The sequence below is a fragment of the Perognathus longimembris genome, chromosome 25, assembly GCF_023159225.1.
Source record: "Perognathus longimembris pacificus isolate PPM17 chromosome 25, ASM2315922v1, whole genome shotgun sequence".
Classification (NCBI taxonomy): Eukaryota; Metazoa; Chordata; class Mammalia; order Rodentia; family Heteromyidae; genus Perognathus; species Perognathus longimembris.
Genome location: NC_063185.1, coordinates 9,827,647 through 9,958,283, shown reverse-complemented (window position 1 = coordinate 9,958,283; position 130,637 = coordinate 9,827,647). Strand labels below are relative to the sequence as shown.

Sequence of the window (130,637 nt, the reverse complement as noted above, 5' to 3'; positions counted from 1 at the left end):
ATTTCAATTCTTAGAGCGGATTAACAAAAAAAAAAAATCTTCCAAATGGAATAGCTCTTCTTTCTTTGTTTGCTTGTTCCCTTTCTCACTTGTTTCCTTCTTTCCTTCCTCTTCCTCTCTCCCTCCCTCCCTCCCTTCCTCCTTCCCTTCCTGCATTCTTTTTCTTTTGTGGTGGTAGGAATCGAATCTAGAGTTTCATGCATGCTTGGCAAGAACCCTACCACCTTGCTACAACACACTAGCCCTCTTTGTTTTTCGTGTGTGTGTGTGTGTGCGCGCGCGCGCGCCAATCCTGGGATTTGAACTCAGGTCTTGGGCACTGAGCTTTGTCATCAAGCTAACAGTTTACCACTTGAGATACAGCTCTACTTTAGGCTTTTTACTGATTAATTGGAGATAAAGAGTCTCACAAACTTTCCTGTTCAGCTGGCTTTGAACCATGATCCTCAGATCTCAGCCTCTTGAGTAGCTACAATCACAGATATGAGCCACCAATACCTGGCTTAATGTTAAATAGCATCCATATGCTCTGGTCATTCGACTAAATAAAATAAATTGAAAGAAACATTTAGTGTTTGATTTAAGTTAAAATTGTTTCCTAATTAAATAAAAAAAACGAATATCCAGGGCCAACCATAAATTAAATTAATTAAGTTGGTTGCTTATTTTACTTTGGCTAAGTGGAATTAAACTGATTTGCAGCATAAATTGTCTAGGATAATATCTATTAGTCTTCCAAACCTGTTTTGACTATATAGGAAGTATTATGTGATATGTGAATGGAAAGGTTCTTTACTAAGAGCTATAAAATCTCAACTCTGTCTTTCAGATTTAAGAGAAATTGTACTGGGCACTGGTGGTTCACGCTTGAAATCCTAGCTATGCAGGAGGCTGAGATCTGAGGATTGAGGTTCAAAGCCAGCATGGGCAGGAAAGTCTGTGAGAGTCTTATCTCCAATTAACCACCAGAAAACTGCAAGTGGCACTGTGTCTCAAGTGGTAGAGCACTAGCCTGGAGCTGAAGAGCTCAGGGGCAACACCCAGGACCAGAGTTTTAGCCCCACGACCAACCAAATAAAATTGATAATAGCTCCAAATAGATGCCATCTCTAGTTTCTCCTTTGATACATAGGTTAATATAGTTGAATCAATATTGATACATTATTAACTACATCTATGGTTTATTCAGGTATCTTAGTTTTACTTTATGCCCTTTATATCTGCCATAGGATTTCCTTAAACATCACATTTAGCTATTATTTGTGCTCCAATTCCCTTTGGGTAGATAATTTCTTGTTATTTTTTAGGAATACCCTCAGTTTGTAAAATGCAGCCCAATTCTGAGTTGTCTGAATCTGTTTTCAAGGTTAAGTGCCATTTTCATCAAATCATGTCATATCCATATTTATCACCTGGTTTATCATTGTTCATATTTGCCTTGATTTCTCTCACCTTCCTTCTTAGATGGGACTCTGAAGGATGATGTGTCCCACAAACCACAGTCATGGGCTTGGAAATAAATCACCCACCTTCAGGGTGGAGTGTCTACTGTTATTAGGAATCCTTCTATGTGAGAGATTCGGCTCTTCTTCCTGTTTATCCAATAATTGGTTTATGTCAGAACACACTTATTGGTTTTTACTTTACACATTGGTTTCTAGCCCAGTATTACCTCATTTTTTACTCAAATTGTTTAAGCTTTGGCCAATTGGTTCCAATGTTGCTTGAACATGCCTGCATTGTTTTTGTTTATTCATTGGTTGGTTTTCTAACAACTAAACATTTCCTTGCCCTTTTACACCAGGCTCAGCTAGAAATGGTTGACAACTTTAAGAACTATGTGTCCTACTTCTGGAAATGAAGAGAATTAATAATTATAGTGAACGCTTTTCTCCTGCCCAAACTATTGGATAATCTAAGTAACTATTTTTGTGTATCTACAATTACAAGGGATAATAGTGAAATTAATGAGTTTGATTAGGTTTTCTATCATTTTTAGCTTTAGTATATTATAATTATAATGGAATTTATATTAATGACAAGGTGAGGGCTAGAACTTCACAAACTTTCAGAATAAAATATCTAAATATATTATATATTAAGGTATGCACCACCAAACCCAGGCTTGTTAAAGTTTCTTTAAATGCCATAGATGCACCTCTTCAGTTTGTAACACAACCACCAAAAGAGCTAGAGCTACTTGTCAGACTGGGTCTCTGAAACTCCTAACTGGAGCTCCTAACTGGGCTAACAAGCTGTAACATTCCCGAAGATGAGGGCAGAATCAGATTTTGGGGACATTAAAAACACACAAAAGTTAGGGCAAACAGATAAGAAGTATTGAAGCTTAAGGTTTGATAGTTTCATGGCTAGCTCTATAATTTCTGAGGAAATTCATATGCCTACAATAATTTATATGTGTATGATACCAAAAATAGGTGTAAAACATGTGGGGGAGGGTGTTCAAACAAAACAAAAATGAGTCACAAAAATACCTTTTCACCTGGAAGTTTGTCTCTATTCTCCATCATCAAGTGTCATGGGTCAGACGGAACCATGCAAATGGTCACACATGAATCTTGATAGTAAAAAAGACCTCAACCTGAGCTGTCCTTCCTTGCTGATCTAGACTGCTTCCTTCCTGAGTGAGGACCAGAATGTTCAACCTGCCCTAGAGGAGAGGTTGCCCAGGACAGATCGTGCCTGTGAACTCTATTTGCCTAGAAAGCATCTTCACTGTACATTCTATGTCATTCTCTTCCCATTGGACAAAACTCAGGCAGGAGTTTCTCTGTGTGGCAGGGTTATGCCAAAGCTGAAGGAAGCCAGCTGGGTGGAGAAGGAACACAGAGACTGACAGAAGTGAATGTGGCACCTGCCTTCCACGTCCCTGTGCTATGGGACTTGGTTCCTCCATGTGCCCAATAACAATGCACCTCTGAAAATCTAAAAGCTTGCTACTTATTTACTGGAACTTTTGAATTGTTGGCTCTAACTGATCAAAATGTTCAATTCTCTGCAGTTTGTATGTCATTTGTTAAAAAGAGAACCTCGCCCTAATAGAAAGTGGGTTAAGAAGCATGGAAGTTAGAAGTGAATCCCTAGCTCTGCCTTTCTCAGGGGTCATGGTTTCAACTTCCCTTCTCTGTTTCCCTGTCTCTGACTTCTGTCTGCAGAAGCTTCTGTCCTTTTAACTTCCGCTCACACGTGACTTAGACTGACTGTGTGATTCCAGACACTGGAAACAGTAAGACAGATGGACAACTCAGTCTCTTGTGGCACTCCAACTATGCCTACATGCACACACACGCGCACACACACACACGCACACACAAAGTCTCAATGTGCTAGGAAACATGTGCAAGACACAACAAAAAACATTCATTTATTAAGTCAGTATAATTCAATCTATGGGTCTTGTTCTGTGAGTGAGTTATGAAACCAGTTTAGTAGAGCAGCACAACTTTAGTAAAAGAAATAACCAAAAATAAAGGGTAAATCACACACAGCAGATTGTCTTCTTTTCTGAGAACTTTATTTCAGTTTACTTTAGCAGTAGATAAATTGATGGAAATCTTGTCTCCTATGGAATATGCATTCCAGAGGAAATAAATGATACAAAAATTATAAATGATGCCAGGTGCTGGTGGCTCACACCTGTAATCCTAGCTCTACTCAGGAGGCTGAGATCTAAGGATTGTGGTTCAAAGCTAGCCCAGGCAGGAAAATCCCTGTGACTATTGTCCAATTGATCACCAGAAAACAAGAAGTAGAGATGTGGCTAAAAGTGGTAGAGCTCTAGCCTTGAGCAAATGAGCTCAGTGGCCAGGCCCTGAGTTCAAGTCCCATGATCGATAAATAAATTAAAAATAAATGATACAGGGGGGCTGGGGATATAGCCTAGTGGCAAGAGTGCCTGCCTCGGATACACGAGGCCCTAGGTTCGATTCCCCAGCACCACATATACAGAAAACGGCCAGAAGCGGCGCTGTGGCTCAAGTGGCAGAGTGCTAGCCTTGAGCGGGAAGAAGCCAGGGACCGTGCTCAGGCCCTGAGTCCAAGGCCCAGGACTGGCCAAAAAAATAAAAAATAAAAAAAATAAATGATACAGGGGCTGGGAATGTGACCTAGTGTTAGAGTGCTTGCCTAGCATGAATGAAGCCCTGGGTTTGATTCTGTAGTACCACATAAACAGAAAAATCCAGAAGTGGCACTGTGGCTCAAGTAGTAGAGTGCTAGCCTTGAGCAAAAAGAAACCAGGGACAGTGCTCAGGCCCTGAGTTCAAGCCCCAGGACTGGCCAAATAAGTAAGTAAAGAAAGAAAGAAAAGAAAAGGGAGAAAGAAAGAAAGAAAGAAAGAAAGAAAGAACAGAAATATAAATGACACACACATATAGTGTTAGAAAAGGAGTGGGGAAAAAGGTTATAAAACTGTGAAGGACAGATGTTGACATTTTATAAGAAGTAGGGAGATGAGAAAAGTTCTGTGGCAAGGTATTTTTGGGTTGGAGACCTCAAATAATTGACAGGGTAAGCTATGTGTCTCTTGGAGGATAATAGTCCAGAAAAAAAGGGAATAGTCTGGCTGTTAGAAACAAAACCAGGACAATATGACTGCAGGAGGGGAAAGGGGGCCGTACAGCAGATGAGGAGGGAGCCAGATTGGAGCCCAGTCGTGTAAAGTATCTAGTACAAAGAAGGCCCTGTGTTTCTAACCTGAGTGAACCACACAGGCATTTGATGGTGCTGAGTTTAAGAGTGATATGAGCTGGCTTGCTTCTTATTTGTTCGCAGATGAATATTTGCATGTGTGTAGACCTGGTCATGATATGTAATGTGTGCAGGCCACAGTGCTCTTCTCTGAATATTAGTAGTGTCTTAGCTCTTGGGAAGAGAGTTTTCTGGGAATAGACATTTAGGATGAGAGCTTTAGAAGTAGCTGACTTTTCAGTCGCTGTGAATTTGAGAAGTGTTGTTAGTACATGGTTATGCCTTGAGGCTCTCTGCAGATGTTTTTGTCCCTGTGGAAGAAACAAAACACAAATTTAGAGCCCTTACTAACCACCCCCACTTTCTCTTTCTTATTTTGTACACTCATTTCCTGTGACATTTGCCCTACTGAAAAATAGCACAAACTAATTTATTTTTCTTAAATCTACTTGAGTGCTTCCTGTGTTTTATCATAGTAGTAGGAAAAGTCAACAAACCTAAAATTCATATTTAGTTTTTTCTAATTTAAATGAGCAAGAAGGTTTGGGACTATCCAAGGTATTCTACATATTCTGAGGCTATATCTTTTAAAATGTCTGTGCTGGGCTGGGGATATGGCCTAGTGGCAAGAGTCCTTGCCTCCTATACATGAAGCCTTGGGTTCAATTCCCCAGCACCACATATACAGAAAATGGCCAGAAGTGGCGCTGTTGCTAAAGTGGCAGAGTGCTAGCCTTGAGCAAAAAGAAGCCAGGGACAGGCCCTGAGTTCAAGCCCCAGGCCTGGCAAAAAATAGAAAAAAAAAAAAAAAGTCTGTGCCTGTGATTCAATTCTGGACACACAACATATGATTTTTCTGCACCAATGTTGGTGTGAATTTTATCATCTGCCCAAGGGACTAGCAATGTTTTTTCTCCAACTCAGCAGAGCATTGCCAACACTGATTATTTCCTTTTATACTGAGTCAAATTCTGCTGCTATGGTAATAGAATTTCCTGCTGGGTATGTATACACCCTCACTCATGCTCTCTCTCACACATACACCTCATTCCCTCTCAATGAATGCTTGCTTTGTTATTGATGTCTCTTTTTGAGGAACAACACTTTAAAAACATTTTGACAGTAATGCTATAGCTAAGGCATTACGACTCCTGTTGTTAAATGAGAATCTTGACCTTCAGAGAGATTGAAAGCCTAAGATTAAATTGCTAGTAAGTAGAGTACCTAGGTTCATATGATTCTAAAAGTCATACTTAACTCATCTATAATGCATTGTCCGAATACGGAGAGAGAATGCCAGTAACAGTGTTATTAAAGATTTATAAAATCCATTCACAACATCAACAAAAGGTATAAAGTACTTGAGGATATGTTGTAAAGAAAGGATGTATAAGAAGGGTAAACTACATTCAAATAAGATAATTTTAGTAATGAAACCGACCATGTTTGTGTGCAGTGTGGTATGTGTTACTAAAGCAAAACAAAAATTTCTAAGTGAATGGTTCAGGCCTGTAATCCCAGCTACTGCTACTTGAAATCAGGGCTTTTTTGCTCCTAGATGGGGCTCTACCTCTTGAGCCATGCCCCTAGTTCTGGCATTTTTTTTGTTGCTTAATTGTATTTGTCTGCTCCAGCTGCCTTGGAACTGAAATCCTCAGATCTCAGGTTTATAAGATTATACAATTATAAACCTGAGCCACTAGTGTGCCTGGTTAATTTTTTTTATATCCTTCAATATTTATCTAAAAGAATTTAAATCTTTGTCTAAAGAAACCAAGTGTCCCTCCATTTCTCCATTCATCTGCCCCATTGATTCCCAACTGCTAAGAAATGGTCTTTTAAAAATTACCAACACACAGGTTCAAAGGGAAGGTTGCATTAGCAAAAGAGTAAGCTATCTGTAGACAAGGAAATACAGCTCATATTTATCAAGAAAAATTATACTTCCTCAGAGCTATATTTTGTCATTTTATTTTATCATAAAAGTAACTTCATTATTAAGTTTTTTATTAATAAGTTAAATTATAGGGTGGGTGCATATCTAAAGAAAGAAAACAAAAGGGGAAGTCTGTACCTCCATCTCCTACATGGGGAACAGGAAATGCATTTCTTAAGTCTGCACAGTCCTGACATGCTGCCAGAAGACAGGAATGAACTCTTAATGGATGTGAGCATGGGGCTTGGTGTACTTTCTGAAGGGGCACAGGGCCCACTATTCATGGATTCTACAGATTAACATCTGTCCTTGGTGGTATTATTTCAAATGCATCAAAATGTCTAGTTAATACTGGCATCGGTACATAGGCTTGGTGTATTGAGGGAAATTTGGGTACTTTGCTTCCCTCTTCTGGAGAATTTCTTCTGTAGATTTCTTCAGAGAGCTCCTGTGATTTGGAGAATGGCAGTGAAAGCCAGTAATTCTAGAGTAGTGTTTAGATGTGTGGCCACTCCACCTTTCTTCCTCAACATCTGAGATGATGTCACTTCATGCTATGAATTCACTAATGCCAAATGGGGTCAGAAAGTCAAGGAGAGATTTAGACTTAGAATTAGGAGTTCTGCTGAAATGACAGACTCTGCTCTAGGGTGGAGGGACTCTCTCCCTAAGAGTCTAACTCAAAGGACTTCAAGTTCAGGCAGATAAACAAATTAGTAAAAGGACAGATAGGATAGGAAAGGCTGGCCTAAGTATCTTTAAATTTGAACAATTTGAACAAATATGTGAGTGGTCTCAATTTGCACTCTAGGCTATCCATTCTTAATCTTCCTACCACTTGCAGAACTGAGTCTCTAGGGAATAAAGGCACAGGTAGCTGGGATGCACAAGCAAAGTGGTCACTGTAGGAAGGGTCAAGCCCGGCACAATGGGAAGACCTGGGAGAGGAAGAGTTGCTAATGCACAACGTATGAGGGAAATAGGCTGCAGTTCACAGGCTTCCAGGATAAGCATGGAGGAGGCAGGTCTCAATGCTCTCCAGTCCTCTGTGGTGGTTGCAGAGGGAACGAGACAGATAATTCCCTATGAGGCCTGAGTGGTTAAGACTAGTTGCCACTTACTGCAGAGTCATTGGTACATCCAACCTGTGAATCTTAAATTCCTCAAGGTCTTTTTTTAAAAATTGCTTCCTAGAAGCTGAGTTTAATTGTTTATTATAAAAAGGTTAAGAAAAACAGAAGAACGTTTGAACCATCCTAAAAGAACTCTGTTTCTGGAGTGGGGAAGTCAGGCAGAGGACACAGAGCCGGCCAGCTTTGGGAAGAGAATGGGTGGGAGGAGGCAGGAAGGTAGAGGAAGCAAATGCTGGGTCGGATGAGTCAGGACTTCAGAGCAGGCGTGATTTTAGGTGCTTGGTCATGGTTTTTGGCTGGAAAAATTGTAATTCTTGGGAAAACTTGAATTTTAGTTTAAAGTATTATAGTTGGGGACCAACACAGAAAACCTAATTCTTGTGTCAGATCTTCAGGATATATAATATAGCGCTGTTTTTTTTTAATGAGTTAGGAACTTTCAGATATACTAATTTTGAAATATTAATATCAAATACTACTATTGAAACTCATTTCTAATTCTTGGAGTGTTACAGACTATTTTGGATTGCATATACTTCTTCCATTCTTTGTAATGGATTATGTTGTCTTAGAATAATTCTAGTTTGAATATATGCATAGAGAAGGAATAAGTTTTTAGTCTTTAGCTATCAGCTTGTTCTACACAGTAGTTGTTAGCTACTGTATGGTATTTTTTTTTTGTAGGAATGACTTTCAACGGTCAAGTGAAAAATCAATTGAGACTATAACTGTATACATAAAGCCAAAATCGATTACTATCTGCTGATAGGTTACCGTATTTAATTGTAATTTGGTAACATATCCAAAAGCTATGATTTGAGTACAAAAATAGATGGTTTTGTTGTTGTTGTTGGTCGTGGGGCTTGAACTCAGGGCCTGGGAGCTGTCCCCAAGATGTGTTTTTGCTCTACCACTTTGAGCCACAGTTCCACTTCCAGTTTTTTGGTGGTTAACTGGAGAGAAGAGTCTCACAGACTTTGCTACCTAGGCTGGCTTTGAACTGTGATCCTCATACCTCAGCCTTTCTGAGTAGCTAGGATTACAGGTGTGAACCACCAATGTCTGGCGAATGATTTTTCTTTTTAACATAGAAATATATTTTAGGGCTGGGGTGTAGCTCAATGGCAAAGCACTTGCCTAGCAAGTGCAACTCCCTGGGTTTGATCCCCAGTACCAAAAAGATAAGAAAAATACAGTTACAAATATATTTTAGAAGAGAAACATGGTACTCAGAAGAAAAACATTTCAGCGTGTTATTCTCTGGGCTATTCTTAAACTCACCCACAGCTCTTCTAAAATAAATAAAATAAATCATCCACCATATGCCCACATAATGGCATTTCCAATGAATAGAGTCATTGTGTAGAAAATGTCTCTAGAATGTAAAATGTGAAATTTCCCACAAGCGACTACCACCCCAAGAGCACTCATGCATTCCAACATCTGATATTTTAACAGTACTTGAATACTTGGTTTGTTTTTGAACTTCCTCTTTTTCAGTAATAGCCACATCTGCATTTGCAGTTTTGTGATTTTTAAAACTTCCTTCTGCATGAAATTTAAAAATATTTCTGTTGCTTGTACAGTATAACCATTAGCTGTTTGGAAACTTGAAAACAGAGTAAAACTTGTGAGAAGCTGAAGTGTAAGCATTCTTAAGAGAATCTGTGCCGGGCATATTTGGTTTTTAGCTCTAGGCATATACAGTTTCTGCTAGAAGAAACTATGTTAAAGATATATCTGGATGAATCATCAGCCAATGTTTAATGGATTAGTTAAGAAATGGCAATTCAGGAAATAGAAATTCTAATCTTAGTTCTTTGTGATATAATTATATCATGAAATTGCAAGATATTAAACATGTAAGACATGATTAACCATGTTAAACCATCGTTTTGTACCTTATAAAATTGGGGAAACTTAATAAATGACCACTTAATAGTGTAAGACTGAGAGTTTTGGGGTAGACCGAGGCCCGGGTTACTTTTCAGGCATAGCCTTGCCACTTGAGTCACATTAATATGTACAAAGCCACCTTATTTTTCAGAGACTGTTATTTTTCCCCCCTCATCCATCAAATACAGATGGTGATATCTATTTTACTTACTGCAGAGCTGTAGGGAAGAACAAAAATGAAATAATATTGGTAGAGGGACTTTGTGTATTGCAATGTGTTATATAAACATGAGTTGTAGTTTCAGAAAGAACATCCAGGGCTTGATGTACTACCATCTGCTGCAGCCAGAAACTTGTTATAATGCTGCTCTAACTCAGACCTCTCCATGTTGAGGCACAGCTAACACCACATCCTGTTCAGTTTTGTAGCAGTCTCTAGGTTGGCATCATAATGAAATTCAAAGTATGTATTTCCAAGGTCTGATTTCCCTCACTTACTTGTTTCCCAATCCTTTCACCATGGACTCCCACTCTTATCCTGAACTAGTGGCCATTTTCAAACTTGGATTTCAAAATGATGCTCTTCTACCTACTATAAAATTGCTGCACTTATTAACATTAATCAGGCTGCTCCATTTGTGTAAATAAGAGTTATTTTACTTCTAACTTTCCTGAACCTACAGTTAAGTACTTACTGTGTTTTACTTGGCATGGGATGGTTATCAATAGCATATTATGACAGTCTTATTTCTTCTAATTATTAACACAGCACCTTCAAAGAGGAAAAGAAGTGAGGTCTTGGTTCTGTGTAGTACCACCTTTCTGTCATATTGTTTCATGTATAGCTTAAAATATCTAGACTTTGGTTTCCTTACCTGTAAGGTTATAGAAGATTATCTCTGAGGATGGTATTAAATTTTTTCTTTTTTCCTCTTGTGCTAGTGATCAAACTCAGGGATTTGCATATGCCAGGCAAGAAATACTGTATCACCTTAAAATGCAACTCTCCAACTTTCACCTTTAAATATTTTTAATGACAAGCAATTATATTTCTTTTTGCCAGTACTGGGGTTTGACTTCAGGGCCTTGTACTTGCTAGTAGGTAGGTGCACAGCTGTTGCATCACGCTTCCAGTCCTTTATTGTGCTGGTTATTTATATTTTTTTTCTCCTTTTGTCTTCCTTTTAATTTTTTTTTTTAAACTTTGGTGCTGGTTATTTTTTGAGATGAGGTCTCCCTTCCTGCCTGGACACTGCAGGTTAGGGTTAAGTCAGGGTGCAGAAGTGCTGAGCTGGATTACACTTTAGTCCCCATTCTACTTCAAAGTTGACTTCTTCCAGTAACAGTTAAATTACATTTTTGTTCATTCAAGTAGGTATGAAATTTGCCTGTCCTCTGAATTAACTTTTTAAATTTTAATTGTGAAACCCTCAGTAGGGATATTTAATTCAAAACAAAAATATGTCACTCTCTTGTTATAAAACTCATTGATGAAAAAAAAAACCAAAACAAGCAAAAGTGCTTTCAAAGTGAACCCTGGGGCTGGTGGCTCCTGCCTGTAATGACAGCGACTCAGGGGGAGGCCGCAACGCGAGGACCACGGGTCCAGGCCAGCCCGGCCTTCCGGCAGAGGCTCCGCCCACTGCCCTTCGCTGGTGAATTGGCGTCTCATGGACTTCCTGCCCAGGCGGGCCTCGACCGGTCCGCCCCACAGTGGGCGGGGCCCCCGCGGGACTACGGAGGCTCGCCACCGTGCGTGGCGTGCGTGCGTACGCACGCAGTGCGTGCGCGGCAGGTGTGTGGCGCGGGTGTCGTTTTCCTCAGCGCTGGGCGCCCCCAGGCGGCCGTGGAGCCTCCATGCCCCGCCATGGAACCGCAGAAGGAGCCGCGGGCGCTCCGGGACTCCAGCGCGCGGCCTCCCGGGGCCTCGAGGCTCCCGGCGTGGGACGGGGAGGAGCGGCCGGAGCCCGGCGTGCAGCCGGCGGCTCCTCAGGATGCTGAGGCGGCGGGCGCGAGCGCGGCCGGCCTGTGGGAGTTGCCGGCAGAGCCCGCGGAGCGGAGGCCGGAGTGTGGCGGCTGTGGGTGAGCTCGGGCGAATGGAGGGGAGCCGGATGGGTCGGGGTCCGAAGCTGGGCGGCTGCGGCGGACGCTGGCGGGGGTTGGGCTCGAAGGGGAGGTGGGGGAGAGCGGGAGGCCGCGGCGCCCCCTGCCGGGCAGCGGGCCGGGACCCTGGAAGGCGGGGCCCCTTACGGACGTCGCTGAACTTGCTCCCTGCGCCTTGGGGCGAACTGGTGTATGAAGAGACCCTCAATCCAAAAACCAAACCCAAAAAGAGGAAGGAAAAGAAAATACTCCGTGAGCCCCGTCGTGTGCAGCGTGGTTGTGGGTCAATCGATATTATGGCCACGCGCCAGGGCCCTGTGAGGGACAGAACGTTCACGGAGTGACAGGAGAACATCCAGAGAGTGACAGGAGAACACCCATGGAGTGACAGAGGGATCCTCACGGAGGGACGACAAGACTGTCCACTGAGTGACAGAACGTCCATGGAGTGACAAGCATGCCCACGGAGTGACAGGAGAACATCCACGGAGAGACAAGACTGTTCATGGAATGACAAGAACGTCCACGGAGGGACAGAACAGCCGTGGAGCGAGAGGAGAACTTCCACAGAGTGACAGAACATCTACAGAATGACAGGAGAATGTCCGTGGAGAGGCAGAATATCCACGGAGTGACATTAGGACATCCACGAAGTGACAGAAGGTCCACGAGCGCCCCCAACTTCACTAGGCTGGGATTCCTCTGGGCTGGTGTGCTTCAGCACTGAGATTCAATTCCCACATCCTGCCCTGCCCTGCCCCGCACCGCCCCGGCTATGTAGGATAAACACCATGTCCACCAAGGGGGCTTGGCGTACCCAGCTCTCCGTTGCCCTTTGCACTGGGTTAATAAGTGGAGTTCATGTCCAGCCTCCGTTCCTTACTTTGACAAGTTACCTAGATACTCAAGAGAAAAGGTCTATCTGCTGGCTCCTGGTTTTAAAGCATCCAGATCCTGGTTGGCTATGTTGCTTTGGCCCTGCAGCACTGCAAAGTACATCACAGATGTGAGGGGAATAGAAGGGGAGCTGTGAGATAGATAAAGATTGAAAACTGGTGGATAAGGCTCTGGTTCTTTTTTTTTTTTTTGCCAGTCCTGGGCCTTGGACTCAGGGCCTGAGCACTGTCCCTGGCTTCTTCCCGCTCAAGGCTAGCACTCTGCCGCTTGAGCCACAGCACCGCTTCTGGCCGTTTTCTGTATATGTGGTGCTGGGGAATCGAACCTAGGGCCTCGTGTATCCGAGGCAGGCACTCTTGCCACTAGGCCATATCCCCAGCCCAAGGCTCTGGTTCTTTCCATAATGCTCAACAGTGAAAAAAGTTGGGACTGGGCCTGTGCAGTTAAACAATCAGTCAGAGTGCTTTCTCTTGGACATCTTGATCATTTTCAGGGGAAGAGCTCAGACTAGTTGAGTGTAAGGATTTTTTTTTTTTTTTTTCTGGAGTCCTGGGGCTTGATCTCAGGGCCTGAGCAGTCCCTGGCTTCCTTTTGCTCAAGGCTAGCACTCTAACACTTGAGCCACAGTGCCACTTACGGCTTTTTCTGTTTTATATGGTGCTGAGGAATCAAACTCAGGGCTTCATGCATGCTAGGCAAGCACTCTACTGCCACATTCCCAGCTCCTTTCTAGACATTCTTTACAGATGATGTCCAACTTACCATGTTTTTGGCTTACTTTTCAAGTTGATAGTAGTGCAAAAATGATACCCATTTGGTAGAATCTGTCTTCTACATTTTGAATTTGGATCTTTTTTTTTTTTGGCGGGGGGGGGGGGGGGGCGGGGTGTCAGCAGCTTGTGGTATGCCTGACACTGTCTGGAGCTGCAGACTCAGTTACCTGTGGTCACCCCATGTGGTATGCTCTTGGTATGCCTGGTGCCCAGTTGTGATGCAGTGTTTATTGGATACATGTGACATAAATACTTTCAGTTTACCATAGGTTTATCAGACACTTTCTCACCATTAATGGAGGAACATCTGTGTAGATAACGTGTAATAATCATTTGAGAAACATGGGGAGTTAGTGGCTAGAAAGTATTTTTATTAGAATAAAAGGGTAAGTGAATGAAAACTGTAGTAACACATTGTCGGGGTTAGAGAATAGCATTTAAAATATTTAGGGAAGCCTCAATAAGATGCTGAAAGAAATGTGTTTTAAATATAAAGCCAGGACTGTAGCTTCTATTATTGATGATTTTCTTGTATCCCCTTCCTGTGGTTGTACCTACATTATCTCTGTATCTTATCTGAGTATATTGGAAACCATGTATACTGGTATTATAACTAGGATATTGAAAGGGAATACCAAAATCGAGAGACACAGGGTAAAAAAAGATAAACAACTACAAAAGCAATACTTGCAAAACTGTTTGGTGTAAATGAACTGAACAACTCATGGTGGGGGGGGAAAGGGGGAGGAGGGAGGGGGGAATGAGGGACGAGGTAACAAACAGTACAAGAAATGTATCCAATGCCTAATGTATGAAACTGTAACCTCTCTGTACATCAGTTGGATAATAAAAATTAAAAAAATATATAAAGCCAGGACAAAAGTATGCTTGAGCTTTATCATGTAAGTTTCTATCATATGACTATTAATTATAAATACTGTATATTGCCAAGAGCTGATGGTAGTTTCAGATACTCAGGAGGTTGAGATCTGAGGATAGTTGTTCAAAGGTAGCCAGAGCAGGAAAGTACTCTTATCTCCAGTTAACCACCAGAAAATTGGAAAGGGTGCTGTGGCTCAAAGTGGAAGAGTACCAGCCTTGAGCAGAAAAGCTCAGGGACAGCGCCAGGCCCTGGTTTCAAGTCCCATGACTAACAAAAATAAAATAAAATCAAAATACTGTACATTGTTTTAAAAAGCACAGTTACTTAAAATTTTTTAAAAGATAAAGGTAGCCTCCTCATCCTTGGTATGCTATGCATTTTGTTTTGTTTTAATTGGGTAGCATACAGTTCTAGAATTATGGGGGATATTTAGATTATCAATAATATATAGTACTTTGGCTTTTTATATTTTATTTCATTCAGCTGCTGAATTTTATATTTGCTGGTGAACTTCTTTACATTTGTACTTACAGTAGTTTTTAAAATGCATTCTTAAATTTGTGTTATCAGTAACTTACAACTATTTGGCCATTTACTTGAACATTATTCATTTCTTGAACACATTAGTATAGTTGCCACCGCGTACGGAATTCTAGAATTGGGTTTGTTCAGGAAATGCAAACTCAATTTAACTTCTCAAGTACAGGTCCAGGTCCTTTATATCCTGTAAGGTTTGCCAGAAAGGAAACCTGCTACATGGTTCAGGCAGAGAAGAATTAATTGGGGGGAGAGCAAACTGCCAGCCCATACAAGATGATGGCATGGGGAGACAGAGGGAAAGGAAAAAGAGAGAAAGAGCAAGAGAGAAAAGGAAAGAGAGCGGGGACTCGTGTTGAGCTGGATTATGTAGGGAAAGGTTGGAGGTATGGCCAGGTGGATTGGATGTGACCTCAGATAAGTGGGAGGTAACTGCCTCCAGGTGTGCCAGTTACCTAGGTAACGCAGGTATTGGTGCAGACTTAAACAGGTGGGGGGCATCTGCATGGAGCCCTGGGGGGGACTTTACATATACTATATTTTTATTGAAGTACCCTTTTAGAGTTGTTGATATTGTTTCATTTTTTAACTTCTATTATAGCCAAGAAATCAGCCAACCCCCCTTCCTCCCTCCCTCACTCCTTCCCTCTTGCCCTTCGTCCCCTCTCTCACTCCCCCCCTTCTTCCCTCCTCCCTTCCTTCCTTCTCCCTTTCCTTTATTTTTTAAGGTAGTTCTGAGGCTTGAACTTGGGGCCTGAGTATTGTCCTTGACCTTTTCTGCTCAAGTCTACTACTCTTATCACTTGAACCACAGCTCTGCTTCTGGCTTTTTTGCTAGTTAATTGGAGATGAGTCTTACAAACTTTTCTGCCTGGCCTGGGTTTGAACTGAGACCTTCAGATCTCAGCCTCCTGAGTAGTTCAGATTACAGGTGTGAGCCATAGTGCCCAATATGAATATTTCCTTTTAAGCTATATTTTCCTAGCTTTTAAATTAGTGGCTAAAAGCTAACAGTTGAAACTACTGTACAAAATTCAGGCTTCTGGCTGTGAGAGTGGGAGATGTTTGGGGGTCTAGTGCCTTACTGGGTAGGGATAGTCTGAGCTGAGTACTGGCTGTGGTTTTAGACCAGGCATGGTCTGTGCACTGCGCAGTTTGCAGTCATTCTGCTTAGTTCATTTGTGGTGCAGTACTAGCCTTTCACAGGCATCAGTGTTTCCATTCTGGGTCTCTTGAACATTATTGTGGCCAGTCTGACTGATACCCAGTGTAGATCATTGGTATGTGTGATAGGGAAATGTGAGAAATGGTAGTTCACAGAATCATTGTAACTGTTGAACTGGCAGCAACACTTAACACTATCACACAAACTTTCTGTAAACTTGAAATCAACTAGATTATTGGGTATTTTTAAAAGTGAAAATTAACTATTTGTACATGCCAAAAGTATATTCTTTTTTTTTTTTTTTTCCCAGTCCTGGGCCTTGGACTCAGGGCCTGAGCACTGTCCCTGGCTTCCTTTTTGCTCAAGGCTAGCACTCTGCCACTTGAGCCACAGCGCCACTTCTGACCGTTTTCTGTATATGTGGTGCTGGGGAATCGAACCCAGGGCCTCATGTATATGAGGCAAGCTCTCTTGCCACTAGGCCATATCCCCAGCCCCCAAAAGTATATTCTTAAAAGAAAAATTTTAAGTTGTTCTTTCCTATTTATAGAGAATGTTTATTCTTTGAAGTACTTCACTCCTACATTTGCAAAGCTTAAGTAATATAAATCACCATGCAGACTAATCATGTTTAAAGTTGAACACAGATGATACATGGCAAGAGGGAAGTTTTCCTTAATCTTAATTAAGTCTCCAAAGAGCAGTGACCAGTTTTAAAAGCCGCAGTAGAACTTTCTAAATGCTTGGTTTATTTTCCCCAAGAAAAATATGAAATTGTATTATTACCCTCTGATAGAAGTTTCTTCAAAGAACATCAAGGCACATTAATTTATTTGCCCTAAATTAATAATTCACAGTTGTAGTCCTTATGGGTTTAGATAATGTATTCGTCTAAAATTTGTTATCATCTAAAGAGAGTTCACAAGTCATGAAGTGCTTTTACTTGTACATTTTCATTTAATACATAAGACAGACTGTGATTTTAAGTAGTGTTTTTTTGCAGCATGTCAAGGTCAGGTACTTGTAAGAGAAAGAGCTACTCTTAGCTTTTCTGTTTTGCTACAACACATAATAATGAGCTATATAAATGAATAATATGACTGCTTTTATTTTTACTTGGCATATGGAAGTTCTTACAGTGAAGTACAGTATTTCTTTACTTTTTTTTTTTTTTTTTTTTTTGCCAGTCCTGGGGCTTGGACTCAGGGCCTGAGCACTGTCCCTGGCTTCTTTTTGCTCAAGGCTAGCACTCTGCCACTTGAGCCACAGCGCCACTTCTGGCCATTTTCTGTATATGTGGTGCTGAGGAATCGAACCCAGGGCCTCATGTATACGAGGCAAGCACTCTTGCCACTAGGCCATATCCCCAGCCCATTTCTTTACATTTTTAAATCCATAACTTGCTTTCCTTTTCCTTTTGCCAGACTGTCTCTGCTTGTCTTGAGATGAACAGTTTTAAAGGTTGTCCTGTCTGAGGTCCAGGCTGTGTCTTTAGAAACTTTCACCTGCTTGTGTTCAGATCCTCATTCTCTTGGTGGCTCCTTAACTTGGTAGTTAGAAAGGAAGATTTGAAGGCATACAGCTAGGAATTGATTTTTTTCTCTCTACTGTTTATTTTATTTTTTGAAAGCACAGTGAAAAGATTGTGGGAAAAGAGTGCAATGAAGTAAATGAAAGAAGTGCCTTGAGATTCTTCAAGGACAAGGAAATGAGGTGTATTTTTTCTTAATCCTATGCTGTATAACATAGTAAAGAAAGACAGGCATGGTGCTACATACCTTGGGAAGCAAGGCAGGCAGAGTTTAAAGCTAGTCTGAACTACATAGTGAGACTCTGTTTCAAATAAACAAACAAATAAATAATAAACTATAAAAAAGCGAGTAAAAGCCACAAAGTTGCTGGCTCCCAGTGGCTAACACCTGTCATCCAAGGTACTCAGGAGGCTGAGATCTGAGGATTATGGTTTGAAGCCAGCTGGGGCAGGAAAGTCTGTGAGATTATTATTACCTCCAGTAAACTATGCAAAAAAGCCGGAAGGTACTTAAATGGTTAGAGTGCTCACCTTGAGCAAAAGCATCTCAGGGACAGCACCCAGGTCCAGAGTTCAAGCCCTTGGACTGGCAAAAAAAAAAAAGGCCACAAAGTTAAAAAATACCAAATGTGTAGTACACATTGTATACATGGTTTTAGGCAAACATAATCTGGTGGCCACTATTTCAGTTTTTTACACAGATGATAAACTCTTTGTCTCAATGGATGGCTGAATTTTATTAGACTACTTCTTTAGGTGGCATATTTACATTCTAACGTCCCGTTGTTCCCTTCCAATGCTGTAAGGGAACTGCCAGATTCCTCTCCCTCTCTTTCTTCTCTCTTTTTCTCCTCCTCTCTTTTTTCCCCTCCCTCTCCCTTTCTTTCCTCCCCCTCTTCCTTCCCTATCTTTTTTCTCTCTTACACTCTTTCTTTCTGTATTGGGGATTGAACACAGGCCTTGAGCATACTAAACAAATGCTCTGCTAATGCTCTATACACTCAGCCCACCAAGCTTCTTTTTGATATGAGTTCTTCGTTTTGAGACAGGCTGGCCTGGAACCTCTATCTTCCTGCCTCTATCTCTCTATTTCTGTGATTAGAGTTCTGTGCATGGCCAGCTATGAGTTCTGTACTTTATTTTAAATTAAAGTTAGAGAAGTATTGCTTTCTGGAAGAAAGGGCTATGATGAAAGGGAAATTTTTCATTAAAGGTAACTCATTTTTTGAAGTACTTTCACTTTAGTATTTATTTTACTTAGTACTTTTTCTAGTGCTGGCAGTTGACCTAGAGCCCAAAAGTGTGTACTAGGCAAATGCTCTCCTGCTGAGTTATACCTCAAACCCTGTAATCTATATGACTGGTAAAGAACTTAAGTCTTTTTTAAAATAAACAATATAAAAATAAGCTCCCAGCATTTATTGTCACCTGACAATCACACAGAGGTTATCAGACAACATCCCAACAATGGAGCTCACCAAACATTACTAGTAGATGTGGTCTTAGATTCCCAGCAAGGAACACCACCCCCCAAAAAATTGTATAGGATTTTTAGTAACTTATCACTTCACTGATCATTTCTAGTTGGAGATACTTTGTAAAAGAGTAGTATTATCTCCTTTAGCATGATCCAACATTTTATTTTAGAATGAATTTCTTCTGCATCATCTAACACAGGTTTATGTATTCATCAAAACCAATGATACAGCCTTCAATATGCATATTCACTTGCTCATAGAGACCCACCCCCACCAAGATCTACTTTGTAAATATATGAAGATAAGATTGATGGGCTGTACCATCACCTGCACCTTTTGGCCCTGGCTACAGTACACCACAATGGAATCTTACAAAGGCCATACTAGGAGTCAACTTCCCAAATTTTTATATCTAAAGTGTGATTGATTAAATTTCTTCTTGGTGTTTCATTTGGAAAAGAATTCACTTTTGTCAAACTTAGTTAAAGAAGTTGAATTATGTATGTTTAAGTGTCGGGCTATTGTTTTAGGGATTGGAGGTGTGGCTCAGTTGGTAGAACACTAGCTAGTAGGTGAAAGTATCAGGTACCAAGTTTGAGTGTTGGTCTTGGACAAAAAAGGATATTGTTTTGCCATTGTATTTTACAATTTTCAGGTTGTCTTCTTTTTCTCTCTTTAGCCGGCCGCTTAAGGTGTGTTTATGTCCATTTCTCCCAGCACATCCTCTCAGCATCTCCACTCATCTGTACATAATTCAGCATCCAGCAGAGGTGAGTTAGATGTTACAAGTGATTTTATCCTCACATAGAGAGTAACTACACAGAAGGAAGCACACAGGTAAGCACGTTCACCCCCGCAGCTTGTTAGCATTTCTTACAAGCATAGAATAGTAAGTACTTATTCCCTGTGGAAAGATGTTTTATATATTAAATGATAGTCAGAGTCAGATGTTCTTAAAGATGTAAAGTTTCACAAGAATTGAGTTATGAGTAATGTAGAAGTTTAGAGCTCCAACAATTTTATATGACACAAAGATGCAGTTTTATGGATAAACACCTAAGAATATCATTACTTTGGAAATTTTGGTCATAGCCTATGTTGCTTGATGGATTTTCTTGCTGAAGAAGTAGTTATGTCTACATTTGATGTTTTAGTTTCAAAAAGTGAGAAAGTAAATTTCTGCTCTTTACATGAATAGAACAAATATGTATATTTTATTATATATGTAAAAATTTAAAGTAATTCTTTGCTATTCTAGTTGGAATTGTACATATCCCAATGTCTATGTGTTGTTTTTGTTTTCCAGTCCTGGGGCTTGAACTCAGGGCCTGAGCACTGTCCCTGGCTTCTTTTTGCTCAAGGCTGGCACCCTACCACTAAGCCACATTCCCAGCCCTGTCTATGTGTTTTTATAAGTTTTCATTAACTGTAGTAATGAGCAGAGGATGGAAGTCTTCAGAAATTATAAATTATAGTTAATACAAAGCTAAAATCAACATATAATATAAAATGGACTTAGTGGTTAAAACTCTTTTAGCATTTAGGAACTTAAGAAATCTTATACTTAAATTGTGTGTGTGTACACACACACACACACACACGATTTTAAAAATTCATTACATAGTATTTTGTTGGTCATGGAGCTTGAACTCAGGCCTGGGTGCTGTCCCTGAGCTTTTTTGCTCAAGACTAACACTATACTACTTTGAGCCACAGCTCTACTTCCAGTTTTCTGGTGGTTAATTGGAGTCTTATGGTCTTTCCTGACCGGGCTGGCTTTGAACTGTGATCCTCAGATCTCAAGCCTTGTGAGTAGCAATTATTGCAAGTGTGAGCCACCAGCATTGGATATATATGTATTTAAGTTCATAGCCTGAACTATTTGCAGATCTATGAGAAATTAACCTTTTTCTTTCTTCAGACCATGAAATATTCTTTGTTTTATTCCAGAATATTAAATATTCTATTTGTTGGAAACCTGTTTTCCAGACTTAACAACATGTTTTTGTCAGGAGTCTGGCAGTTTGGTTGCTAGAATTTTTTTACTCAGTTTAAACTTACAACATGGTATGTTCAATTTTTTGTAAGATGATAGCTTGCTGGCTACAGCAGGGCTTTTTTTTTTTTCTTTTTTTTCATGCTGGTCCTGGGGCTTGAACTCAGGACCTAGATATTATCCCTGAGCTTTTTTGCCCAAGGCTTGCACTCTACCACTTGAGCCTCAGCTCCACTTCCTGCTTTTCTGCCTGGGTTGGCTTTGAACCACAATCCTGAGGACTCAGCCTCCAGAGTAGGATTACACACATGCTGTGCTTTCTCCGCAGTTTTATTGGTGAATACTGTTTTTATTTTATGGTATACATTGTATTCTGCCTTCTTGTTGTGTGGTCCCAGACATAAGATGGCTGGCTAAAGTGGTATTTTCATTGATTTGTGGTTATTTTCAGGATGTGTTCTTCTTTTAAAAAAAAAATCCATGGTGAATCCAGTTTAATCATCCAAATAGTGTATGTTGCAGTGTTTTATATACACAAGTACATGCAATGTACAGTGTTCCTTGTGTATATGGAGTACATTTCTAACTTTCCCTTTATTATCAAAAGACTTTCTGGTTCACACTGGCTCAGTAATTCTAGTCTGCTTGGGCATAATCTGTGCACACTGTTCCACAGAGGATGTGGTGGTTTCATGACCTCCCATAAAGGGGGGGTGTGAGGTTATGTGCATAGGCTGTGAGAGGGAGCTTTGGGGGAAGAAGCTGTGGCAGGGAAGCTGATGTGGGGTCATTGGTAGAGTACTTCAAAGAGTAGGGTCAGAAATAATACATGAAAAGCTTTACATGTTGAAATGTTTGGTCTTTGTGAAAGTTCATATTTATTTGTAGTGATTTGAACAGTGTTCATTGCTTTAGTTGAAAAAGTATGAAACACGAGGAAAAGCAGTGGTATGAGAATGCCAGACCCTTACTTTTTCTGAGCTGCAGTAACTACAGCAAAATGTAGCAGTTAAGAGTGAGGATCCTCACTGCCTGGGTCTAAATCCTTAACAGCCCTTAACAGTAACCCTGGGAAAGTTAATGAACCCCTCTGGATTTCAGTCTTCTCAGTAAAATGAACACAGTAAGAGATCTATTTCTTTGCTGTCTAGTTGCAAAAACTGTAGGAACCTATTCATTAAGTCACACCTCACTTAGAATCATGTGCATAAATGTTAGGTATCATGATGATGGTAATTTATAGTTTGTAGGAAAGTCTACAATTGGTAAATCAAGAAATTGTAAGCTGGTTGCTGGTGGCTCACGCCTGTAAATACTAGCTACTCAGGAGTTTTAGATCTGAGGATGTGGTTCAAAGCCAGCCCCAGCAGGAACATCAGTGAGACTCTTATCTCCAAGTAACCATCAGAAAATCAGAGCTTAGGGACAGGATCCAGGCCCTGAGTTCAAGCCCCATGACAGATTGACAGACAGACAGACACAGGCAAAGTGTTGGAAAGTGAGCCTCTGTCTAAATCTCACAGTCATGGTAAGAAGTGTGAAAGTGGAAAGTGTTCTGAGCACACATGGGTATAATACCTGGCTCTGCGTACAAAACATGAACTTGTGGTAAAAGAAAAATAGTTCCCATTGTGAGAGCCAGGATGTTGAAAAACATTGCTTGTAATCAAGTTAATAGAATTTTCAGAAGTAGTCACTCTGCTCCAGAGTTATTTGTTTCTCCTTTTGTACTCTGTATTCTTTGGGGAGCCATAAGTCCAGCTGCACCCATTGAGAAGAGAGAGTAAGCCTTACTTCTGGAGTGAGGGTGCTTATGTTCATTGCTTAGAACTGTTCTGAATGGAAGATGCCCTCCTTCTCCCCTACTTATTTATGCTTTTTTTTTTTTTTTTTTGTCGGTCCTGGTGCTTGAACTCTGAGCCTCTCAGCTCAAAACTAGCACTCTATCACTTGAGCCACAGTGCCACTTACGTTTTCTGGTGGTTAATTGGAGGTAAGAGTCTCATGGACTTTCTTGCCCAGCCTGGCTTCGAACTGCAGTCCTCAGATCTCAACCTCCTAAGTAGCTAGGATTACAGGTGTGAGCTACTGTCGCCTGGCTATGTAATCATTTATATTACTTGGAATTCTTTTATATTTCAGGTTATAATCTGATACGGTGTTACTTATTTGCTACTCTAATTGTATCATTTGGTCATTGGGAACTCTTAAAATTGTTTCTCTCTTTGACATGCCCATTATTTTGCTTTTTTTTCCTTTTAAACAATTTCTTGCTTTTGGGGCATAAAGATCTAGGCAATTACCTTTAATCTGATGTAGTACAAAATGTAATTGCTTTTGAAATAAAAAGCTTGTCAGAATCTGATTCAGTGTAGTCAGACACAAATTTATGTTTTTATAATCCTAGCCAACTACTTTTATATATCAGTAAACTGTAAACATACAATAAAAAGTCTCTCTTGTGTTATGTTTAACATTAATAAATCAGAGAAGCCTTACCCATTATTTTACTGTGGTCTGTGTGAAACTTGTGAAAGGTGTACAGAAAGTTCTACATCAAATGCTCACCATAAAAGTCTTTTATTTTTCACTACTAAGATAGAGCTCAGGACCTTGTATTTGCCACACTAGCACTCTACACTACATGCCAAACCTTATCATAAAAGTTCACATCCTACTGAATTTTTCTTGAAAGGAAAGCAAAGTGCTGCGCACAGTCCCTCTGCTGGTGGCCTGTCTTCCCCAGGACAAGTGCACAGTGAAGGTTGGCCGTCGCTTCAGTGGAGAAAGGTAACTGAACACTAGGCAGCTTGGAGTGGCACTTGAAAATGTTCTCGGGTGGGTTAATCTTGTGTCAGTGGCAGCTAGACAGGAGGCCTTGGAGGAGAATAGTGATGAGGATGACAGGTGAGAGTGACAGAATCATGTTGGGTCAGCAGAGAGTGAGTGAAAGCTGAGACTTACTTGTTCATACAGGGGACTGGTTAGTATATCAGATTAGACAGCTGACTTAACAGAGGGGAAATTTTTTTTTGTGGGGGGGGAAAGGAGGGCAATCCTTGGGCTTGAACTCTGGGCCTGGCCACTGTCCCTGAGCTCCTTTTGCTCAAGGCTAGCACTGTACCACTTGAGCCATAATACCACTTCCAAGTTTTTCTGTGATTAATTAGAGGTAAGAGTCTCCTGGACTTTCCTGGCCTGGCTGGCTTAGGACCACAATCCTCATATCTTAGCCTCCTGAGCAGCTAGGATAACAGAAGTGAGCCACTGGTGCATAGCAAGGTTGGTGGAGGGGGACCTTTAGTAGGGATTTAGTAAGTATAATGAAACTTATTTTCTCTTCGACCTAATAAAGATGTATTTACAAAAAAATTTTTTAGAGATGTTGAGCTTTCAACTGTTTGCCGGAAGTCTGGCACATTAATATTATATCCAGGGGCTGAAGCTACAGATTTGGAAGAATTTCTGTTAAGTTCCCCTGTTTATCCTTCCACAATCATCATCATCGATGGTACGTGGAGCCAGGCCAAGGACATCTTCTATAAAAATTCCTTGTTCCGACTTCCCAAACAGGTAAACTTATATGTGTGCATAGATATGTTGTTGTGTGTACTTGAGTGAGGATGTATGTACATGTGTTTTCTATTTATAAATATTTACCTATCTATATATATGTATACTTACAGTCTCTCAGAGAAGTCTCAGGGCTATTTCTATGTGTACTAATGCTTTTTTTTTTTTCCCAGTCCTGGGCCTTGGACTCAGGGCCTGAGCACTGTCCCTGGCTTCCTTTTTGCTCAAGGCTAGCACTCTGCCACTTGAGCCACAGCGCCACTTCTGGCCGTTTTCTGTATATGTGGTGCTGGGGAATCGAACCCAGGGCCTCATGTATACGAGGCAAGCTCTCTTGCCACTAGGCCATATCCCCAGCCCTGTACTAATGCTTTTTATGAAGTTTTTTTTTTAAACAAGTTTTGGGCTTGAACTCAAGGCCTGAGCACTGTCCCTGGCTTCTTTATGCTCAAGGCTAGCACTCTACCACTTGAGCCACAGCGCCACTTCTGGCCTTTTCTATATATATGGTGCTGAGGAATTGAACCCAGGGCTTTATGTATACGAGGCAAGCACTCTACCACTAGGCCATATTCCCAGCCTGAAGTTGTTTTATATTTAGATACTTAGCTACTAAATTACCTAATTCTCAGTTAGAATGAGTAAACTTCCTGTAAGGTGTGTTTTTGGTATTAACTGTGGTTTATCCTCAAGTTTATTGATGTAATCAGTTATAGTCTATGTCCTAGTATCAAACCGTTCTTGTTTCTGGAAAATAGTCTCTTGACTACCAAAATGTTTTGATACATAGCTGAAGCTTATATATTATTTAATGTAACTGAATTATAATACATGTATTTTTTGTACTTTCATTATCAAGTTTAGATGCTAAGATAATCCTAAATTCACAAGCTAAATTAGAGACATTTAAATATTTTTCTGTGGCCTAGAATAATGTAAATAATTGCTCCTTAAAATTAGATGGAACTCATGGGTCAAACTGTCTGGTCCTGGTCACCTTAAAGATGGCATTTTAATCCTTCCAAACTTTTATATAGAACATATGCCTCAAGCTTTCTAATTGCATTTGGCCCATTTTTAATAGCTTTTATTTTTTTTTAAGAATTATCGTTTTTCCAAGTTAGCATGTTTTCTGGTATATACTAACATACATTCTAACATAATTATTTTATTTTTTTCTGCATGTTTTTTCTTATTTCTAAATCATGTACACACACACACATACACACACACACACACACACTTTTTCCGTGAAGATTCAAAAAATTTTTTGCTGGGATTACAGATATATGGCACAATGCCTGGTTGAATTTCTTTATTTCATGAACTCTGAAAAGTAAAATCTTATAGATTTTCTTCATCTTCATCCCTCCCTCTCTCTTTCCTCTCCCTCCTTCCCCTTCTTCCCTTGTACCAGTAGACCACAAGTGTTTGCCAGGGAAGCACCCTACCCCTTGAGCTGTGTCGGGTCGTTTTGCTATTTTACTTTATTTTTGACAAGATCTTGCCAACTCTGCCTAGACTGGTCTTGACTAGCATCCTCCTGTGTCTGCTTGCTAAGTATCTGGTATTATGCCATGCCTACTTGGTTAAGTCTTATTTCTGAATGTGGTTTGTTATGTGTTTCTTACCTTACCCTTAATACATACAAACACACCACTTTTTAAAAAAAATTGACTTGTCTTAGGTTTTACACTTAATTCAGTCTATAATAGTATAAATATCATGCTTTAAATTCATGACAGAAAGATGGCAGAAAAGATACAAAAACCAGAATTTAATCCAGAGCATTGCTTTCTTTATAGATTAAAAAAAAGAATTGTATTTTTTTTCCTAATAACAAGTAACCATATATAAACCTAATACTAAGCACAATTGAGGAATAAAAGTATAGTAATGCAAACCCACTAACTTGGCTCCCTTTTAGTCTGGAATTCTAATAACCCAGATCATTTGACAGTGAATCTTCCCTCAGAGGAGTCTTTCTTGTGAGACTCTGGACTTTTGCTAGGAATAAATCCAAGGTGGATATGGAAATGTTTGTAGACGCCCCTGGCTCTCTTCACAAATACATTTTCATGGAGTATTTGCATAGCTTTTCTGCTTTTAATAAATCCACTAGAGCTTAGTTTTTTCCTTGGTGAGCAGAGCACCGTAGAGAGCACTCATGGCCTAAGTTATTGTCATGTGTACACAGAGAGCTGTTAGAGTGGCTTGTTACATGTCTGATCTATTGCCAAACTCATCATTTGCTTTTTAAAAATTTTATCCAAAATTTAAAAAAAAATGTATCCTCAGCATTAGGGGTTGGTTTACTTTCATTTCAGAGGAAGCTTTTTTTTTTCCTCCCACGAGTTAATAGTGTAAAAGATTCTGGACTAGCATGCTCATTGAGCAGTGGGTTCTACTTAATGCTTATTAGTGACTTCTCTACTTCCCAATAAATGTGTTTTTTTTTTTTCCATCAGAGAGAGAACCATATTACATTACAGAACTTCAAGGGACCTTTGGGGCATAGTCAGAACAGCTTAATGTGAAACCAAGGTCAGAGTCCTTTGTATCAGTGATTTGATTTTTGACCTTGGCATATCAGTGGTGGTTTTGTTGACAAAATATGTTCATACCTCCTTTCTGGCCCTTGTGCCCCTGCCTCATACACCACAAAGCTGCTTTCTGAGCCTATAGATCCTGTTTACATAGACAAATTGATTTAATTTGAGTAAGTTGGCTTCTTTTTGGTGTGTGAGTCTAGGTGATAGAAGAGTGTGAGGTAGGGATTTTGATATAGCAAGAAGTCCACACTGATCTCCATGTGACGCCCTCCTGTGTGTAGAGGAGTATGGGGTAGGGACTGGGCTGGACAGTATGTGAGAGGTCCCATTTTTTAGTACTGTCACACTGGGGATTAAATTTCCAGCATATGAATTCTGTAAAACACATCAAACTAGATGAAACCATAAAGGATGCAGAACTGCCATAAAGAAGGGAAGGAAAAGGCAGGGGAAAATTCAGTTTTGTGGTGTATACAATGAATTCTTGACTGCATACTTCCCCTTTTCCCCTTTCATTGGTGTACCCCTGTACCCTTGGCCCAACCCCTTTCTGGCAAGTACCCATTTCTTGGTACTTACTTTTTGGGGCTTTAACTTAGGCTTTCTTAAGAATTATACTACTTGAACTCTTCATATTATGCTTCAGTTAATTCATTTGTAACCACTTGCATACCACCCAGTGTGGTTAGGTATAGCTTTAGGCACATTGGTGAAGAGGTAGGTCAGGAGGAGTATATGAGAATGGTGGAAAAAGTGACATTGATCAAGACACATTGTACTCATGAACTGCTTTGTTGCATGGCAACTCCTTTGTATACCTACTTAAAGATAATAAAAGTTAAAAAAAAAGTCGATATGTGTACTACATTAAGAAAGTAAGGGAAGGAGTAAACTAGAGAGAATGTTGAAAGGGATAACACTGATCAAGATGCATCATATTTATAAACTTACTTTGTTGAATGGTAATTCCTTTGTACAACTACTTAGTAATAATTTTTAAAAAATGATAGAGTTATACCACAAATGCTTAGTCAAATTTGCATTAAGGGTTTGTATTCCCAAACCAAATACATTCTTTAGTAATGCCAACTTAGTAACAGCCACAGCAGCCTCCCTTTCCTTTTCCTTTCACCAAGGGAGAAAAAGGATATGGTTGTAGAGAAGAACTCTTTAAACATAGAGCACAGAGCAGAACTGTATTTCTCATCAAGGTGAGGAACTGCATTGAGATACACGGGAGGGAGATAGAGGGGAAAGGTGCCACCACTGAGAGTTCTTGATTGGTAAAACAGAAAGACGCAACATTACTTTGGGGATATTAGAAAATAAGAAAGGGTATCATTTTAATAGCTTACTGCCAGGGTTGCTACTGCTTCCAGTACACATGCTGTCATATTTTATGAGTAAATATTGAAATTACTATTTGCTTACATATCTTTAAATGTGATTCTGATTAGTCTGTGGGATATGACTTGCTCAAAATAAGATTGCTTGGATTTTATTGAATTCAAACAGGACTCAGAAGGCTAAACTGTTGCAAATATGTTTAGTGTACTACTTTTTTCCATTTTGAGTCTGGTCCTGGAGCTTGAACTGAGGACCTGGTTACTGTCCCTGAACTCTTTTGCTCAAGGCTAGTAGTGCTCTACCACTTGAGCCATAGCTTCATTTCTGGTGATTCATTTTTTGTGATTAATTAGACATAAGAATTTGACAGGATTTCCTGCCTGAGTTGGCTTTGAACCATAACCCTCAGATCTCAGCCCCCTGAGTAGCTAGGATTAATTTAGGGTTAACTTGATACTTTTTATCTAAGATATATACTTTTATGTGTATTTATACCATTATCACACAGAAATATGCCTGTCAGTTAATATTAAGAACTTATGGAATGATTAATTATAAATATTTAAGATTGTAAAATTATTCTCTAAAATAATTATACCATTTTAATTTCTAGTGTGTTTTATTTCTTCTTTGTCCTCAAAGTGTCTGCTGTTAGCTACTCAAGTGGTGTGAAATGTTAGCCTGTTTGGTTTTAATGTTTTGGTTTTAATTTGCAGTAGATGATGTAAGCATCCCCTGCCTGCCCCCATAGTGTTGTGAGTGAGCCCAGGGCTTTGAGCATGCTAGAAAACACTGAGTACAACACTGTATTGATGAGGTACAGCCCATCTGAGCCTTTCTCCTGTACCTCATTGCCCTTCATGTGTCTTCATTCGTTAAGTATATATATTCATGCTTTCCTTCACTGGAAGGAAATTAGTTACCAGTCTTCTCATTTTGGAAATACAGGACTGAATATATTCTGGATGTATTTTCTTTCTTATATTTGTAACTATATTTGTAATTATATTTGTAACTAGTCATTCTAGTATTTAACAGTTATAACAACAGAAAGATAAAAGATGTTGGTACACTTAATATTTATAAGCTACTGGTAATTTTAGAAGGAACGTGATTTCTGTTTAAAACACAGTTTTAGTGGTGTATATCTTTAGCCCAGCACTCAAGAGAGAGGCAGGTAGGTCGCACTTTGAGGCATTCTTAGATACATAGCATAACTTTGTCTAAAAAAAACCCCTCAAGATAAACTAAGCCAAAACAAAAACAAGCCCCCAAAAGCTAAATAAAACACAGGCCTTAAAAATTATTTATTTATGATTGTTTGTTTGTTTCAGGTGCAGTTAAAAACTAACATTTCCAGTCAGTATGTAATTCGGATGCAACCCACTAATAGATGCCTTTCTACCCTGGAATGTGCTGCTGTTGCTCTTTCCATCTTAGAGAAAAACATTCACATACAGGAGGTATGTGATGCAAGGTAGTAGGGTTTTCTGTTTTTTGTTGTTGCTGTTTTGTTTTTAATACCAGTACTGGGCTTGAACTCAGGGCTAGGATGCTTTCTCTTTTTTCATTTAAGGATAGTGCTCTACCACTTGACATACCTTTAATTCCAGCTTTTTTTTTTTTTTGCTGTTTAATTGGAAGTAGGCGTCTTGCACATTGTTCTGTGTAGGCTAGCTTTGAACCCTGATCCCCATATCTTAGCCTCCTGAGTAACTAGGATTATAGGCGTGAGTCATCAGCACCTTACTGAAGTTGTAGTTTGGTTAAATTTTATTTAGAAAATTTATACTTGCTTAACTTGAAAAATTTGTTATCAAGTGGTAGACATTTATGGTTGTCTCATTTCCTCCTTAGTATTTTTCTGGTTTAGTTCCGAGTTGCAGGTGCATTATTTCAATATTCACATTGCTGAGCAAACATCATGTATAATATGTAATATGCTCCATTGCACAACATAACATGAAATTTTCTTCTTTGACTTTTTTTCTTGAAGTATGTATTCCCTTAAGTGAAACCTTTTATTTGCAATTAAAATGTTCCATGACAATATTAGTTTTTTCATTGGTGCCTTTATTTGAGGAGATAAGAGTAATATCCTATTTATCAAAATTAAACTTGCTTTGAGTCTAAAATAGATTCTTGTTTAATAGAAAAGCCTACAGAATATGAAAAGATTATGCACTTCAGTTACCACCCATTCTATTAGTTTCCATGAACATCTGATGATAGCATACATAATTAATATTCATTAGCAAAAACACTGCTTCAGTTACCTTACTAATAATCTCAGTCTTTTGGAATATGTAACAGGCATTTTTTTATAGCAATGGAAAAAACTAACCTTAAATTGTTAAGCTTTTTTAATAATTGGTAAAGTTTGGTAACTCTAATCTGAGAAGAAAGAGGAAAACAAGCATAACTAAATGGAGATATATGACTCCTCTCTCCCAGCAGCCTGCCTTCCCTATTATATACTGTTATTATGAAGACTGTGCCTTAACCCTGAAGGAAGTCTCAGCGGGTAAAAACACAGTTCTGAGTACTTGGATTAATTCCCAAGATGTTAATCCTAAAGAGAACTAAAAAGTTTTCAAAAACTAGGAGTGCAGAAGCCAGCATTTGAACTACTGTCTTTTCTTTCTGGCCCTAAGTGTGGAGAATGTCAGAGCTGGAGACCTTTCTTGATTTGAAACAGCTTGGCTTCTTTTGGGTGTGTAAATGTGTGAGTAGACTTTGTTTTGGGTTGAGATAATTTTGCCTCTTCCCTTCTCTCCTTTGAAAATTAAATAGTGATCTCAGATTCCTCTCTCCCTTACCCTTCCTACCCATTCCACACACAGGCTGTCATCAGAACAAGGAGCAATCTGAGACTCTTCTTTCCCTTACCCTTCCCATCTACTCCCATATGTAGGTTGTCAGTATAGTACTTTATATCTTCATCATCTTTTCCTTACATTTTTGGACACAAAACCAAATACATTCATGTATAGCTTAACAGATGAAGCTGGTGCTTTTGCCAAAGTTGCTTCCTGCACAGTCTATATTTTCCATTCTCTTGATATAATAAATTCTTGGATCACACAGAACCAGACCAGGGAATTATGAAAAATTAAAAATTCAGTCAATTTGAGGGCAAAATATACTCTTTATCTGTCTGTAGATTTAAAACTTGTTTTCTTTTGTCCCCAAAGATTTATGACTCCTGTTCCCACAATTGGGATTTGCTCTCTACTGCGATCCTATGTGTAAGCTTCAGTGTTGCTAGGGCTGGTGGTTATAGTGGTAGTTGGAGTGTAGTGGGATTAGGGTTAGGGAGGTAGGGCTGTTGGTTACAGTGGTAGTTGGTGGAGTGTAGTGGGATTAGGGCTAGGGAAGGTAGGGCTGGTGGTTATAGTGGTAGTTGGTCAGAGTGTAGTAGGCTGAGGACTAGGGATATTAGGGCTGGTGGTTATAGTGATAGTTGGTAGAGGGTTGTAGGGTGAAGGCTAGTGATGGTATGGCTGATGGTTATGGTGGCAATTGGAGTGTAGTAGGCTGAGTCCTGGATGAGGGCTTTGCTTTTAATGCTGCTCCCCCTTCTACTTTGATAGTCACAACATTATCTTATGTATTAATATGCTATCACAGCATAACATGTCTATTAATCAAGAGGGTATATGCCCTGTTATGCAAATATCTATGATGAATTGTTTTCAAAATTGAGAAGGAAATTCTCCAAAAACTGCTTTCACATTTTATGTTTAAGACAACTTTCTTAGTACTAGTTTAAGGACTTTCTATCAACATACTTGACTTTCATCAGTTCACAACTTTCATTACTTGATATAATGCAAAGCATCCCCTGATGATGTGACACTAAAAGCTGGCATTTATTCCTGCCAGATTTGTATGTTCTTTGTGGTAAGATATATTAAAAACAAAAAAAGGAATCCTTATCATGACAGTTTAGACTTAACAGAAAGTCTTATGTCCCAGTGTAATATCTAAGAGTTAGCAAAGAATGGTGATAGGACCTGATGTCACCTAATCATTTGTTGTTGCTAACTGTGGATCACTGGACATAAAATCCCCAAGTAACATTGAGGGCCTAGATCTGCCATTCTGCTGACTTTGGCCAGTAGGAATCACAGTGGATACATTTGGAAAAGCAATGTCTGACAGTTGTACCTGAGGTTGGGGAGGTGTGCTAGAAAGGTGGTTGGGGAAGTAAAAGTAGATATAAACAATGAAACATCTCAAGTTGTTTATTATTGAGGTGACAAAACTGGTTCCCCAGTTAATAGAAAAATCTGCTTTCTTAGTAGGTGAACCCTCAGTTCAACCTGTTAAAATCTAGTTATAATAAAAACTTGAGCATGTTTCTCTGGGTAATGCAATTGGTTTAACAATAGTTTTTTTTGCTTCCTTCCTAGAGAAGGAAGCTATGGTGTACATTCTAACTAGAAACCTTATATAAAACCTTAAAATGATGGAGAAGAGCAACAAATTTTTTATGGCTACAGTCCATAGATATAGTACTTCTCAAAACACAGAACTTAGCACATTGTAGTCTTGAGTCTTTTGATTCATCTTCCTCATTTGCTCTAGAGCAGATTTTCAGCATCTGTATGTAGCAAAGTACAGAAGTTTAGTTCCATGGAAGGAGGAGCATGATAGGAGTTGTGAAGTAGTTTTGAATTGTGCCTTGATCACTTCCAGTCAGCTCTGTGGCCACTGTTCATAGAACCTCTCTGTACCTTTTCTTTTCTTTTGAGGTGTGAAGGATGCAACCCAAGGCCTTGCACATGCTAAGCAAGTGCTCTACTGTTGAGCTGTCCCCAGTACTTTTTTTTTTTTTTTTTGGAACAGAGACTCACTGTGTACCTTATGGCTTTGAACTTACTATGTACCCAGGTCTGGCCTCAAGACTCATATTTCTCTCCCTTAGCCTTTTGAGTACTGGTTTTACAGGCATGTGTCATTAGACCTGGCTTTTTAAATTTTAATGTTTGTATGTATAGTTATCTCATAGTACTCTGTGAATTAAGATCATGTGTGTTCTCAGACATTGGTCTTTGGCCTGTTTTCACATTATTTATTCTTGCCTGTAGATTGGTAGAAGAAAAATGTGTGTGTGTGTGTGTGTGTGTGTGTGTGTGTGTGTGTGTGTGTGTGTGTGTTGGTCCTGGGGTTTGAACTCAGGATCTGAGCACTGCCCCTGAGCCTCTTTTGCTCAAAACTAATGCTTTACTAGTTGAGCTCAACTTCAGAGCTCAACTTCTGGCTTTAAATTTTTTTTATTTTTTTTGTGATGAGTTGGAAATAGGAGTCTCATGGACTTTCTTGCCTGTGCTGAAACTTTGAGCTGCATTCATCAGATCTCAGCCTCCTGAGTAGTTAGGATTACAGGTGTATGAGCCACTGGCACTAGGTCAAATTTGGTGATTTTTCTTCAAGTACTGTAATATTTACCAGGATGTTACAAGGTCTTCCTCTACTTGGGAAGTTTTACCTTAGGAACTTGCTGAACAAGCTTTGAGCTATATTCAGTCTAAGTACCTTAGCTCTACTCAGCGTCAATGGTTGGCAGTAATGGTCCCTTGAAACCTGTCTCTTGGCACATGCAGATGAAAGGATTTATAAAACAATCATTTTCCCCAAGTCAACTTTTAGAAATGAGTTTATTTGTTCCAGTCCCTCTCTTATGTAGCCTATTTCATGGCCTCAGTGTGATGTTCTGTGTATGGTGACATTGTCATTTACTGCGTATCAAATTGTGTGCTTAACAGTTTTCTTCTTAATGGTATTGGGGAGTGAGCCAAGGCCCTAGGCAAGTGTTCTACCATTTGAGCTGTGCTCTCTGCCCTTTTGTTTTCCGTCCTTCCTACCCATTTCCTTCCAAAAATCAATATTTATGTCTTCACTAGAATTCCTTCATGGTATGTAGCCTATGAATTTATAAATAATTACATGAATTTTATAATATTTGCTGTTTTTTACAGTTGAACAATGCTGATATTAAAAGAAACATCTATTTTTATAGGAAAATGTGGATGGAATATTATGATTTGTTATGGCTGCTGTTTTAGTATTTTTTTTCTTAACAGACTTTGCTTCGCCCTCTCCAAGCCTTATGCTCTTTCCAGCTTCAGCATGGTGCTCAAATCCGCCTCAGCAAGGAACATCTTCTGAAAAATGGATTGTACCCCAAGCCAATGCCCACGAGCAAACGCAAGCTCAGAAAAATGGAACTCTTAATGAACAGTGTTAAAATTTAGTGCAGTAGTTCTGATGCTGTTTTACCTGTCGTTCACTGGCAATATCAAGTTACATTTTCATATGGTTAAGATATGTGGGATTTTCACTGTCAAGAGAAATATGAGGGTTGCTATGAGTCTTAAGAAGGAAGAAAAACAAACAACAATTTGCTGCCTTGGTAAAAAGAAAAAAATGATACTGTATTTGTTTTTAAAATGTGCCTCTAAAACACTTTCCAAATCCATAATTTAAAGTATAATTCATTGTTGAGCTAGGGTTAGAAGCTCTTGTTTATAAAATGAAGAAAATTGTGCCTGATTGGAACAGTATTGTTTCTGTTTGTGTTTATGGACAATGAAGTTTCCTTAGTAGCGTATATATACATCAGTTTATAGGCTTGTACATGAGCTTAAGTTTGGAGTGAGTAGCAAAAGAAAATTATGATGATCAAATAGTTTATTTTGAATTATTTCCTAAAATCATATAAAGGAATAAGGAAACTGAGCATTGTTCAAAGGTTAAACTTGCACTCGGTTAAACTTGCACTCAGTTAATGTGATATATATGTTCTGCTAATTGCACAAATTCTTCCATTTTGAAGTAGCACACATTTTCATTTACATTTGCTTTGTGATGTGTTTTGATTTTTCAGAATCCACTGTACAGGCATTTTGACTGTGGTAAGCCGATTTTATTGAGGTTTCTCAGTGAAAATAGCTGGACTAGAATACAGCTGTTATTTTGAGAACACATTTCTGTAAAAGAGGTCTATTTAAATCTTTTTTTTAAATGGGCAAAGACTTTAATATGAGGGAGCAAATTCCTTCAGCCCCATTGGGAAAATATTTATAGAGATTTTGTATAGAATGAGGGAAATTTATGTATTGTATATTTACATCCAACTTAAATTTAATACAGTAGGTACATTTTTGGCAACAAGTGGGGACTTTGGTCTTTGTTCAAGACTGTTAGAATTTCCTGTATTCACTGTTAAATTGGAAGGAAAAAACTAAACATGCAAATTTAAGAGGAAGCATAACAAATATGTGTGTGTGTGTTTGTGTGTGTGCAGGAGTATCTATATGCTGTGTTAGCATATGAGTGTGTGGATGCCAGTGGAAGCATGAATGTGAAGTAATGGCAATTTCTGAATATTTTCAGATTCATTTATTGCTTGTGTTAGACCTTGAGCGTATATTGTTTGAATGTGTTTATGAATGCATTGTGAGAATGTGTGAGTGTGAACATGAGCATATACTAGTGACTGTTATTCAGGCCACAATTAGAATACTAACAAATGTTTAGGAAAACTATGCAGAAAATATTTTAAAAATATTAAACATTTATATATTTCTGTCTTCAATTGTTGACTTATTTTTGCAGTGAAAAACAGATCAGCTCATTTATAATCTGAAATGCCTAATATCAAATGATTATTTCTATAAAAATGGGAGAACTACTATAATGTATAATAAAATTTTCAACAAGTGGGTTGAAAATCATCTTTCAGTAATTCTTATGTCAAAATTAAACTTTACAGATTCCTTTTAATGTTATTATTGCTTTTTTGAAGACAATGTATGACAACACTTATATTTCAAAACTTAACAGATTGACTTGTAAAAATAATTTATACTGATCTTTAAGAGTACTTTTAAATACTTATATGCATATTTACTGTTTTAGGAAATGGATAAATTTTTCTTTTAGGAAATTTGTTTGGATAGAAGGAAGACGACAGATTAGAGACAGTTAGCACTTCTGTCTCCACATATCTGAAACAGAAAATCAGGCGTGTAGCTGCAGGGAATGGTGTACAATGAGAAAGGTGCAGGAGTGTAGTGCTGGACAGTGACTAAGTAGAATCCAGAAATATTGAGCCTTAGGTTGGTATAAGAAATCATGATCCTAATGTACGCTGCAAGATAAAAATGGAAGAGTATGGGAGAGTTTCCATCAGTGGGGCTTCAAGCAGAAGAGAAAAGGAATGTGAGCTCCCTAGGTTCACAATCTGGAACTAAGCAATAAGGCAGGAAGGAGATGGGTGATCACTGCAGCCAGCAAATCCTAGAGGAGTGGCCCCCTGTACTTCCTTACCTGCTCCCTGGTACTCTGGTGGGTTCATCTTGAGAGAGGTCTTATATAGCCAAATCTTTCAGATAAATGTGTAAATGACAGTGCTGCCAGGGCCTCTTCTGCACTTTGTGGGCAACCATTCTTAGAATCATGTGAGTCCAAGAAGCTGGCTGTAACTTTGATGCAGATTCATTAGGGTCTACTTTGTGGCAAGTCCTGGCCAAACTGCGGAGGGAAGCCAAGGAAGGGAGGCCAAATGTATGTGAAACTGAATAACATGGTGCCCTCCCTTTCTCTTCTTTCCTCCTTGCCCTTTACCCAGTTCTCTCTTCTTCTCCACTCATTTCATTATTTATGTCTTGTTCTGTGTTTTATTGTTTTTCCTGTTTTTATAGTTTCATCGTATATACTTTTCTACATCTTCATTTTCTTTTTTTCCTCTTCTGCTCCTCCTCTTTTGATTAACTATAAAGTAGGGAAAGATGAAAAAAGGATTCTGCTTCCTTCACAGGAAATGGAAGTAAGGACTCTCTAGGTGGCATTTTATCTGTAGACTTCGTAGTTTCTGAATATATGATGTGATGTCATATGTCACCTAGCAGTTTAGAATCTTTAGATAATGGTCATATGTCACCTAGCAGTTTAGAATCTTTAGATAAGAGTTCTGGGTGAGATGGCAAGCTGTCCCGATATGTGGACAGTAGGTGATCTTTGGGTTTGTGCCAGAGATACGTTTTATTTTTTCTGCCTCTACTTCTTCAAGGAGCCTTGCATCTTCTTAGTCCTCGAAAGAGAAGGCAGGTACTGATAACCTCTCTGTCTTCTTATTCTTTTAACTTAATATCTAAAAGGAGATGGTGCAAGGAAGCTCTTTTTCAGCTTACTTCCTGGTTCTGATTATTTTGTCACTTTATTTATTTAAAAACAATATTTTCTCTGTTTCCTCATTCATCTACTCTACCTCTGTTTTCTCCTCTGTGTGTGGAATTGGGGGTTGGGACTTGCAGAGAAGGCTGCCCACTAAGAAGATCCACATAAAATTGGAAGAGATATCCATCTTAACAAGTACAAATTGAAATATAAACTTGAACATACGCCTCCAAAAATTTATAACATCTTAGTAACTGAATCCAAAGGATGTTTAAATGGTTAAAGTGTGAACGAATTCACAAGTCTGGTTTTAAAAATGATCAGTTACCTCAAAGAGGATTAAAAAGCCCTCAAATGAGTGAAGTAAGGAATTAAAGACTTAGTAGACATTGAAATTTAGAAGGAATGGGGGAAAAAACAGAAATCTTAGAAAAGCTTAATAAGTAAAAACAAAAACAAAACTCAGTGGAAATAATTACCAGTAGACTTGATCAGTAAGAAAGAATATCAGGTCTTAATTGTGGAATTATTGCATTCAAAAAATAAATCACGACCCTAGTTTCTAAGATTGCTGAGACCTGATTAAAAGGCCAAATCAAAGCATCCACAGGTAGCAGGAGCAGCTCAGGCTGAAGTAACAGAATGTTCTGTGTGATTACAACAACAACAAAAAAATTCACATAAATTTAAGGAAAGATAAAGACCTCAAAATACAATACACATTTAGATTCCTAAATAGGTGTGACTGGAAAAGAACTCAGGCAATGTAGTTGGAATGCCAAGAGTGCCACACATGGTGGTTCACACCTGTATCGCTAGCTACTTGGAACAGAATCACAGTTTGAAGCTGGACCCAGATGAAAAGTCTATAAGAAAAATCCCTGAAGCAAAGAAGAGTGAGGGGTTCAAACCCGAGTGCCCCCCCCACTACCAGACAGCATATTGAAAGCCTCAAGAAGCACAAAGTTATAGAAGGCAAACAGTTATATCACATCTCTCAGCAGAAACACTAAATCTAAGAAAGTATGGAATGGTGTATTTCAAGCCATTTGAATGCCATTCAAGATTAGTATGTCCTGCAAAGTTGTTCTTTAAAGTCAGTGGAGAGATGCTAAGGTAAGTACAAACTAAAGAAATGCATGAGGGGCTGGGAATGTGGCCTAGTGGTAGAGAGCTTGCCTCATACATGAAGCCCTGGGTTTGATTCCTCAGCCAGAAGTGGCGCTGTGGCTCAAGTGGCAGAGTGCTAGCCTTGAGCAAAAAGAAGCCAGGGACAGTGCTCAGGCCCCGAGTTAAAGCGCCAGGATTGGCAAAACAAAGGACAAAAAACGACTACTAAGCATTACAGATGATACTTGAAAAAAGTCATATCCATAAGAGCTGAGTAACAAAATCACAACAGAAATAAATGAACAAATAAGAATCAGGAAGGAATCAAATATATTCATTCTAGTAAACAAGCAGACTTCTAAGAAATGAGGGAGAAAAAAATTAGTGTTTGGGTCAGCCGAGAAGATACCAATAAAATTACAGGAATTGGAGCATACCTCTCAATAACCTTCCATGTAAGTGGTCTTCACTCTCGAGCTAAAAGATGCCTGGCTGGTGGAATTAAAAGATTCACATATTCCTTAGCCATAGATGAACACCTCAGTAGCAAAGACCCGCAGACATTAGTGAAAGATATAGGCACCGATGGCTCATGCCTATAACCCTAACTACTCAGGAGGCTGAGATCTGAGGACCACAGCTTAGAGACAGCCTGAGTAGAAAAGTTTGTGAGACAAGACTTATTTCCAATTAAACAGCAAAAAACTGAACTGGAGGTGTGGCTCAACTGATAGAGTGTCAGCCAAGGGTGAAAACAATGAGAGTGAAGCCCTGAGTTCAAAAGAAAAAAATCTTGGGAAATTATTTACCAAGAAAGTGGAATCTGAAATCAAGAGTAGGTGCACTATTTTCTGGCCAGGTAGATTTAGGACAAAATACAGAGTTCACTACATACTAATAATCCATCAAAAAGATAAAGTTATTGTAAGTACATATTCACAATGTCAGCACATTTGTTTCAACAACACTGCTGGACTTAAAGGGACAGATAGGTCTGGACATGATAATAGTGGAATATTCAGTGCCCTGCTCTCATCAACAGCTGGAACATCCTGAAAAAAGAACCAAAGTTCAGAGCTAAGTTGCACCATAGGTCAAATAGACATTTACAGAATGTTCCATACCTGTGAATTACACATTCTTTTCAGTATTCCATGAAAGTTTACTTAACAGACACCCTGTAGTCCATAAAGTCAATCTTAATAAATTGTCATAACATTCTAATGGAATGACTGGAAATGAACGAGTAAAACTACAGAAAGTAAACACATGGATATTGAAAAATAGGCTTTTGGATGATTATTAGGTCTTTGAAATATGAGGAGGGGATTAAAACCTTCCTATCAAATGCAAATGAATATACAACCTGTCAGAACCTATGGGATATAGCAAAAGTCACCATAAGGCGTAAGTTCATATATATGAGTGCTACATTAAAAAAAATAAGAGGGCTGGGGATATAGCCTAGTGGCAAGAGTGCCTGCCTCGGATACACGAGGCCCTAGGTTCGATTCCCCAGCACCACATATACAGAAAACGGCCAGAAGCGGCGCTGTGGCTCAAGTGGCAGAGTGCTAGCCTTGAGCGGGAAGAAGCCAGGGACAGTGCTCAGGCCCTGAGTCCAAGGCCCAGGACTGGACAAAAAAAAAAAAAGATGTCAAACAGCCTAATAAAATATACCTCAGGTACATAGAAAAAAAGCCAGATCCTAAAGACTTGACTTAGCTAGGTTATAAAGTGATAGTAGCAAAGTCAGCCTTGTGCTAGCACGAAAGATCCATGGACTAATGCAAATATAATGGAAGTTCCAGAAATAAACCCACATAGTTTATAGGCATGTGATTCTTGACAAGTATACCCAAAACATCGTTTGGATAAAAGCCTCCAACAAGGGAGGCTGGACATCTCTGTCTCTCACCCTGTACAAGTGAGTTCACAATGAAACTTCCTCATACTACAAATTATACTAACTCAAAATGAAATATTTTGTGGTGAGATCTGTTCCATTATAACAGGGCCAGTTCATCTGCTTGCCATCTTGTTCTTTCACGTCCACTATGGGTTGGCGCAGAAAGAGGCCAGCTTGTTGGCCCCAGATTTCTCAGTTCTCAGATCTCTAAGGAAATACATTTCTGCTTTTTTTTTTTTTTAAAGTCACCTAGCCAGTGGTGGTGTTAGAGCAACCCAAACCGAGTATGCTTCGACCTTGTATTAGGGTTTTGTCTGGGAAGCAAAACTAACATCAGTATTACAGAAAAGGAATTTATTACAGTAACTAGACCTTACATGATTATGAGTGAAACTGAAAAAGTGAAAATTCATAAGGGGAACAGAGAATCAGAAAGTGAGTGCTCATCTTGTAGTTCTGGTATGTGTTGATTTAATGGCTTCCTATAGAACATGGCTGATCAATCTCATGAGGACAGATAGTTCAATTATAAGCACCGACATACTGATCATTTGTTCTCTTCATGTAGTTTTTCAGGTTCAGTTTATCCTTTATTTTGATAACTGATTAATATTCATCTCCAGGTCCTGGAAAGTTTTTGCTTGCTATTATCTTCTTAATAATCTAATATAGTGTTTAGACCAGAATGGTCATGTACTGTTTGTCAAATTAGTAAGCAACGAAGGAATGGAATGGTTTCTAAAAAGGCTTTAGTTCTTGTGTTTAAAGTATTTTGACATCATTTGTATACATATAGGATATGATGAAGGAATAGTTTAGGATTATTTAGCATGCAATAGAACGAAAAATCAAAGATGTAATTATCTGAAAGAAATCTTTTTCTGTACGGAAGTCCTTTTTTGTACCCAAGGTGAAGGTACAGAAGAGATCTATTATGCAGAATAAAGCAAATGGGCTCCCTTTCCACATCTCATAAGGTGAAATTTTGCTCTAGTTTTTTGCTCTAGTTCTTTCAAAAAGAAAATTCCTTGGGTTTTCCCTCTTGAAGATTTTTTAACATCTGTAAAAGAACAGCAGAACTTGGATTTATTTAAAATAGTTGGAAAAAGGTTGTACTTTCCTTTAAAAATATTTTAAAATAGGGCCTCACTATGTAGCCCAGTCTGGTCTGAAACTATGTAGCCAAGGCTGGCCTCAATATTGATATTCTACTTCTTTTGCCTCTGAGTTCTGGGTTTACAGGTGTGTATCACTGGGCCCAGCTACTAAGTTGTGACATGATTTCTGAAGGGACAGATCAGGGATTTATTGTTGTTTCCTTTCAGTTCTGATATCTAACCCAAGGCCTTGCAAATGCTAGGCAAGCCCTCTACATTGAGTTGTGCCTCCAGCCCTGTGTTGTCCTCACTAATTGTGTATTATAATTGCTTGAGAATTAAGTACGGGGGCTGGGAATCTGGCTTAGTGGGAGAGTGCTTGCCTTGCATGCATGAAGCCCTGGGTTCGATTCCTCAGTACTACATAAACAGAAAAAGCCAAAAGTGGTGCTGTGGCTCAAGTGGCACTAGTCTTGAGCAAAAGAAGCTCAGGGTCAGTGTCCAGGCCCTGAGTTCAAGCCCCAGGACTGGGGGCGGGGGAGAGAGAGAGAGAGAGAGAGAGAGAGAGAATATTAAGTATGTAATTCCAAATGGTTAGTGTCTTTGTAACAGATTACATCTCAAAAAGCAGGTATACTATTATTTCATAGTAATCAGAATGGCTACTTTCATGAGTTTAAATTTGGAATTGCCCAGATTCTTGATTTTAGATAGGAAAAAATGATGGTGCTGTATATATTTTTTACTTTGTCTTTTTTTTAATTAAACTTTTTTCTTTATTGTCAAAGTGTGGTATAGAGGGGTTACAGATTCATATGTAAGGCAGTGAGTACATTTCTTGTTCAATTTGTTACCTCCTCCCTCATTTCACCCCCTCCCCCCTTTCCCTTTCCCTCTCTCCCCAAGAGTTGTGCAGTTGATTTGCACCAAATGGTTTTGTAAGTATTGCTTTTGGAATGATTTGTCTTTTGTCTTTTGTCTCTCAATTTTGATATTCCTTTTCCCTTCCCCAGTTCTAATACCTGTATAAACAGTATCCAGGGTATTCGGATGAGATGTAGTGGTAGTGGGGGTACAACCACAGGAAGGGAATACAAGAGAAACAAAACTAAACAAAACAAAGGTGCTGGATATATATATATATATTTTTTTTTTTTGGCCAGTCCTGGGCCTTGGACTCAGGGCCTGAACACCATCCCTGGCTTCTTCCCGCTCAAGGCTAGCACTCTGCCACCTGAGCCACAGCGGCCCTTCTGGCCGTTTTCCATATATGTGGTGCTGGGGAATCGAACCTAGAGCTTCATGTGTAGGAGGCAAGCACTCTTGCCGCTAGGCCATATTCCCAGCCCCTGGATATTTTTTAACCATCATTATTCATCTATTTGTTCCTAAAGTAAATAGGTTTCTTAAGATTAAAAAAGCCAACCTGACCATGGTATGTAGTGGTCAGTAAACAGAATGTTAATCCTCAGCCACTGCTGGTGACTTTTTTGAACTTTTCATCACAGTGGTAATGTCTGTCTTTGTAAGGAATAATATAATGAGGATTTTTTTTTTTGTTTTTTTGGTTGGTTGGTTGGTTTTGCTGGTCCTAGGGCTTGAATTCAGGGTGAGCGCCTCTCTGTGCTTAAGGCTAGTGCTCACCCCTTGAGCCACAGTGCCACTTCCAGCTTTTTTGAGTAGTTTATTGGAGGTAAGAGTCTCATAGACTTTCCTGCCTGGGCTGGCTTTGAACCATGATCTTCAGCTCTCAGCCTCCTGAGTATCTAGAATGACAGGTGTGAGCCACTGGCACCCAGCATAGGTAGTATTTTACATTAGATTAATATACATGTCTCAGTCCTTGTGATCTAGTGGTTAAGTCCCTAATTTGTCCTTTCAGAAGCTGGGTCACATGGACATCCTGTTTGATTGGGGATAGAACACAGTTTTTCCTTTTGAGTGCAGAACGTTCTCAACGTGTGGCAAATCTGTCAGATGCGCATCAAAGCTTCATTGGATGTTTCTTATAAAGAAAATTCTCTCCTTAACCTACTTCAGTTTATTATCACCAGGATATAATTCAGAAATAGGAGTGCAATGTATGTTGACAAGGCCTTCCCGCAGAGAAGCTGTTCCAGTTAACTTGCTGATTTTCAGAGGCAGGTGCCCCGTGTAGTGCATAATTTAGGTAAGGCAGCAACAAGGGATCCCACTGACCAATGATTCTAGGGAGGAAGTCATGCTGGAACCAAAATATTCTATGTAAAATGTATGACATTCTTAATGCTCATATTTAATATTTAATAAACCTAGTCCTGGGGGTGAACCTTTGAAACACAAGTTCAGCTATCTGACTGGCATTTCTGTATGCCATAATTAGAGCTGTCAGAACAATCTCTTTTAAAGTAGAACAAGCAGGAGCTTGAGTGCTTGTTGTCTAGAGCTGCACCAGCATTCCTTGATGTGAATACAGAGTTTCCCCAAGGGGAAAGCTAAAAATACACTTTCTGGTTGTGAGTGCAGCACTGCATATAATGCAAACACACAGGCACATGCACTCCAAAGGAAATGACAATTTTCAAGGCTGAAGTGGAGATCTTTTTAAATTATTTACAAGTTTATAAATGAGTAGGTGTAGCCAAAAATCTATGAAGAAACCTAGAAAAACATTTCTGAAATTATGTTATGGAATAAAGAGATTTCAAAATATTTTTATAATGTGGAAGAGAAAATTGGGCTATATCTGAAAAAAAATCCTACAATAACAGGCAATATACATCTCACAGAACTGCTTTTAATTTTTATCTCACAAGTACATGAATTATGATCATGAAGCAAAATAAATGTCTCATAGAGCCTCCATTCTCCTTTGCTTATAAAGTTATTACAATCTGAAATAGGAGTTTCCTGTTTTCACAAAATTCTGATGCATTGCTATGAGTCCACCAATAATATGCATGGAACTGTTTACAGCAGAAAAAAAAAAAGCTGTGGTTTTGCACCAGAAAAGTTGATTCCTCCCCTTCCAACTTGTTGGCTTAAATACTTGAAAAATCAATCCACAAGGTTCTCTTGGGTGTGAAGGAGAAAAGTGAAGTCTACCGGATACACACACACACACACACACACACACACACACATACATTTGATACTTGAACTCAGAGCCTTATACTTGGGGGCATAAGCACTCAAACCATTCTGTCAGCTCTTCATTTTGCACTGATTATTCTTGACATAGTGTCTCTATGCCCAGGCTTGCCTGGACTGTGAAGCTCTTATTGTGCTTCCCTACATTACTAGGATGGCAGGTGCATGCCTGCCACACCCACCCACACTCCATGGTGAGGGAGTCTCATTGTTATGCCCTGATTTCTACCTGCAAGTAGCTGAGGATACAGGCTCGAGTTCCTGTGCTTGGCACAGTGTGAACAGGACCTTGGCTCACCTCTAAGCATGACTCCATGTTCCTCTTACCAAAATGCCTAATCATGAGTCCTAAGGAAGGAAGTAGATAGGACATAATTGTGTTGTACTTCTTCCCCTAATTTTGTTACGGGTTCACTCAGAGTTGCTCTCTGATAGAGCTGGAGGGGCGATGATAAACTATTTCCTTAAAAAAGATACAATAGGGCAGTAGATTGCAGACTAACATTTTTCCATGACTGGCATATTTTAATTAGAAAAGTCATCAGCATTTCATATTTCTTACTTTAAAAGTAAAGATTTCTAGCCAGGTGCCAGTGGCTCATACATGTAACTGTAGCTACTCAGGAAGCTGGCTTCTGAGGATAGCAGTTTGAAGCCCATCTGGGCAGGGAAGCCTGTGAGACTCTTGTCTCCAGTTAACCACCAAAAACCCAGAAGTGGAACTATAGCTCCACTGGTAGAATGCTAGCCCTGAGCAGAAAAGGCCAGGGACAGTGCCCAGGCCCTAAGTTCAAACTCCAGTACCAGAACAACAACAACAAAAGTCAATATTTGTCTTCTAAAAGTAGAAGGCTTGGGCTGGGAATGTGGCTTAGTGGTAGAGTGCTTGCCTAGCATGCATGAAGCCCTGGGTTAGATTCCTCAGCACCACATAAACAGAAAAAGCCGGAAGTGGCACTGTGGCTCAAGAGGTAGAGTGCTAGCCTTGAGCACAAGAAGCTAGGGACAGTGTTTAGGCCCTGCGGCCAAGCCCCAGGACTGACAAAAAAAAAAAAAAAAGATTGTCTCCCTTTTTAAGTGCATATTGGAATTTTCTAGATGTGTCCACATAGGCATTTTTGGTGACAAGTCACCTTTCAGTAGGAACCAAATTGCTTTGCTCAGGATCTTGTTCCTTGTGGCAGAGACATGGGCATTAAGCCACAGCTCTGATTGGTGCCTGAAAAGTTTCACATGTTTTTTTGTTGTAACTGTAGTTCTTTTTTTTTTTTTTTGGCCAGTCCTAGGCCTGAGCACTGTCCCTGGCTTCTTTTTGCTCAAGGCTAGCACTCTGCTACTTGAGCCACAGCGCCACTTCTGGCCATTTTCTGTATATGTGGTGCAGAGGAATCGAACCCAGGGCCTCATGTATACGAGGCAAGCACTCTTGCCATTAGGCCATATTCCCAGCCCTGTAACTGTAGTTCTTGAAAACAGGTTTCAGTATATGGGAATGATGAGATTAATGGTTCTGAAGGATTGTGTGGCATCCAGCTTTAGAATGGATGCTCTGCAAGTTCATCAATTGTACATATATATAGATATATACATATCTATATATATGTATGTATATGTATATACAGAGGGACAAATAGAAGCAAGGGTTAGTGGTGCTCTGCTCCATCCTAGGTTTAGGCACTGCCCACCTTCTCCTATGTTTATGTCTAAAGAGAAGTGAGGAGTAGTGAAGGTTCATGTCGGAGACTAAGGCGAAAGTGCTTATATCGCTATTGCTTTCCTGTAAATTGGAAGTGTTTTAATGCGAGGTCGTGATGTTTTGTTGTGTTTTCACTCCTAAAGTTAGACAAATGTGTTAAAAGCATGTGTTGCAGAGTCAGCATCTGAGGAAGTATTCTAATGTTAGAAAATGAATGTACAAGTGTTAAAGCGGCTAACATTTCCACAGAGTGTAAAGGGCGGCAGTCGGGGGGGGGGTGTGCTTGTGCCATAGTAAATGGGAGAGAGGATATGAGAGAGTGTGTGTGTGTATGTGTACACATACATATGTGGAAATCACAGGGTTGCCTGTGAGATTAAACCAGATATAGAGAGTTGAAATGCCAAAGTCACCTTCTTTCTATATTTCTACATGTGTTTTCTTGGCTGCTCCTGATGTTTGCATTTTTTGAAGGCTTCTCAAGGAATATTAGTGTTGAGTAATTGATAAAATGAGTAAGAGTCATCCAAAGGATGGGGCGACTCACAGTTTCACAGCCTTTGTGAAAGCAGAATGTGAAGTTGCATGACAAAGGGAATGGGGCTGAGCTGCCTGTGGGGCGGGTAGACCATTCATTTCCATAGACCATTGGAGCGGCTGCTGTAGTCCTCAGACGTGCTCCCGATGAACACGTCCCTTCCACTTGCACTTTCTCATGGACTGTCAAGTGTCTTATTTTGGAGTCACCAATTGTTTTTCATGATTTTACAGAATGAGTCACCAAAAATTTTAATGAAATTGACCTGTGTATATTAAGCTTCTCCATTGTAGAGCTTTATTATGAGTTAATAAATTACTGAGTGAGTTTTTCCACTCTGGAATAGCAAAAATAATACAGGTATTTTTTGGAGCAGTTCCAGTTTCCCCAGAGAACATTCTCACGTCTGAATCAGGTCTGGAACAAAACTGTCTGATGTTATTCTGTTGTCTGAGATAAGGGAAAGAGCTACTGGTCTCATCTTGTGTTGGAATTTAACTTACTCTCTATTTGTGATCTTGACTCACTCAACCAGCTTTCTAGAACAGAACTTACTATTTCTGTCAAGGACTGTAGATCTGATCCAGAATCAGTCAATCCACATGTATTTATTTATTTGAGGTATAGGATCAAGAACATGGAAACACTACTCATTTCAAGGGTATATAATTACATTTTTTTGAGAAGTCTTTGCATTTAAAGGTAAGAGTTGATATGAGGCTTACTTAAATAAGAAATAGGCTTAAGTTTTGCAAGAGAACATGACATGTTTCACTCATATTGCTTTGCATGCACATAGAACCAAATATCCTAGATGAGTCACTTGATTTTCCAAACATGTCATTGAGTAGCACCTTTGGAGCTGATCAAAAATGAAATGTGATTTGGAGGATTTTTTTACTTTGATATACTTTCCCCTTTCCTTTCATTATGCGCCTCTGTGTTTGAGCTTCAGAGATACTATACATGGTTTCTCTTTAGAGTGATGTACTAGGCTAGAAACGTTTTGAATAGTTTAATATTCAGACATTTAAAATAAAACCTGAGGTTCTGGTAAAGTAAGTCTTGAATAAGCAAACAGGAATGGGGGTGGCAGTTAAGTATGTAAGGTATATTGTAGATGTAACTTCATCTTTATTGTTCATTGCTGGTATTATCTCATGAACTTGACTGATGAAGGTGTTCCTCCATGGGTATATTTAGCCTTCCTGACACTTTGAAAGCAAGGAGCTTGAGAAATATATCCATCAATTTCACAGAGCTGGATTTCATGTGGTATGGAAGTAATTGGATGTCTGGATTTTAGTAGTACTGTTAGTTTTATCTTGAGGATCTTGAGGACCTCTAAGGTTTATGTAATACCCAGGTGTTAGTTAATTACTCGAGAGAATAATAAGTCAGTGACCAGTCTTCTTGAACCGGGCATTTGGTTAACCTGAGAAAATGTGTCTGTCTCCAGTCACTGAAGCTTTCCTTCTATAATTGACTGCTGGCTTTTGTCTTATTGACCCTTGCTAATTGTGTTGCATCTTCTGTCATTCCTTATCTGGAGCAAGGAGGAGACTCACATAAATATTAACAGCTGGTGAGGTCAAGAGGGCTCTGTTTATTCTTAGTTAATGTTCATAATGTGCCTGTGTAGGGGCCAGATCTAGGACTTGTTTGCCTTCAACATTTCCGGAGTTCAAATTACAAGTTGGGGCTCTCTTCTTTACACACAATACAACGTATATAGCCAATACCAGATTTCTCACTTTTGTATTTTTCATATTATATATTATTAAGGTAAAATTCTGTTTTATGAAGGACATAATTAAATTGCTTTTTCCCGCTAAGGATCAAATACTACTGCTTTGTTTTCTCCCAGTACCTATATATTCAGGGGTTTGCTTAAAGCAGTATTTTAGGATCAAATTCATTAGTTAGGATAAACTATTGATACAACCTGTTGTCACTGGTTTCTTGTTGTTTGCTGGGTATCATTCAGGTTTCTATATCCAGTCCTCAAATCTTGGCAAATTTGTTAAGTCATGTGAGATTGTGACCACAATGATAATGATTTGCTAATGTTTTTCTGAATTATATGATGAGCTAGTTCTTCGGCATAGAGGAATTGACTGGAATTAACTTTTGTTGAATAAGCTTTCCAAGGTGAGATATGACCTATCACTTCCTTATCCAAGGCTCTGTCTCCTACAATCAAATCTAAATGTGGCATTTGTTATGCATTTAGATGGGTCACAAGTGTATGAACATTCTATAGGGGTAGATGGTATAGACTTAAGAGCATACACTGGTATCTGTTCTGTCTCTCCTGTGTTCCTTGGAGTTTATTATATAATTATCTGAGTCTAAAGAGCTTCATGTTTTGCATCTTCCTAGTAACTGCCTCTGTTCTTACTGAGGAAAACCATGTGCAAATTCTGGAACATTCTGCTATGACCCCCCCCTTTTATACCCTCATGTTTCCTCTCTTCATTAACAGGTGTATATTCATTCCTCTGATGTCTCTGGGTAACCACAGTGGAGAATTCCTTCCTTTGTGTCACTATCTGTTCAGACTTATAGCTTTTGGTCTCTCCTGTAGGACTGTGAACTCAGTAAATGTAGATTGGTTGTTATCTCCTTTACCTAGAGTGTGTTAGATTAGCTAAAATTTCTGTATATATAAATTACCTACATTTATGACTTTCACCACACAAGCTTTTCTGGATAATTCTTTCTGTAGTTGCATTTGAGCTCTCTCCCTCCCTCCCTCCCTTGCTCCGTCCCTCCTCCCCTCCTCTCTCTAGTCCTGGGGCTTGAACTCAGGGTCTGTGCACTGTCCCTGAGCTTCTTTTGCTTGTTTAGCACTCTACCATTTGAGCCACAGCACTACCTTTGGCTTTTTCTGTTTATGTAGTAGAGGAATTGAATCCAGGGCTGGCTTCATGCATGCTAGGTGTGCACTCTACCACCAAGCCACATTCCCAGCCTTCATTTGAGCTCTCTTAGGACTAATCAGATACAACATAGTTGGGCCGGATGGACGAGCATGGTCTCACTCACATGCCCATCAACTGGAATATTTGGGATGACTTTCCCTGGATCTTTCACTTGGGCCTCCTCACATGATGGTGGGAAAACCCCAATAGAAGAAGAAGCTTGTAGAGTTTCTGTTGTATCATATTGATTTTACCTTGTTCAGCACAGATCACATTGGCCCTACTCAGGTTTGGAGTGGAAGGGATCATGCAAAGGCTGGATCAGAACTCATCATAGCTCATTGAGACTGAGTGAGGCTCATTGAAGGCCATTAACCCAGTACAGGCACTTACTAGATTTAATGGTTAGACAACCATTAAAGAACTGTATTTTAAAAGTCCTTTTCATTGGTTTCTTTTTTTTTCACATAGTGTTCCATGTTTCTCCTGCCCTTTTCATACATATTTCTATTACACACAGGGATATCTATTATCTCTCCTGAGATTCACAGTGAGGTATTTATCAAAAAGTTGGAAAATGTATTCATTTATACTCCACCTGTTCTTAAAAAAGTTTCCACTTCAACTTGGAACTAGAGGACAAAGGGTACTTTGGGAACTTTAACTGCACAACTTACAGCACGTAATATATGTTGCCTTCCAGGTCGGGTCTGTGCTTCTCAAAGGTACAAATATGAACAGAGGAAATATATTGTTTCTCAAATTCCAATTTTTAAAAGATAAAAACAACCCGCATCCCCCAATACTCTGTGCCTGTAAGGGTTCAGGGAAAAGGGCACTCTTACAAGCCGTAGGAATGGAATTGTAGCAACTATTCTGTAACGCAATTTGATAGTGCGAGCCAAGATCTTAAAAAGTTCATATTGAGTCAAGCCCAACAATCCCACTTCTAGAAAATCATTTTAAAGATAATCAGAGATTATTATGTAGAATAAATGGAAAACCGCTGATGGGGCAGTGATGAAATTACAGAGCAGTTCTATAATGGAATATTGTGGAAACCACAGGAAATGTTGTGTAGGATGAAATTATAATGACCTGGAAAATGGCTCGCAATGTAAGATGTGATTTGAAGGCTTAGAGTGGATGAATGCACTTCTACAAAACTGTTGATGTGAGTGTGTGTGTGTGTGTGTGTGTGTGTGCGCAGTGGCCAATAACTGTGCAGAGCTCATTCTGCTTGACACTGGACTCAGTTGGAAAGAAGAAAGAGATGGCTGCTTCCCTTGCTTGCTTAGATGAGTGGGAAAGCACCTACTGCATAGTCCCGATACTGATGGGGGCGCTAGCTAGATTTACACTGCAAAAGGACAAAAAAGGACTTTAAACAGACCTAACAGTGTATGCCTGTTAATAAAGCAGCACTGGGGACAAGAAGAGTTTCAGAGCATGGACAGTAAACTTTTATAGGCTAAACATGGAAGTTAAGTAGAGGAATTATCTGATTGGTTACAGCTAGTGTTGCCTTATTTGGGCTTGTGAGGATCAGTTGATTGCTTGTGACTGGCTGAAACTCAGCTACTTCCAATAGAAATGTACTTCTAAGTTACATCGTGGTTTGTTATACAGGAACTCAAAGAATGGGCACAGACTCAGGCTTGGAGTCTTATTATTTCACATAAATATATATCCACACACTTATATCTATGTCTGCATATACACTTATCTATTTTTACAAATGTATTAAAGATTAGGAGAAAATCCTTTCTGAAATATTGGATGTACTTGCGAGTAGTTTCTATTTGGCCTCCAACTGAAAAAACAAATTATGTACATACAATAAAATGAGATACAACAAAACTTCAACTAGCTAATGAGAAAGTAGTTTGGTCATTAGGAAAAAGGACCTATTGCCTTGGCTGGGATGGGTTAACCGTCACCTTACCTCTCCACGTGTTCCCATCAGATGACACAGATGACACAGATGACCAGTGCCTCATGCTCTCATAGCCTAAGTCATCAGACACAGGTGTTAGTCAACTATCACCTGGTTTGATTTTTATAATCAGGTGGACACTCTTTTGAGTATCAATGAAATTATGTACGTAGGTACATATGTTTTCAGAAGCAGAATGAGCTGGCTTTGTCACCTCGAGCCCTGTGTTCATGATCTACCAGGCAATACTAAGTTTTACTGTGTAAGCTAGTCAAGTAAAGTTCTTGGTCATGCATTAGTAATTTCAATTAATATAAGCTAATGTCTCAGAGGTAGATTCATTCTTCAAGTGTTGACAGAACCAGACTGCTGAGCTTTGCAGTGAATAGTCTGGGCCATATTCATTTTATAGTTTCCTCAAAATCTATTATATTTACTTTATACAATCTTTGCTGTTTTTCTTTTCCTTGTCAGAGAGTAGGATCTTTGAAGGCAGTTTTCCTTATTTTTTTTTCAATGTAGTTACATATTGTCATTTTTATATCTGGCTCAGTGCCTGGCATGAAGTATGCACTTAATTAACAACTATTGAATGAAAGCATATATAGTAATTCAGGCTATTTAACAGACACAATTATACACACAAACAGGTCCAAATATACGTTTTGGGAGAGTCATTCTTTACGGTTACTTATACATTACTTCATATGTATTAGCCCAATAGTCAAATAACTACATTTGTCAACTACAGTTCCATCTTCTCATCTGATGTGCAATTGCTTGTGTGAGCAGTACTGCAGTATTCTTAAAGAGTATGGACTTTATTTAAGGATGTGTTATGCTATAAATACTTGGTTCTAGCAAAACTTTCACTTGTAAGAAATGACAGTACCGAGCAGATATAATCCCATGTAGCCACGGGAAGAAACCTATCTAGCCTAAGTCTAAATAGAACTTAAGTTTATTCCAATCACATTTTCTTTTGTTGTGGTAAAAGTCTGCTCTGCCATGAAAAAGTCTGCGGAATGAACACACTGAGGGCTGAAGACTGAGCATTGGCACTGGCATTTTCTTCCCTCCATAAAGTAGATTGAAACAGATGGGGAAGAAAGGTAAATACCTGTGACCTCCTTTAAATAGGCCTCCACTGAAGTCATTGGGAATGAAATGAGGCCTGCAGTAAAGAGCCCTCCGGGAGACCCTCAGCTTTCCCCTCATCCAGTGGGATTGCTTTCCACTCCCAGCAACTCTTTCGTGCTGTCACAAGGAAAAACAGTCAATAAGTTAAGATGCAAACAGCGATCTCCATATATATCGAGAACATGTCTCAAATTCCATTTGTATGAAACAGCCGAGTGATGGTTTCCTGCTGCAGTAACTGCCCATTCCTCTGGGGAATGTGGGAAGCGTGGTGAAGTCAGCCCTTACAGTGAGGTGTTTTTCTTGATTTCACTAGGCACTTCATGCTCATTCAAAAAGAAACACTGCAGGTTTTCTCCCCCTCAGGGTATGTGCACACTCTTGTCCAAGTAGAAAGAGCCATCCTGGGCTGATCCCAGGGAGATTAGGTTGATCTTATGGCTGACTCCAAGGACTCCAGAACTGGCTCTAGGACGTGACTTGAGGCGACTCAGGTTTGAAGATGTCAACCTAATATGCAGCCAATTTGTAATAACCCTTCATGCTAGACTTACTTTGGTGCATATAGAACATGTGTGAAATATATGTATGTTTTATATACATTATTTTTCTTTGGTGTTTTACTTCTAATCATTTTTAAAACATCTTTTATATCTTTGTATGCATCGTTTAGTATTATATAGACCAAATGTAATGCTACCTTTGAGAATAATTCCTAAGAGTAGTGGATGATTTATTTCAAACCCAATTAAAACGTTAAAAAAATTAATTTTATAGGCTGGGTGCTGGTGGTTCACACCTCTACACCTAGCTACTCAGAGGCTGAGATCTGAAGATCATAGTTCAAAGCCGGTTCAGGCAAGGAAAGTCCATGAGACTCTTATCTCCAATTAATCACAGAAAAAAGCTGAATGTGGTGCTGTGGCTCACATGGTAGAGGACTAACTCTAAGCAAAAAGGAGCTCAGAGACAGTGCCCTGGCCCAGAATCCAAGCCTCAGGACCGGAAAAAGAAAAGTCGTACAAAGGGATTTCATTTCCACATGTCTATTGATAAAGACAATGCATCTTAATCAATGCCACCTCTTTCGTTCTCCCCCCTTCTCTCCCAACCCTCCCATCTCTTTAAGTTACTTGGTTCCATTGTCACATATGTATGTTGAATATTATGACTGTATTTCCCTACTCTTCCTCTGTTCATTCATCTGCCTCTTCTCTTCTTGTCCTCATTACTCACCAACAAAACATGTTTCAGCTTCCTGGTATTTTCTTAAGCTGTAAGTTAGTTATTCAACAGAGTTATACTGTGGGAATCCTCCATGGTGTATACCATACTTTAGCCTGTTTGTGTATATCTGTACATGACTGTGTAAGAAGAATACATTTCTCTTTTTGTTGGCACTGGAGTTTGATCTCAGGGCTCTGCACTTGTTAGGTGAGTGCTCTAGAAAATGAGCCACACCTGTAGTTCAAAACCAAAATTTTATGGTAAGGTTTTATTGTAGAGAAAATATTGCATAGTAGATTTCAGTGAAAATTTAAGGAATTTTTAAGAAAAAAGGAAAACATTTAGCTAAAAGAAGTTTAAGGAAAACGCAGTGAGAAAAAATAACCCCTGTTTGGGGGTTATAGAAATACAAGGAGTGGTCCAATATGCTTGAGGTTGCAACTGAAAAAAATTAGAAGGGTTATGTTCAGGAAGAAATTGCTAACTCTTGGAGCTTGACGTAAAAGGAAAACAGAATCTAGAGATGCAAGTGAAAAGTACTAACTAATAAATATTTGCCCATACTAGCATTTTCATTTCAAGTCATTACAGCCTGTGACATCAACAGTTGTTAATAGATAATCAACCCAAGCTGGCCTAAGCAAAGGAGGAATTTAATGGCTGTTGGAAGTTTGATGAGGGGTCAGATGGAGTCACGAGGCTCCCTTGTCGCTGCATTTTTCACCTATGCTTTCTCTTGGTTAAACTCTCCATGTCCAGTAGTGTTGTCCATTTGCCTCTCCCTCTCCCATCCTCTTTTCCTGGACAGCCTTGTAAAATTTGTGGGATTTCACTTTGATGAAACTATGACTCACCTCCAAACCTTAACTATGATGCAAGGAAATGCTGTGCTCTCATTCACTTATGCCTGGTCATTATTCTTGCCTAGGGTGAGGTGGAGGCCTGACCATCTGGTGGATTGAAAGAACAAATGGTAAGTTCTCAAATGAATAGCAAAAGCAAAAAAAGGCATCATGGGAGTTGAAAAGGCAACAATAAATCTCTACTAGATACACTAAGATTTATCTTCAGAACATCATTCTCCTTTTTGAAGGATACTAACTAACAAGAAGCAGATAATGAAGGGCTGTGAGGTGTAATTGGAGGTAAGCATTTCTGATTTACTTAATGTCATTCTTCAAAGTTGCAGCATTAACAAGCACTTGGAAGCATTAAGTGCACCTTTCCTCTGCACATGACTAAAGTTGTTAGGCTTTCTGAATAGGTTTATGGTATTTTTCTATTTCCCCCCCCCCCGAAAATGTTTACTTCTTATAACCAAGAGTCAATGCTTTTAGGAGATTCCTGTGTCTTTCTTATCTGTTCCTACTAAGAAAGCTTATAGTGGTTTACCCATAATTCAAATGTTTAATGCACTGACTTTAAAGCATTTGGTTTGGTTTCCTAGTTACCTTTCCCTGCCCCTTGTTTTCTGGGATCTAGATATGAAAATAGGAGGAGGGAAGTCAAGCCCTTACAATTTGAAACCAGAAAAGCATCCCACCTTCAGTGTTAAGAATCTCAGGTACAACAACTTAGTTGTGGCAACTTCATGTTTTGTGAAGGAACAAGAGATTATCTTTCAGTTACTCTGTTAAGAATAGTTTTTTTAAAATTGTTATTATAAAGGTGATGTGCAGAGGGATTGAGGTTATGAATGTTTTGTTTTATTTAATGATTGAAAAAATTCACTGCATTGGGCAGACATGACTCTTGGCAGAACTCAGATTTGGTTGAGGGTGCCATATTGGGACCCTCATCTTCTATTGACCTCCTATTTCTTGGTCTTCATCTTCAACCAGTCCTGTCCAAGGGCTTCCAGTCCTTACAGTCTGGGCTCCTGACTTTTCCATTTAGAAAGGTCCTCTATCCCCAGAGAGAGCCTCACACTCCACGCCGTCATTTGTCTTACCAGTCATCTAAAGCAAGCAAAGTAGAATCCTAATCTTGTAGCCGGCACTCTGGTGTGGCTAGCTGCCTCTACTGGAAATTAGTGGACTTAAGCCCCATCTATGTATTAATGCATGGAAGTGGTTTACTATATTGTTGTTCTTCAAGGAGGTTGACATTTGGTAAGAAACCACTTACATTCAAATTGCAGATTAGCCTAAGGTGGATTTTAGGCAGATCTAAGGTTCATTAGGTTAAGGAACAGTACAGCTTGCTGTATTTCTTCTGGGAAGTCTTTCTCTGTGTCTTACTCAGGAGATTCTTAGAAATCCCCCTTGTAGACAGGGTGGCTGGATATTGTTCTCAAGGACCTCCATCCAGGGCTTATCTGTGTGCCTGGCCATCTCTATGAGTTTTTGCACCCTGGATATTGTCCTACTCCTGATTATGTCCTTCCTACCATCTCCACCCACCTGACCATCCTGGGGCCACATTCCTTTAGTTCCCTTGTTGCCTTCCATTTAGACTTGACTCAGAGCTGTCTCTGAGTGGATTAACTTTGTAAATACGTGTGTAATAATATATAATGTTTGTGTAGTCATTCCTGGAGTTTGAACTCAGAGCCTTATGCTTGCTAGGCAGGCACTATATCACTTGTCTAGCCCTTTTGCATTTTAGGTTTTAAATTTTTTTTCCAGATAAGGTCATTTTCTGTTTTGGTTATCCTCAGACTGTGATCTTTCTACCTTAGACTTTCCTTATAGCTAGGATGACAGGCACTCATCACCATATCTAGCTTATGGATTGAGATAAGGTCTTATTAACATTTTGCTTGGCCTGGCATCAAGCCATGGTTGTCTTGATCTCTAATTTTCAAGTACCTGGGATTACAGGTGTTTGACACTGATGCCTTCATAAATATTCATTTTTTGGTGTCCCAAAAGGAGCAAGATATAGTCATCATGAGACTTCACAGAAGTGTTCCATCATCTGCCTGCATTTCCCCATCTTACTCTCAAAGGTACCATGAGAAACTTGAAAAAAAAAAAAGCCTCAATGAAATCTGGATTTTTCCTTGTCAAAAGGAAATGAGGGGGGGCTGGGAGTATGGCCTAGCGGTAGAGTACTTGCCTCACATACATGAAGCCCTGGGTTTGATTCCTCAACACCACATTTACAGAAAAAGCCAGAAGTGGTTCTGTGGCTCAAGTGGCAGAGTGCGAGCCTTGAGCAAACAGAAGCCAGGGACAGTGCTCAGGCCCCTGAGTTCAAGGCCCAGGACTGGCCAAATTAAAAAAAAAAAAAGGGAATGAGAACATTTTACATGAAGGAAATAATGTGAGTGCAATGGGACAACATCTTAAGTTTTATGTGTAAAACATTTAAATTATAATGTGTGAAAGATCTCCTTTTTTTTGGTCTGGAATCTATAGGGATTGGATGTAAGACATGTGTTTGCTAGGTAAGTGATCTGAGTCCTTTTGCTTTAGTTTGTTTTTCAGATGGGGTTTCATGCCTTTGTCCTGCTGGCCTTGAAACACAAGCATCCTAACCCCTCCTCCTCAGTAGTAATGAGATTATAAGCATGCACCACCTCGCCTAGTCCCCGAAGAATTCTTGACTCTCACCAGTGACTGCGTCTTGCCTTCAATCTCTTATTTTATGTGGCAGCAAAACCAAAACAAAAGAAAACATGACAGTTCTTAATATTTTGGTCACTTGGCCTTCTCTATTTTAAAAGTCTCTGGTGAGTTAATTTGTGTCTTTATACAAATTCAAGATAACGTTTTCTTACTAAGAAAAGGACATTCTTTAAAAGATTTGCTCCTTTGCTTTCTCCTTAAGGTGCTATGTGTGTAACTGGCAAGGGCAGCCTGAAGGAGACGAGCTTAGGGTGGCTGTCCTTAGTGGGGGCTTTGCCCTGTTTGAAGGGGCGGTCTTCTTTGTGGAAGTGTTATCATAGTTCGTATCTGTTGGTAGAGCTGCATCACGAATCAAGGTGAAACATATACATGCTATGAACCAGGACTTGTTCATTCGTCCCAGTAGGATCCAGGCAAAAAGTGAAAGGTGGCAAAGGGATGGTGATGATGTGCAGCTGATGTGCAGCTGTGATGGAATAACACATCTGTGGCCATGGCAGCATGGGGAAGAGTGGGCAGAGCACAGGTTCAGGGCCAGAATTGTCTTCATTGCTGCCCATTTCTTTTTTTTTTTTTCAAATTTTTATTATCAAACTGATGTACAGAGAGGTTACAGTTTCATACGTTAGGCATTGGATACATTTCTTGTACTGTTTGTTACCTTGTCCCTCATCCCCCTTCCCTCCTCCCCCTTTCCCTTTCCCCCCCTGAGATGTTCAGTTCACTTACATCAAACTGTTTTGCAAGTATTGCTTTTTTAGTTGTTTGTCTTTTTTTACCCTGTGTCTCTCAATTTTGGTATTCCCTTTCAATTTCCTACTTCTAATGCCAGTATACACGGTTAATTGCTGCCCATTTCTTTGAAAACCTATCTGAGCCCGTTTCATCGTCAGTAAAATGGGTAATGAATGTCCCTCTGATGCAAGAAAAGTGTCCACCAATAAGTCACATTACAAATAATGCCATCTTCTAAACACAATCCTCATTCTTTAACCTCCCAAAGAGGCAGCAGTTTCCTTCTTTTATCAGTGGTTGGGTTCATAATGTAGGGGACTTTCCCCATATAGCCATTTTTCTTTGAGACAATGTCTTCTCCTCAGAGGGATACATTTCTCTTGTTCCTGATGGAGCCAGAGGATCCCAAAGAACCACCTCCCCCCATCCCTCTGGGGTCCCAGCCAGTCCTGGTCCTGTGACCAACCATCATTCATCCTGGACCTGTGTCACACCCTCCTTACTGTGGCCTGAGAGGGCTGGCAGGACCTCCCTAGTGGCCTGTTGATGTCGACCGTGGGGATGTACAAGGTGGGTTAGGGAAAGGCCTCTGAGATTACTGTTCAGGAAGTCAAATGCTTTTCAAATCATAAGCAAGAGGATTTAGTACAGGGAGTTTAGGCCCACATTTCTCTCAAGAGAAAGACAGCTAAACTTTCCCACAGCCCTCACGGATTTCCTATTGGATGTCACCTCCCTGTCATGCTCTAAGTCCTTCCTTCTGGTTTTCCTCATCAGGACCTCTCTATGAGGCCCTTTCTCTCCGGGGTGTGTGTGACTGGCCCTCAGGCAGGAAAGCAGAAGCTTTTGTTCTAGGAAGAAGTTGTCACCTCTTGTGATGGTGCAGATGAAGGCCTGATCCAGGAGGTGGTGGGTCAGCATGATAAAGCACAAGGGCAGCTGGCCTCGCTTCTGATCTGTGGTGCCCAATTGCAGCCCAGCTAAGGAGAAGCAGATCCTGAGTGGAAGGGGTGAGTGGGGCTTCCTTCATCTGTCCAGAGAAGGGGCTCCACATTGTGACTTACCTCTTGTCTTCTCCAGCAACCTCCCCTTTGCCTGGATGTCCTTGAGACATGAGGAAAAGTGGTGGAGAGTGAAAGCCAGTGGTACCGTCCCACCTCTTGCTGATGGGGCCCAGTAGTTGGAAGTGTGCTGGTCTTTCTAACATGGATGAATGGTGATCTCAAAGGAGCACAGGCTGACTTCAAAGCCAGTTCAATGGAAATTTCTTTTGGGCTCTCTGTAACCTGCAAACATCTCCAGACATCCATGGGGATCTCTTTTTCTAGAGGTCCATGATTCTACAATATACCCTGTCCTCTGGTTTGGGAAAGTTGAAGCCTGTGCCCTGTTCATGCCGTAGATACAGATGGCCAGTAGGTGGTGCTAGGAGCATTTATAAAATGCTCAAGGTGCAGCACTGCCTTCTTGAAGCTGTGTAAAAGGGAGGCCTGTTTTGTTACCACCATTTTACACAGAGCTCTCTCTCTCTCTCTCTCTCTCTCTCTCTCTCTCTCTCTCTCTCTCTGTGTATACATGCTTTTATCTAAACTATTACATCTTTCTTTACTGCAGTGTTAGTGTTAACAGTGTTACTTACAATTAATTCAAAAGCTGGAAGGTTTTGTTTGTTGTTATTTTCTTCATATATTTATGGTGCTTTTTATTCTTTAGGACTTTAAGAAAAACAGCCCACAGAGATGTGGTTTGTGTAGCAGTCCTTCTCTCTGCTCCCTTTATGCACTGTGACAGCTGCGGAAGTTGATATGCACGGCTGATATTGTTCTTCCTCTTCAGCCATTCCCTTGTCAGAGTTTTTTCATATTCTCTGTATAGATTTAATGTAAGAGGAGTCAAGTTATTGCTACCTTTACATGACAAGTGGATTGCTTCATGAATAAGTAACTCTGTCTATGTAGTTTTAATAATCAAATCTTACCTAAAAGGAACTTGAAAGGTGCCAAGAAACTTAGGAGGACCCAGCAAGATGTCTCTGTCTGTGTCATTTTGTCCAGAGGAAGAATTTCCAAAGAAAGTTGTTGGAAGTGACTCTAATAATGGTGAGAGAGGCCTGTCATCCTCCCCATTGCTTGTGGATTTCTGAAACCAGGGGCTGCTCATCATGAGCAAAGCAGTCCATATTTTAGGTCCCTTCAGGTCATAGGGTCACAGCTGTAACTCCTGGACTCTACCGTGGTAGTGGGAAGGCAGTCATAGGCAAAGCACAAAGGAACGGGTATAAACATGTACACTAGTATGTGCGGCATAACTACAATGTAAGGCCCAGGAATTCTGCAAAATCTTCTGGTGGCATTGTATTTAGTTCACCGACATCTTTCAAAATAAAGGCTTATCATGGGACCATCTGTGGGCCAGATCTGGAGCTCCACTGTTTTGCTAAGTGCTACACTCATTGGCGCTCGACCTGCTCATCATCATTTCAGAGAGACACAGCTAGGCGTTGTGTTGGAGACTTAGGACCTACAGAACCAAGCTCCTTCTCACGTGGACCTCTATAGAAAAGGTGTGCCAACCTCACTGTAGAGCAGTGTTTTCCTGCCATGGGGTGTACTGCATTTCCTTTCTCTTTACTTTTTAGAAGTCTGTCTTGAACTCTTGTGGTTCTGTTGTCCATGACTGGCTGTGACTTGTACTGCACCCAGGTCAGCAGACGGGCACGGAATCCCCACTGGGGTAGCATGCAGAGAGACAAGTCCTTTGCATATGCTCCTCTGTAGAGCATTTTCCCAATTGGAGGACCAGGAGAAGAAGCAAGTTATTTTTCTGTTGTGGTCATTGCAGGGAGGGAAAATTTTCAGTGAGAATAAGGAACCGAGGCTGTGGGTTCTTACTTCCTAACTCTGTTCTCACAAATAAGGGTTTGTAAGGACACAGAGGCAGAGGAACCCTCCTATTCGATTGGTGGAGAACAGTGCATACTCTTAGATGACCTAGCATGTGGCCACAGATCAGATGACCCCAATGGTGGACTTACCTAGATTTAGAGTGGGTGTGTAGGTAGCCCAGTTCTGTACTGACCTAGTAGAAGAGTAGGAACAGTGGAGGCTGGGGGCAGCTTTGTGCTTTTTGTGGTGGTGGTTTAGGAGGAGTGCACGTTATCAGCTCTGGGTCTATGCCCATTAGTAGTGGAACTAGAGCAGTGCAGATCGGCAGTACGCCTCTGGACCATCAACATCAGGCTCTCAGTCAGTAGGTGTGGAGGAGTTTGGCTTCTCATTTTAAATTTCGAATACATTTTTGGGTGATGGTGATGCGACTGGCCGATGGACCATTCCTTAAATTGCCCTCTTTTGGAGCCATTTCTAAAGGTGTCAAGTCAGACATCAACTATAGCCTTTTTTGAAAGCATGAGCCAGGTTGCATTCTTCCCATTTTACTTAGTAGGACAGTGAGATGAGATAGTTTGCAAAGGGAAACCAGGAATAAAATAAGCATAGATGCCTAAGGAATATAGACTTTTTTTTTCCTGAGCCCATAGATAATATGTTGACCTGAAAGTCATCTTTATGTGGTGCTCCCATTGCTTGCAACTTAGCAGAAACCAAATATGTAGTGATGTTGAATACAGTCTGTTAAATCAGTATAGAACATTAAGAAATTTCAAATTTCTATTATCCCCTCTCTCCACCTCCTTCACTTTGCTTATTTCCTTCTCTTTTCTCATGTGTGTTATTTAAAGACACCTTGGGTCTTCATGTGGAGATTCAAGTGTTGGGAATGAACATGTCCATTGGGAAACAGAGCTCTTTTTAGGTTCTTCTAACATTAACATGTGGAAAACATGCTTAAAGAAGCCGCACAGAGGCCTTTGTGTCATGTGGCACTGTGGTGTGCACTGTTGCTTTGAGTTTGGAAGACAGACACTATTCTAGCCACATTCCAGGTTTGGGGTTCTGGGGGGCACTGTTTTAGCTCTCATGCTGCTGCTCCACAGTTTTCCCTTTCAGAAACCAGTTTCTGTTGTAATTAATTTATAATTTATAGCCATGTTCTAAGATCAAGTACTAACCTAGAGAAAAGTATCAAGTTCTTTCTACCTTACAGTACCTTGCCTCACTTCTCTGTTTAAAATGATTTTTTATTTTTATATTTGCCTCCAGAGAGTATATCATGATAGCTTTTCATAGATAGTGTAGCCATTGTTGAAGTAATGTCACAGTGGGATTTGAAATGAGGAAAAGCGCACCTGTCTTGTCTATAATGTTATGTGTGTTGAACAAGTTACCTGAATGATAGGATCAAAATATAAGCACTTTGTCAACAGGAATTCTCAGAACATTTCATGCTTGGGAATTTCAGAAAACTGTCAAGAAGAAATCAAGGCAGCATTGTTGAATTATTCAACAAGAAAGGACTCCCACCCCTTCCCCATCCAAAGCAGGTAACCTCCCATCTTTCCATGTCTTGTGCTCATCAGTTGTGGGCCTGCTGCAATTTGTGCTTCTTGCACACATTCCATTCTGTTTCTGTACCTCCTTCCATGTCTCCAGTTCAGGCCTTTCCTCCTCCTGAGTGACCCAACCACCTTCCACTTTCCTCTTTCATGTCCTGTGACCACTTGTCTCAAGTTCAAATCCAGTCATGTCTTTGTCTTAATGGAACTCATTATACCCCATGCCACCTGTGTGTCCTTCCAGGCCCTCTGTTACTGGGTTTTCCTGCCTGCATTTCACCTCTCCAAGTGTTGTGTTTTGTGCTCCAGTGATAGGAGCTGCACTGACTTTTCAGAATGTCACATTACTTCACCCTTGTTACTTTTGGTAATGATTTATCTCCTTATTTTCCTTTCTTCTCTTTTCTTTCTCTGATGGGATCTTCCTTTGTGGTCCAAGGATGGCCTTGAATTCACAATTCTTCTGCTTGTCCTTGAAAAGTGCTAGAGCACAGATATGGGTCACAACACTTCACTTTCTCTCTGCCTTTGTGAATATAACCCAGTGGTTTTCAACTAGGATCAACTTTGCCCTTCCAGGTCGCAGTTAGCAGTGTCTGGAGACACTTTTTCATAACTTGGGGAGAGGTGCCATTATTATCTAGTGAGTAGAGGCCAGAGATGTATGAATAGCCTCCCACAGAAAAGGATGATATGATGGTGCAAGTGTCAAAAATGTCAGGGTTAATATACTGTGTTCCAGTCTTTGTTTCTAGCAGGGCAATGCCACTTCCAAGTAGACTTTCTTTCCTCTGCAGATTGTCCTTGGTGCTTCATCTGCTTGGTGCTGCTTGAGAAAGACCACTGTGCTGTTATGAAACTCTTCTCTCTCTATACCACAACCCTAATCACACAGGACATTTATTATTATTAAGTGTAATCAGTTATCTTTTTAATAAAGGTGATAGAAGTATGACATATCAGAGACCAGCATAATGACTAAATCCTACTTGACAAGTTCCTAGTAACAAGCAGTTGGTTCACTACCCACACTAAGGCTTATGATGTCAAAAATTCAGAAACCAGCCACCGTCCTTTTACCTACTCAACATGATGGAAAGAGAAGCCATTCTCCTGTCATCAGGAGCACAGAAATGTTGAGAGGATGCTTTCCTCCCCTTCATATCTAGTATTAAGCTCCCCAAGATTCTTGTTAAAGAAGGGCATCTTCCAAAGAACTGACAGTCACTTTTATTATTTGTAGAGAGTATCTGATTTACCAGGAATTGAGCTTTCACCCATGGGCGATGTTAGAACCACCGTCTGTCTTCACCATCCATCCTGAGTGCATAAAATGAGTTATAACAGTAAATACTGTTAGACTCAGGAATGAAAGGTGGGTTTTCTTTTTCTTCCTTGCTCCCTTAGCCCATCCCTGACAAGGGAGGGTGCAGTGATAGGTAAAGGAAGGAGAGGAGAGATGTGGATGTCAGGCTGTGCAACGTGCCTTCCACTTCAGGTCATGGTAGTCAGAGTTCTAGTCTGGTTTTGGAGTGAGGCAGAGACAAGAGATTGGAACCTAATGCAATATAGTTTTTAAATAAGTAATTCTGAATCTTAGAAGAGGAGCGGGAGCTGTTTGCATCAGTCAAAAAGTCTTTGAGAAGTTAGGAATTGGGTCAGGGTGATATCATATTAAAGAGAACATTAATTACAGAAGACATCTGGAAGTAGTTATTGGCCAAAGGAAAAAAAAAGAAAATCATATTTATATCCCAATGCACTGGCAGTCTTCAGTAAGCAAGGTACATATAGATAGGATAAAATTCTAAATCCTTGGCTGAGTGGATGGTACTCTCTGTGGGGTGTGTGCTAGGGAACTTCCTGGACACCCATGCCCCTTGGGAGTCTCCACTACAGCAGAAAGCTGCCCGCAGACCTGCCGTGGGTGAGAGGGGGATTGGCATCTGCGCCTTTTCAAGTGGGAACTCATAAGAAAGCAGCAGAGCTAGATTTCCCGTCAGCTCTGTCCTAAAGTGTTGAATCATCATCTCTGCCCCTTCCTCCTCCTCTCCCCCTTCCTCCTCCTCTTGCTTGTTCTCTTCTTTTTTCCTTTTCTTTCTTTTCTTTTCCTCCTCCTCTTCTCCTCCTGCTTCTTTTTTCCTCCTCCTCCTCCTCCTCCTCCTCCTCCTCCTCCTCCTCCTCCTCCTCCTCCTCCTCTTCCTCCTCCTCTTCCTCCCCCTCCTCCTCCTCCTCCTCCTTCTCCTCCTCCTCCTCCTCTTTTTTTCTACTCTCCCTCCTCCTCCTCTTTCTTATTCTTCATTTAGTGATCCTCGGTTTGACCTAAGAATGCTTGCTAGGCAGATACTCTACCACTTGAACCATGCTTCCATCCCTATTTGCTGTAGTTAGTTTTGAGACAGTCTTGCTGTTTTCTCTGGTTATCCTGGATGGCAAACTTTTGGTATGGGTGTGATGATAGGCACACACCACCACACATTTGTCTGTTGACATGAACTATTGCCTGAGTTGGCCTTGAATTCTGATCTTCTTGACGCTCTGTCCCTAGTTGCTAGGATTACAGACAAGAGCCATTGCTCCTGACTAAGGTAGTTTCTAAGAAAGCTTGCATGGAAATAAAAATTCTAGTTAATGTGGAAGTTCCTTGTAGTCTCTGGGAAGTTCATGCTTTGCATGCTGCCTGAACCTGAGACAGCTCATGCTCACACTTCACTGTAAACTCAAGAATCCATTTTGGGTGTCCTCGTAGCCCACCCCATACTTGTACAACCCCATTCTGGGTGTTGGTCTGGCCAGGCAGCTGTGCTCCTCCTCTCCAGGGAGATTTCATGAGAGGTACTTCGTGCTGCACCCTCCTAGGCGGTGCCTTTCTCTGCCTGTTATGAGGTGTGGGTGGGAAGATGGTTGTATTCTCCTTGTGCACCATTGGGTACCTGCCCAGTGTCCTGGACTTAGTGGAGTGTTAGTGAGGGACTTCTTACTAAAAAATAGGGAGTTAGTGTTTGAAAATCAGCATGGCTTAAGCCATTCTGACCACATAGACTTCATGCCAGTGAAGTGGGCCTTGCCCTCCTGCGCCCTATAGTTGTCTCACGGGATAATGCACAGCCTACGATGGTGCTGAGATGTACTGGGCCTGACAGCATCCCAAACAGAAGGCACAGGCATCAGATTCTCCTTTTTGTCTAGGGAGTGCTACTACCGCCACTTGATTTATTTTTATTTATTCCTCCTCTGACAGAAGAAGGAGATGAGAGAGTTTCTAATTCCCTCTTTTTGTGTGTATGGTAAAATATACATAACATAAAATAAACCATCTCAGCTATTTTAAGTGCATAGTTCAGTGGCATTAAATACATTCATACGGTTGTATCTCTGCCATCCATCTCTAGAGCTCTCTCATCATCCTAAATCTAATTCCTATTATTGCATCTAGTTCCCTGGGCCACAAGCCCAGTGAAAACTGAGGACATGACTAACTCATCTTTTAATTTCCACAGCCTTTCTATAGTAGACCCTCAGAACATTTATAAAACTGCATTTACATTCAGCAGAGGGAAGCAGAGAAGACAGTCACTGCGTTAGTACCTGTGGGAATGGAAGGAAGGCTCTGATACAGCCAGAATTGCCCGTCTCACCACCGGCGCCATCCTTTTCTTTCCCAGTTTTGATGGGGATAGAGTTTTCATATATGCTTTGTTTTATCTCCATGATGCCTTCAGACTTACAAAGCATCAAGGAATTTCTAGCGAACTGGGGTATTGGCACTTAAATATAAAAAATTTTGATCTTTTTATGAATACACACACACACACACACACACTAGCTTCCAGTCTTGTGCTCACTTACAAGAACTTTCTCATTCTCCCCCAGAGTGCTGCTGGTAGGGTAGAGATGCAGATGATAATAAATACCAGTTATTCAAGATACATGGTGCCCTTCTGGTCTGCTGCTACAACTTCTTAACTTTGTCTCTGTGCTTGAACTAGCTTTGTCTTTCTTGTCCTTAGAAATAGATTTTTATTTTCTTATCCAGGAGCTTGTATCATCTCAATCACCATAAAATTGTTTGTTTTTCCATGGTTTGTTCTTTCTTCACAGATTCCTGGCCGTGAAACGGAATATTGACTTAATATTGACTTACACCCTGAGTCCGTCAGTTGCTTCTTTTATGCCCCCAATCTTTCAAGGTTCCCCTTGTCTGCAAAGAATATGAAGGACGCTGGTCTTCAACTTGCACCACTCAGAAGCCAGTGAGCACCAGCTTACAAAAGGCTTGAACACAGAGATCACACTGACACGATGCTTTAAGAGCAGTAGATCAACCTTAGAAGCAGATTCTGCATTTGAAAATGAGTTACATTCACTCTACTTAAGGCTTCGAAAAGCCTGATACATGGCTGTAGGCTCTTCCTCTGGGCAGCCACAGCACCAGGCACATTGCTTTGTCACTGGGTTCTGGTTGCTCAGGCCTGTTCATTTTCTATCCGCCATTTCTCACCAGCAGGTACTACCTCCCTTTCTGTTAATGGTATATTGTGCTTCGTCCCGGAAGCCATGTTTCAGTGCTGTGATTTGTTCGCAGTGAGGCTTGTGTCCAGGCACTACAGCTGCTGCAGCATGAATTCCCACTCTCCTCATACTTCCACCACATGTAGGCCAAGTCCAGGAAGACAGACTAGACTTCTCATTTAGGTATTTACTCTTCCTTGAATCCTTCACTCAGTTTTGCTCTCAGACACTGGCCACATCTGTGGATTCCCCCGCTATTGTAAACAATATGTAACACTAGATTCTCCTTCATGTCACCAGCTTCTTCAGTCCCATAGAACCCGCAGGCACATTCGGCTGGCCTAAATCTTCATCTGTGACTGTGCTGTCTCTGTGACCTCCTCAAAGTATCTTACATTTGTGTGCTGCAAAATGTAGTGGTTGCATTGGTCCACTTCCTGGGCTGGGGTGGGGGGGGCCCATACTCCGGAGTTAACACTGGCTCATGTGATTGACTGGCTCATGTGACTGGCTCAAGTGCAGCCTTGTTGCTGCGCTTGTCTTCTGGGAAGGCTGCTGTACCATGCAAGTGGCTGGGAGTTAACAGTTGGTCAGAACTTTGTTTGCTATCAGTTGTATGAAGCAATCAAGCACCTTGTTCATGCCACTCTTTCCCACCCTGCCATAAACATGGATTGGGCCTGACTCCCACCCTTCCTCCAAGATGAATGGTCCTTTTGAGAAAATCATGTCTCAGACTTTGACCACATGGTAATCTAGACAAAGGGAAACATATGTGAGATTGTTTTACTTTAGGCAACAATGGCTGTGTGAAAAGTTACTTTTCACTTGCATTTTAAGAAATGTAAATCTTTTAAATGCTCCAAGGGCAATTTTTACTTGAAGGAAGTATACAGTGGCACTTCTAGAAAGAGTTTCCTTTTCAGATGGAAATAACTACAAATTCGTCTGTTCTGTAGCACTGGAGTTTAAAGAGTCTTTCTCATTGTTATAAATTTGTATCCTCATTAAGCTGTTGGAGATTGTTTTCAAACTATGAGGGAATTATTATGACAGAAACCAAAATTATGCCAAAAATTTCTGTTTTCCTTCCTTCCTCTCCTTATTCCTTTCTATCTCTCTCTTTCTACCCCCCCCAACTTGTGGTGTAAATATACTTATAAATTATTCTGCTTTGTGAAGTGCAGAAAGAAAGGAGGGGTAATTTGATTAGCTCAGTGCTGAAGGAGTCAGAATAACAAGGAATTTAGAGTGTGGAAGTTGTAATTGACAAAATGATTTACAGATTTTGATAAGAATTCACTCAGGACTGTTTGTCTCTACTTATTGCTGCTAACTAGTTAAAAGTTCTAAATGAAACCTCCCATTTTGAAGCTGTAGTAGTTTAAGGTTCACTTAGCACAGTTAGTGCCGTGACTTCATGCCCGGTAGTCTCTGTTTCATCTACCCAGGGAAATTTATTGGGAAGTCAAACACTGTTCTTCTAATTGGTCTTTCTGACAGAGTGCTGTGATGTTTCTATTAAAAACAAAATCATATATGGGAGAGTTTGCTTGATCCTTAGACATTACAAAGTTCCCATTTGCTTTTGAAATACAATTTTCTGCCTTTAATGACTAATTTTTTTCATACTGTTGAGGAAGCTGGGTCAGGGAGCCTGGCCTTCAGTCATTAGATGTCTCCCTGGGTTTCTGTGGTCTGGGATACCGGAAGTCCTGACAGGTGACTTACTTGTCTGAATGAAATGAATACCATGTTGTACTCAGCACAACTTCCTCCGACAGAATTTGATTTGTCACTTTTAAACTGCAAATCGCGGAGACATTGAGCAAGTAAAATCTAAACAGAGGGATCAGTTGCGTATTCCCTGTGAAGACCAGAACTGCGGCATGGTGAGAAGTGTTCTCCCTGAGATTGCTCTAATCACCTTAGCCACCTCGACTTAAGTTTCTCATGAGGGCATAAACTCCAGAAGCTGATGGGAATGTTTAGATTTACTTTGGAGTCCATTTTGGCAACATGGAGCTTCTGGTGCTGCTGAGAGCAACAGAAACTCCTCGTGGGGACTCTTTTCTTCATGCATTTTGTGATGCATAAGTGAAAAATTATATTAGTCACATGATATGGTCACAGAGGAGACCACAGTCTTCCTGAATTTCTCAATGTTCTTAAGTAATCACAGGGGTTATTTTACATAATTCTATTAGAGTGTTAGTATGAACCCAGGATAGAAAAAATGATGATAATGGAATATTAAAAACAAATGAGAAAGTAATGGATTAGTTCATTAACATTGTGAATATCAGTTAAAGTGAGTCTCTTCTCATTCTGTCTCATGTATCAAAATAAGTCTCAGAAGCATTAAACAGTTAAGTGTAAAATATGAACAGATAAAAAATGTGGAAGAAAACATGAACTCATAGGGTGGGTTTCTAAGCTTGAAATCCAAGAGAAGACATGAAACAAGAAACACCTGGTTTGGAACTGTGGAAGGATGGTCTCTGGAAAGTGCAAATTCCACTTGGTTTCTGGGTTGTGCCTGGGCTGCTGCTGTTAACTTTCAGAGCATTGCTGGTGAGCTAAATAAAAGTGCTGTGCCTGTCATGGAAGATGAGGCTGGAAAAAAAAACTCATGGAAACATATTTTAGTCTGTTAGGTTTAGAAAATCATATATTGGAAAAGCACAGATTATATTCATCTCAGTGCTTTTTTTCTTTGCTATGTCTACATTTATCCTAATCTCCCTCTAGAATTTGTCCCAATTCAACATTTATGAAATTACAGTAATAAAAAGTGAGAGTGGAAGGAGCTAGTAGGAGGTAAAGAACTATAAACACAAAGGAGAGGAAGGAAAAGAAGAGGAAGAAATGCTAGGTAGGGGCGTGGGGTGACATCCAGCTGTCAGCTGGATGGAGAAGTGTGTGTGTGTGTGTGTGTGTGTGTGTGTGTGTGTGTGTGTGTGTGTGTGTGTTTAGATCCTTCTTTGCAGTTCTTTATATTCAAATGCAGCCCCCAAAACTAGAAGACTGATTTTTAAATCAAGATCTGAAGACAGTAGTCCTTTACTCTGTTCCAATGTTTTCCTCTTCTGACATTCTTGGTAGACATCCATTTCTTCATTCTTTGGGGCTCAAGCCTCTGGAATGCCAAGTCCTGAGCCTCATCAAGCCATTTCCTCCCTGAAAAAACTGGTATAACTTTTCTCTGCAAAGACTTTATACTTACCCAGCCCTGGGGAAGGGGTGGCGGGGGGGGTGTGTCTTTGATGAGAAATTGACTTTCCTGTTTCCCTTGTCATATATTGGTGATTTGTCTTAAATTGTAGGCAGTTGGCTGGCTCATCTTACTCTTTGTTGTCTTATTAGTTTCTCTAGTTTCTTACTTATTCCTTGGAGCAAAATCTGCATACCCTTCATGTTGGCCACAGACCAAGCCTTCATTTTTTTTCTTCCCCAGCTTGCTTTGAACTGCTGTCTCAAATTTTCCTTCCTTCCTTCCCTACTTTCTTTCTTTCCCCACTTCTTTTTGGCCCCTGTCCTGGGGCTTGAACTCAGGGCCTGAGCACTGTCCTTGAGCTTCTTTTTCCTTAAGGCTAGTGCTCTATCACTTGAACCACAGCTCCACTTCTGGCTTTTTTGGTAGTTTAGTGAAGATAAGTCTCACAGAATTTCCTGTCTAGGCTGGCTTCAAATTGTGATCCTCAGATCTCAGCCTCCTGAGTAGCTAAGATTACAGGCATGAGCCACTGGTGCCCAGCTTCATCTTTTCTTTTTTAGCCCAGTCTGTGATTACAGTTAGCTAGATGAGAAGTAGACACTGCCTGCCTGGCTTTATTCCTTAGAGCCTCACCATAGTTCTTGGTGGTGTCATTTGGAGTTGGTTGTAACTGTGGGGAAGCAGGTCGCATATATGGAGTTCTCTTCTTCTAAATGAGCAGGTCCCATCAAGACAGACCTTACCTATTAAAAAAATGGAAGTAGGCAATGAAGAAAAAGATATCTGAATGGCTGATATCTAATTCACTGGTAACTAGCATTGCTTAATTGCAAGGTTTTCACAACACTACAGACTTAAAACAATCTCTATTGTTATTGTAAAGGTAGAGGGGTGACAGTTACATATGTCAGGTAATGAGTACATTTCTTTTTGAACAGTGTCACCTTTCACCTTTTCCTTCACTTTCAGTTTTTCCTCCTGACCCACCCACAAGTTGTATAGCTCATTTTCAGCATAGTGTCTTGTGAGTACCACTGCTGCATTTGTTCACTCTTTGTCCTACCATTTCTATGCCCCTCTTACCGCCCCCCCCAAGACAGATAAGTGAACAAACAAAGCAACAGGAAAAGACAACAATAGCAGCAACAAATAAGAAAATCCTTTCTTGTTTCTATTTCCTGGAGTTCATTTTTATAAATATTATTTTTATCCGATGCGCATAGCTATTGTGTCTTTGTGTTGGTCTCCCTTTGGTCTCATTCTGTGTGAATGCCTAAAAGTCTGTATAATTTAGCATGCCCTGGTGTATTTTTTTTCTTTTACCATCCATAACACTACAGCCTTTTCTACCTAATTAAAAGCTCTAAACCTTGGTTATAATAGCAAATGTGAACAGACTGCTCTGGGAAGGCCATGCTCATTGAGTGCTGGATGGAGAAGCCCTTTCTCTGGGTGTGATTATGAGATTAGGGTAGAACTTTAGGACCTAATGCCAGCACCCATCCTGAGACATGCACACGGCCCCCTTTTGATTGCCAGTTGGACTATCTTATCCTTCAAATTGCTCTTCCTTCTGGCTAGTACTTTCTTCTGTCCTCATTTTTCAAGTGCTGCCTGTCTGCTTAGGGTCTTTATATTGGCTGAGAGAAGCAGGTCCAGGGCATTCTTTCTGAACAGAGTGACTGAACACTCATCCTTAGACATTGCCTGCTGACTGTGAAACAACCTTCTAGGCCAGCGAGGGCAGCCCATGCTCTTTCTCCAGAATTATTACCCAAACCACCTGAGCCACATAGAGCTGCCCTGTGGTTATCCTGCTTCCTCCTGCCCTCTTCATGCATTTTTGGCTTTGCCTCCTCTAGCTGGCCTCCCCGTGACACTTCCTAACCCACTGTGTTCTCACATCAATACTTCTCTCTCATGGTAGTCTTTTTGATTTCTTAGGCATGGCTTGTTGTGAGACTTGGAGACTGTGGGCCTTTAGTTCTGACTTTGCTCTGATCCTGGTCCAACACTTTTCTTTTGAAAGAATCTTATAAATACATTGAAACCGCTACAAGGGTCCTCCCCCCAGTGGCACAGTGAAGACAGAGGGCCGTTCCTTCCTGAAACAAGATTCTCGAGACACTCGTTGACCTCCTGCCCAAAATATTGGCTCCAGTACCACCTTCGCCTAGTTAGCAGAGACTGGACTGGGCAGAGATGCGCTGTGTTTAGTCAGTCTTATGAAACTCAACAGGTTGTAAAATCAGGAAGGGATGAAATAACAAACATACAGGATGCAATTCATGGCTCTTGTTTTTCTTTTCTTTTTCTTTTTTTTTTTTTCCAGTTGTGGTGTTTGAACTCAAGGCCTGGACAGGCTAGCATTAAACTTCGATGATAAGATCCCAGCCTCCTGAATAGTCAGGATTACAGGCGTGAGCCACAGGTGCCCAGCAGCTCTTGTTTTTCATGAGGGAAAAATATGACTCTGGTTGCTGGCAAATTAAAAGATTTTACACTTGAAAAAGTTATCAAAGTAAGCAATTGATGAGAATATACCCAATGCTTCACACTATTGAAAGTGAAATGTGAGTTGTTCCTGTTCTGGATATTACAGTTGGTGTGTCCCATTCCCTTCTCTCTTAAAATTTGGTTGCAAGTATCTCTGCCAAGTCATCAGCTGGCTGACATCTGAAGGAGAATTTGAAAGATCATAGCACAGATCAAACATCAGGGCTTCTCAGTGTCTATATAGTGAATCATTTTTTTTTTTTGGCCAATTCTGGTGCTTGGCCTAAGCACTGTCCCTGGCTTCTTTTTGCTCGAGGCTAGCACTCTACCTCTTGAGCTACAGTGCCACTTCCAGCTTTTTCTGTTTATGTGGTGCTGAGGAATCGAACCCAGGGCTTCGTGCATGCATGGCAAGTACTCTACTGCTAAGCCACATTCCCATCCCTAAACTAGTCTTTTAACAGAGTTAGAAGAGGCTAAACAATGCGACAGTTTAATTTTGTTTGGCTTGTATGAGTGCACTACAAATTCATGTTAAAAATAGGTAGCAATACTGAGTTCTAAAGATGTTGGAAAAGTGAAGTTTAAAATGAGCCAGGTCTAAACTGCTTGGAGTAGACTGGACCAATGATATTCAGGAACCATGAATGCCTGTCATATTCCCTTTAAAAACAGGTAAATCACTGGCAAAAATATCACTCTCTTTTTTTTCCTGAAGTTCTTTCATTTCTTATCATAAAGTATAGAAATAGTTTTTGCTCTTAAAAATATGTTTAAACAATCTTTAGCTCTAAGGTATGCTTATATATTTATGACATGTTAGACAATGTTTTTTATTGTTTTTGTATCTCAAGAATATATTTCAGTTATTCATCTTATCCGGATTCATTTACGTTGCTCACATGACAAACATGACTTCACTGTTATAAATCTGTGGAAAACAATTTATATACAAATATAAATATATTTCGAATATGCTATATTATCAAAACACTTAGAAAAAGGTTGCAAGCTTTTGTGTCAATCTCTTTGTCTGTCTCAGATGAATTGCTCTTTTTTTTTTTTTCATTCAAGGGAATACATTCTTATTTGTAGTAGTTGGAGAATGATTTGAAGATCCAGAAAGGATTTGAAATAGAAGAACTCATGTTCAATACTCCACTCTCTTGAGCAGGCTCTGAATTCCTCCCAATAATCTTCACACTTAATTTTTATTTAATAGGATATATTCCTTTTGAAAATAAAGAGGAAATTTTAATTTGAAAAAAACTTTTTTGAAATTATAGGATGCAAATTTTAATCATAAATAAACATGTTAGATTGAACTTTGGATAGAAACTTTCCCAGAGCAAACCATGCCTCAGAGAGAAGATAATAGAATAATCACATACATTATTTCTTGGCTTCACCTTTAGTGGAAAAGACAGGATTTTCAAGTACCTAAGAGTAAAACATTCAGTTTAAAATTGAAGTCTTAGGAAGTTATTTTCATAAAATGTCTTGTACCTTTGCATTTATGAGTCTGACTAAGAAGGCATCTGATTTACCTATTTTGATGGAAGACTTATTGGTTAGGTTGTTTTTATTTTGCCACTTCCTATAATAACTATGGTGGTAATCCTGTTCACATGAATCTTCATTTCAGCTTCATTTTTTAATCATGAAACTTGTGATTCTTTACTTTGGGTGACTCCAGTGGCTTAGTGAGTTAAAGAAGCCCAGATTTTACTCACCTGAGAGGAAGCAAACCTTTCATTGGGTTTCACTCTGAACCGATGTTCAGAGTGCCTCTCAGGTGTTGTAGGCCTGCATTCACCCACGCAGGAAATAGGAAGCATGGTGAGCTTGCCAGAAAATGTATTGTGCTCTCCTCTCCCACTCGGTTCTGTAAGGCCCAAATAAAACATGTGGACCATTAAGATGCACAGGGTTTTACAGTGGCTAATTTGAGTCTTCCCTTCCTTAAAGAAAGAGCAATAAATAAGATGGATGAATAGCAAACCAATCCCAGCTCTGGCTGAGGAGATTCTGGGGGAGGACGATGGAGAGAATCAGGGAGGTGTGTTCAATGAATGATTACGAATGAAGGGAGTGGCATATCTACAGTGCAATTTTCACCCTCCTTGGTGTGTAATTAACCACAAGTTAGGACCCTCAGGGGTACATCTGCTGTGGTTCAGCTAGCACAGCTCCCAGAGTGTGGTGCTCAGCATTGGGTATAGTGGTGGTTTTAGAGCACAGGGCATTACTCTTATTTCAACTCCTTTTAAGTTATTCTGGTTATTTGAGGATGAAACTATAGTTGGGGCTGGTATGAAGCCTTCTTTCCCAACCATGTCCTAGCCTTTTGGAGGAGAAAGGGGCCATCAGCAGGTCAATATTGGCTTAGAATTTAGTATCATTGAGATCTCTCTCTGTCTCTCTCTCTCTCGATCTGTTTGTATAGTTTTAAAATGTAAGTAGAGCAGTTGAAACAGTACTGAATTTTTGAATGTGAAAGAAATTTTCCCCAAATGGTTGTGGTTGAGTTTTATTTTAAATTAATGAATCATATGGTACATGGCTTGTATCTCAATAAAGCTGCTATAAGAAGCAATTACAAATAGAGGGGGAATAAACATGTATTGAAAACGTTTACAATCAACACATGAGATCTTTCCTCCCTCCTCCCTCCCTCCCTCTCTTCCTACTTCCTTCCATCCTTCCTCCTTTCCTTCCTCTCTCCCTCATTTCCTCTTCCCACCTCTCTCCCCTTCCTTCCTTCCTTCCTTCCTTCCTTCCTCCCTCCCTCCCTCCCTCCCTCCCTCCCTTCCTTCCTTCCTTCCTTCTTCTTTCCCCTCCATGCCCTGCTTCCCTTCCTTGGTCACTCTTTCCATTTCTCTTTTCTTTCCAATAAGAGCAATCTAGCTCCAAAGATTTAATCCTTAAAAAAGTTATTTTGGGTTATTTTCAATTCAAATAAATTCCACTATGTTAGCTAGGATTTTAAACAAAATCCCCAAGTGCAGTAACCGTAAAAGCTACTTTCAACCACAGTTGATGCAAAATAATGTTTCCTTGTTGGTAATGTTTCTCTATTCCAGCTTGAGCGCAGCTGTTGAGCTATTGGCCGATTGCTTGTATTCTGAGATGTGAAGTCCTGCAGTACAGAAATCCCTCCTTCAATATTGAGAAGTGAGTGTTTTCCTAGGCTTAGTGGGTTATACAGTTCTAGCTTTGCAGGAGTGTCTCTGTCTTCCAGGTGAAATCAATTACAATCACAGACACTCCCACTACAAGGAATGAGATCTTCTTGCACATTTCCAAAGAGAATTGATGTCAGAACAAGGGCCAGGTAGAAAATTGTTTGTCTGGTTTGGTGGTCTACAATGAGAGCTGTATTTTGGGAGTCCAAATTAAAAATGTCAGCATTCATGTGGGAGATTATGGTATATTAAAATGCAAATATTTACAACTTTAGTTCAAGTCCAGACCTGTTTTATTTAGTCAACCAATCAGTATTTATTGAGTATTTGAAAGGAGCAGAGTGTCACAGAGCTGTGCTCATCATTCTTGCCTTCCTTCGTTTTTATTTTTCTACTTTTGTTGCCCCTTTCTATTCCTGGGGACTCACATTTGTGGGGCTGCACCCAGCAGTTTGATTGATTTTAAATACTTAGCCTTCTCTATGCTTGGGAGTCCCTGTCTTTTATTCTTGGTGAGGTAGTCTGCTATCAGAAATCGCCATCACTATAGTTTCCCCTCTGGGCTGCAAGATTGGAGCTGGGATGTGGAGTGTACAAGACAGCCATCTGGGCTGGATGAGAACATGGGCTGTAAAGACACTGGAAATGGGTAGGAAAAGGAAGTCAGGACACATAAGTGGAATAGCCGGCCCAGGATCATGGTCACAGGAAACAGGCCATGCTGGAGAGGTGCGTAGTGTTCTGGGGCTGGTCCTCCATGCTGGGACTTCAGTTCCTATGGGGACTAAACCAGGATGGTGCTCAGCTCTGTGCCCTACAGTCAGCTGCACTTATGTGCTCTAAAATTATTTTAGTTCTTCTCTTTCTTTGTGATCTCTGTTTGAAATTCTTTTCAGCTTTAATGACTCCATTTAATGCCAGCTCTTTCTTTAAGCTTTTCCTGTTCATCCTAGTCATAGACATGTTTCTCGAGATTCACTTTCTAAAGAAGCAAAGGAATGAGCACTTACCACCTATGTGTGCAGAATATTGGATTTGATCTTTGATTACTCCCTATTGGAATCTTGTATCAAAGGTATATCTAATTTAAAGATGTGAAGGCTGGTTCTAAAGACTGTTTTTGTTTTGTTTTGTTTTGTTTTTTAAGGATTATGGGATCCCAAGAAGAAAGTAGTCTTCACTAGAGACACCTTGGGATGGCTTTTAGATTTTTTTGGTCACATGATACTCAGCTTGCTGAGGGACTCAGTTAATGTCCTGATAACCTAACTACACTGAGGAGGACCCTTAACAATCAGTTCATAAATTAATACACTATAGTATTTCCCTGGTGTCCTTTCACATCTGATTCCTAGTATCCATACATAAATGGAAGGGCACAGTGGGGACATTCTCAGATAGAATCATGTAGGGAAAGAGTAGAGGGAGAGGAGAAGGCTTGGGTGGACATTGCAATGTCTTCACATCTAGGAATTATTCAGCTCCTTTGAGGTCAGATCAAGGAGAGCAGAAATGGGGTTTAAGACTGAGCTTGATGATGACTGACAGACATGCAGTGGTGGAGTAAACAGATGAGAAGTCTGGAAAGCTTTCTGTGAAGGGAGTGTGCACCAAGAGGTGCTTTTTGTAAGATGGAGAATAGAGCAAGTTTATGTTCTGATTGAAGTAATACATCAAGAACAACAATACCTTTTTTTATATACAAAAAGGCTGGATGTGGAAGTGCAATGCCTATGATTCTGGTCTAGGGAGGCTGAGTCTGGAGGATTTCATGTTCAATGCCAGCTGGGCTGCAATAGTTAGTTTCAGGCCAGCCTTCACTAGATTTTGAGATGGTATCTTAAAAAAAAAAACACCTGAACAACAACAAATAGAAATGTATAAGAGGGATTAAAACCTTGAGCTGGAGAGGAAAGCGGAATCCATGCACCGTGGAGAGAGCGGCCTTGGACAAGGCCAGGGTCAGGATGATTGCTTGTAACTGGAGGAAAAGCAGAGAGAACAACTGAAAACTTATTGGTTGATTTGGATGGCTAACACAGGTGGCGTTCATCTACTATTTATTCTGTTGTCTCTTTGAAGGATGCAAATTTTCCTGGAGAAGAGAGAAGAAGATATGCATCAGTGATAACAGGAAGGCAATGTCCTTGGGAAGTATGGTAGGATTGCTGGCTAATAGAGTTGCTGAGGATTTATTGGAGAGTTTGGCATATATTTAAAGGGAGGACTATGCAGAAAATAGTGATGCAGCATGTAGAGAGTTGGTTCTTTCTAAGGCTAATTTTGCCAGATGTATATGACACTAAGAAAAGGGGGAAGGAGCTAGTGGTATTTTCAAGTTTAGCCCATAGCTAGGTGGGAGTAAATGAGACCATGGAGGGGTGAGGGTCACAGGGGAACAGAAGTACAGAACTGGCCACGTAAGTAGGCACTCCTGAAGGAAGGGAGCTGATAGTGGATGCTTTACATGAAGATATTGGAGGCAACATCTGGGACAAGTGCGAGGTGGAAAACAATTCAAAGGTTAAAAGCTCAGAGGATGAGAGGACAGGATATAGAGGGCCTGGCATACTGTGAGGTGGAGATCTCTAGAAATGCTAAATGTGTTGTGTAGGAAGCCATCAATCAGATGTCACAGTCTTTCTGGATGCCAGGTCAACAGATGACAACAGTACCAGGCACTGGCGATCACGTGTGCTATAGGCAAATGGAGAAGAGGAGGAAGCCTCACAGGATTGGCAGGAGTTGTAGGTAGGGATCAAACTCTTCAACACAAGGAGACCCTGGGAGAAGCAGTGTCCTTAGGGCTTTACCGGGCTGTAGTTGAGACCAGAAGTCAAGACCTAGGAATTTTGCAGGGTACTGTGGAATATTTAGGGACTTGGAAAGGAGGAAATGAGAACCCAGTGGGGAATGGGAATAAAACATGGGTAGAGTGGACAACATAGAGGAGAAAGAAAGTGTTGGGCCACTGGACAGTGGGCACCCTGCCCAGGATGGACAGGGTGTTGTGGTGGTTGAGGAGAGAATAAGGATGTTCCCCAAGGGGCAGCATTTCTAGGCAGCTCTTGTGGTGTTCGTGGCCTTAAGGAGGCTTTCGTTGAGAGATGAGAGGACCATTGCAGGAGGTGTCCTCTGCTTTGCAAAGCCATTCTGCTTGAGGGGTTAATGGAGGTCTTTGTCAGAGAAGGAGATAAGGGACATACTGGACCGTTTGAATTCTGTGGGCCTGGGATGGAGCTAGAGAATTGAGGTTCTCGAGGGATGCTAACGCTGCTGGTGGTAGAACCACACTTTTGGACCACTGGCCTGGATTATTCTGGAGACTTCCGTGACATCGTGTTGTTTACTGCTCAATGACAACCCCAAAGAGTTTTTTTGCCTATGATTTGGCCAAAATATTATGAGTAAAATAAAAATCGAAAACATATACATTGAATTTATTATTATTTACCTTTTTTTTTAATGGTGCTGGGGATGGAATCCAGGCCTTGCACATGCCAAGTGAGCTCCCTAACACTGAACTACAACCTCAGACCCCAATGTCCTTAACTGTAACTTTCTTGAGAGAAGTCTGTTTTCAGATATATGCGTATAGTTTGCAGTAGAACTGAAATGCAAAAAGGCCAGGCAAGAGCGAAGACCAAGGAATTGTTTGGTGACTTGCATATATTATAATTTGAAAACATGGCTGTGTGCAGGTATGAGAGGCTCATACCAAGCATGGCCTAAGAGCCAGAGTTGTGGAAAGGCTAGCCTTTCTCCAAGGGGGTTCACACGTGAAGTAGAGATGCTGAGTCTAAGCAACTTCTTGCAGCCATCCTAGTGCCTCTTGCTGGGTGGAGGAAATTCTCCACCCAGTGCTGAAAAGCCTAGAGTTGAGAGAGTCCATTCATTGAATGCAGATGCCTAGGTCAAGGTGATCTTGAGAACTCTGGAGATATCATAGCCTTAGGAATCACCAGCCCCTGAGTAAACCCTCTATGGAAGGAATGTTGAGGCCTATTTTCCCTAGATGGAAAAGTCTTGCTGGTACCTGAGTGTGTCCATATAGAGTCTGGCATCTTGTCTTCATGGTGGAAAAGGCAAAGACCCCCCCCCCCAGGTGATGGGCATACCTGAATCTCTGGAGATAGAGGCTGGTACATGATGGATAGGTTACTAAACCTGTCAGTCCGGTGCCTGGGACTGGGAGTTTCCTGTGACCCTACCCCCTGACCTGACCCTTTTTAGGCCTGGACCAGCTCAAGTGCCATTACGTCATGCCACGTGTCTGCATGTTTGTGTCCTGTCTCCTGTCTCCTGTTTCTGGTCACTGTGGCATCCCAATTCAGCTCTCTAATGGAGCTGAATTGGTTTGTTAGTATTGTTTTTGTTCTTTCTTTCCCCTCTGGCCTTCATGGCACAATTTCCTGAATGTGTTGAATGTATCTGCTGACTGCTGGTCTTTGAGACAGGACTCCACCATGTAGCCACTGGCCTTTCAATAAAGACTCCAAGATTCGACATCTCAAAATGTGGCTTCTCTATTTTCTCACCTTACAACACATGTACCTCTCCACTGGCCAGTTCCACCTTTGGAAATATTGATCAATTCTGTTTATTTCCTCTTCACAGGTAGAAGAGATCAATTGTGCTGAAATGAGGGTTTTCACCACTGTATAATTTGAGCAGGAACAAATGGAATCATTGACTACCCTATTATATTGGAAAAAAAAACTCCATGGATTTTCTAATTCTTTCTTCTTCTTCCTCCTCCTTCTTTTTCCAGTACTAGAGCTTCTACTCAGGCATGGTGTTTTCTCTGTTTATGACAGATGTTCTGTCACTTTTACCACAATTCCAGTGTGGTCTGGTTAATTGGAGATGGGGTCTGGAGGATTTTTCTGCCTTGGTTGGCTTGCATTTGTGATTTTCAGATCTCAGCCTCTTAGTTAGCTAGGATTGCAGGCATGAGCCACCCACATCAGTCTAATTGGTGGGAGATTTAGTTGAAGAACAAAAAGGGAATTGAGAAAAAAATACCTAGAAACAGATAATCATATCCCAGGGAAATGTGAGTCTTGGGGGTAGTGAGGCAAGCAGGTGGGATCCCCAGCCCCTCTATGCTGGAGAAAGGGAGAACAACCATGTTGTTCATGTAGTTTTTAGACTCCTCATAGCTTAAAGATTCCGTAGAGCCAAGTTAGTAGTCCCTTGTTTCTGATTCTCTTGCCCATCCATCGCTAGACATGAGCATCCTAGAGGGTAGTTCCTGCCATTATCTTAAAATTCACAGCTTGTTCAGTCAGCTTTGGAAGTGCTCTGCTGCCAGATCTCAGGAGAGTGCTCAAGAGCAGAAGCAGAGATGGAGGAGCAGAGGGGAGAGATGTGTGGAGGAGGGAAGGAGGATTGAGCACTTTGATATACAAGACTTTGAACTTGCATTTAGTAAATTTTTTAATACATGGCATTTCCCCAATGGTGAAAGTAAAATCCAGTGGCTTGTGCTTGGGAGAATGAATAGTGACAGAGGGAGAGGCCACACTCTTGGCAGAATGTGTTTGAAGGCTTTGTTCTTTCTGTCAGAGGAGTTCAGTGGGGGCTGTGTCTTCACTAGGTCTCCAACATTCTAGCCTCTTTCTTACATGGACTTTGATGTTCCCTTCCTCTCCAGGGCTTCATGCTCTCTTCCTAGTTTCCAAAGTGCACTTGTTGAGTGCTTTTGAGTTTCAGTTATCAAACCTTGAGCTCAAAAGGCAGAATCAGTGTCACAATGTAATAAATAGTTCACCAACAAGATCCATTCATTGACATTGCTTTAAAAAAGTTCCCCAGAGAACTTAGCACCCTTTTAGTGTCTATAAATGATGGCCAGGTGTATTTGATACCCTATTACTACTGCTTTCCATCTCAGCTAGTCTCTTCCTTAGTTAGCATTACAGTCCATTTACTTGGGCAGGTGCTACAATGTTGCCAGTTTCTGTATGTAGAGGGCAAATGTGAATATTGAATTGAGCTACAGTGTAGGCTTGTTGCATTTGGTGGTGTTATCTCCTATAGTTCCTCGGCTATGGATTTAGGAACAAGAGACAACATGCCTTAGATGATCCCATGGTTATTATATCTACTTCTCAGTGGTTCTGCAGAATGCAGATAGTAACTGCACTGGCATTTATGCTGTGCATGTTTTTTTACTCCATACGTTTTTTAGTGCCTATGTGTTGAGATCCATTTATACCTCTGTGAATGACTATTTTTAGCCAAGTGATGGATGAGATCCTTCCATCCAAGGTGTGCTATTCCTAAGAGAACTAATCACTCTTTATCAAACTTTATGCAAATAAAGCCAAATTGGATTTATTAAGGTGATGAAAGAGAAAGGGTGTTTTTTTTTTAAATGGGTAGCAATGCTGTGTATTATCTAAATGCAAGGCAGATGTAATGATGCATTAGAAATGCCAGGGAAATTTAATCAGTCTAGCAAAAAAAAATATAATGAAGTGGTTGTTTAAACACTGTAAAGTTAATGTTAGAGTAATTACTTCCCATTGAGCAAAGCATGGAGCATGTTATCCGGTCTCTGATTAGTCATCTTGCCTACAACATCTGGCCCTTTGATCCATTTTGACTTTAATATAATCTCTAAACTTCTGAATTTAAATTTTGGAATGGATGAGTAAATAGAGCACTTCTGTAGGAGACAGAGTTCTTAATATTTCATGACACTAAAACTGTGCCTCTGCTCACGCCTCTCTCATGCTGACCGCACCTCTCTGTCACCAAAGACAGTAGGATAGCGGATGTCCATATTTGTAAGATTAGGCAAGAAATACTTAAGATCTCTCAGTCCAGGTGTGATGGCACACATGTGCAATCCCAGCGCTCGGGAATTTGAGGCCAGCTTGGGCTACCAATAAAACACACTCTCAATGCCTCTCTGCCAAAAACATACCTTAGTTTTCTTTGGGTAAGCTTTCTTTCGATAATAAGAGGGGTGATAATAGGTGTATTTTTTTTTCTATTTATTGTCAAAGTGATGTACAGAGAGGTTACAGTTTCACATGTTAGGCCTTGGGTACATTTCTTGTACTGTTTGTTACCTCCTCCCTCATTCCCCCCTTCCCCCTCCTTCTCTCCCCCTCCCCCCCATGAGTTGTTCAGTTGGTTTACACCAAATGGTTTTGTAAGTATTGTTTTTGGAGTAGTTTGTCTTTTTATCCTTTGTCTCCCGATTTTGGTGTATTTTTTTTTTAAAGAATAACTAGGAAAATCAAGGAAAGGAATAGAAAGTGTGTGTTACAAAACTAGTATTTCCACTTTCTCTTTACTGAAATGTGGATTCACTGGAAGTATGTAGCGGGGACTGCAGGTATGTATCCCTGTACTGGCTTCTCTCCGTTGAGATGTCATCTTGTGGACTTTTCTGCCTGGGTCAGCCTTGAGCTATGATCTTTCCACTCTCAGCCTCTCAAGTATTGAGAATTACAAACATGACTCATTAGGGCCCAGCTAGATTTTCTGTAAGAAGCACATAAACGAATCTCACCACCAGACACAGTGACTGCAGAGCCTCTCACAGCAATGCATGCCTATCAGAAGATTTCATGGTGGGGAAAGACCTAAGCATGCTACCCGGATGGACAGTAGAGGCGGAGGACGGGACGGGCAACCTGGTGCAGTCTTCATTATTATCCACCTGTAACTTACCGGGGTGTATTCAGACGATTTCATTGTGATTGTTTCATACATTCATATAGTGCACTTTGATCAAATGAACCCTCTATTATGTAAATTAAATGGTCTAAACTTGTTAAGAACAGTTTCAACTGGTTTCTTGATTTTTGTTTTCCCATACATGTGTATGAAGTATTTGGTCATCGTGACCTCCTTGCCATCTCCATCACCACCACCCCTTCCCTTCGCCCCCCCCCCAACCCGGCGCCCCCCCCCCACACACACACACATTTGTTTCCATATCCAAAATCCTGCATCATTCATAAATACATCACATTCATACTTCACACATCATTCCTTTCCTTAGCTCTTGATTTCTCAGGCTGGGAAAGACAATTGCTGCATGTTTCCTGTTGTTGTTGCTTTAATCTATCTAGAGGCTGCATGTATGTCTTCCTCCTGAAAAATCACAGTGGTTCTTGGGCCTTCTGAAGTGCTCTTTGTCCAATTTTACACTTGATATATGAGCACTGTGGGCATCGCACCTAAGTGGAAGTTGCAGAATTTTTGAAGCATGAGATCTAGTTCAGAAGATTGGAACTATTGACTTACTTTGGAAACACTTTGGAGGACATTGAGTAGACTTGAGTCTTGGGCTTTCCTTTGGTAGTGGATAGGGAGAAGCCCGTTTTTGCTCTCAGTTGCTAATGCTGCCCACAGGCAATGTCAGCCAATCTAGTTACCGCAAGAGGCCAGGCGTCCACTTCAACAGGTCTTTCCTCTACATGGAACACATTACTTAGGGCTTGAGTATTCCTGTGAAGTGACTACCACTTTCCCTGGGGTGATTGCCAGCCTTTCAGTACTGTGTGTTGGCTGCATGCTTTCTTGGGGTGAGTGACAGCCTTCCATCATGCAGTTCTGGCTATGTGCTTTCCTGCTGAACAGTAGTGATTTCAGTGTAGAGCCACTGGAGTTACTCTTCTACACCTGATGGTGCTTTACAGCCTGTAAAAATGTTCTCATGCTGCACTTTATTGGCTCTTCCTTGAACCCCAAGTAGTTGTGCAGCTCAGTTTACCTTATTCCCATTTTTTTATGGGTAAGTAAATTAAACTGAGGTTCAGAGACAGGAGGTGGTTATTAAATAGCAGAATGTGATCTACGTTATGTTTCCCAATTTTTAATATTGTTATATCTCCCCCAAATAACTATGCTGTTGCTGGTTATTCACATGCTGGCTGTGTCATGCTGACTGGCCACTCTGACCATGGATTGCAGCAGCTGGCTTGGGCCTTCTGCTTCTAACGGGGAGCCGGAGTGGCAGGGTACTCTGTGAGATGCATGCTCCTCCACGCTGAGATGCACCATGTCTCTCTTGCATCCATATAATAAATGACAAAGATTGGAATTTTGACAGATCCACAGAGACTTTTTTTTTAATTGGTTGTGGGGCTTGCACTCAATGCTTGGGCACTGTTCTTGAGCCCTTCAGCTCAAGGCTAACACTCTACCACTTGAGCTACAGTACCACTTTGGGTTTTCTGGTGGTTCATTGGAGATAAGAGTCTCATGGACTTTCCTGGCCCCAGTTGGCTTTGAACTGTAATCCTCAGATCTCAGCCTCCTGAGTAGCTAGGATTACAGGTGTGAGCCACCAACACCTGGTTATTGTTTTGGTTATTGTTTGTTGGCAATGTTTGTAGCAGAAGGTAGAATCCCATCTTAGGACTTGTGTTTGCTTTTGATGGGTGTTTGGTGACCCTGTGTACTGGAGAAGTTAATACATTAGTTTGGTGCTTTGGGGTCTCAGGGGTAGCATCAGAGCTCTGGTTGAAGGCAAATGTAATGGCTGGTGTCGTTACAAAATATCAGAAACCAATGCTGAGGCTGGGAAATGTTCTTTTATGTTTTGTCACCTCCATAGTTTTTATTCCTGTTTCGCTGGAATGTCTGCACAGGCCTTGGGAACTCTGTTTGTATGGGTGTACAGTTAAGACTCTATACAACTTACGCTTGGGTTCTTCCCTTGGACCTGGGGCAGCCACACACAGTCCCAGCATGGCAGACAGCCTCTGACCTCTGACCTCTGACTGGAAGCGTCCGCAGAGGTGAACTCTGAAACCTCTCTGGGTTCTAGATCTTACTCTTCCCTCTGAGGAGTCCATGTTTACTTGCCAGTTCAGTGAATAATTTTCAATGATGTTTTCTGTGTATTTGGGGGAGCTGTTGTCAGCATCTGCTCCATCAGACCATTGGGAGCACATTACCATGATTCCTCTTTTCCCCAATTTCCATCTCTCAAGGAGCTAGGATTAAAGATGTGAGCCATTACTTGTGTGATTATGCGCTCTCTCTCTCTCTCTCTCTCTCTCTCTCTCTCTCTCTCTCTCTCTCTCTCTCTGTCTCTCGTGCGTGCACGCGCCAGTCCTGGGGCTTGGACTCAGGGCCAGGGCACTGTCCCTGCCTTCTTTTTGCTCAAGGCTAACACTCTACCACTTGAGCCACACAGCGCCACTTCTGGTTTTTCTGTTTATGTGGTGCTGAGGAATGGAAACCAGGGCTTTATGCATGCAAAGCAAACACTATACCACTAGGCCACATTCTCAGCCCTATTTTTCTTTTTAATGATGAAAAAAATTCAAGTTCAAAGTATCCAAAATAAGCTGTAAGGGTGGAGGGTGCTGGTCCTGTGCCCAGTGATTTGTCAGCTGTGGTCCTCTGAAGGAACACCCTTAAAAGAAATGCCACGCATACCATGCATTCAATCATGGGAACCATTTTCTGCAATATTCAGAGCATTTTTAGTATGGTCTTTTTTGTGATCCTTTGGGTAAATTCCCAGAAGTGGGGTTTCAGGGCACCTAGGGGAGCTCTACCATGTTCATTGCAGTGTTATTTACCATAGCTAAAATATGGAACCAACCCAGATGCTCCTCAGATGAATGGATGAATAGATGAATGGATCAGGAAACTGTGACGCACACATACACACACGTACACACACACACACACACTGAAATTCTGTGCTTCCATCAGAACGAATGACATTGCCCCATTCATAAGGAAATGGAAAGACTTGGAAAAAGTCATAGTTAGTGAAGTGAGCCAAACCCAAAGAAACATAGAATCCATGGTTTCCCTCACTGGTAATAATTAGTATATGTCTAGGAGAGGATCGCAATAGCTCAAAACTACGTACATATGATCACATAAGATGAAGCTAAGCGAAATGAACTCCAAGATGTGGAAACGAGGTTTTTCATTGTTATTTTTAATGTACCATGTGAAATTATTTCTTTTTTTCTTTCCTATTGTTAGTCCCCTTGTTGTCATTGTATTTGATGTTGGTACCCTGGGCATTGTATATATATTTAACTGAATTAGGGAAGAGAAGAGGAACATCAAAATGGCAAGACAAAGGATAAAGGGTGAACCAGTGCAACAGCAATACTCACAAGACAATATGTTGGAAATTAATTGTACAACTTGGGGCGAGGGAGGATTGAGGGGGAGGGAAGGTAGTACGAAAATGAGGGAGAAGGTTAGCAAGTATGACAAGAAATTCACTCACTACCTAATATATGTAACTGTAACTCCTCTGTACATCACCTTGAAAATTAAATTAAAATTACAAAAGCAAAAACGAGAACATTTTTCCCATAACGAGAGGTAGTCACAAATTGATTCTCAAACTATCTTTCATTAAGACAATAGAGTAGACATGAATAGCTTCTGATTTAGAAGCTATAACAGCAGACTTGTGCATGTAGCCAAGGATAATTTGATATCTCCAAGTCAATTTTGCCATGTTCAAAGTGGCTTTTAGTTTTCAGCTAGCTTCACTGTAGTGCATGGTGATCATTGTATAGTCTTTGTATTTGATCTTGGAAAGTGAGAGGCAAATTGCACAAGTGTATTTTTTTTTATAAACTTAGCAGTTTTAGAAGTAGAGTGACTTTGAGGAGCACTTCCTATTGGAGAATGTCCTAGATGATCTCTTTAGAAAGTTTCTGGCTGTGAGGCAAACTTGACTTCCCTTACATAACTCTGAAAAAGTTGATCAGAGCATAAGAGGTAAGGAGAGACGGACAGCCAGTTCCATGTCTCAAAGTCTGTGTGCCGGTTGCTGTAGCCAATACTGCTGATAGAACTCTATAATATTCAAGGTGATTATGGGATAATTTGATATGGGAGCAGGTGAAGCTCAAATGAGTTTGGACTGAGGCTAGATCAGCGCAGGTCAGCTACTCCAGGCCAGCTGTGGAGTGTGGACAGGCAAGTCTCCGCATGTGATTTCATTATGCTCAGGTTAAAAACTTGAGTTTCAGATCAACAGTGTGCAAATTTGGTTTATCATCCGAGTCAGAAGAGAGATGACAGAATTTCAACAGGAGAGGATCAGCATTTTCCAGAATCACTTCTTGAGCAAAAATTCCAACTAGGAATTATTTTGGTGATAGAGAATAAAGAGTGATTGACTATCAAAGAATACTTGACATTGCTCTTTATGTATATACTCTTTGTGGATATACATCTTTGTATGCTTACCTATTATTTAAGAGTAAAATCTCTCTGTGACTGGTAATTTTTGCCCCTACAGTGCTGGTCCAGCTTTTCTTGTAATCACAGGCACAGCAGAGGATGCAGAGAAAGTCCCAGAGCACTGTTTGTCCCTGTCAAAAGAGCAACAATGCTTGGGATTAAAGCCTAAAGTTACACATGATTTTGAAAGAGCAATTTGTCAAGCGTTTCACTGGTACAAATTGAAATGAAATGAGGTCCTGGGCTCTTGAGGTCACTTTGCCACAGGAAGCATTCATTATCTAAGGACACACAGAGGAAATGGCCTCACCATCATATTTGCATGGAAAGGAGTGCCCACGCATAAAGCCAAAGGCCACTTACAAGAAATAAACTAGAAGAAAGCCAAGCCCCAAGTGGCCCCTGGCTGAGCCTTCTACTTCTTCCTTCCCCCACCATCCAACACCTCCCCCCCCCAAAGCCAATGTAAGCCACAGTGAGCTGAGGGTAATCTTTGTTTATGCAAAATCACTTGTCCAAAGTCAAATTCTCACTGCTCTTTCCCATGCCTTCTTTTCTTGGGTGGGTAAGGAGTTTTTCTCTTCCTGTATGTTTCATGTTATTCAAAAATGTCCATTCCTAGGACCATGCTGTAGTTAACAGCATTCTTCCAAAGTGCAGCCTCGACGATCCAACTGTTCATTGGCTACTGGGGAGATTGGTGTCCACATAAGGAGTGAGGAGTGCATGCTAAATTCAGAAACCCTGAGGGTTATATTTTAAAATATATTCATATATCTTATAGAACAGCATTTATCATTGCACTTTTGTTGGGCTGAATTGATGATAGAAATACAAATTATTTTAAACATTTCATTGCTACGTAGTTGTACCAAGAGGTTACAATTCCATTGGGCAGGTTATAAGTACAATGCATTTGATCATTGTCACTCCTATCATTCTCCCCCATTATTTCTTCTCCCACCCCTACTCTCAAGATTTTTTTACATCATTATTAAATATAATGAGTGCATTTGTTCATGTTTCCTCCCTCCATTTGTGTGCCCTATTCCCCATTCCCCAAGCATGTTTCTGCTTCCTGGTACTCAATAATTGTTCAGAGGAGTTACATCTTTGAACTCCTCCCCTAAGTATGTCATCCTTTAGTCAGTCTGTTTGTGTGTATATGCATAAAACCCTGTATCTGTCATTATGTATGCTTGTATTTTAGATTTAGCTTCCACAAAGGAGAGGAAACACATGCCATTTGTCTCTCTGAGCTTGGCTTACGTCACTTAACATGATTTGTTCTGGGTCCATCCATTTCCCTGCAAATGGCATACTATTGTTCTCTTTCTAATGGATGAATAAAATTCCATCAATCTATTCATCCATTGTAGGGCATCTGGTCTGTTCCCATAACTTGGCTATTGTGCATAGTGCAACAATGAACATGAATGTGCAAGTGTCTTTACTGACTTGTAATATTCTGGGTAGATGCTGAAGAGTGGTGTTGCTCTTGGGAAACAAAGAGAAAAATAGGATGGCTAGAAAGGATGGATTAAATGGAGGTCTGTGTAAGGAAGCAGAAGTAGGGATTGCCTCCTTTAATCCCTTCTCATGCCTCCACCCTCTTCAGAGGTGGCACAGAGTGGAAAGGTATTAAGTATATAAGGGTAACTCTGTATTTTTTTTTTTTTTTGGCAAGTTTGACTTAGACCTTGAATTCACTGTTACTTGTCTGGCCTACAAAGAGACCTTGATAATTGACAGTTGTATTCAAGTCCCGAAAGAACTCACAGAGCTGGTGATTATGGGTGCCTTCTGGCTGTCACTTTGATTTCAGTGGGGTTGTACTTCAATGCTTTGCCTGGGAGCACTAAGACAGAGACCGTTTGCTTTTACAGGTTCCCTGTAGAAAACAAAAAACAAAAAAACCACAAAACTGCACCAGCATGGAAAAATAAAAAGACACCTATCAGCTTACTTTTCATCTGGAATTAATGTGATCAGCAACGTCTAAAGAAGGTAGATAAAGCATGTTTCCATTTTAGTGAAATCAAGATTTTTCAAAGCTTTTGAGCTGCTAATCCTTCTCCCTCCTTTCTGCTGGTTCCTCTTTTCTCCGATGCAATATCTGCATCAAAGCTGTATCTCTGAACAGCCAGAAGCCACGTGAAAATGCGATGCCTGGTGAACGGTGCACAGCCCCTTCACAGGGAGGTGACAGATCTAGAATGAGGTAGATAGTAGGGCCCCATCTGGAGCACCAGTGTACCGGGAAGTGGAATGGAAGGTGGCAGATTTGATTAACCAGAGTCTGCTTGGCTGCTGAGAGACCTGGCAAACTCTTAACAAGGGATAGAACCCTGAAAAGTCAGGTGACAGAAACAGAGGGGACCTGGTTGCTTTCTTTGTGGTCAAGACCCGTTTTCATCTGTGCCCTCCTACTTTTTGAAATGGTTTTCGCTGACAACAAGAGAACAGTTGGGACTGGGCAGCTGAAAGGTGGGATGTTCGGAGAATCAGGTGCGCTACCTTACTTCATTAATTGTAGATTAAATGCAGGCATTGTGACATGTTTGTAAATTTAATACTGGTGCCGGAGAAATGGGGCTAACTTTCAAAAGCAGAGACGGGTAGGATACAAATTCAAAATAAGGCATATTGAAAAGTCATTGTGATTAAAAGGAATGTCATGTACTCTGGGCCTCTGCAATGTGGAGACTGCACTCACTATTTAGAGTGAGGATACAAACCTTGTGGAAGAAAGTGATGTGGAAGAAACCTTGTGGAAGTGTTTTAGCCCATACATTATAGAGAAAGATCTTTAGGAAAGGTAATTTCTTTTCTTTTCTTTTTTTCGGTACTGGGGTTTGAACTCAGGGCCTGGGCTCTGTCCCTGAGCCTCTCTGTGTTCAAGGTTAGCCTTCTACCACTTGAGCCACAGCGCTACTTCCAGCTTTTTCTGTTTATGTGGTACTGAGGAATGGAACGCAGGGCTTCATACATGCTAGGCAAGCACTAAGCCACATTCCCAGCCAAATTAATTTGTAGTCAACAATTTTTTTGTGTGCCAGTCCTGGGGCTTGAACTCAGGGCTTGGGCACCATCCCTGAACTTCATGTGCTCAAGGCTAGCACTCTACCACTTGAGCCACAGCACCACTTCTGGCTTTTTATGTTTATGTGGTGCTGTGGAATTGAACCAAGGCTTCACACATGCTAGGCAAGCACTGGACCGTTAATCCACATTCCCAGTCCCTGGTAATTTCTTTACTAAACAAGAAGAGGTTGGATTGGGAAACTTCTCACCAAATTAAAAAAAAGGTTACTTTCTAGTGGGAGGGTTTATTTTTTTGTTTGTTTTTTTCTTTTTTAGTCAGTCATGGGTCTTGAATGCTGAACCTGGGCACTGCCCCTGAGTTCTTCAGCTCAAAGCTAGTGCTCTACCACTTGAGCCACAGTGCCACTTCCCATTTTCTTTCTTTCTTTCTTTCTTTTTTTTTTCTGGTAGTTAGAGATAAGAGTCTCATGGACTTTCCTGCCCTGGCTGGGATGTGAGCCACCAGTGTCTGGCTTGGGGGTTTTCAGTAAGAAGGACTCTGTGGTCTTTCCCCCTTCAGTCTTTAGTCCTTGGCCTCGGGGAATCTTAGCCACTCTCCACACAGTTGTCTTGGCATGCCTCTGAAAACACTTTGAACAAAGGAGAGGGGTGCAGTTAGGAGAGATTGTGTTCATGTGAGATCTGTTTGCAGAGGGCTGTCTGCCTTTCTCTGTGGGGGAGGCTTGGAAGCAAAATATGTGAACCATATTTCAAATGAAAAAAGAAAATCAGACTTACCTTGGGGGGGAGTGTTAATAGGTTATGATAGGAGCCTCGGGGTGAGGAACAGACAATGGCCACAGAAGTAGACAAGCATCTGTGGTCCTGCATAGCTTGTGTCCTCACCAGGGGCCTGTGGGCCCTTCAGCCAGTACTTAATGTTCCAGGCAGAATTTTCCAGGAGGTTAACTCTAAGATGAGTTTAGTTACAGGTCATTTATTTCAGAGAGTCCTTGGGCCTGAGGGAGGAAGGGGGCAGATGCACCTTGGGTAGGGGATGAATCTGGTTTAAAATTTTTGAGTACCATGAGTCTTTTACCTGTCTTTTTGGTTACTTTTTAAACAAAATCATGTGAAGTTTGTACTTTTTTTAATCATTATTTCTCTTTTAGAGCTATTAGCCATTCCCATCAAAAAACTGGTAGGTGTTGTTTGTAAATTGAGATTAAATCAAGGGGTTCTGACTCTTAATCTATCTTGTTACTACCTCTGTCAATCCCTAATCAACAAACACTTTTAGCACTACGTTTATGACACTGTTTACTTGAAATCCTTCCAAGTTATATGACCTGGAGAATTAAATTATAACTGTGGACCTATGTTTCCCTCACCTATGATGCTGGATAATAATGTTGGTTATTGGGAGAATCCACTAAGGTGTTCATAAATACCAAGACGAAAGCTTTATTTCATGCCTCGTGTCAAAGAAGTGCTAAGGGCAATGCATAATATTATTACTTTCACCCAAACCTGGATACTTGTGAATATTTTAGCAAACAGCGAATTCTTTATACTGCGCCATTTTTAACTGATGACCTGGATCTGCTCATTGGATCTGTTCCCAAAGGAGGTAATTACTCATTTGGGGGGTGCGGACACATGACGACTTTGGAACAGGGCTGTTGGGGCAGCTGAGGTACTTGGAGGCCCCTGAGCAGCACTTCCATCATTGTTACCCCAATGTCCTAGGAAGAATGGGAGTAAGAACATACCTCATAAAACCCCTGTGAGTTTCATGTTTCCTCTGCCTCTTCCATTTGTCTCTTCCAGCACTCTGTGCTCAGTTGGATGGACTGAGCACAGAATGAAGCATGGTCAAGGCACTGCAGCGCGTGCAGAGTAATGAGGAGGAGAGGAAAACAGGACGGTCTTCTTGAGTAGGATTTCTTGCACTCAGAAAGCCAGAGACCTGCATCTAAAGAGAACTTAGGCAGGGTCCAGCCCCAGGCTCTCACTCCCTCCTCTTGCTTGGGCTCTGGGCTTGTTCCACCTGGGTCTTTTTTTTTCTTTTTAATTGTTATGGTAAAGGTGATGTATAGAAGGGTTACAGTTGCCTAAGTCAGGTAATGACTACATTTCTTAGTGAACAGTGTTACCTTTTCCTTCTCTTTCTCCCAGTTTTTTCTACATTGTGTCTAGAGAGTATCACTGCTGCATTTGTTCACCCTTGCCCTCTCCAAAACAGATAAACTTATATACCAATTTAAAGGAATAGAAAATGAAAACAGTGACAGGAGAAAAAAACACACCCTAAAACCAAAATAACGAAGAGTTTTTGTTTCCATTTCTTGGAGTTTGTTTCAATAAATATCATTTTATATAATCACATGAACATAGCTATTGAGCCTTTGTGATCCTCTCCTGAGATTCTCCTTCTTTGGTCTCATGGTGTGAGTATCTGTCTTCATGAGGCTGCTGCAGGACCCCACACTGATGGATGGAGGATGGGCCCAGCCAGGCTGGCTTGGTCCCCCATTACCCTGGAGGCCTGGAACAGTTGTTCTCAGAGAAGGCTTCTCTGGCTCTGGCCCAGCCTCTCTGGGTGATAACCACCATAACTAATGCTCTGGCAATGAACTGGTACGGGCCCTGCCATCACTGCTTCTGATCACCCTATGAAATCTGAGTGGAGGGAGTTTTCAGTGACAAATGTCTGCCTGACTGGGCCCCCATTCAAGCATCCTGTGTCAGCACTTGTCGCAGACAGCCGTTCAGCCAAGACAGCCAGACAATGACAGATTCAGCCTCCGCTCAGACTGTCAGGAGTCTCCCCACAGGTCTGGGCTTGTCCCAAGAGCGCTTGGCCAAATCCTGCCCAAATCCTTTGCGGGCTGTGGGCTGCACCTGGGCCTCCACATGTCAGAGGGCCTGAGAGCCAGTGGCTTCTGCTGCCCTCTGTCAAGGTCAGCTGGCCGTGCTGGGAGTGAGGGGGTGGGGAGTGATTGTGCTGGGTGGGCCAGGCCTGCGCCTTTGTGTCAGATGACACACCTCCCAATATGGGGCTGGAACAGTGGGCAAGAAAACATCTGAGGAAAGCATAGATAGGAATGAGTTCAGGCAAATATGCATCTCTGGGTGATCCTTTCCAAGTTCCCTATAACACTATTTCACGGGTCTTGGAGAAACTATATATGAAGTGGAAACTGCAAGTCATTTATGGCTGGTAAGAAAGGAATGGTTCACGTTCGTGGCCACCTCTGAGAGTCTGCCAGAACTGACCATGTGATGATCATAATGATGATTTATAGATTAGAAGCTGCAACCTGATGCCCCGGGGGGCTGAATTTGGCACAAAGGGTATCTATCTGGCTTACTGTGTGTGTTTTTAATGGAACTTGATGATAATATTTAAAATTAGGAAATGTTTGTAAATGATTTCTGGCTTCTCTTTAAAAAGCAACAACAACAACCTGAAAGCTGTAGTAGGATTGGGCTTGTATGTTTGCATAGAGACAATTGGGATAAACCACACTGTTGCCCCTGCAACAACGTAAAGGGCATAAGCGCTTACTTTTCTCCCGTTGTCTTACCTAAACTGCTTCCCTTATTTCTACTATATGGGTGAGTTCTGTATATATTTGCATTTGTTTATCCTGGCACAAATACTGCACTCCATTTCTGTACTCCACATTTTTTAAATTAGATTAGTTATATGGAGGGGGATTTTGTTGTTACATTTCTGTACTCAATCTTAAATGAACTTCTCCCTCCCTCCCTCCCTCCTTCCCTCCTTCCCTTCCTCCCTCCTTCCCTCCCTCCCTTCCTCCTTCCCTCCTTCCTTCCCTCCCTCCCTCCCTCCTTCCTGTTGTGGACTGCTCCAACTTTCATAGTATAAATACAGTTAAAAATAAGAAACAAGGAAAATGGATTTAGGGATATGTTAGCAGCGCAGTTCACTATTGTTCACCTTTAGCTCTGGTCCGTAGACACTGCCATACATGGTAAGTCTTGTTGCTGCTAGGGAGGGGAGGCTGAGAGACACGTTCGTTGAGATCTCATTTGAAATCCTGGCAGAACACGGCCAAGTTAGTGAAATGGTCCCCTTTCCATGAATGAGGAAGTGGGCTTTGAGTTAAGAAAGCCAACTCATCAATATGGGGGGGGGGGGATCAAGTCCCCAGAGTGCTGTAGCAGTAATGCAAAGGGGTCACTAGTGTATACACCAAGAAAGAAGGGTCTGACTCTGATACTGTGGAAACGGCAGACCACATAGGAAAAATAACCCCAATATGTAGAGGCCAGTAAAACCCACAGCTGCAGGCATGCCCTGGAGGCCTTGGAACAAGTATTTGGGGATACAGGAGTGTCTATGCCTTCTCAGTCCCTGCCACTAAGGGATTGTATGGTGCCACGGTGCTAGCCTCGAACGGAGAACTCTCCATATCTGAAATGAATTAGAAATGTTATTTCCTACTGCCTGCCTTCAGCACATGCTTCTTGTCACATTCCTCCCTCCCTTCTGCCGCCTCTGTCCCCCTGTTTTGGAGGTGGCACCTGGAGTCTTGCACACACTAGATGGGCCCTAATTGCTGAGCTGGCCGTCCTCACCTCACCCGCCCTGCCACAGAGCGTGTAGAAAGAGCAGCCCTGTCCTGCCTTTCCCGTCATCCTTCTTCATGTTCTCGGATGGTGCTGGCTGGCATCAGCAAGCTCTCTGTGTACACACAGCCGTGCCATCCATGGTACTTCTTTGTGGCTACCAAGGGGTTCTTGTTTGGGTGGTGATTTGGTATAAAAATAAGAAAAAATAACCTGGGACACTCATGGTTGTGGAGAACAAATACAGTACGTACCAAGTCAATGGAAGCAGGGAATCTCTGCGTTCACTCAGTGCCAGCAGGGAGATGATCTGGAGCAAGGAGGGGACTTCTAGTAGCGGACATACAGAGCTTCCTGCCTTTATAAAAGCAAGTCCTTCTGCGGGTAGAAATCTGTTACCCACATAACGTAGTTAATAGTAGTACGATTGGCTGGGAATATGGCCTAGTGGCAAGAGTGCTTCCCTTGCATACATGAAGCCCTGGGTTTGATTCCTCAGTGCCACATATATACAATAAAAGACCAGAAGTGGCACTGTGGTTCAAGTGGTAGAGTGCTAGCCTTGAGCGGGAAGAAGCCAGGGACATTGCTCAGGCCCTGAGTCCAAGGCCCAGGACTGGCAAAAAACAAAACAAACAAACAAATAGTAGTGCGATTATCTCTGGCTCATCATTAGTGGTAGCATAAGTATCTCTGGTTATCTTAACCCCTAGTCTATAACATAAGCACCTCTGGCTTTAAGCAGTCAGTGGGCATTTATTGAGCAATTACAACAACCTCGCAACTGTAGAGATGAGCTGGGTGGACACTGTCTCTGTCGCTGGAAAGATCAGCTTGTAAACAAACAACCCAACCTCTAGTTCCTTTGCTGGCACTTTCTCAGTTTTGTATTAAAAGGAGGGGGCCCTGATCAGTGTCTTAGAAACGCCTTAGGCTTCGTTGTGTGGAGGGTGTGGGGCAGGGGGACGGCTGAGCAATGCTGAGTCATAGCATGAAACCAAGGAGGAAGATGCTTCCATTTCCGGACAGGCCCCCGGCTGTGTAATTGGAGTTGTTTTCCAGCCTGGTGGATGTGGATCCTGAGGCCATTGAGCTAAGAGTGAGTAATGAGAGGGTACCAGATGCTGTTCTCTAAAGCTAGGCCCCCCTCGAGTTGCCCCCAGCAGGCCTGAGAGTCGCTGCTTGCTGTCTCCTGTAATATGGGAGCGAAGGGCGTCTCCTGTCCAGACTTGGGCTGGCATGTGCAGCCTCACCAGGGGCGGAGAACCCAGAGCCAACTCCCTTGCAGGCTGGCAGGGCCAAGCCCAGGCTCCGCAGGGCACCATCAGCCAGGATTTGCTCATTGCTTGGCTGACTTGTCCAAAGAGGCCCATATGTCCTCCAGATCCTGTCCATGCCCTTGGATGACCTTGCTACTCCCTGCTTTTGTTTCATTGCCTCATGGGATACTTAGACCTCCCAGAAAACCTGCAAACCTTTTCCTTTGTTAAGAGGACACAGCTTGGCCTTCTTTGCAAAGGGTGGTAATTGCTGGACAGGGTCTCTACCAGATACCTAGAAGGATGCAGGCCTACATAGGAAAAATAATTTTGCTGCTTTGGTTCAGGGAGACCAGAAGAAGCACACATGGGCACAGCCACAAACATTCAGCAGTCTACTCCCTCCCTCCCACTGCCACAGAGTGCAGGAAGGCCGCAGGGTGGATGGAGGAACAAGGTTGCCAAATTTCTCTGTACAGAAAAGCTGGTGCTCCATCTCCTCTTTTCTGTGTTTCACTCTGGGCCTGTGCTGTATGCACTGGGTGGTGGTCCTTGACAAGCCCCTTCTGAGTTCCATAGAAAACTTTGGGGGAGGAGGCTCTCAGAACCTGTGCTGCTGGGTTGCATTTGTCTGTCATTGGTGCACAGAACTATTGGCATAACTATGAGTAGTCAATAATTCTTTGAGGGAAACAGATGCACTCATCTAACCTGATCTCCCAGAAGCATCAAGATGGGGTATCCTATACCCATGAGATTCCTAATAGGAGCTTTGTTGGACAACAAAGGGGTATATCCTGAGGCTCAGGCCCCTAACTTCAGGGTTTATCAGGGAGGCCCTAATCAGGGTAGGCTGTCTCCATTCATGTAGTTGACACTTTCCTGTATACAAATCCACCCAACTATGGGTGGATCTGTGAAGAGCACATTTCCTTGTACTTGTGGGTGCCCTAGGAGGCCATTCAGTGATTACTGATCATCAAGTTAGAAGAATTCACTGGGAAAATCCACACGCCAGCCCTCAGCACCAGGCCCTGTACCGGGGCATTACATCTCTTATCTCTGCCCACTATCACTGCAACCTGAGAAAGTAGCATGGCTGTTTTTCAGAGGAGGCCATCCAGACCCTCCCTAAGGTTGTATCCTTTGCTAGGTGGGCTAGGCTTGCAGAGCCAGGACTCACATCTGACTGTAGCTCTTGGCCGTTTCATTGCATGGCGTCACTGGTTGAGTTGGTGAGGTTGGTTCTTGGCCTGTGCATTGGTGTCCCGGGAAGGCCTGGAGGAGTGAAATGGGCATGTGCAGGAAGGGGGTTGCTTCTGGGGACTAGCACTCCAAACTCCAAACAGACCCCTCTAGGTCCAGAGATAATAAAAGATGGTCTCTGGAACTCCCAAGGATGTCCAGGAAGAGTGATATAATGCTGGAGGAAGGGCCATACCTGTGCAGGACAAGGCAAGTCGCAGTGGGTAGAGCTTGAAGAGGGGCCTTGACTGCGGCTCTCCTGGCCTTTGGCTGGATGTTATGGATCTGCACATGGCAACCCCGAGGGCCTGATCAATTACCCTGGATGCTGAGCAAGTGGACCCAATTAGGTGTGCTGCTGCCTCTGAGAAAAGCTCACTTGGCCAGCCACCTATCTGTGAAGCCGAATGAACTCATTTTCCTGGATGGCTTGCCCAAATTATGGAGTGGGAGGGAAGAAACAGGAGAGAAGGAAATGTTTTACAAGTGGAAAAGCCTAGAGACAACAAGGAACAAAGCAATAAAAGAGCCAAAATTACTTGTGCTGTTGGGATATCCTGTGTTGCGGTTTCTGAGTCTTTATAATAGGCTGAACCATTTCTTGCTCTAGAGGTCTTGGGTGTACAGAAAAGATAATATTCTTAAAAACACTTGGAGTATGGCAGAGTTGTAGGAACAGGGTGTTATTACTATAATGCAGCAATTTTTGCTCTGCCAATAACCCTGATATTTTCTTGTGAACACAGTCAAGAAGTTAAGAAATTTTTTCATATATTCTTGAAGTTTTTGTTGGAAAAGTAAAAGACGGTCTCCAGTGTCACATTTGTCATTCCCATGGAAGTTTAAAAGATGAGGATACAATGATAAAACTAAGCATGTAGCTTTGATTTATCTGTTTCAATTTGTTTTCCCCTTGGAAAAAGGCAGGCAGGAAGGGAGGGAGGGAAAGAGAGAGAGGGAGAGAAAGAGAGAGAGAGAGAGATTTTATTTACAAAGTATCTAGAAAACAAATTTTTAAAAACCTAATTGAAGCCATTTCCCTGGCGATAATGGACATAATTTCTTAGAAATCCTTGCCAATGGTAAGCAAAACAGTGGGAAGTTTTTGGTAGGGGAGGGAGACTCAGACTTATCAACAGCATGGAGTTGTCTGCTTTCACCTACCCAGCGAGCACTCAGTGTCCCTGGCAGGGTTAATTCATCCAGGGAGGGTGTGATTAGGGGGCGCTGTTATGTGATCCAGGCGATAGTGATAGGAGGAAAACAACAAGACACATTGCAGTCATGCAGAACCAACAGTGATAGCCAGCTTCACTCTTCCTCCTGTGAACGCAGTGCTGTGAGAATTGATCTGTTTACAGAGAAACAGTTTTGGAGTCTAATGACCAGTTCCTGGCTTGCCACATACCCTCAACTCATTAAATCCATTTCAGTCTTCTTCCTCCTTTGTTGAAAAAGCTCTCAATAGCATATTGATTTAAAAAAAGTTGTAACCTGACTTGTGGGGCTCTGATTATCTGGTTTAGTACCTACACAACTTATTTGTCCAATTAAAGTTAGAGAAAACTGCACAAGACCACATGATTACACATAAATTTGGAGTGGACTTTTTGATTGAATTTTGGTTGGAGTTTTCAAATGGCCTCTCTGGTTTTGAAGTCTTTTTCAGAGAGAGCAAAGACCATCATTTTGAATTGCAGTCATTGGAGCAACTAGGGTTTGTTTGGATCAATTCTTATGGAGAAATGTCAGGCTGTTGTCTGGGTCTGGAAGCTTCAATTTATATAATATTTTTTATGTGGAGGCCAGTAGATAGTGGATTTCAGATAAAGGTTTTAGAAAGATACAGCTATTCTGCCAGGTACAAAATCATTATGCTCCCAAATCATTATGGGGTATTTCTTAACTACATGTTTGCAATGAATAAGATCATTCTTACTTCATATATAGGTATGAAGGGGCATTCCTGGCCTTACATTGCTTCAAGTTTCAAGAGACACCAGGGGCACAGCTACATCTGGAACATCACTAAGATGAAACACATTTGTGCTTCAGAAGATCCCATCAAGAAAGCATAAAGCTAAACCATAGAATAGGAGAAAAATTCTGTAAATCGTATATCAGATGGGAGATTTGTATCCATCATACTTGTATCCATGGCTCTCCATGGCTTCCATCTGCAATCCTAATGACTGGGGAGGCTGAGATTGTGAGGACTGCAGTTTGAGGCCAGCCCAGGTAGAAAAGGTCATGAAAACTCCTTCTCAACCTATAGTTGGGTGTGGTGGTATGCACCCATGACCCCTATTTATGCAATTGTTTATGTTTACAACTCAGTTATGCATAATAAAAAGACAGGCCAATTAAGAGTGGACAGATGATCTAAAGGAGATATACAAATGCCATATAAGCATATGAAAAGATGTCCAGCATCATTAGTCATCAAAGGATTGCACATCTTTACCCCGATGAGGTAGTATTGAGCCACCCCTAGGATGGATATAATAAAAACAATACAGGTAACCAGAAGTGTTAGCGGAGAGAAGGCAGAACCCTCACACACTGAGGCTCCAAATGTAACATGTTGCTGCTGCATTGGAGGAAAACCAGGCAGCTCTTCAAATGGTTAAGTATGCAGATTACTGTACAACCCATCAATTCCACTCCAAAGTATGTCCTGAATGCCACAGCAGCCTGAATAGCTCAGAAAATGATTTAAAAAACAAAACAAAACTGCAATATTTATCAATGGATATAGACAAAAATGTGATACACCCATGGAATGGAGTCAGGTTCAGTCACAAAGAGAAATGACATCATGATAAATGCTGCAACACAGGTACACCTTAAAAACACGATCACGAGTCAAAGAAGCCAACCAGAGGACCACATATTGTATGGTTTTATGTGTGTGAAATGAATGGGAACTGTATCTTATAAGGCCACTAAGAAAAAGAATAAGTCAATGGTGTGTGAGTCTTGTCCTTTTCCACCCACTCTCCTTTTATTCCTGACTCAGAAATAAAAAAAGTATACACCTTAAGATTATTTTAAAAACCAGTTGGAGATCTTGAAGGGAGAGGGAAAATCCAAGGATTCTATGTGAAAGCCGTAAACCTCACACTTCTGGTTTGATGAAGCACAGATAAACTCTGAATTTGAGTGAGGTGGCACAAATTATCTTTTAATGCTTCTGCTTTCCAGACCCAGGAACAAATTCTGTAGGAATTATGATAGTTAAGCACTCCCACTGATGGGCAAAGTAGGGCATGCTCAGGCTTGGAACTGAAAAGGAAAGAAAAACAAACATCGAGGAAAAGATTCATTTCTGAAGAGCAAGAAGCTTTGAATCTGATGTTTTTGTTCTGCCTGATTCAGGGGTTGGTGGTATCTTTCTGCAGGCTTGTTTGTCTGTTGTTAGGCAATAAAGAATCAAAGCACTGCCCATGGCTACTCTCCTTAAAGACTGCACCGAACTGGAGGTTTTTATGTGTCAAGCTGCCTGAATAGTGTTCTAGGAAGGGAAACTGTTTAAAAAAAAAACAAAAACATATATACAGTCTATAAGCAGAGGTGGCATTGGAAGTTGTCCAGCTACCCCACAGAGAATGCACAAAAGAGATGTTTAAAGCAGGGCTTCAATTGGAAGGAGACCTATTATGGGAACACGCTTTAAAAATTCTTTAAAAATTTGAGCCAGGCACCGGTGGCTCAGGCCTGTTATCCTAATTACTCAGGAGGCTGAGATCTGAGGATTGCAGCTCGAAGCCAGCCCGGCAGAAAAGTCTGTGAGACTCTTGTCTCCAAGAAACTATTCAGAGAAAGCTAGATGTGGCTCTATGGCTCAAGTGGTGGAGTGCTAGTCTTGAGCGCAAAGAGGCTCAGGGACAGTGCCCAGGCCCAGAGATCAAGGCCCAAGACTGGGGGGAACAAAGCCTTTGTTTGGTGCATGCAAGGGAGGCAAAGTTAGAGGCGGCCAAGCTCCACGCTTGAGGGTAGCGCCTTGCTTTCACTCTTCCTTGGGGACCTCACTGGATCCGATTCCATCTACTCCTTCAGTCACTGATCAAACTTGGAAGACAGCGGCGTAGAGACCCTGTCTGAATGGGATTGAAACAGCACCCAGATGGGCAGCAAAGGAACAGTGTAAGACAACAACCAGTCAACATGGAAGCCTGTTTTGTTTGTGCCGTGGTTTAAGGCAAGAGTCAGGGATTTTGGAATTTTGCCCTCCTGCCTTCCACCTTCCTTCCTTATTTGGTACAAGTACATAGTTGATGAGTTTAATTAAACAACAACAACAAAACTCAAAATGGTGCTAGGGGAAGAAGACAAGCCAAAATTCTTCAGAGCCAGAGCCCAAAGCATATTGCTGTCGGTCTGCTTTTCTGTGATGCTATCTATGCAGTATGGCATATTGTTTTATTAATTGGTCTTTCTTTTCTTTTTTGCATACTGATCAGAAGGTACCTGCCTGTTTTGTTTGAAAACAAGAGCCAAAACCCTGTCAATGTGAGGCGCACCTCGGATTGTACTTTTGTAGTTATCCTCACCGAGGAGTGACCTGGTAGGACATTTTTTTTTTTTTTTTTTTTTAGTAATAATCTAGTGTAACAGCTTTCATCCTATAAGTGTTTCTGGGAAGAATCAATGACACTGAGGGTGCAGAAAAGCCAAGTGGCCTATAAACATTGTCTCTGCATGTTGAAATAGCGCACAGGCTGTGTAGTCTGTCTTTGAGAACAGACAGCTGGGGAGGTCCCCGTGTGCCTCCACAGACCTCAGAGAAACAGGTGCAGCTTTCCACTGCCTCTTGGCTCTGTTTAGACTTGTTGATTAAAGCAGTCATAGATGGGTACTGTATCCAACCCTATAGATTTAATAGCTTAAATAATAATAAAAAAAATTCTTTTAGAGTTGTAAAGGTCAGAGGACGTTATGGGAGAATCTGTTCCCTAGTTTTAGAAATCACCCGTGGGCTCATGGGTCTTTCCTCACCCCATTCTTACATCTGTCGCCATACCTAGTGCTAACATCCTTCTTCCTCCCTCTCACAAGAACTCCGGTGAATACACTGGATCCCCTTGGATGTAGAGGATAATCTCGTCTCAGGATATTAAATGTAATTATATTTGTAGGATCCCGCTACCCAGTGAAGTAAAATAGCCACAGCTCACCACAAGTGGCATTTAACCTTTGCTGAACATTAGGGTCACAAGGAGAGATAACAAACGTTGATGCTTAGGCTTTCTTTATAAGAAAGTAGAATTTCTGGACTGAGACCCAGGCAGCCTTATGTGAGACACTCCTCAGATATAATTCCATCTTGGTATGGAAGTGAAGCGTAATACTACATCAGAGGCCAAAGGAAGAGATCCAGGTGTGTATATTTGAAAGCATCCCCAGAGGTGAAATCTGAGAGCACTTCTGATTTAGAATTCCTACCCTTAAAACTAAGAGGCTTCATCTATCATCTTTGTGTGTGCTTTTCCTGCCCTAGGAAGACTGTGGGTCTCTCCTGAATTACATCAAAATGCATCATGTCTATGTACGAAGATGGCATAAATTTAAATTCCTTTTCTTTTCATTAGAAATCTATTAAACAGAAGAGAGGGGTGTGCTGATTAAATACAAGGTAGTCTCTATTTTTGCAGAAATGTGGATGTGAAGCTTGCAATGGTGAAGACTTGTGTCCATGCTGGACCTCCAGCTCCGGAACTGTTCCTGGGGCATTTTTCTGAACTAATCACTGGGGAAAAGGATTCAGCAGGAAGTGGAGGGACTGTGGAAACAACATTGATTGAGAGGAAAGACTCTGAAGTTGGGTGGAAGGCAAGGCGTAGAGACCAGTAGGATGACTCTGAAGTTGGGTGGAAGGCAAGGCGTAGAGACCAGTAGGATGCAGGTTCCAGGATCAGCAAAAACGTGCATCCATGCCAGTGAAAGGAGATGAAGCAGGCAGCTTTGAAGGAGGAGGTTGGGACGTCAGTGCAGTTTTGATTAAAGTTAAAAGGCAGGAATTATGGTTCAATGGAAGAGACATATTACTCTCGAGAAATCCAGAGAAAGGCTAAAGGCAGCAATTTAACTTGAGCATTGGAGGTGGAAGCGTGCAGGTGCTAATCATTTATAAGCTAAGAGTTCAGGGCTTTGGGAAAAAGCGAGAGGAGACGAAAGGGCACTTGAGGAGAATGCTGACAAGCAGTGCCTGGAAAGAATTGTGCCTAATATATTTATACCTGAGCTGTCACCCAAACCAGTAATGGTACAGTGGAGTGTTTTAATTAAACCTGAGCTGCGCTGACCATACAATGTGAAGGTGTGAGCAGCCTGGTACTTCAGTGGGGTATGATTTGTGTCTGAAGTTTTCTCATCCTCTGGCTATTTGTCTGGCTCATGTGGAACTCAACAGCTGTGTCTGGAAGATGTCAGGGGAAGCAATCCAGAGGGAGCATCTTCAAGGGTGTTAGAAACAGGAGCAGAGGGCAGGTGGACATCAAGAATGTGATGCAGCATAGCACTCTCTCTTTCTCATGCACACCTCCCCACACCTCTTATAATCAATATATCTACCCAATTAGAACCAATAGACCAATAGAGGCAATATTTAGACTGTTTATGCTTGCTTATGGGATGTAGCAGGGTTGCAAGCAAGTGTGTGATGTCTGGAGTTACATCCAGGTGTCTTTCATCAAGAGTCTAGGAGGGTGTGTGATCTACAGGGCAACCTCGTTCTGGAGAGAGGTGAGGGTGGTGAGGGTTTGCTGTCATTTCCCCCCCCCGCCCCCCACCACTCTGCACTGGGAAAGAGTTGCAGCCCAGCCTGGTATTCTGTGATATCACCACTGCTTTGTACCCTGCCAGGGGAAGGTGTCTCTCCGAGGCCTGCTTCACCATGACTGGCTCCTCAGGAAAAGTGAGTCATGGTCATCTTTATACTTCCTGGTCAGGACTGATCCGATGTCCCTGGCAAGAGAAACAATTTCTTCTTTCTCTGGAATCAGTGGTTGGGGAGAGGTGGAGAGGAAATGGATTGAGGGATCAGAGTGAGGTGACATTGGCTTATAGCTGAAGCCTCGTCCTTTGACTGACTTTCCAGATGGTTTCTTCTGAAATCATTCTGGAAAATAGGCAGATGACTGCCAGCAGAGTCTGCAAAGCCTTCTGCAGGCAGAGAAGCACCCTTTTCTCCTTGTCCTGACTCTCACGGATCCCAGTCTTGTTTGGCTTTGATTGCTGACATAATAGAAATATTGTTATTTGCTGTCAACCCTACAAGTAGGTTTCAAATAACCTAATTAGCATTGGGGTTAATTAATTGGGAGGAAATTGGCCTCGTGAGTGGAGGACAGATATGTGCACAGTGTCATTAGACACTGAAGATGGGGAATTGAAAGGGGGAAACACAAAATATGAAGAGACAGTTGCTTTTTTTCCTCCCCTAAGGATTAATGAGACCAAGCTGTATTTACATACTTATCGGGAAATGACATACTTATCCTGATGTGCCTCATTATGAAGAACCTTCTGGAGATTGTCCAAATCCCCTTCAGAATCAAGAGGTGGTGGTGAGCTTTCCCACTCTTCTTGTGTGCTTAGAGGAATGAGAACTTTAAGACCCGGAAGGCAGAACATCATGCTTTCTCTGACCCATAGGTAGAAGAATAAAGATGATGAAGTGAATGGGTTAAATAATCACCAAAAAAAACCCAGAAAGAGAATATATTTTTGAAACCAAATTAACATTACTCATTTCATACCAGGTGCCAAATGCATATCACTCATTTTTTAGTTCTCTAAATAAAATTTTTGACAGACAAGTGGCTCACTATGTCATTGTGATGATTGTAAACAAAGAACATAGCCCAACTCACAGGGTGGACTGGTTTGTAAGCAGGCAATTTCATTCACTTGCTGAAAGAAAAACAGAAGGACCAATGTCCTGCAAACCTCCATCAGCCAGGCTTTGGGTATGAACACCCCTAGGGGAAACAGTGGACAACTTTTCTGATTTTGTTTAGCTCCATCAGTGATGTCTTGACCAGCTTGGTCACTGAAGGCAAGAACATCATGTTGGAGGAAAGCAAGGAGCAAAGACTGAAAAGTGTCCCCAATCTGAGGTGATAATTGTAGATGTTGAGTGTGAGAGGCTCAGAAAAATGGGAGCAGGAGGTACAGCGAAGATACTGTAGGGACTTGAGGGAAATCATTCCCCATGTGGATAATCTTTGTTTTTGGCAATCTGTAAAGGGTGGATTGAAAGTGGTTGCTGTGGATGAGGCCCCAGAATTTCTAAGGGGAGGACTGAGCCTGAAGATGGCCAGAGGGAAGATACAGAAACTGTGCCAGTACTCCAGGAGCCATCCTGTGTCACTCGATTTCTAAGTAAAACGTCCTTTTGTGATGGGGAAATAAAAAAGAAAATACATTTCCTATTAACAGGCACAATGATTGACCAGAATTGGATTCACAGCTGGGCCTGACCATGCCCTCCACCCCCCCCCACCCCCGCTCACGGGCTGAGTAGGACGTAGCCGACTGCCTGGTCCCTCATGGAATGTGGGATTGTGCACCAAAGCTGTTGGCCTTCTGCAAGAACAGCTTGGGGAGGGGAGACATGTGTCCCTGTTGTTTACCCTCATTTGGGTCCCACTGCTCTCAAGGGTGGTAGATGAGGCCTCCCACCATCACTGATGGCAGCTCTGGAGACAACTGCAGCCCAATTGTGCTAACATGTATTTTCTCCACCGCATTCCTCCAGTGCAGGACCTTTATCCAGGCGTGTCAATGATCATTGGCTTATTATTTAAACACCCTGGGGTCTTGAAAATGTGAGGCTGTAAGAAGAAACGGGTCATAGGTTTTTAGAATGGGAGAGAGACCACAAAGGTCACAATGCTATCACTTTTATTAACTCAGAGATTCTTAAGATGCTTTGCAGAGACCATTACGTTTGAACTAAGGGATAAGGGGGACTAAGGATCTAGCCACAGTGAGAACTGAATGTGGTCTCTCCTCTGTAGTTCCGGTTTCGAAGTCTTTTTGTCCAGGACTGGAGGAACCAACACCCTCGTAGGGTGGGCACCATCAGAGGCAAACCACCCAAGGGTGGACTATGCCCTCCTCGGCAGGGCCCTGCTGGCCCCATGGGGAAAGTCACACTGGCCGTGTGCTCTTCGGTGCCGAAACACAAGAGACCCCGCCAGTGTGGTGAGCTCTCTCTCATGCCAGCTCTCACTTATGTTTTGCCCACATATGTGAAACAGACATGTATAATTTCCTAGGGAAACTAGGAGGCAAGGAAGACATCTCTTTTCCTTTTGGCAGTGAGAAGTAAATGCTGGAACGTGTCGCTCTCCCTCTGCGTCCCATGCCTCTCCAATCCCCAGATCTGCAACGCTCAAGCCTCTTATCTGAAATGGCCAGCTGTACTTGTGCTATGCGCAGATCTGATACTGAAACTAAGCATAGGATAGCGCTAGAAGAAAGGAGGCTTTGCTGGATTACTTAAAGATCTTGCTCAGAACCTATTCTATTGTTGATTTCCTGATGAAGGACCCAGGGATCTTTTAAACCTAGGGGCCTCCCACACCAGGGAGATGGGACTGTCTGTGAGAGAGGACCAATGTACCAATCCCTGCACTGCTAATTGAATCAGACAAGGGTTTACATGCAAGGGTTATGCCTGGTGTGTGGCAGACCTTGTGCTGGCCCTGAGCTGGGAAAGAGAGTCGGCTCATTTCCTGCCTTGCAGGTGCAGCTGGGTGTCTGGCTGGGCATGGCTTGTGTTTTCTGCTTCTCTGCTTTACACTGGGAAGGGCTGAGTATGACTGTCAGCCTTCAGAGCGTGAATAATTTCTTCTCACTGAACAGTTAAAATGACAGACGTGTTGGGCCCACAGGAAAACTGAAAGGGAGGTGCAGACATTTCCTGTGAACTTCCCGCCCCAGTCCTGCTTCGCCGCCCCCCTGACCAGGGTCTACCCTGGAGAGATGCATGGAACGTGGTATCCTCACCCCAGAGTTCCTGGGCTGTTCACCACTGCTCCTTGTCCTTGCTGGTGACCTTCTGATCAAAGACCTGACCATCCACAGATCCCCATACCCCTCGAAGCAAAGGGAGAGTGATTGTAAACCTCTCCAAAGCCTTACATAACAAAGCTCGTTCCAGCCCTTATAAAATCCGTTTTAATGTACTCTGTGCCTTGGCTTATGTAAAGAATTCCATAGTATCACAAATATTATTTCAGACTGTCAGTTCTGTAATAGTTGGGCCTCTTTAAAACCAGAACGCTAACATAACAAACATTTTATTAAATATTTAATTCACCAATTTTGACCTGCTTTTGAAGAATATGGTAGGAAATTAATCCCTATTCTTACCAACAATGGTTCTTTAAAAAGGCACTTAACTCTCAAATGCCCTGTTTATTAATTTTTTTTTGGGGGGGTAGTACTTGGTTTTGAACTCAGAACCTTGTGTTTGTTAGACAGACACCCTACCACTTGAACCACATTCCTAGCACCTTTTGCTAAGGGTATTTTAGGTTTTGTATTGTTTTCTTCCTTCCTTCCTTCCTTTCCCTCCCTCCCTTCCCTCCCTCCCTCCCTCCCTCCCTCCCTCCCTCCCTCCCTCCCTCCCTCCCTCCCTCCCTCCCTCCCTCCCTCCCTCCCTCCCTCCCTCCCTTCCTTCACTAGAGGAATACATGCTATTCTTTTATCATGTGCTGATTTTCTCCATATCTGCATCTTGTCACACAGTAGCGGGTAGCCGTAGAGGCAAGTGAGCACAGGAAATAAGACTGTGGTACTTGGAGGTGCGCTGTGAGCACACAGCATGTATGTCCCAGGTTTCAAATGCTTAGCACAGAAAACAATAGAAATGATGTAGCAAGCACCAGTGCCTTGTGTCTGTGATCCTAGCTACTCAAGGGGCTGTGATATGGAGGATGGCATTTCTAAGCTAGCTGGGACAGAAAAATCAATGACTCAATCTTCAAAAACAACTAGCAAAAAGCCCAGCAGGAGGCATGGCTTCAAGTGGTAAAGCAGCAGCAAGCAAAAGGTCCTGAGTTCAAATTCCAGTTTTGGCAAACAAATGCACATAATCTGATTGATAATTTTTGATACTTATGAATTCTGAAATATTATGTTTTGGACATAATAAAAATACATAATGATATGTAATACTAATAATATATAATTATTTATACTGAAATATATACCCTTTAATAAACATTGTTAATTTATTGTCACCCTTTGTTTTTATCTTTATTTATTTATTTTTTGCTGTACTGGGGTTTAAGCTCAGGGCCTCTTGCTTGTTAGGCAGGTGCTCTACCACTTGATTCATGCCTTCAGCTCTTTTATGCTGTGGTTATTTTTCACGTAATTTCTCCCATTCTTTCATCCAAGGCTGGGCTTGGAAGTCAACTCTTCTACCTCTGCCTCCTGCCACCACACCTGGCTTGCTTTTATTTTCTTAAAGTGTTAATATTAGAAGAATTTAAATGATATATGTGGCTCATAGTGCATTTCTATAGAATAGCTCAGCTCAGTACATTAGGGTTTGTTTCTCTGCTATTGATTCTCAGTGCTATTTGCAGATTTAATGACTGTGGCTTTCTGATAGGTTTTCAGATTTGCTTGAACTACTTCTTGTCATTTCTATGTTTATCAGTTTTTTATTATTTATTTTTGCCTAGTTATTCTTTCAGATAATTTAAATGGTTTTTTTTTGCCAAGTTCCAAGGAAATTAAATCCCACTGGGTCTTTGATTGAAATCACGCAAAATTAGTAAGTTGATTTAGAAAGAATTTACATCTTTATAAGACTAAGTCTTTTTCCCTCAGAAAATGGCATCTCCTTTTATTTTTGTCATTTCTCACCTTCCTTAGAAAACTTTCTTTCTTTATTCATATAATTTAAACACATTTGCTCTTTAGATTATTGTCAGGTATTGTGTCTTTATTGCTGTTCTAAATGTGAGTTATTATTCCAATTCATTTTCTAAGTAGTTTTTGTTGGTTTAGGAACAGTGATTTTTAAAATGTACCTTGTAACTAGACATTTTTACTGAGCTTTTAAAAAGATTAATTCTAATAGTTTTTCAGCTGATTCTCAAATTGTGCTTTTCAAATTAAAATACCATATCCCAGTAAGTTCTAAATGAGATTCTTTAGTCATCTTCCGAATTCTTGTTTTAAAAGTCTATTTTGGAAAAAAACTCGGATGGTTAGGTATAAAGTCCTAGTGTTTGTTTTAGATGATTTAGAAAAAAAAAACACAAAAAACCCCAAAAACTTTGGGCCTGGGCACTATTCCTAAGCCTCTTTATGCTCAAGGGTAGTGCTCTAGCACTTGAACCACAGCACCACTTCTAGCTTTTTCTGAGTAGTTTATTGGAAATAAGAGTCTCACGGACTTTCCTGCCCCAGCTGACTTTGAACTGTGATCCTCACATCGCAGCCTCCTGTGTAGCTAAGCTTACAGGTGTGAGCCACTGGTGTCTAGCTGAGTGAGTTTTTTTTTTTTTCCCCCTCCAGAATGTTTCTGCATTACTGAAAATCACAGAACCAGCACCTTTTCTTGTTTCTTTAGAACCAAGGACTACAAAAACAGTATATGGTTCACAGTGCACACCCACTCTGTGCATCCAGGACATGTGTCTGTGTGTGAGACCAGTTGATGGAAGTGTCTGGAGGGACTCGTGTGTCAAGCCTTGTCCATTACTTCAGCTATACCCAGTCCTTTTGTCTTGATTTTGTTTTTCAACAGGGCCCCAAAACTTTGTACTGACCTCAACCTTGTGATCTTCCTGCTTTTGCCTCCCAAGTGGCTGAGATTATAGCTGTATGCTACCGTGCTCGACGGGAATGGAAGGCTTTACTGAAAGTTATTGCACAGGGGAACCCCTTATGCACAGTTCACAATTTGGTAAATAAATAAATCATGAGTTTTCAGTGGTGAGGCTTTCTGAGGAGTGTGATATAGTCATGCATTTTTCCTTCCCATCTCACCCAGCATGCCCATCTCACCCAGGTGTCCACACTGCACATGCACCCAGCTAGTGAGTTATTGTGTGTGCCGTAGCTACTGAGTAATGGCCTCTAAGCAGGGGTGGGGAGAGTGGGGGGAGGGGGGGCAGCACAGTGCCAGTGGTTCCAGTCACCTCTGTTTACTTAAAAATGGCTCCAACTTGGCTGGGCACTGGTGGCTCATGTCTACAGTCCTTTCCACTCAGGAGGCTGAGATCTAAGTACTGAGGTTTGAAGTCAGCTTGAGGAAAGGGGATGGTACTGAGGGGAGCTTAAAGAGAGAATTGTGGTATGTTTTATACACACATACACAAGCACAGAAACACATCCATACACACACACCTCCACACACACACATACATACAAACATACACAATACCTCCTCCCCAACCCCCCCCCCCCCCAAAGGTAGCATCATGAAACCCACAGGTGCTGTCTAGGAGGATTCAGAGTATATACTAGAAGTGGTGAGCTTGCTCAGACTTCACATTTATAGAAATTCTCACAGTAAAATTCCTTGTGCTATCAGTGTATGCTCATAAACAAAGCACATTAAAAATGGCCCAGAGACCCAGAATAGTGATTGTAGTCATTTTATAGCCCACTGTTACCCTCATTCTATAAGCTTTTTTTGCTCAAGGCTAGCACTCCACTTGAGCCACAGCATCACTTCTGGCTTTTTTTTTTTTTCTTTATGTGGTACTGAGGAATTGAACCCAGGGCTTTCAGGCATGCTATGCAAACACTCTACCACTAAGCCACGTTCCCAGTCCAGACTGGATCTCTTGTAGGAGACTATGAACATGTCTTCCAGACAAAGAAGTGGAGCGACAGGATCCAAGTTGCTCCTAGCTAGTCATCTTTCTGTATTTCAAGTATGGAGTTTGTAGACGTTGGGTATAGCTTCTGTAATTTTAACTATTGTTTATGTATTTCTTTTTTTTTTTTCCTTGATAAGCGAGAACTTTTATTTTTGTTCCTTCCACTACATAAATTGTCAAGAATACAGTAATAGTAACACAACAAGAAGCACATAAAATTATTTTAGTAAACCCCAGCATTTTACAATGTAGATAAATTAACTTTGTAGGTAAAAGTTTGCCAATCCGAGGGAGCAAGCTAACAAGGATTGAGCATACTCTTAACTTATTTTTCATACTTTTCAGACTTAGTTATTATAATGTAAAGTAACTAAAATTCCACATATGCCCTCTATTTGGGTGTATTGTTTTCCAGAAAACACTTTAAGGTACCTGTTTATGTATTTCTAATTGAGAGTATTTAGCTAAGAATTACCTGTAGTTATTTCTACAAGAACAAACAAAACCATTTTAAAAACGGATGTAAATTCTGTTGGTATGCCACACTTTGTATCTTGGCTGATGGGGTGCATAGCACTGGCATGCATAGCTGTGTGGGCTCTTACTGTCGGTGAGTCAGGGTGTTTTCAGGGAGTGGAAAAGGTTCTTCTGAGAGGGTAGGAGAACCCAGAACCAAGATGAATATCTAAGACCTGCCACTGACGTTCATTGTGAGACCTCCCAGGAGGGAAGCTGATTAAAAAAAATATGCTTTTGTTCAAGTGTGGTTATTATAGAGTATGAGCATAATAATAACAGCATTTGAGAGTAAAACGGGATGACCTTGAAGCTGCACTGGGTGCTGGGGTTGTGACATTTTCCTCGGGAAGAGGCCAGAATTTCAGAGGTGCCGGGACTGGAGGGGGCTGAGATGTATTGGGTCCTGGGAATGGCCTGGCCCACAGTAGGAAGGGGAACCCCCTGATGGCCGGCAGGACCTTTGATGTTCTGCCTCCTCTGGGCTCTGCTCCACCTCTGCTTCTGATCTCTAAGGAAATCACCTCCCAACTAACCTAATTGGTGGTCCCACACACCCTCTCCTGCTGTTTCCACCCCATTTCTAATAACAATGGCTGGATAATTACGCTCTTCCTTAGCTGCCTGCAGCTGGGCCTGTCCCACAGCTTTTGGTCAGCAGCAGCCTGCCTGACCCCCAGAGCCCTCTGCCAGCCTCCCCTGACTGCACTTGGGGGCAGTTTGATGCAGGAGTCTCCTCCTTGAGTGCTCTCATTAACCCCTACCTGGTGCCATGCAAAGAGCTCCCCCCCCCCCACATGCCCAACTTATCAAAGCCACATAAATTCCACACGACAGTGGTCCTGCACTCAGCTGCCTCCCTCCACATCCCTCGCCTTCTTTCACTCCACTTTGTGAGGATATTTATTCTGCATGCCCAAGGAGCCTGTCCTTTTGGTGATAAGTTCTCAGCTTTGAGATGTGCAGGGGAGTGGGGGGCACACTGGAGAAATTAACCTTTTCATTGAAGATGGCCCATCCTGGGAGATTGCTCTCATTGCTCGAGTCTGTGGCCATTTTAGAGTGTTGCTGTAATATATGGGGTGTTCTATATCCCCACAGAGATGGCTCTCAAATCTCAGTCGCCCAGGGTGGGTGAGGGCCCATGCCAGCCTCAGGTTTAGAAGCCTGCTCTTTGCAGCTAATCTTGGTGTCTATGGAAAGGGAGGAGAGCAGCTGCACTCACGTGAGTCCATTGGGATGAGTTGTTCAACCTGCCCTGCCTGCTGAATGCAAAGGGAAAACCCGAATGGGCCCATGAGTGGGACACTCGGGCTGTCACTCGGGCTGTTGACATTCTTGTGGTGTGAGGGAAAAACATTTCTAATTTTATGTTTAGATCAATTGGTTTAGGCCAGTTTGATGAGTCTGCTGAGGACTTAAGTGCAGGGAGGCATGCAGCAAATTCCAATTCCCCTCACTTGAAGACGTGGTCTCCGCCTTATTTATGGGCCTGCTGGGTGCAGTTATTCACTGACACAGCTTGCGTAACCCAATGTGCAGCCCCTGCCGGCATTGCATCTTTTGCCCCATTGCCGGCGTGTACAACCCCCACACGCATGCAGTCGTCCACACTGTGTGTCCTAGGTCCTACTCACAAAAGGGACATTCCTACAACCTTAAACCCCAAATTTAAACCTTAAATCCGGCTCTTTCTTTGTCACCATGCCCTTTTACATGGTAATTCTTGCCAGGGAGTAAGTCGAGGCTTTGGTTCTAGTGAGAGGCATAGAGAAAGAAGCAAGAATTCAGGCTAAAGCTTGGTGGAAGTGAAGAACCTCTGTGTTGAAGGCAGAGGGAGTGGCGGTTGTCTGCCCTCCTGCCTTTGATGGTGCTTGGGGTGCCATCATGAGTGCTGGGTGAAGCAGGGGGGGAGAAACACGGAGCAGGGACAATTTAGAATGATCTCAAGAAAACCAATATGGCAACAGTGATACTTCAGCTGGCACTAACTGGACTCTGTGCTAGGTGGAGGCTGAGGAACTGAAAAGCTGAGGAGAGAGGTGGGAAGGCAAGGGGTGGGGGGAGGGCGTGTATACTAGAATAACAGAATTTTAATTTCAACCACTGCTTATCTCAACATGCTGTGCCGCTCCCATCTCCCCGCCTTTTCCTGAGTAAGTAGGAAAAGCCACAGGCCAGGGAAATAGCCTTTTAAGGTAGCATGATTTCTCCCAAAGGAGCCTAGGCTAGGTTTTTCAGACAATCCTTAGACTTTTGCTGGAAGCCCAATATAAAACAGACCAGAGTGGGGCCTGGGCCTAAGACTCCTGCTCTTCAGTTTCCTGGGCTGTGCGCAGAGCCATGGCGGCCTCAATGCTGTGCTGCTGGTAACATTGTCATTACTCTCCCCCATAGTCTACTTATTTATCTGAGATAGTTCAATGCTGCTACACACTGGATCCACACAGGCTGTGTCCACCACACTGACACCCACGGGCAGGAGGTACCTGCTGGGGGTTTGGACCTGTGATTTGCACAGGCTTGTGATTTGCACACACTTCTTTGAGGCATTTTCACTGTGAGAGAGGCCATTGCATTTCCAAGCACAGGATGCAGTTATTTGCGCATCTCCCCAGGGCGAGTAAGGACTTGACCTTGGGCGTCCTCTGTGCCTGGGGTCCACGCACACCTGAATACGTGTTGGAATCCATGGCATGAAGTTCATTCCCTGCGATAGATTTTAGCAGAACGTCCCCAAGACCGACCATTTCATGAAGCTCCCAACCCTCCCCGTGTGCTCATCGAGGCACCAGCACAAGTGTGAAACCTTCTCTGCACACCCAGGTTGTGTGCTTCTGCATACTAACCAGTGAGTGGGTGCAGGATGTTTATCTTCTTCTCTAAGATGATCAATTCTTCTGGCAGCTTCTGTCTCTTTCTATTTGACTGTGTAATGTGTGCCCAGAGGCAACTGTTCTTTCCAGAATATATTCTCCAAACAACAAAAATTGAGGTTAGAAAAAAATGTCCTGAAACATATGCCTCAGACATGCTGTACCTCACTCTCATGCACGCCCTTGGCAGCTGACCTTGGTGCCTCTCATACCCATTACATTGATTTTAAGAAGGCATCTTTTATGCCAGAACCAAAGAATGGAAATTAAAACTAGCAAGGTATAGAATGATCTATTGCATTTTTGATGTCAGATAAACGCTTCAAGGGATGATGAAAGAACTAAATTTTAATCCTAAATTGCAGCTGATACTATTTTGTGATTTGGAACCATAGCCTAATGCTTTCATTGTTCTTTTAAAAAAATTTCTTGGTCTTTTTGCTTTTGCCTATCTTTTGTTTTCCAATTGCAGTGGAGGCATTGAGGTGTGAGGCTGTTGCTCTTCCTTTGATGTTTTCAACTCAGATTGCAGCAGACATTCCCATGGGGTGTGATCTGCCTGGAATTGGAAGGTAGAGCCAGGACGCAAGGAGCCCATTCTCCCTGACAGGAGGGGAATTCTGGGTTACATGAGACAAGGAGGGAGGAAAAAAAAACAATTTTCCTGACAGATTTTCTGACTGTGATGACTCATACGACTCCAACTATCTTTAGGCAATCAGTGCCTTGTTGTGGGTATGTAAATCAGACCCCAGTGAAATCCCCATGTTTGGGTGTGCAAGTCAGCCTTCCAGTGCAATACCAATGTTGTGTATGTCTAAGTCAGCACCCTAGAGCGATTCTGTGTGTGTGTGTGTGTGTGTTTGTGTAAGTTGGCATCACTGGTGTAATTCTGTAATACTTTTTATCTTCATGACCACATTTGAAACTGATGACATGCTTCTCCCCCTGTGGTTCAGTAACAAACATTTCATAATTATCTGTTAGGCGTCAATGGGCTTTAGAGGTGGTTGGCAGGTGCTGTCTGCTTTCTCCCCAAGTACTCAGTGATGATTACTCATATCCATCCCCCCCTCTCCTCTCCCTGTGATTCTTGGTCCTGATGTGGTGACTTGAGGTGAAGACCACTCCCGATGGATGGCAGAAGTGGCTCTGGGCTCTGTTCCCTCTGCATGATGCTGGTGGGGACTCTGTGCACAAATCTGGGTGTCTCTGTGCATACAAACAATTGACTTCACTACACCAAGGCATGTGTTAAAGCTGCACCCTGGGTGGGGGGGTCCCTTGTGGGGCTGTCTACCTTCTTTTGTAAGGATATACTTTTCTTGTATTCCAAGTTGCTAAAACTAGCACGCTGTCGCTGGGGACTCTACCCCAGGAGGTGATGTGTCTATTTACTTTTTAGTGTTTAAAGCAGACAGAGCAAGTTTATTTGAAAGGAAAGGAAGGGACTATATCTACTGTGTGTGAGAGAAGCTCCAAGGGAGCCAGCCAGCCAAGGCCTCCTGGAAGGCCAGCAGGGTGCCGACTCCTCCCACAGCTCCTACCTTGGGCCTTAGGCCTTGCCTGGCTGCTCAGCCTGGTCAGTGGCTGTCCCAGCTCTTCTCATTGGTGGCGTGAGAATGCAAGGCATTGTGAGAAGAAGCACCTGAGCATATAGGAACAAGAAGTGCCATGACGGGGCAGTCTAAAACAAAGATTTGATCGTTCTGGCCAGCTGTCATTCTCATGTTGTAGATAAGTAAGTCAGATGCGGCATGGAAAAGAGCGTACATAATAGTCATCTCTATCATATATCTATTTATCATTACTTGTTTGGAGAAAAAAGCACAGTTTCCTTCTTTTTCTTTTTTTTCCCTGAGGTTTTAGTCTGAGTTGAGAAAAGAAGAGCCCAAAACTTGTTTATTCCTGCCTGGGAAATGGAGGACAGCTTCAAGCCTGGAGGGAATTTACCTGCTGTGCAACAAAGCCAGTAACAACAGCAATAAAAGCAAACCCACACACAGAGATGGGGGAGGGGAGGAGGGAGGGAGGACAGCAATGATGGCTTATGGTTGTGCAGCAATTTCTAGCTGTAGGATTCGGTGACAAGCATTTGACAGGCATAATCTTATTTTAATACGGCAGTTAAAAAGGGGTGATGATACTATTATCCTCATTTTACAAGTGAGAACATTAATGTATACAGAGGTTCCAGAGCTTGCTTAAAGTCAGTCACCCAACTAGTATCAATCACAGGTTAAATCTAATTAAGAAAAGAAGGGAATTTCTCAAAGGTGTTTCTACTTTTGTGATTTCTTTTTTTCTGTCGAAATAAGACAATGATTCTTAACCACGGCTATACTTGGCAAGTTTTAAGGCTTTAAAGCTCGTTCCCTACCCCAACCCCATAGTCTCACCGATTTGGGGGCAAGGTAGGGCCCCAGATGGGTCTTGCATTGTAGCAAGGTAGAGAAGGCTTGTTCTGAATTAATGTGGTTTACTTAGATTTTCACTGATATCATTTAATTTAATAATAGTTTGTGAACATTTTATGTGTGGTGGGATAACTTGTTCAATGTATCCCTCTAAGAAGTACAGCTCTAGGGGCTGGGGATATAGCCTAGTGGCAAGAGTGCCTGCCTCGGATACACGAGGCCCTAGGTTCGATTCCCCAGCACCACATATACAGAAAACGGCCAGAAGCGGCGCTGTGGCTCAAGTGGCAGAGTGCTAGCCTTGAGCGGGAAGAAGCCAGGGACAGTCAGTGCTCAGGCCCTGAGTCCAAGGCCCAGGACTGGCCAAAAAAAAAGAAGTACAGCTCTACCAAGGAACAGATCATGTCTCTTCAGTGTAAGGGAAGAACCTTGAAGGGTAGTGGAGATGGGAGGACCCCTGGAGAGGAGCCCCAGGCTTCCTCTACCCTGGCTTCCTCCACCCCTGACTTCCTCCACCCCTGGCTTCTGGCTTCTTCCACTCTTGGCTTCCTCTACCCCTGGCTCTACCCAGCCCCACCCAGGGTCTCCTGGCCCATCCTAATTCTGTACTCAGTGATGAACAGAGCCAAATGGGTTTTCCAACCTGGAGAAGATTTTAGCCCTAATACATAATTTTTCACTGCCTTGAAAGGAGTAAAGTCTTCCTTGTAAAATTATTTCCCATTTGAAGGTTAACTATCATCAGGCCATTAATGCTCGATCTTGCACTCAATTTGCAATCCAAACGCTGAAGACTTGAAAACTGAAATTCCGTCTATAAGATGAAATGATTAGCCTGGCATATTGTGGTCACTGTAGGGCATTCTAATTCTTAAAGGATAGCACGTAGAGGAGCTGAAGGGAAGTTGAGTGGGAGGGCACCGAGTCAGAGGAATCATATAATGATATCCTGTAATATGTTTACTTTTATTTATCAGACCTTTTAGTAATACTTAGTATATATTGTAAGCATTATAATGTATCATAAGCATTAACTCCTGAAATAAAAATATCAGCTCTATGAAGTAGGTGCCATTCCTATCTCTTGGTTTGGCCAGTAGCAGAGTTTGGACCCAAGGCCTCTTGTGTTCACTTGACTTACTTGCTCAGTTGGGGCTCTACCGCTTTAACCACATCTTTACCCTGGCTCTTTGCTGTTTATTTTGGAGATGGAGTCTCATGGACTCTTCTGCCCAGGTTAACCTTGAACTTGAATCCTTTGCATCTCAACGTCCTGAGCAGCTAAGATTATGACCCACCAGAGCCTGTCTGCTACTGTCTCTCTTTTCCAAGCGAGCAATGGAGGTGGGGACAGTGTGATTAACTTGTTGAAGTTCACACAGTGCCACTGTGGCTATTAGTTGTTTAGTTATACAATGTAGTGAAATGATTCACACTTCACCTGCTGGGTTCCAGAACCTGTGCGCTGCATCACTAGGCTGAATTCCCTCCCTAGTAGAACATTCTGTATATTCTCCTGGAGCTCAGAGAGGGCTTCTCATGGAGAGGCAATCTGCAGGTCTCAGAGGGAGGATGGCCTTGGTCAGAATGTGGAGCAGGGATGGCTGGCACCGTAGATGAATGCTGAAAGTATGGCCACATGGTCACTGATATGGTCATACGAATGACAGAATGACTGAGTCAGATGCTTGTTGTGTCTGCATTATGCGAAGTAAGCGTCTGGGAAACTTCTGGATGGAGACAAAAGGAATGACCGCTAGGAAGTGGACCGACATGGGAGGGTTGGAGCCCTCTTTTCCTTGTGTGTTTTCTGTGTTATCCAAAGTTTTACTTTTTCAGTACAGTGATAGTCTCTCATAATACTTTCACTGAAAAAGAATATTGCTGTGCATGTGTTCTCAGATGCACCAGGTGGTCATGGCCACAATGATGTCTCACATGGACCCTGCAGGATCTGAGTACTGTAGGTCAGCACAGGGACTTGGATTTGGGGACATCTATGGAAAAATAACCCTTAGGAGTTGTGTGCCTGTGAGTTCTGCCTTGTTGAGCTCCCTGGCGGCAAATAGCAAGGTGACATGCACCGGGCCAGTGTCTGCCTGGGGACATGAGTGGTGGTGCCAGCAGAGATGGAGGCACAGCAGATCTAGAAGGAAGGGGGAACTTCAAGGCCGGGGTACAGTGCTTCTATGGAGCCCGTCCAGCACACGTACTACGGGGAGAGAGGTGACACCAATCTTAACACCTGTGACTCTGAAGGTCGGGACACTGAGCCTTGGCTGAACCTTGTTTTTCACTAGCCAGGAGGAAATGTAAGGAGGAGGTGGTCCACGATTATCTAGGCCTACAGGTATGTTTGCATTACATACGGGTTAAATCTAAATAGGAGGATAGGTGTCTGGATTTAAAATATGATTCGGTATTTGTTTTAAAGCTGTGGTTAATTGGATCATGAAAGTACAATGAATTTTAAGCCCTTATTAGTACTTCTAATGTTAAGTTTTTACTGTTGAAATTATTTTTTCAAAGTAATGACTGTAGATGCTAGAGTTTACCATTTAAGTGTAACAGTATGTGATACATGTAACTTCAGAAGTACTTTCATATCCAAATTGTTTCAGGAAAAGTTGAAAACTTAAAGCATTTGGACATTAACAAACATACCTCCTTTGTATAGAAATAAAATTTGCTCAGTAATAAACATGCAACTGAGGCATTGTGAGAATATGAACTGTATTGTACTATATAAAATTTAAAGAGGCAAGAGAATGATTGCTCATCAACTACTGGGCCAATGTTTGCTATAGCCAGTAATTTATATTGAAAATTCTCAGCATTATGATAAAGTAGATTGGAATTACTTTGTATTCCTATACTGCTCTGGGCTTCTCACATGATTAATGCATGAGCACTAATAGGAACCTTATTTTAATACTGAGCCCCATTATTTTATTGCTCTGTCTATTTTTGGTTTCGCTAGGAAGGTTTAAAGCACAACTTTTTTTCCTACCCTTAGGGAAGGGGGAATGTGGAAAGTTTATTTGGTGTGATAGAAGGGTGTTACTGAGCTTGAAAGATAGGTTCAACCCCAGTTCTAGTGCTTATTAGACATACAGTCTTGGATGCATTACTTACTTGGTCTGTGTCAGTTCTCTATCTAAAATAGATGAAAAAAAAATGATACCTCCTTTGAGTGATGTGGGAACCAAATGAGTTAGTATACATAAAGCAGTCCGGAAGGTGTGTGTACATAGTAAATACTCAGTTAACGTCACATAGCCTTAGTAATTTGTGGTTGGTTCAAGGTGCTAGGGGTGGTGGGCTCCCCTACCTATTGTGAAAGGCCTATTGTGAAAGGCTGAAGAGAAGGAATAATGATGACCTACTCCCAGGGGCCTCCTAGGGAGATCTCATTCTGATGGTGGTTGGATGGGATCCTCAAACCAGGAGAGATGTTCATCAGCACAGGATTGGCCCTCTGTCCTAGTTCACAGCACATCAGCAGAGCTGTGGTCACTCAGAGTCCCAGGCTGCCCATCACGATGAGGTGAGTTGAGCTCCTTCATCTGCTTGTAGTGTCAGCAATGGAGACCCCCTGCTTGATCCCAATATTGACTACACATTCATGCTTATCTTAGAGGCCACAGAAACAGATGCCATCCCACAGCAAGATGGAAGAGAGAAATTCTATAGTTAGATTGCCCCGAATCCTTGAATGTACATGAGCCTAGACAGGTCATTTTCCAGGTTGCCCATGTTCGTTCGCTGTCTGAAGAATCGAGAAAGTGGGTTATGAGATGATGCAAAAATTCCTCGACTTTGATCTCAATTTGATGATGTTGCACGCTTATTGACAGTCCTGGTTAATGTGATATAGCACTTTGATTGGCCGGTAGACAGGGATGAAGACGGGTGAGACGGGAGAAGCCTCAGGCACAGCCTTTGGTTTAGGAGTGTAAGCAGAGAGCTGTGTACCAAGAGGGCAGTGTGGCTGCTAGAGAAAGCAACGGAAGCCCCTCTTCTCCAGATGCCAAGGAGGGGCTGGGAAGTCTTTGTGCCTTGGGTGTGTTTGTAGAATGATGTGAGCATGCTAAGATCAACACGTTATGGTCCATTTCTCTTCTCTTCTGGTTATTTAAATTCTTTAACTCTGGAGACTTGAGGAAGAATAGATAGCAATTCGGCTTTGTTCTGGGAGCCTCAACAACAATAAACATTTGCAGACATGATGCCAGCTCTTCCCAATCTGTATGCTGCTGGTGCACTCCCTGGAGAAGGCCTGGCTCAGGGTGAAGAGATTCACTTGTGGGGGACCATGGCTATGACTGTGCTCCCAGGATGAAGCCATAGGCTTGGAGAGAGCTGAGAAGTAGGGACTGGGCTTGGGGAACTGAGCCAGCCTCTCCCCAGGTTCTCCTCTTGGCAGCAGTGAAAGGGCAGCGTATCCTCATTAATTTCTTTCTTCCTCAGATTCAACATCAAGAATGATTTTAATTACCTTTTCTTACTGATAAATAAGATTTTAAAAAGTAAGTTTTAAAGTCTTCTCCTTCCCTCCCTTCCCTGAGTTTGGCACATCAATGGGGAGTTATCTTGGTGTGTGGTACCTTTTAGGTTTTTCAACTTTGTGGTGGTACTTTTTCTGACAAAATGAGGTAAGTCTCTATGGAATGACTTTTCACTACATTGACATCTCTTCTATTTTCTTGTCTAAATCTCTCTCAGATCAAGGTGTTGTTCGTGTGTTAATGTAAACTGTTTTCCATGGCATGTGCACACCAGAGAAATACCTAGAGGTTCTGTTTATTAAGTAGCGATGTCTGATACCCACCTACTTGGTAGGTCTATGACAAGATAGTATATATCAGCTGGGAAATATTATTTTATTCTAAAGTAACCAGGAATGCATATGTGGGATCGATGGGACACCTATTGCTTAAGTGTAGGCTCACACAGATCCATATTGATTTTGTAGTACTTGCCTTTGCTCATAGCAGCTGCTCATGACCTGGCTTTGCAAAGATATGACCATCACCGCAGGAATATGTGTAACCTGAGGTGGAAGCAATGAACTATGTGGCCTGTAAGCTTATGCTGTGTCTGAAAGAAATATGATATCATAATGTTCCCTCAAACATTTAAATCACCTGTGGGATTACTGTGGCATTCCGGGGTACCTTGACACACAATTTGGGAACCATGAACTTAAGTTTAGATTCCCACCAGTGGAGTTTAGGAGAATTCTTGCTGCTGTGGAGAGTCAGATAGCAACTTTTCCACAGCCTATCTTCAGATAGTGATAGATAGAAAGGCCACCATCCAAGCAGCAAGGGAGGCAGGTGTGGAGGCTGGGGTAAACAAGGCCCTGTCAGGAAGGAACTTGGTGAACAAATGACAGGGCCTGGGGACCTGGGGAGACTGAGTTAAGCTCATTCCAGATGTCCTCAAGGTCACTCCCTGGAGTCTCATTCTGGAGAGACCAGGGTCTCTCTAAGTGGTTCTAAGTGTGCAGAATGTTGGCGCTCAGCATCTGTCTCCATGGCTCTCGTGTGTGTGTGTATGTGTGTGTTAGGGAAAATGCACCCATTGTGGCATGGTGGGCTGTTCACTTCTCTCTACCACAGAGGTGTCCAGGCACTGGTTCTTCCTCACAGGGCAACATCCATCCATCTATCCACCCATCCATACCCCCCCCCAATCCATCTACCCCCATCCATCTATCCATCCATCCACCCATCCACCCATCCATCCACCCATCCACCCACTCATCATCCAACCACCTATCCATCTCAGGCTTCCTGTCTCATCTCATAAACCTGCTTTCCTCCCACCCAGAGAAGTTGGGACTCCATCCAGGACTGGTTTTAGATGATCTGGGATGGTCACTTTTTTAAATGAAAAGAGTCAAACCCAGAGAAGAACAGTTTGACTTTATGGAAAGGATTCATAAGAGCTTTCTATGTAGGACAGTGAGGAGGAGCTTGAAGTGTGAGGATGGCTTAAGCTTGGTCTCCATGTTAAGACCGGGGGCACATTGAAGGAGGAGTCTGTCCCAGCCTGACGCTGGAGCATTCACTTCCATAATACTTAATAACAAATAAATGAACACTATCCCAGATATTAGTATTTCTTTAAATCTTGTTTTACTTGAATGTCCTAAAAATGTATGGAAGCTAAAAAATAGTGCTACAAATGAACTTTACTATTATTTTTTTTAATGAAAAGAATTGTTGAGGACAAAAGTTTCCCTTCTCTTCTTTCTCCTTTGAGTTGACTACGTTCCTGGAAGGCCCGAATCGATGCTCTACCACTCAAACCACATCTCCATCACAACTTTTTGCCGATCATTTTGGGGACAGAGTCTCGTAGACTCTCCTGCCCAGCCTGGCTCTGGACGTGTAAGAACAGGACTCACAGTAGGACTCTGACAATACTAAGTGAGATCTGGTTTCCCTGTGGGCCTGAGCCCTGCGAAATGGAAATGTGTTGTCTTATCCCTTTTCATAGCAGTACTTAATGATGTGCCCGAGCAGCGGAGCAGCCCTTTACTCAGGAGAATAAGTGGCAGCCATTGACGGGATTTGCTGGGGAATCATTTCCTGCACTCCCCACAGTGAGCACGCATGCGTTCTGAGAGTCAGGATGATCATTGCAGACAAAGGGAAGGTGGAATAGAATGGCGCTGTGTTCAGCCCAGGCCAAGCATACTCCACAGGGGAAAGATGTTCTCATTTCTTTCAAAGAAGGTTAGAGAGAGGCTAAAGTTGCCAGTGATGAAACATTAAATGTTTGAGTACCAACCCATCTTGAGATTGCTTAGTAATGTTATATTCTGAGGCCACTGCCTCAGGTGTCTGATGTGCGATTATTTCCAGTGTTCCTTTTCTGGAAGATGCTGCCCTGGGGAAGAATAAACAGGACTAGAAGATAGGATTTCTTTTTTTAAAAAAAGCATTTTCTCTAAAGTTACTCAGAATTTATCTTCTGAAAGGACTGGATTTAGAAGGATCAACCCACCATCCCTAAATGCAAGTTTGCTATTAACACAGGGTTCTGGCTTTGATAGTTCGTAGCTCTGTGCTATTGGCGCTAGTGACTAAACTTCTCTGTGCCTTGAGGAGTATTGGCCTCAAGAGGTTGTGGTGAGGATAAGTAAGTTAATAATCACTGGAGTTGTAATCCAGCATGCTTCCAGTTCATGTTTAATGTATGCTGGATGGAAACCAGTAGCCTTAGCCCAGAGTGTATGCTTCAGAAATGCTTGTGGTTGTGACCATCATTATTTCAAACTCCAGCCACCAACTCATGCTTGTTAGCGATGACTGGGCTTTATTACCCCAGAAACAACTTCAGGAGGCATGGGGCTGTATGGTTCCTTACACGAAGGCCTCAGTCAGTTCCCAAGATCTCCTTCGTTCCTAATGATTGTGTGTTAGATCAGTTTCCCTTTACTTAATTTGTGTATAATTTATTATCTATTTCCAAAAAGCATCCAGGGTGTTGGTTTGAGGTTTGAGCCCTCCCAATGCAGGGCACTTCCTGGGGTTGTTTCAGAAGTTACCCACAGAGAGCCTTCCGTTTCCCGCTGCCACCAGGCTGCACAAATGTGACACGGTGGTTTTCTTGTTGGAGGCAGATTTGTGGTGAGTTTGCTGAGTGTGGGATTTTTGGGGAAAATCAAACTCAGGTTCTGAAGGATCCTCCGGCTTCTTGTGCATCTAGCAGAGCTGAAGCTGGAGCTTCCTGTCCTCCCCGGCTCAGATGTCCCCTCTGTACTGAGCTGAGCAGGGTAGCAGGGCAGAGGCAGGGCAGAGTACCACTGGGGTCCGCCTTCAGAGTCTGCATTTCCAAATTAAGAGCGTTTCATGTTATATCTGCCTGGGGGAAGAGGCAGCTCAGGCCCAGGGGAGGCTTGAGATCGGTGTTGAAAAATAAGATGAATATTCTAGAAGGCAGATCAGTCTCTCCTGGAGGGCTGGAGTCTAGCTCAATGGTAGAGCAGCTTGTTGGGCCTGTAGGATGCCCTGGGTGTGATCCCCAAACTGTGAAGCAAAAAGGAAAAAGCCTGAGTATGCCTGAGTACCAAGAATAGGACAGGGCCTTCCCTGGAGGACAGCCCTCCTCCTGGGGACAGGCCCTCCCCCTGGGGACAGTCCCTCTCCACACCCTCCACCCTGCCCTGTTCACTTCCAGCACTAAGGAAGCCCACTACCTTTAGACCCGTTCTTCTCAGTCAATACCAACTTCATTAGGCTGTGTTTCTTGGCTGTCTCTTTTCTCTGAGTCATCAGAGAACTGACTGATGCTTCCAGATCCACCACCTGGAGGTTGGCTTAATTCCCCGGCAGACATGTGTCCCCGTGTTTATGTGAGCTGGCGAGGTGGCGTCTCTATTGAGGAAGGAGCCGGGGCTCTGATGTGCTTAGCACTATGGCTCCTCTCCAGCCCACTGGATACTTTATCACCACCAGACCCATCTGGGGTGGCCTTAGGGCAACCTTGAACTTCTGTGATCCCCAGAGTCAGGAGACTTCTGGCTTCCACTACTGTGGCAAGGAATTCAAATGCTGACACACTGTAGAACTTTAAATCAGGACTGCTGTGGGGGCCAAGGCACTGGGAGCAGAGCATGCTGGGATGTCCCATAGCAGGCCATGGGCCACCACCATCACTGGGTGGGGAATAGAGAAGAGCATGGTAGGATATCCTGTAGCAGTCAATGGGCCACCATCAACACTGAGGTTGGGGTGGGAGGAGTACTCTGTGTGGTATCTTCCAGCACAGCATCCTCTTACACCAGGGCCTCATTGCTTCATGGGCTGTTCCTCATGGCTCCCTCTGCAATGCCCAGAGCCTCTTTTTAGCTCTGACTGTTGACCCATGATAGTGATGCTATTTTACACAAGAACATTACCTTTTGTTGTTTACAATGAGCGGATGTGCTCACTTCATTGCAAACTGTTCTTCATTAGTAATGAAGATTAGAACTGCTGAAGAAGATGAGGGAGGGATGACAGGAAGGTGCTGGAGTAAGCATCTCAGTATTTGGATTGTCAGCTCTCTTTGCTGGGGTTGGCCCAGATCTGTGTTCTGAAACTGTGTTCTCTCCGCTTGGGTCTTCTTGTGATGTCTTGTTCAGCTAGATGTGGACATTCTCTACTTGAGTCCTTAAAATTTTATTCTAGGTTGGGGGGGTCAAGTATCACTATTATTATGATGAACATTATTGATACCTTTTCTCCAGGCTGCCAAACAAGATGAACTAGTCCATAATTACTGAGGGTGTTCTGTGTGCCAGGAAGATGACCTATATCACACGACGGAACCTTTGCAATAACCAAGGATTGGAATTGCCTTCATAGTTCACTTTATGGAAGGGGAAATTGAAAATGAGAGATTTTCAATAACTTGGCCAAGATCATGTGGTTAATACTGCCAAACTTCCATCTACCTAAGCCACATAGTCTAGGATCTCCCCTTTCCAGAGCGTCACCCCTGTATGAAAATGGCTGTCTCGAGGTCTCCCTTGCTCTGAGGAGTTGGTGCTGTTCTGGGTGTGATGAGCAGGAGGACTTTGGTACTCGCTCTTTTTCCCTCAGCAGTCAGACAGCTCTGGCTTTCTTTCCCAGCCCCTCCCAAGTATGTCTGATAAGGATTTTAACTGTGGTGGCAGAACTTGTGAGATACAGTTGAGAGAGAGGAAAGATCCATCTTGGCATATAATTTCAAAGATTTCAGCCCATGTGGCTTTGTTCCATCGTCACAGCAAGGCAGAACATCATGGGGGGGACATGAATGGCAGGATAGCTCATCCTGGAAGCCAGGAAGGGGGCGGGAGGGGATTGAGGCTCAGTCTCCTCCAAGTAGGCTCTGTCAGTGAACTTACTAGTAGACCAACCCATCCATCAAATCCATGCCCTCATGATGCCATCACTTCTGAATGCCACCAGCTATGGACTAAGCCTTCCATAGGAAGCTGGTGGGGACATTTCATCTCTGAAACATCTCATGGGCCACAGAGGTAGACAATCTGATGAAAGGCGCATACTTTGCCTGAAGACATCAGCCTCCCCCCCCAGCTCCCTACGCTTTTATATAGCAATTCAGGATGACTCTTTCCAGATTGCTTAGATATGGAAGACAGGGTGTTCTCTATCTTGGGCAGGCAAAGTAATTTAAGAGTATGATATTGTCTACTCTTCCAGGTGAAGTTTTTGTAGATAAGTGTGTTTTTGCAGATAGCTGTGTTTTGGTGGCTATTTCTCTCTGTCTTTGTGTCTCTGTCTCTGTGTCTCTGTATCTGTCTGTCTGTCTCTGTCTCTGTCTCTCTCTCCCTGTGCTTCCCATGAGCTGTCCATACAGTTAACTCAAGAACAGTTAACTCAAGATGACCAGAAAGCTTCATTCCTTTGTTTCACATTACTTCTTTCACCTGAAATTTTGGCACAGTCCCTGTGTTTCCTGTGTTTTCTGCTGCCCACAGTAGAGGTGACGTGGGAAGGAGAAAGTAAAGGCAGGTAATCGTTGTCACTGAGATGAACATGCTGCCTGTATTCCGCTTTTTTTTTTTTCCTACCTGACTATCTCAGATGTTCTCTTTGCAGTGGCCTTCAACTGTAGCTGACATTTCTCAAACTTTCTGAAGGAAAGGGAGATTCAGTATTCCACTGAGACTGCCTGGAGGACTGGCCAGCCCCCTGCTGCCCAGGCCTTTCATTGTGAGTGGACCATGAGGCCCAACTTGGCAGACCTTTTTTGCATTTTATCTGACAACTGCCCAGTGCTCATGGAAAATTTATAGCTGGCTGTGGTTTGATTAATTTTAAAGAGAGTCTGATACTTGGAGATTATCTAAGCCTCCCAGCACCACAGAGCAAGCATCTACTAGAGTTTTACATTTAACCTAGGGAAACATGACACCTGTCCTTTAAACGCTTGATTTGGAAATCTGTGTTTTGGACCTGAAGTTTGTTAGTGTCCTGGCTGTTTATTTAGATAGGGACTTGCTGCTGCTCAAGCTATCACACGGTTTCATTATGCACAGGAATGAGTCCAGTGCCTCCCATCTGGCCAGCAGCTCTGATGCAGAAGGCCTGTGCCACCTCGCTAAGGCTGTCTTTGCTGCTCCTTGGAGCCTTTTTTAGGATTCATCACTTGGCTTTGCACTAATGAGATGGAGCTCAGCAGGGGCAGATATTTTCTTCTTAAATTTTCATTCCAGTTATTTAATTGGCATTACACACACATAAGGAGACCAAGAAAAAAAAACACACACACACACAAACGCACCCTGTAGCAATCTGCTTGCTACAAATAACTCAGGCAGATGTAGCCAGGTGAGCCTGTGGCGGCCTCCCTAGTGACTCACCAGGCACACAGGAGGGAAAAGGCCCAGAATGCTCAACTCCTTGTTTGCTGAATGTGTCAGGAGTGTGCTCTTGCCCTGCTTTCTTCCGTGACAAAGGATGCTTGCCTGGACCTCATGTCTCATACACATGGGGAGGGGGAGTGGACTGCTGGTCTCAGTACAGCAGGAGTGACGCATCCAGGAGCTCAGTGGGGCCAGTCCTGGTGTTAGTGCTGGATGACCAGACTGTGGCTTCGGCAATATAGACAGAAACAGATCCTCTATCTGCTCCCAAGGCTCATCTGATAGTGTTCTGAACAAGGAGAAATAACAAACTGTAGGAGAGGCCAGAAGAACAGGTGGAAACAGGAAACTTTTCTTCTTGGTTTAGAATTCTACATCAAACCCTGTCCTGGAAAATAAGGAGATCCTGGTTCTTAGGGCCACCGGGAGTCACCAGGTTCCTCTCCGATGGGCCACAGTGGTTTTTATCTTTTAGTGCTTCTCCCTGGATTCCTGGCAATGGGGTCTCATTTCAGAGTGTTGCCTGCAGGGTTTCCTTCAATCCACTGGTAAGAACTCTCTCTCCAAGCAGGTCAGTGAAAATGACAATGCCTTCCATGTCCACTCTACTCCATGTTCCTTCATTTATACAGCATGTGGAACAGGAAAATTCCCTTGCCTGTGGTGTACATAGAGGACCCTTGTGTTTCATTGACAGA

At 41.9% G+C, this 130,637-nt stretch overlaps 1 protein-coding gene, 1 long non-coding RNA gene and 1 pseudogene across 7 annotated transcripts; 1 reads left to right on the top strand and 2 right to left on the bottom strand.

The window, feature by feature from the left end:
- Positions 1-11,470: 11,470 nt before the first annotated feature.
- On the top strand, positions 11,471-68,088 carry Dtwd2 (DTW domain containing 2). 6 transcript variants are annotated; one of them, XM_048334009.1, is made up of 6 exons: positions 11,471-11,757; positions 19,722-19,812; positions 23,734-23,828; positions 24,419-24,611; positions 29,845-29,973; positions 67,264-68,088. In XM_048334009.1, exons 1-6 carry the CDS (start codon positions 11,543-11,545, stop codon positions 67,288-67,290), a joined length of 750 nt encoding a protein of 249 aa, XP_048189966.1. In that variant the 5' UTR covers positions 11,471-11,542; the 3' UTR covers positions 67,291-68,088. The 6 variants fall into 6 exon arrangements, with proteins under 6 accessions (XP_048189966.1, XP_048189964.1, XP_048189967.1 ...); XM_048334007.1 differs by having other exon boundaries at positions 29,845-29,987; positions 67,264-68,087; XM_048334010.1 differs by lacking the exon at positions 67,264-68,088 and adding an exon at positions 55,331-56,045.
- On the bottom strand, positions 19,145-19,678 carry LOC125342120 (annotated as a pseudogene).
- A 166-nt stretch (positions 68,089-68,254) lies between the features above and the next one.
- On the bottom strand, positions 68,255-87,284 carry LOC125342103. Its single transcript, XR_007209141.1, has 3 exons — positions 87,238-87,284; positions 86,354-86,357; positions 68,255-70,272 (listed from the first exon to the last, which is right to left on the bottom strand). It is a non-coding gene; the product is annotated as an uncharacterized LOC125342103 (long non-coding RNA).
- Positions 87,285-130,637: the final 43,353 nt, after the last annotated feature.

Coding starts and splice junctions, on each gene's coding strand:
- Dtwd2 (XM_048334005.1), top strand. CDS start 11,543: ATGGAACCGCAGAAGGAGCCGCGGGCGCTCCGGGACTCCAGCGCGCGG. Junction 19,813..23,733: donor TAATTCAGCATCCAGCAGAG/GTGAGTTAGATG, acceptor TTTTCTTGAAAG/GAAAGCAAAGTGCTGCGCAC. Junction 29,974..34,599: donor AAAACATTCACATACAGGAG/GTATGTGATGCA, acceptor TTTTCTTAACAG/ACTTTGCTTCGCCCTCTCCA.